General features: G+C 29.9%; 7 protein-coding genes, 1 long non-coding RNA gene and 1 other non-coding gene across 14 annotated transcripts; 3 read left to right on the top strand and 6 right to left on the bottom strand.

Moving 5' to 3' along the window:
* Positions 1 to 5077: 5077 nt before the first annotated feature.
* Positions 5078 to 10405, top strand: LOC137831165 (putative disease resistance RPP13-like protein 1). Its single transcript, XM_068638737.1, has 2 exons — positions 5078 to 9879; positions 10262 to 10405. The coding sequence occupies exon 1, from the start codon at positions 5773 to 5775 to the stop codon at positions 7189 to 7191; it is 1419 nt and encodes a 472-aa protein (XP_068494838.1). The 5' UTR covers positions 5078 to 5772; the 3' UTR covers positions 7192 to 9879; positions 10262 to 10405.
* A 1119-nt stretch (positions 10406 to 11524) lies between these two features.
* On the bottom strand, positions 11525 to 19319 carry LOC137824962 (cytochrome P450 72A15-like). The gene is made up of 5 exons (XM_068630635.1): positions 19037 to 19319; positions 17882 to 18099; positions 15436 to 15680; positions 13520 to 13907; positions 11525 to 12008 (listed from the first exon to the last, which is right to left on the bottom strand). The coding sequence occupies exons 1-5, from the start codon at positions 19317 to 19319 to the stop codon at positions 11583 to 11585; spliced, it is 1560 nt and encodes a 519-aa protein (XP_068486736.1). The 3' UTR covers positions 11525 to 11582.
* Positions 19320 to 44718: 25399 nt separating this feature from the next.
* LOC137818455 (protein GRAVITROPIC IN THE LIGHT 1-like) lies at positions 44719 to 49600 on the top strand. Of its 4 annotated transcripts, none has more exons than XM_068621904.1 (3): positions 44719 to 45085; positions 45482 to 45660; positions 47690 to 49600. In XM_068621904.1, exon 3 carries the CDS (start codon positions 47690 to 47692, stop codon positions 49076 to 49078), a length of 1389 nt encoding a protein of 462 aa, XP_068478005.1. In that variant the 5' UTR covers positions 44719 to 45085; positions 45482 to 45660; the 3' UTR covers positions 49079 to 49600. The 4 variants fall into 4 exon arrangements, with proteins under 4 accessions (XP_068478005.1, XP_068478029.1, XP_068478012.1 ...); XM_068621911.1 differs by having other exon boundaries at positions 44893 to 45366; XM_068621920.1 differs by having other exon boundaries at positions 45084 to 45260.
* A 17211-nt stretch (positions 49601 to 66811) lies between these two features.
* On the bottom strand, positions 66812 to 73556 carry LOC137822759 (putative pentatricopeptide repeat-containing protein At1g53330). Of its 3 annotated transcripts, XM_068627752.1 has the most exons (3): positions 71813 to 73556; positions 67283 to 67342; positions 66812 to 67195 (listed from the first exon to the last, which is right to left on the bottom strand). In XM_068627752.1, exon 1 carries the CDS (start codon positions 73512 to 73514, stop codon positions 72141 to 72143), a length of 1374 nt encoding a protein of 457 aa, XP_068483853.1. In that variant the 5' UTR covers positions 73515 to 73556; the 3' UTR covers positions 66812 to 67195; positions 67283 to 67342; positions 71813 to 72140. The 3 variants fall into 3 exon arrangements, with proteins under 3 accessions (XP_068483853.1, XP_068483870.1, XP_068483861.1); XM_068627769.1 differs by lacking the exons at positions 66812 to 67195; positions 67283 to 67342 and adding an exon at positions 69604 to 69876; XM_068627760.1 differs by lacking the exons at positions 66812 to 67195; positions 67283 to 67342 and adding an exon at positions 71286 to 71469.
* Positions 73557 to 82753: 9197 nt separating this feature from the next.
* Positions 82754 to 84094, bottom strand: LOC137825997 (uncharacterized). The gene is made up of 2 exons (XM_068631835.1): positions 83545 to 84094; positions 82754 to 83114 (listed from the first exon to the last, which is right to left on the bottom strand). Exons 1-2 carry the CDS (start codon positions 83842 to 83844, stop codon positions 83097 to 83099), a joined length of 318 nt encoding a protein of 105 aa, XP_068487936.1. The 5' UTR covers positions 83845 to 84094; the 3' UTR covers positions 82754 to 83096.
* Positions 84095 to 87355: 3261 nt separating this feature from the next.
* Positions 87356 to 87428, bottom strand: TRNAE-CUC (transfer RNA glutamic acid (anticodon CUC)). Its single transcript has one exon. It is a non-coding gene; the product is annotated as a tRNA-Glu (tRNA).
* On the top strand, positions 87366 to 98235 carry LOC137824872 (anaphase-promoting complex subunit 6). Its single transcript, XM_068630553.1, has 16 exons — positions 87366 to 87865; positions 88272 to 88406; positions 88757 to 88830; positions 89228 to 89267; positions 89714 to 89759; positions 89845 to 89924; positions 90006 to 90187; positions 90254 to 90379; positions 90514 to 90588; positions 91148 to 91273; positions 94172 to 94241; positions 94431 to 94513; positions 95631 to 95744; positions 96100 to 96199; positions 96817 to 96852; positions 98003 to 98235. The coding sequence occupies exons 1-16, from the start codon at positions 87620 to 87622 to the stop codon at positions 98084 to 98086; spliced, it is 1617 nt and encodes a 538-aa protein (XP_068486654.1). The 5' UTR covers positions 87366 to 87619; the 3' UTR covers positions 98087 to 98235.
* Positions 98236 to 114657: 16422 nt separating this feature from the next.
* Positions 114658 to 118302, bottom strand: LOC137809007 (uncharacterized). Its single transcript, XM_068610151.1, has 6 exons — positions 117471 to 118302; positions 117268 to 117403; positions 117001 to 117151; positions 116712 to 116895; positions 115500 to 115829; positions 114658 to 114806 (listed from the first exon to the last, which is right to left on the bottom strand). Exons 1-6 carry the CDS (start codon positions 118300 to 118302, stop codon positions 114658 to 114660), a joined length of 1782 nt encoding a protein of 593 aa, XP_068466252.1.
* Positions 118303 to 125507: 7205 nt separating this feature from the next.
* On the bottom strand, positions 125508 to 126617 carry LOC137830487 (uncharacterized). Its single transcript, XR_011084238.1, has 3 exons — positions 126558 to 126617; positions 126332 to 126406; positions 125508 to 125552 (listed from the first exon to the last, which is right to left on the bottom strand). It is a non-coding gene; the product is annotated as an uncharacterized lncRNA (long non-coding RNA).
* Between the last annotated feature and the right edge of the window lie 16547 nt (positions 126618 to 143164).

Raw genomic sequence — 143164 nt, 5'->3', positions numbered from 1 at the left:
AAAGAATTTTTTTTGAAAACTCACCTGGATCGATTTGGGTTTTAGGTTTTGTAAAGTTGCATCATGGTTGAGTGGTATGAACAATGAGCAAAAATAAAGAGAAAAATAAGAGTAGAATTGCAAAAGTAAAGAAAAGTGAAACTCAAATCACTCTTGATAAAAAAATAAATAGTGAAAATCAAAGATAAAAAACAAAGATCGAAAACGGCAATAAAAAATCAATACCGGTTGGAAATAAAGATTCAAAATGAAAATGAAAAATAAAGATTGAAAATATTGATCAAGAATGAACAACAACATGAAATGACTCAATTTCATAGTTAAAGATCGAGTAACACATTGTGTTATAAAGATTAAGCAACTTTACAACAACCAAACTAGGTGATTTTCAAATGAGCGATTAAACAAAATTATGAATGAAAGAAGAAACACAATAGTAAAGAAAAAAATGCTTTAATAAATTTATTGTCATTTTAATTAAGTTAGATTTTCAATTTTGAAAGTTTATATTTGAAAAAAAAAAATTAGTTTTTTTTTTTTAAATTGAATAATTTTGTAAATGTTATAAATTTGATTTAGCATTAGTTCAATTTAATTTTTTTTTTATCCAACCCTGTGTGGTATATCATGTTCTATTTGTATAAACTTTCTTCTTTTTACAATTATTGGTAATTTTTAATTTTTATTATTGAAGGGGATTGGAAGTATAAATAAGCTGAATGTGTTATCCAATTTGACATAATTGCCACATCATTTGCATCAAGTACCTAAAAATCAATTTACTTTCATTAAATTGTTGATGGTATTATCAATAGGTATAAAAAATAGCTATCTTTATTTGTCACTTGTGTATATGTTGCTATCTAGAAGTTATGACATTTTGTGTTATGGGAAGATTTCAGTATTTTGCATTAGCTTTTGTGTAAATAATTTAATGGACGAGTTGCTGCTTAAATAATTAGATAATTAGAAGATTATATGTTTTGTGTATATGCTAATATTTGTTAATTAAGATTAAAAGTTGAAATTAGTTTGTGTAGTTTCTTATAGTTGAAAGTTGTGCAACTTAAATCAAATTCTAATAAAACATGTAAAGTTAAAATAAAAAAAACTCACTTTATTAAAAGAAGGAGTTACAAGACAAGAAACCATGAGTAAAATCTAATATGCAATTTTACAAGTTATCAACTCTAAAATCATTCAAACCTGGGATGATAAGCCAAAATGACTCATGTAAAAAAAAATAATTTAAAAACTCAATACTACACCCATATACATAATATTATCACTATAATTTTATCTACCACAAATATATGTTATAAATACCCAGAAAACAAAATCCATAGATAATACTTTAAAATATTTTAAATTTTTATTTAAAATTATATTATTTATAATAAATTTTATAAATATTAATAATTATTAATGTTAGTATCAAATCGTTGTGATAAAAACCAATTTCTCAAAAACTTTTAACCAGACAAACTTTACTATCACATTATTAATATTAATAATATTATTAATATTAAAAAATTATTAAAACTATAATTAATAATAATTAATAATATAAATAATATAATATAATATTAATAATTATAATAATGATAATATTAAAATTATTATTAATAATGATATTATTAATAATTTTATTATCATTAATATTTTAAATTATTAATGTTATTAATATCACTAATATTAATATCATTAATAATATTAAAAATAACATTAATGTTATTAATAACAATAATACTATTAATATTATTAATATTTATATATTAATGCTGTTAATATTATTTGTTAGTATCATTAATACTATAATACTAATATTTAATAGTATTATTAATATTATAATATTAATATTATAAGCATTTACCAAATCTAGTTATAGGTAACCGTTACTTCCTCTAGTTTGTAGTAGTATTTCATTCACTTTGGTCCTTTGGTAATATTTATTAATTTTAGTTCGTAAGTAGTATTTATCAATTAACTGTGATAAGTAGATAATACCTATCAACTTTAGTTTGTAGGTAATATATATAAACTTTAGTCCGTAGCTAATCTTGTATACCTATTTTTTATCTGTTGTTATTATTTATGATTATTTTTTACAATTATTATTTATAAATATTAGTTATGATTATTAATTATAATTATTAATATTATAATAATATTCATAATAATATTCATAATATTTATATAATTAATATTATCAATATTGTTAATATTATTAATATTAATAATATTTATTAGTATTATTAATATTATAATATTAATATTACGAGTATCCACCAAATCTAGTCCATAATATTCACCTACTCCAATTTGTAGATAGTATCTACCCACTTCAGTCCGTAGGTAATACTCATTAACTTTAGTCCATATGTAATATATACAAACTCTAGTCCGTAGTTAAATTTGTAGGTAATCTTGCATACCTTTCTTTAATTTTTTTATTATTCTTTTTTATCTATTGTTGTTATTTACAATTATTATTTATGATTAATAACTATAATTATTAGTATTATAATAATATTAATAATATTATTTGTACTATTTATATTATTAATATTAATATTATTAAGATTAATATTATTAATATGGTAATGTTATTAATATTATTAATTTGATCTACGAATATAGATTTTTAGGTGGATAATGTAAAATTTACCCGTGGATAAAGAACTGTGGGTAATAATTTGTAAGTAATGTTGAGTTTACTTACAAATGTAACCGTTTTCTATTGAAAATTTATTAATTTAGATAACGGTTTCTCTCTAAACCGTCGTCTATAGTGATCTGATAGATGACAGTTTCCTATAGACGTTCATTTTCCTTGTTAACCATCATTTTCATGTTGAATTGATTTTCAAAAGTGACACCACATTTTATAAGACTATAAAGAGCTTAAAATTGTCATTTATAAATTTCATATCAAACAGAAACATTTTTTTTTTTTTTGCGTGACAACATTTAACTAGAAACAATGTATTTGCTTTATACTAATGGGTTTATGTTGTTATAATATGAAGACGAATGAAGAAGCATGAAAGAAGAGTATCTTATCCTTATCCAACATACCAAACGTTAGTTTGAAGCAACAAATATTTTCCTCTTTTGAGGGAAAGTACTTAAGCACAATTATTTATTTTCAGTCTTTTGAAATTTTTTTAATAAAATAATATCAAAATATTAAAAACATTATGTTAAAAAAAAAAGAAATATGATGAACTAAACATTTAATAGTCCAAAAATATTTTGTTTCATAAACATTTAGTAATTCTTACAAAACTATTGCATTGTTTAGAGTTTACGGTTTTATTTATTTCGTATTCTGATATAGAATTGATAAACTAACATGTTATTTTATTACAATGTTTTACAATTTTAAATAATAATAATAATAATAATACTAAAAAGTTTGAATTTATTTTCTCCAATCTTGGTACATATACTCCAACTTGAGAGGGTGTTGAAATAAGGTCACTTAGAGTTTATTAAAAAGTTGTTTTGAATTGTAGTTTTATGTACCTATCTTACTTGTTTTCTACTCTTTTATCAAGTTATGTATCAAATTAATCTATCCATTCTTTATATAAATATCATAACCTAAGAGAGCTTGGCTCTCTTAAATATATTTTCACTCTTTTTATTTCTCTCATGTATGACATTGCAAGATAATAAGAACTGTTTCATCACTAATATACCCATCTTTCTAGGATTTAAGAATGAAAGATAAACAGAGTTTCAATAATTGAATCACCCAAACCACTTCAGTCCCAAATAAAATCTTTTTTATTTTTCTTTGTCCTTCCTTTCATAGACAATACCTTGTTCGGGAAGTAGTGAAAAAGAATGGTTTGTTGTTGTAGCAGATGGAGTTGGTGATTTGGCTTGTATTAGGAGCGGCCATGTTGGGCAAACGGAGGCTGATGTAAGATCATGATGGTGTGCAATGTTCTACAGAGAGTTGGTTGGTTATGGTGGGAAGTATATGCCTGGCAGCAAATTGAAGGGATAAAGGGTGATACATATTGAAGTGCTACTGCTACTATTTGTCTAGTGGTTGCTGCTGATATAATTACCTTTCTTGGCAGTTGTTAATTCGGAGAGTAAGTGAAAGCTTTATATTACTGTAGTAGTGACCATGTCACGTACGAAGAGGGAATAAATAAGAGGGTATGGTATCTGTCCAGTAATAGAGGTGGGGTTGGCTAGTTGGTGTGTAGGATGTTCTAAGAAGGAGCTAGCTTTCCCCTGTAACCCCTCTAGTGTTAAGTGAATTATTTGTAACTCTAGTTTATATTGTTGCTCGCTTAACCTTAGAGTGGTTCTGTAAAAGGGTTGGGACACCCTTTAAGTGTCTCTAATTATTCTATTAATTTATTGCTGATAAAAAAAACAATATCTGCTCAGTGGCAAGTTAAATAGGTCAAGTTTTAAAAGTAAATAAATTAATAAATTTTTTATTTCCTCTTAGAATAGCTAGTTATTCCACATATGGAATTATCAATCACTAAATATTGCCTAATAGAACGAGGAACAAATGTCACTTAATCTCAAAACTAGTCTCAAACTTCGAATTTCATCAGACTTGAGAATCATATGGAAGAAATCAAATATATTTGTTGTTATGTGTAGCATGGATACGGATATGATACGACACGGATACGAACACGAAGATATGTATAATTTATAAAATGTAGGACACGGGGACACGGATCTATATATTATATAATTTTGAATTATATAAATTGAAAATAAATATTTATGTCCAAAAGTATGTTTCAGATCATTTTGGGAGCAGAAAGATATTTTTCATGATTGGTTCAAAAGAATTTATTCCTTATTTTATAATTATAATAAAAAATTATACAATAAATTTGAGTTTTAAAAAAATTATTGTATTTATACCTTTTAAAATTGTGTTAGAACCGTGCTAGAATTTTCAAAAATCCAACAAATATTTTTTGAATTGAACACTTCACCGATAAATGTTTTACAAGTGTCGTACGAGTGTCGACACTGATACGTTTATCCGACACGAATACGTCATTTAAGAAAAGTGTTGGGACAAGTTCTGGACTACTTTCTTGGGAGAAAGCTGGATGAGAAGCTGCTGAAAAATTTGAAGAGGAAGTTGGTGTCCATCAATGCTGTAGTTGATGATGCAGAACAAAAGCAGTTCAGAAATGCATATGCTAAAGCGTGGCTTGATGAGGTCAGAGACGTGTTGCTGGACACAGAGGATCTGCTTGATGAAATAGACTATGAATTCTCCAAAACTGAGTCACAACTTCAATACCAAAGCAGTTCTAACAAGGTACGCATTCTTGAATCCAAGCTGAAAGAACTCCTAGATGACCTTGAATCTCTTTTAAACCAAAAGGATGATCTAGGTATAAAAAATGGTTGTGGTGTGGGATCAGAATTGGGTAATAAAGTGTTAGAGAAAAGAAATGAATCTTCATCGTTGGTGGTTGAAGAGGTTATTTATGGCAGAGATGAAGACAAAGAAATCATCCTTGATTGGTTGACATCTGACAGTAACAATCATAGCCAACTCTCAATACTTTCTATTGTGGGTATGGGCGGAATGGGTAAGACTACACTTGCTCAACATGTATACAACGACTCAATGATAGACGCTATATTTGCTATCAAAGCTTGGGTTTGTGTTTCTGAAGAATTCGATGTTTTCATGTTAACCAGAGCAATTCTTGAGTCAATTCGTAAGGAAACTGATAATAGCAGAAACCTAGAAATGTTTCAGGGATGATTGAAAGAAAAATTGAATGGAATGGAATGAAGTTTTGTCTGGTCCTGGATGATGTTTGGAACGAACACCGAGATCAATGGAAATTATTACAAATTCCTCTTAAATATGGTGCTAAGGGAAGTAAGATTCTTATCACAACACGCATTAACAAAGTTGCTTCTACCATGGAGTCAAACAATATTCACCAACTAAAGCAATTACAAAAAGATTATAGTTGGCAAGTTTTTGCTAAACATGCATTTCAAGATGATAACTCTAAGTCGAATTCTATGTTGGAGGAGATTGGCATGAAGATAGTTGAAAAGTGCCAAGGACTGCCTCTGGCCCTTGAAACGATAGGAGGTCTCTTACAGTCAAAGTCATATGTTTCAGAGTGGAAAGGTGTACTGAGAAGCAACATATGGGACTTACCAATAGAAGATAGTAAAATCATCCCCGCTTTGTTATTGAGCTATTACCATCTTCCTTCTCATCTCAAGAGATGTTTCACTTATTGTGCGTTATTCTCCAAAGACCATGAGTTTGAAAAGGAGAGCTTAATTTTCTCATGGATGGCTGAAAATTTGCTACAATGCCCTCATCAGAGTAAGTCTCCAGAAGAAGTAGGTAAACAGTACTTCAATGATCTATTATCAAGGTCATTCTTTCAGCAGTCAATTTGGAACAACCAAAAACGTTTTGTGATGCACGACCTTCTGAATGATTTAACAAAATATGTTTCTGGTGAAATGTGCTACAGGTTGGGTGTTGATAGACCAGGAAGCGTACCAAAGACTACCCGCCACTTTTCAAAAGTAAAGAATCCTATTGAATGTGATGAGTATAGGAGCTTACGTGATGTTAAAAGGTTACGAACATTTCTTTTCATATCTAAGAATTGTGGGATGTCAATACAAGACTTGATCTCCAACTTTAAGCGCTTACGACTCTTATCTTTGACTGATTGTCATAACAAAAAAGAGGTGCCTGACACTATAGCCAATCTTGTACATCTCCGTTCATTAGACCTTTCATTCACAGAAATAGAAAGACTTCCCGACTCAATATCTTCACTCTATAAGTTGCAAGTGTTGAAGCTCAACTATTGTAACCTTCTGAAAGAGTTGCCCTCGACTTTGCATGAGCTCACTAAGTTGTGTCGCCTTGAACTTAAGGGAACTACTTTGAGAAAGGCTCCAGTGCTTTTAGGAAAGTTGAAGAAACTTCAAGTATGGATGAGTAGGTTTGAGGTTTGTAAAAGTAGTAGTGAGGTCAGCAGTATTCAACAACTAGGACAACTTGATCTTCACGGAAAGCTGTCAATTCAAAATCTTGAAAATATTGTGGATCCCTGTGATGCATTAGCTGTGGATTTGAAGAATAAAACACATGTTGTGGGGGCTATGTTTAGAATGGGATTCGCAACTGAACAATGAGGATTCTATAAAAGAAAGAGAAGTACTAGAGAATCTGCAACCTTCCAAACATTTGGAGAGGTTGTTAATCGCTTCCTATGGTGGCACACAATTTCCCCGTTGGTTATCTGATAATTCTCTATTGAATGTGGTGTCCTTAACTTTGATGAACTGTAAACATTGCATGCAGTTGCCTTCCCTTGGACTTTTGACATTTCTCAAGGACTTTTGACATGCTCCAAACTTATTACCTCACTAAAGAAGGGGGTTTGGGGAACCAACCCTTCCATAGAATTCTTGTCTATTCAAAAAGTGGATGTGGAGTGTTTTCCTGGGGAAGGTTTGCTCCCAATCTCCCTTACTACACTATACATACTACATTGTCCAAATCTTAAGAAACTGGACTATAGGGGTTTGTGTCACCTCTCCTCTCTTCAAGAACTGGCTATTTATAAATGTCTAATACTTCAATGCTCTCCAGAGGAGGGTCTGCTTGAATCCATTTCAAAACTTAGCATTACAGAGTGTCCGTTGCTAAAACAGCTGTGCAAGAATAAAGAAGACGAAGACGGGAGAAAGATTGCTCTCATATACCAACATTTTCATCAGGTGCTAATTCTCCACACTATCTTTCAAGCATTTCAAATACAATCTTATTTACTTCAAATATTTGCATCAACTTCTTGTCTTTTTAATGTTATTATCGATATTCTGTTTTGAAGTTGAAATAATTGTAAGCATTATTGAAGTGTATGTTTTTGTGGAATTAGATTGAAAGATGCGTGAATGAGGAGCTGGGGTGATTTAAGATTTTAAAAGTGGTTTGGACTTTTCAGATGATTCTATATTCATCTCTTTAAATATAATGTTATTTTCATTCTCAAATACCCATATCATTAACAATATTGCCACCTTTAGAGTTCTCGACTTTTGTGACACTAAACCTTGTTTTTTAGGACCTTTATGGTTAATTTGTTAAGAAATAAACAACATACATGAAATACAGTAAACAAAAAATATAAATAAAAAAATCAGTAAAAATAGATGAAAATGAAACAAAATATAAGACATGTTTTATTTACGAATAAAAAAAGACTTAGAAAAAGAAGAAATAAAAAATATAAATATTTCTAAAATCAAATTTTAAGTTAAACAATCGATTTTAAATAAAAACTATTAATCAATTAGGTAGAATCAATTACCAATCATTAATATTGACTTTAGAAACAATTCTTAAACTTAAATTACACCTACTTTTCGTGTAAAAATACATCTTTATTTTTCATTTCCACTACTCATTACTCATGGCCCACTCTTGAATATGTTATTACAGGCAAAACATGCCAGTTTTAAGGGTATAAAGTTGAAAAAAATGGATAAATACAATTTAGATGCTTTGTCTTTCCTAATCATCATTCAATAGAGGTCGAAAGAAAAAGAATTTTCTTATCAGAAAAACCTATTTTCAAATTTTGACACTAATAGTTCGTGTAATGTACCACCATCGACTTAATGAGAAATATATTCTAGCCATTCCTATTTCCAAATGATGTCTTCTCATCAATTTAGAACCAACTTCTTGAAAGTAATAATATAACAAAGTTCACACGGCGAACACTTAAACTCACACTAACAACAACAAATTAAGATTACAAGATATCAAGAACCCTTTCTTACATTCTATAAGAATTAGTTCACACTAAATTTGTAAAACTCTATTACATTTTTTTTATCGACAAAGAATAAAAATGAATTAAAATGAAACACTTTAGAGATATCATAACCCTTATACAAAAACCATCTTATTACTAGATATAACAGGGTAAACCATATTCAGATTACATCCGTATCCATACCAGAAAAAAAAAAAAAAAAAAAACATAGAACTCCCTATTACATGACATACATTAAACACCCTATTCAACATAAACACTTGCAATCTACCTAAAAACCAAAATACAGGAAGAATATATCACCCAAATTATTACACCTAAACTGAAATCAAATTAGATGAACACTTCTTCATTAACTCAAAATAGTCTCCAAGATTGCAAAAGAAAGATCTAAGAACTCGGTTTTCAAACTCAGAATTATAACTATCTGAAAATAGTTCTTTCTCTAAGTTTTTCACAAAATTTTATTCGGCTTCAAAATGTTTTCAAATAGAAAGTTATATAAACAACACGTATGTGGGTCTTTTCTCCTTGCTCTTTTACTCATTTTTACCAAATTAAAGACTTCCAACTTACACTCTAATAGAAATTAGTTAGTTGTCACATATATATTATTATGCAAAATACCCAAAAAGGTTAATACATTTTGTTTTCCTTTCATAACATGAAACTAAACTAAAGTTATACCATGTTATAACTTATAAGTCTTATTTTTAAGGGGGAAATGCTATATTTTCTGTTGGTATGTTTTTTCCTGTGTAAGGCAAATACTTAGCATTTGGTTTTTTGCTAAATGGCTTGTGATGTTCAAATCCCTTTTATCTTCTTGAGTTGACAGATGATGAGAAAAGAAAACAACTTGATTGGAAACTAAGATTAAGCATAATCAATGAAATAGTAAGAGGTCTTCTATACCTTCATGAGGACTCTCAACTTAGAGTAATTCATAGAGATCTCAAAGCTAGCAATTTGGATTGGCAAGGGCATTTGAAATTGGACAAAACCAAGCAAATACAAAGCGAGTAATGGGCACTTAGTGAGTTTTACTTATACCAAACATATCTTAACTATAGGACTAGGATTGCATAGTTCAGAGTTTAATGATTGAAAAAAATGAAATTCCTTGTTATATACTTGAAATAAGAGAAATTAACAAAGCTCTATTGTTTTGAATTAGTGGATACATGGCTCTGAGTATGCTATGCAAGGATTGTTTTCGGTGAAATCTGATGTTTTCAGCTTTGGAGTTCTAGTTCTAGAAACCATCTTTGGAAGAAAGAACAACAGATTCTATTTGTCAGAACATGGTTAAGCTCTTCTTTTATATGTGAGTTTTGGTCTGACTAACCAAATATCAACAATACTAGTTAACTGAATTATGACAGTATTATTCACAAATTAATGACAAATACTTGTAGGCTTGGAGAACATGGTGTGAAGGAAAATGTTTGGAATTGATGGATCCAATGCTGGAAAAATCCTTCAAAGCCAGTGAAGTTGAGAACTGCATACACATTGTCTTGTTGTGCGTTCAAGAAAATCAAAGGTTGTTAATAGAAGAGTTTTCCATATATCAACATGACACTTCCAAAACCCAAGAACCCAGCATTTTCAGTTGGAAGAAAGGTGTCACAGGAAGTACCAAAATAAAAAAATCCAAGAATTTTTTTAGTACTGATGTAACAATCTCTAGATGTAATATATAGTTACAAAAAGAATTTATCAGAAATATAAATATAAGTATCACACGGATCATTGTTATCAATAATTAAGATTTATTTATGTGGTTTAGTTATTTAGACATAAAACATTACTACAGATATGAATATTCTATAATCATTCAGCATCTTTTATTATATATATAAATTCTATGGGATAATTTTTATTTTTTCCTGTCATTTTTATAGTAAGCATAAAAAATAAGAAAATTTCACCTCATACAAGAGGGAACATGTTGTGTTCCTCACAAAATTCTCATGGACAATATCTGCTCAGTGTCAGATTAAATAGGTCAAGTTTTAAAAGTAAATAAATCAATAAAATTAATAAATTTTTTATTTCCTGTTACTATAGCAAGTTATTTTTGGAGTAGGAGATAATATTAACATTATTAAATATTATTAATATTATTATTTTTTTTTTAATATTATTTATGATTTTATAATTAATTATATTATAATAATATTTTTAATATTATGTATATAATTATTATGATAATAGTTGATAGGTAATAGAGATTCGTAGGTAATAAAGATCTGTGAGTAAAAATTTGTAGGTAATAAGATTCGTGGGTAAAAATTCATAGGTAAAAAGATTCGTGGATAATATTTGGTAGGAAATGCTGAATTTACCTACGAATTCAAATCTGTAGGTAATATCCGTAGATAATGTTGTCCGTAGGTAATATTCGTAGAGAATGCTGAATTTACCTACATATTAAAATCCGTGGATAAAAATTCATAGATAATACTGATTTTTTTTTTAGTGGTATATGGAAAAAGTTTTACCCTAAAATTGAAATTTAAAATATTTGAAGTTCAATACAAGTATGGAGAAACCATCTATATAGAGTTTTGTAATAAAACATACAATAAGGACAAATATATGAAGAACTATTTTATAGAATTTTACAATAAGATTTTGTTTTCTGCATGTAAACTTTTCCAAGATAAAATTCTAGCTTCAAGCCACACAACACAAGATAGAAAAGTATTAAAAACCTTTTCTTAGGCTAACAAACTACAACTTTTGTAATATAATATTCGTGCCGAATTGAGGTTGAGCAGTTATGACTGTAACTGGAGCATGAACATATGAGGAAGATAGCTCAAACTTGAAGTTTTGCAGAATCAGAGATAAAGCCATTTTGGCTTCAAGCAAAGCAAAGTTTTGGCCAATGCAAATTCGAGGACCCCATCCAAATGGGATAAATGAAACTTGACCATTTGTTGCTTTTAAGATTCCTTCAGAGAATCTTTCTGGTTTGAACTCTTTTGCATCACTGCCCCATAGTTCAAAATCATGATGTACCAACACAATTGGAATAGTAACCAGTGCTCCCTCTGGTAATGTCATATTTCCAACCCTAGTTTTCTTCCTCAGGACTCTTGTAATGGCAGTAACTGGTGGGTATAATCTTAGAACCTCGTACAAAATCATTGTGACCTATGACAATGCCACAAGAAACTATAATGAATTAACATTAATAACATTCTTTCGAAAGCAAGAGATTTATTTTTACAACAGATTAAAGCTTAGCACAATATTATAGTATCAATTTCTCAAAACTTTTTCTATGCATAATAAATGGAAAAAAAATTTGAATGAGGTGTGGTAGCAGGTAAACTTGATTAAGTTGAATTGAAATGAAAAAAAAAAACCATTAAGATGAAAATTAGGGCTTATATTGATAAAGTCACCATTTGCCATTAATGAAGATTAAGGTTTATATTAATGAAGTTATAATTGATAAAGAACAATGGTATACTAATAAGTATGAAGTTATCATTTGCTCAGTTTATAAGGAATATTAAATTAGAAATATATTTATGATTCCAGCACTGTGACTTCAAGATAATGATATTTTTTTTCTAGAAAAAATCAGGTATCTTTAGTTAATCATCATAAAAAAAAAGTGTAAAAAGTGTGACAATTATATTGTTGTTAAATTTGGTAGAACTTTTGTTATTATTTATAATACTTAAAACCATTTTTGACATTAAATTGTATTTTTTAAGGATTAATTTGACATTGAGGTAGTTTAGAGATCTTTTTGTACTTTTTAGATATCTTAAATCAATTTTAAGATTTCATAGTAATTTGTGTTCCAATAAAGAGATTTTGTAGGATTTCGTTTTAATAATATGTTTTTAACTAATTGAGAGAAAATTAGAAAAAAGTATTTTTTCATTCATGTGACTTATAATATATTTATCAATTTTTTTATAGGGACTAATTAAAAGATAATATATTATTGTGATTAAAATATTATTTAATGGATTAAATATGTTTTTCATCCCTATATTTTCATGTCAAATTGGTTTTCATTCCTAGTCCAAATTTTAGATCTCTTGGGTATTTGTAGTGAGAAACTATTGGAATGGGTCTTTGTCAGATTTTTTTTACGTGACAAACAAATTTTTAGCATGAAGTAGGATGTTAAAATATTTTATGTTAACTCATCACTGACGTGAATATTATAATATAGTGAACGCTAGAAATTTATTTGTCATGTGGAAAAAAATGGTAAGGACTCATTCTAATAGTTTTTTCACTACAAATATGTAGGAAGTATAAAGTTTGGACTAGGGACAAAAACCAATTTTGTGTTATAGTACAGGAATGAAAAACATATTTAACCCTTATTTTATTTATTATTTTCTTAGCTTATTTTTTTAAAAGTAACATGTTATTGGTGTAAAATATCCATTAATTTGATCAATAAATAATTCATCAAGAATTTTAATTGATCATTTTGACTAAAAATTCTCTCAAATATGCTTTCTATTTACAAGGTTCAAATTAAAAACATATATAGTTTTAGGCATTCATGAATGTTGTATTCAAGTTAAGCTTTACTATTTTAACATAAAGTTTATAGTTATCCTAAAATTATATTTTCAATCTAGTGATACTTTTTAATGATTTAAGCAAGCAAGATAAAAACTCATACTTACAACTTTTAGACGATTTAATCCTTCATAATCTGGTTCTTTTGTGCCAAAAATTTCAATGACCTCTTCTCTTGCTAGTGTTTGCCAATTGGGAAACCTACTCAATAACACCATTGTCCAATTTAGTAGCACCGATGTTGTTTCTTGTCCAGCAAAGTAAAATAACTTACACTCGTTAATTACATCATTGGTGTTCATTCCAACATCTTTCTTAACTCCTCCATCTTCAATCTCTTTTTGATTTGATTCCAATAGTAACCCTAATAGGTTATCATTTGGAGCTTCACATGTCTTCATGATACCCTCCTGCTTTTGGATAATCCCACTAAGTACATTTCCAATTTCGTAGTTAATCTTCTTCATCCTATTGTTCAATCTAGTTGGTAGAAACCTAACAATGGAAAAGGGAATGATGATCAATGTTATTCATGGTACATGATTTCTATAAATTGTAAGAAATTTGAATAAAACCTTGTGATTTTCATGCATTCCTCCCAACCATATTACTAAGTAACATAATAATTGATTAATTGAAAATATGAAAGTAGTCTCAAAGAATAAACATAGGTGTTTCATGAATGATGTATGTTGCACTTTAGACTACAAGATCAATTGTAACATGTACCTATCTTAGTTTGTGCTTTTACATTTTCCATAATACCTTTATTAAGTATTTAATGAATATTATAGCATGATATTATAAAAAGTGATAGGGTGATTGATGATATGAAATAAATTAATACTTTGGACAAGTTGTGTTTTATTTTCTTGGAAAGAAAGTGTATGTCAAATTAATACTAAATTTTCTCTACTTATTTATATAAGCATTATCTCACACAATAAAAATAAAATATATATATATATATAATTATTGGGTCTTGTCTATTTAATTTAAAAGATAACTATATATAAGTTACAATTAATGAGATAAATTTCTATATGTATTATTTAATTGTATATTTATATAATAATTTAAACTATTTACTTTTGTATCTTTGGAAGTTGTATTCACTGGATGATCAACTTGATAATTGCTTGATTTGATTTTTAAGTATCATTTATGAGTTATTAAATAATAATATATATCAACCCTAATAACTTAGGAAAACCTCATAAGATTGATTATATGAGCATGAGACTTAACTAGATCAAAAAATAAAAAGTTGGAACATCCTTTAAATACTTTAATTTATTTATTTTATTTTTTATTAAAAAAAATCTCATTAAAACATGTTTACTTTAGAGATTTTGTATTACTTTCTAGCAAAAATTAGACGATATTAAACTATTTAAAATCTATTAGATGATGAAATTGATATTTCACCCTTAATATATAAATTATAATTAAGTGAAAACAAAATTATAAAATAAATCTTGGACCCAGAAGAAAAGGGTGACTAAATTTGAAAACCCAAAATCATGTGAAAGGATTTTTAGCTCCAAAAAAACTCAATTAAGTTCAATGAAATAGGAATCATCATTTTCCCACTTCTGAGATCCTAGTTTAAAAGGTCCAAATGAGTTTTGAAACATTTAATTTTGAATATATAACCTTAATTATTATCTAAAAGGTTGAAATATGGAAGTAGGTGTTGGGTATGAAGTGAGTACTAATTAGGTTTGGCTGACTAGACACCATATTTAGTGAGTGTGCTTAATTATTGTGTCTCTTTTATAATCTCTATTTAAAGAGATCATTGTACTTGTAATTGGGTGCAACAGAACAAAATGAAAACCTAATAGTTGTCGTATGGATATAAGTTGCAGTTGGCAATCGAATCACGTTAAATCCTGTATTATTTATTTTCTGCAGTTGATTCGTAATTATGTGCGTTTTTTTTTTCATCAGTAGCATCATATGTGTATTTTGTTTGTTGAATGAAAAATTGAGAATATGAAAGTGTAGTTGAATAATGTACCTCCACCCTGGAATATAAACAGATTGAAAGACCTTGGCTGTAAGTTGTGCTTGTTCTTTGAGGAGTTGAAACACTATTTTTCCTTCTTCATAGCTACTTCCGAAAGCTGTACGAGAAATCACATCAGCTGTCAAGTTATTTAAGAATGGCCAAACATCTACCATGCATGATCCTCTTTCTCCTAGTAACATCTTCCATTCCTTCATCATCTCGTTACAACTGTGATACATGGCAGGCAACACAAGCTGCAACAGATTTTGAGACATTTAAAGATGAAGACAAGTATCCATTGGAATCCATTGATGCAAAAAAGAATAATCATTTCATTCTTGTACTCGGATTTGATTATTAGATTCTACCAATTGGAAGAAGAACATACTTCAATTTTGTTATCACTGATTTAGAATTTCTGATCATGTAATTTTTATATGGAATTATTAAAGAAAAATAATTAACTTTGTTTAGAAAGCGGACATTAATTTGAATATAATTTCAGAAATTGGTTTAGAAAGATTTATATTTTAGTCTTATATATCTTAGGATGAAATATGTTTTTTTTTTCTTTCATTTTTACACGAAATTAATTTTTGTACTTTGTCCAAACTTTAAACATCATAAAAATTTATAATAAAAAATTATTGAAATTAGTACTTACTAGTTTTTTTTTATGTGAGAAACAAATTTTTAAGTATGGAGTAATTTTCAAGTATAGAGTAAGATATTAAAATATTTCATACCGAACATTGTTCACATGAAGATGAAGATATATAATATTAATACCGTCAACACTAAAAATTTGTTTATTATATAACACAAAAAATACTGATAAGAATTTATTTAAATAGTTTTTTACTATAAATATTCAGAAATTTAAAGTTTAGATTAGAGGTAAAAACCAACTTTGTGTAATAATAATACACCAATAATATTTTTAGTAGACATGCCATATTCAACCACACTTAACATAAATGTAAATTTACTAGTATTTAATTCAAAGAACTGAATTTGAATTCGTTATAAAATTGAATGATAACTTTTATTTTGAGGACACTTTTAAGATCTTACGTATCTACTGATTAAGTCAATTTACTATGAAACAAATAGTATGTAGTTGTTAAAAATTGAATTTTTAAATTTAACTCAATTTTACAAATATTAATTCACTAAAATGAGATTTAGTTCTTACTAAAATATTTTAATTTGATTATATATCTAATTAATATAAGATCTTTCATCACTTAAAAAATATAATTTTTAAGATATTCACCTATTTTAAGAAATAATTTAAAAAATTTCTCTAAAAAACATATGAACAAGTAGAATGACCTAAATAACAGTAATTCCAATAGGAGTAGGTCACGCCAACAACGACAAATTTTATTTACACCCCTCTTTTTAACTAATAAACTCTCCTCTTTGACTCTCGCGCTCTTTAAGCCTTTTTAATTTGAGAAACCATAACTATATTCATCCGAAATTTCAATAATTAAAAATATAACTAACACTTATTAAAATGTTATAATCAACACTAATTCATTGATCTCCAACGAAAAAGTCTTTGTTTCATATAGAATTTTAAATTTTTTTCATGAACGTTTTCAAAAGGAAAATAAAAAATGAAATAAATATTTTCTTAAATTAGAATTAATTTAGTATGGTTTTCTAAATAATATATAAATTAATTTTAATTTATGAAAAGTTTATTTAAAGAAAATTTATTTGAAAATTTACATGAATCTAGATTTTTTTATTTTCAATAATAATCCTACTCTTATTCTCATTCTCATTCAATCAAATTACTCAACTATTTATATGTTAAGTATAAAGAACTCTTACTTATAATATGTTATTCTAAGATAAACACTACAAGAAAATCATCAAATAAAAATCAATTTTTAGAAACCAAAATAATTAGTTGCAATAATAATTAAATTAGAGACCATTTTAAAAATTAAAAGAAAAATAGTTTCTAAATTAGTTTATATTATTGTTAAATAGTTTCTAAATTGGTATCTAATTAACAACCAATGTTTTAACTACCAATTATTTAGATTCTAAATTTGGTAGCAAAAACTTTGGTTGTTAATTAGATAATAATTTAAAGACCATTTAACAATAATAGAAACTAATTTAGAAACCAAAAAATTATTTAGTCCCTAAAATGGTCTCTAATTTAGTAAGTATAACAACTAATTATTATTTTTTTCTAAAATTAATTTTTATTTCATAATTTTCTTTGTAGTGAGAGTATATACTATTAAATGTAGTTGATCCTATTGATTTAGGGTTTATCAATTTTCATTAGAATAGAATCATACCAGAAAAATTCAAACTGCATAGAATACGTCACTCCATGAAGATTAATAACATAGACTTCAGAGATCATGTGAAAAATAAGAAATTTTTAGTAAGAAAACTCCAGAATGATGAAAAAGAGAAGAAAAACCTTGAGTTTGATGATATTAAATGCAGGGTTGATGATCTTTCTGTGCTTTGACCATTTCTCTCCCTCAAGATCTACAAGTCCTGTTATGAGAAACTTGGCAAGTGGATTAAGGATTGGCTTTGGAAAGTCATTCATCATGTTCAGAACCTCTTTTATTGCTTCAGGATCCATAATATTCACTGTAATCTTAGGGCCATACCAAAAAAACGAATTCTTACCTGCAAAAATTATTAACTTATTTTCTCATTAAGCATGTCAATAAATAATAATAATAATATATTTTCTCATTATTTTATCGTAATAATAATGATGACAATGATTCACCAATGGTATACGATAACAACAGAATAAACTGGAATATTTGATTACAAGAACTGCAAGTGGGTCTCTTTATTTGCTAATACAATTATATATCACTGGTTGGTTATTCAAGTATTTAATATGGATTCTTCACACACTCTACCCAATTGAATATTGAAATTTTTTAATGTAAAGTTTGTAAGACTAAACATATGTTAAAAATTTGATAATTGTGCAAGATAAATGCCCCGATACTTGGATTTAAATTTTATCTTATCTTAACTTTTCAAAATTAGTTTATGTTTTCGAACGAGCGTTGGGGCTTAGAGAACTATTGCCTTGTTCTTCCCTTTGGTTGGTCGTTATCACTCTCAGCTTCCTGTTTCACATTCTTCCTCTCGGTCATTTGGTAGCACAAGCTGAGATGGTACTTGCAGAAGGCACTTCGACGATCAAGTCATTCAGGGTGTCGGCACTCGGTTGTCAAAGTACTGTAGATAATGACATACCTGATTCTTGAAATTTGTGTTATTTATATTACCTTAATTGACCTTCGTTAGTGGGTCGGATTAGGAGATTGGTTCCAGTTTAGGGTTACGCTAAACAACTATTAATTATAGATTAACCATGCTGACTTGGTCAACCCATGACTCGTCGTCATGGGTCGGTCGGCGTGTTATCACCTGACCTTCTTATCATGGTCCAGTGATCAGATGGTTCGGGATTCTGACCGACTCACCTAGTCGTCCGGTCATATTTATAAATTAAAAAATTACTTTTTTTTTATTTAGTTTTCTAATTTTATGAAAAACACTGAAAAATTTATAACCCTCTTAAAAGGTATAGAAGGCATACCAGAGACTTTGACCAAATGATTTTGAAATGGAGCAAGGCGAGGAGCAACATCATCGTTGATGAGTATGGGTTTAGATTTTGCTTGATGCAGCATCATGCTCATTGCTTTTATGTCTCCAAAGAAAAGTGTGTAAGGGTTTCCCTTTAGGCCTTGTCTTCTCAGGAATCTCTCTGCTCTTTTCGGTTCCAGCCACACCCAATTCAGTGCTTTTGTTAAGAACATGATAACAAATGCAATCAAAAATCCAACACACATCATCATCATTGCTGCATCAACTTCCATTTCCAATGTAAAGTGTCTGTAATTGGAAGTTCAATATATATTTACAAACTGAAGCAGAGAAGGTAACAAATGGCGCATATTACGCACATATGTATGGACAAGAACAACCTCAAAATACTTAACAAAACGACACACTAATATGCCTAAACACCAAAGACATGCATCGTTGAAATTTAGGAACAACCACCTCTGTTTTCTGTAAACTTTGTTTCTTTCCTTTATAAATAGTTTAGAGAAATGTTTGACGGATAGTTCTTGGTGTAGATAAGACACGCGATGAAAATTATATATTTTATAAAAAAAAACAAATTATATTCATATAATTTTTACTCAATTGGAGTAAGATGGAATCTCATGTAACATGATTATATATCACTATGAAAAAAAGTTATTTAATAATAATTAATTTAGAGATAAAAAAATAATTAGTCACTGTACCACTAAGTTAGATTATATTTTATAAACTAAAAAATATTTTTTATCTAAAATAATTTGTATTATTAATAAAAATCTATAAAATAGTTTTTAAATTGGTATCCAACCTTAATTATTAAATTTTTAGTTATTAACTATTTTAGATTCTAAATTAGATTTTAATTTTAAATTAAAAACTAATTTAGAATCTAAATAAGATAGGAACTTAATTTTGATACCTAATATTGAATGCTATTTAGAAAATATTTTAGAATCTAAATTTTTATTAATTAGTTACTAATATTTTTTAGTTTATAAAATAGTATAATCACTAAATAATTATTTTTAGTCTGTAAAAGTAATTATTATTAAATGATTTTGGTGTAGTACCAGCCAAATCTAGAAAAAAAAAGTTATGAAGTTCTTTTTATTATTAATAAAAATTAATTTAAATATTAATAATTTTTTAATTTATCTAATTTAGTCAATAGTAACTAATTATTTTTTTCTTTAAAATTGGTTTTTATTTAATAATTTTTGTGTAATATAAATTTTATGGAATAAAATTAAAAAGAAAGAATCATCGTAATTTTATGAAGAAAAATTTTAAATATATGTGATGTTATGTACTCATATACATAATTTTAGTATATATTTTTGTCTATTAACAAAATTTACTTTTACACTTTATTTTTATTCTATTATTGTAAGACTAAATTTATCAATGTATACCACTACAAAAATCATGAAATAGAAATCAATTTTAGAGATCACAAATAATTAGTTACTATAGTGACTAAATTAGAAAACATTCTAGAGATTAAAAAAAATGGTTTTTAAATTAGTTTTTATTATTGTTAAATAGTTTTTAAATTGGTTTCTAATTAGCTAGTTACCAAGGTTTTAACTATCAATTATTTAGATTCTAAATTTAGTAGCAAAAACCTGGTAAATAATTAGATACCAATTTAGAAACCATTTAACAATAGAAACTAATTTAGAAATCAAAAGTTTTTTTAGTTTTTAAAATTGTTTATAATTTAGTCACTATAGCAACTAATTATTTTTTGTCTCTAAAATTGATTTCTATTTCATAATTTTCTTATAGTTTACGTAAGAGTTTTTATGGTAATATTATGATAATCTATAAACTCATTTGTTTCCATTCATTCTTCTTTCCTTTTCTTACACTTATTTTTTTTAACTTGCATATAATTTTACAAAAAAAAAAGATAAACAAATATTTTTATTTCCCTCTCAATTTAGTAAAAATTTAATTCTTACTTGAAAAAATTCCTACATAATAAAAAATTAAGATTAATAAATAATAGTGGAAAATAATTATTCATTTTAATTTTAATTAAATTTTAAGTCCCTTTTAAATTTTGAAAGGAATAATAAAAAATATACGTGACTTGTAAAAATTGATTGATTATTTTATTGAATAAATATGAGTCTTATATAGCATTAATAAAAATATATTTTTATCTTCTAATTTATAATAATGATAACAATATTTTATTCTTTCTAGTATAATAAAAACATTTTTATTTTCGCCGTTAAACTAACTCCAATTGTAATACAACTAATATTCCATACACAAGTGATGATTCAAAGTTTTTGATTTTTTGAAAAACGTTTTTAATAATCTCTCGTTCTTAGGTTCTTGAAAAGATCATCAAACAGCCTTTGTATAGACTTAAACTAGTGGTCAAAACTGTTCAATCATTAATTAAAAGTAGTTGGAATCATTTAAAAACAGTTCAAAACACTTAACAAAATTTTGTTATAAAAATAACAGATCGTTTTCCAAAACAACATATGGAAATAAATTTTCTGTTAAGAATTTCATAAAAACAACATGTTATTTTATCGAAATAACCGATTATTTTAGTTTGACGACAAAGCTAAGCTTTTCCAAATCATTTTGAAAACCACTAAGTATGAAACAACATGTTGTTTTGACAATTTAACAGGTTGAAATTTCACAGCTTTTTAGAAAACACAAGATAAAGAATCAAGTGAGCTTGGATCAAAACAATAAGTGAATTAACAAGGCAAAACCTACTAGACAACACACACATAGCAATAGGGCCTTCAAGCTTTCCACACAAATTTGGAGACATCAAAGCACCTTGTTCAATAATCTCCTCCTATTTGAAGAAGACAAATCCCTGGTTTGTTTGTTTTGACTATTAGACGGTTTATGCTGAAATCATTTTAATTTGACTATTAGTAACCTAAAAAAATTATATTATTTTTTTTGTTCTTCGTTTCATAACTTATTTCTAAGTCATACATTTGATCATTTTTACTCTTTTATATAATTATTTGACACTTATCTACTTGTTATGATGGAAGAGGCCTCAACACCAACTCTATTGAAAGGCCACCAACATGTCAAATGGAGTCAACCACTAGAGTTATGGTCAAGTTGAACCAAGAAGACACATTTTACATGCCATAAACTCTAGTATAGAGTTGCATTTTATTTCTTCTCAAAAATTAGCATAGGAACTTTATTTGTAATTTTTCTTATAATTAATTTTGGCACCTAAAACACCAACCTAGGTAAACTTAGAGTTTCTAAAAACCTCTAAATTTACCTAGGCCAGTCTAGAAAGCCCATGGAGGGGGTGAGCATACAAACTAGACACACCCCTCCCCATGTGCTCATTTAGGCTCCACTTTTGGGAGGGAATTCATTTGAATTTCCCTCCACTTTCTTTTGAATTTCCAACCTCTAAACACTATAAATAAGAGGGTTTGGCTCGTGTATTTGTAAGATTAATATACTTAGTGAATTGCTATCAAATTGTGCCAATTTCACTTCTTGCCCAAAAACCTCTTAGGTTAGGCTATTGATCTTCACAAATCCCCCTTACCAAAGAGAGTTGGCCTCACCACTCTCAATCCCTACGTTTCATTCACCTTCAAGGTCACCATCACTCTTAGGAGGACCTTGCACGCTTACACTCCATAGAGCTTCCGCCAATCACCAACAATTTCTACAAATCATGAAGGCACTTCTCCATCATTTGGTATCTAGAGCCATGGTCTTCAAGAGATAAGTGCCTTATTTCGTTTTTATTTTTGTGTTCATCATCATTTTGTGTTGTTGTTCAAGTTTTCCATATTGTCTGCTGTTTTTTACATTTTAATTTGATTTAGCTGTTGTTTGGAGAAATTCAATCAGTGCATTGTGTTCAAATTGTTCTTGAGCTTCCAATTTTCATATTTGTGTAGGATTCCATATAGATTTGTGTTATTCTTCTGTTTTTGGTTTATTTGAGTCTTTATTGCAATTTTAATCGGTTCATATTGTGTTGCTTTGAGTTATTTTGATTTTTTAATCCAATTGTGTTTTGTCTAGTCATGTTTTTCCTAAATTGTCATCAATTCAATGTAGTGCTCTTTTTGATAATTTTGGTTTCTTGATTTACTTTGAGTCCAGTTTTTTTAATCTGAATTTTTTTGATCCTTTTGTGTTTTTTTCTTTTAGATTTGAGTTCATATTTGTGTGTTAGATCCATACAAATTCTATACATCAATTCTATTGTGTTCTTGATGTTTCTTCAAACTGTTTTTAATTCCAGGATTAGGATCACTCTGGTTTCAATTCTGTGCTGGCTGATTTTACTTATCAAATTAAAATCCGTTGAAGAAAAATTGTGAAATTCTGGATTTATATAGATTGATGTGTTAGAAAAACAAGACAAAAAGAATCAAGTCAAAATATAAAATATAAAAAAAATGATAAATCAAATGACAAAAGTGTACATCCTGGCGCCAACAAAGACGGTAATTTGACAATATATTTGAAAAATTTATCACAATTATTTGGTGCATTGTTTTGGTGTGATTCCAACGCCAAAAGTTTGCTAAGATCTTTAATTATTTGTGGTTCAAATTTCAGATTCAAATTTCAAATAGTCAACTCAGCATAAATTTTCTAAGTCACGTTTTCTGTGCCTAAAATTTCCAGTAGTATTGTTTTGGTTTTTTTTAATCAATTCTAGTGTCATTCTTTAGGTTCAATTTGTGTGCCACCTTTTATTGAGTGCTTATTTGATTGGTTGTCAAATTTATTCAACATTCTTTCAAGTTGAGTCATACAAATTTCTCCATTTGCTGTTGTCCTATTCAAAATTTGAATTGTTCTTTGCTTTAATTTGTGGACCTCTAATTGTTGGTGAAAGAATTTCAAATTGGTGCTTGTTAAGTTGGAATTAACCTTTGTGGTGAGTCCATCCCTACTTAGTAGGTACTGTTTTGGACATTTTAATTGACTAACCATAAGAGGTTAAGGCAACGAGCTGCAGCAAATAGGAATACAAACACATACAAATTGTGGAACGCAACAAGAAAGAGTAACCACAAGCCAAGGATTGCATAGTTTAGGAAATCTGAAATTTATTTTTGTAATTCAAGTTCTATTGTATTTCCTTTGAATTGTAATTTCATTCAAATTTGATTAATTAGTGGAATAATTACATATTAGACGGTGAGTGTGTCTTCAATGGCTCCAAGTGTCTAGAAGCCTCACCTTAGGCTACGCCTAGCTTTAAAGCTTTTTAGTTAGTAATCTTTAATTGTGCTTAGTTAATTGCTTTGCTTTATTACTTGTTTCGTATTTTTTAATTGTTTTGCATTTTTTTTCTTGCATAAACAAGTGTTTTTCATTCTTAATTGTGATCTAAGTAACTTACTCAGAAAAAGATTTGTGAAAAGTTTTGAGGGATAGATTTTGGCAAGGAAAGATTTGGTACTTAAGAGATCCTAGTGATCCACCTCTCTTTCCTGGAAAGCTACCTTCATTACTCTCCTTGTCTTTTTTGGGGTAAAATACTTTTAACACAAAACTTTAACCATGTCTTCTCATCATTCTAATGAAAGTGAAGGAGAGTCTATCAAATCTCTTTTGAAATAACTAGCCTCTCAATCACATTCATATAGACAAATGGTTAAAGAAAAGGATGAATACAACAAATCAAAAAGAAGTTTTCATGCATCTAGCTCTAGGGTAGATAATTCTTTTGGGAAACAAAGCTTTAAAATTAATGAATATTATCAATCATCCCCTAGGAGAGCTAGAAAAGAAAGACAAGAAAACCCAAAGGAGATTAGGGTAGAGCTACCTCATTTCTATGGAAAAGAAAATCTTGAAACATATCTAGATTGAGAAATGAAGGTAGAACAATTGTTTGCTTGCCATAGAGTAAGTGAGGAAAAAAAGGTATCCTTAGTCACCCTAAGTTTTCAAGATAATGCTATGTATTGGTGGAATGCCCTTGAGGGAAAAAGGCGCCTTCATAAGGACCCTCCCATAGAGTATTGGAATGATCTTAGGGGAGCTTTAAGACGCCGCCATATTCCCTCCTACCATAATAGGAAGTCAATGGACAAACTCCAAGGACTTCATCAAAAGAATCTAAGTGTAGAAGAATATTGGCAAAAGATGGTGTCATATATAATAAGGGCAGGGATTAATGAAGACAACCATACCACCAAATCTAGGTTTTTAAGTGGTCTCAAACTTGAGATAAGAAACAAAGTTGAATTTTTACCTTATAAAGATTTAAATGACTTGATTCAACTTAGCATTAAAGTTGAAAAACAAATTTTGAGAAAAGAATCAAGTCAAAAACAAAGTTCATACTCTGTATCTTATGACAAGGAAGAGGTCTAAAGAGGGGAAGAGCATATAAAAAAGAAACATCTCTAGAACTTTCCCAAAACCTATCCAAGCATATCTCACACACTCAAGCTAGAGAAATTCAATGTTTAGAATGTCTTGGTAAGGGTCATCTAGCATCTCATTGTTCCAATGAAAGATCTATGATCTTAAGGAACAAAGATGAATATAGTAGCCAAGAAAAAGAAACTAGTGAGAGTGAAGAAAATGAGAAAGAAATAGAAAAGCCAAGTGAGGGGTTGTGTGAATCTAGAAAGAATGAGGGATATCTTACAACACCCCTTACAAGCATAGTGAAAAAAGAATCTTTAAAGAGGGATTGCATAGGTAAATATGTAGTAGTTTATTTTGATGACTACCTAAGACACCTTAGGGAAGTTTTCTTAGTGCTTAGAGTTAACAGTTTGTTTGCTAATAGTGATAAATATAATTTTTGTGTTGATAGTGTAGTGTCTTTGGGTTTTATAGCTAACAAAAATGGGGTACATGTTGACCCTGAGAAAATCAAAGTCATCCAAGAAAGGCCAAAACAACAAAATGTAGGAGATGTTAGGAGTTTTCATGGTGTAACAGGTTATTATAGGAGATTTGATCCTAACTTCTCAAGTCTAGCTTCACCACTCAATGAGTTAGTGAAGAAAGACACTTCATTTTGTTGGAGGGAGAAGCATGAGCAAGCCTTTCAAAGGTTGAAAGCTCAACTCACCAATGCACCTATTATAGCTTTACCAAACTTTGTAAAAACTTTTGAGCTAGCGTATGATGCATCGGGAGTAGGAATATGTGTTGTGTTGTTGCGAGGTGGACACCCAATCGCATATTTTAGTGAAAAACTTCATGGTGCCACCCACAACTACCCCATTTATAACAAAGAGCTCTACGCACTTGTGAGGGCCCTGTATGAGTCTTTAAAATATTTCAAGAGTCAACACAAGTTAAAAATACATGCAAAGTGGATGAGATTTCTTGAGCAAATTCCATATGTTATCAAATACAAGAAGGGCAATACAAATATTGTGGTGGATGATCTATCAAGGAGACATGCCCTCTTTTTAAAACTTGGAGCCCAAATTCTTGGATTTGAAAACATACCTAAACTTTATAAAGAAGATCAAGATTTTGCACCCACTTTTGCTAAGTACCAACATAGAGCACATGGAGGGTTTTATGTTTATGAGGGGTACTTATTTAAAGAAGAAAAACTTTGTATGCCCCAAATAACACATAGAAAAAATCCTTATAAATGAGTCACGTGAAGGAGGATTCATAAGTCATTTTGGAGTTGATAAAACTCTTGAGCTTTGATGACTTTTTACGGCAAGTGCACCGCTTTGTCAGAAGTAATAATTGTCCATAAGGACGGATATCGATCCCACAAGGAACAATGAATTATCGAGTACAATAATCGCTAAATATAAAAATAGAACAATTAAAAGAGTTTTGAATTAATTGTGTTGGCACTGATCAATAAGAAAACAGACAAAGAATTAGTTGTTTCAATTGGAAAAATAAGGATTAGTTTCATCTCTCTCACTCTCAAGTATTTTGATTAGCATGTCAATATTAAGTTCTTTGATTGAAATTGATGCCCGTATAAAAATCATTTATATCGATTCCTCGCATATAAAATTCTTAAGAATGTCCCCTAACTATCGATCCCTCACATAATTATAAGAACAACTTAGAACGAAGCTTAGACGTTTAATAGTAATTAACATTTCAAGTCTATTCCTAGCACTCAAATATGTTAAGTATTGTTGTTTAGGTCCGAACCCTAAAAATACCTCCCGGTCAGATTTAAGATTCTCAATTTGTCACGGAAAATTAAAAGTAAAACAACAATACCAATAATCAATCAAGAACTAAATATTAATATATAAGATATCACCTCAATACATAAGAGTTTGAGCAGATTACTCCCAATCCCAAAGGGTAGAATTAGCCGCGCATACTTCTAGCACCTTACATTCTCCCAATTGGGTTACAATTCACTCTATGGTGTTTTCCTCTCAATCTGGCACCCTAAGGTTGAGCCTCTAGCCCTCTATTTATCCTAGTTTTCTAGGGTTAGGTTGTTTATTGTGTCGCGCTAATGGGCTAAATGATAAAACATAAAAAAGGCCCAATCTTTCTTTGCATCTTTTTCCATTCTGGGACCTTCTATCTTTATCTTTTTAGCTCAAATCATTCATCTTTAATCCAAATCTTCAATCTTCCTTAGAAATCTACAATTAACACCAAATTTGGGAATAAAATACTCTTTTTCAAATAAAGATCATAAAAAATGTAAAAAGCTATAAATTCATAAATTATGGATTATTTTATATGTAAATTAGCAATAAATCCTCATAAGTCCTATATTTTAATATGAAATATTACTGAAATTAGACACTTATCAAGCTTTTGAAAGAAAAGAAAATTATGAACTCCTCCCTAAAGAAATCTTGTAAAAAGTTTCCCAAAAAAATAGAAAAACAAAAAGAATGGCAACTTCATAAAACTAATTTTTATACTGTTGAAATTAACACATTTGCTTTATTTGATAATTCCCATAGATGGACATTTGATCCGGGAGGATGAGCATAGTTGTCAAAGCAAGAGACTGCTATTCGAGGTCGACCCTGTAGATCTGAGGATAGATTTTCTCAAGAAGGAGGAGATGATGGACACCATCCAGCCACATACATTCCCCTACTAATGACGAGGACGAAGCCTTGGATTTGAGGACAAATCCTTTTCAAGAGGGAGGGGATGATGGAAGAGGCCTCAGCACCAACTCTATTGAAAGGCCACCAACATGTCAAATGGAGTCAACCACTAGAGTTATGGTCAAGATGAACCAAGAGTTACATACCCTAAACTCTAGTATAGAGTTGCATTTTATTTCTTCTCAAAAATTAGCATAGGAACTTTATTTTTAATTTTTCTTAGAATTAATTTTGGCACCTAAAACACCAACCTAGGTAAACTTAGAGTTTCTAAAAACCTCTAAATTTACCTAGGTCGGTCTAGAAAGCCCATGGAGGGGGTGAGCATACAAACTAGACACACCCTTCCCCATGTGCTCATTTAGGCTCCACTTTTGGGAGGGAATTCATTTGAATTTCCCTCCACTTTCTTTTGAATTTCAAGCCCTCTAAACACTATAAATAAGAGGGTTTGGCTCATGTATTTGTAAGACTAATATACTTAGTGAATTGCTGCCAAATTGTGCCAATTTCACTTCTTGCCCAAAAACCTCTTAGGTTAGGCTATTGATCTTCACAAATCCCCCTTACCAAAGAGAGTTGGCCTCACCACTCTCAATCCCTACCTTTCATGCACCTTCAAGGTCATCATCACTCTTAGGAGGACCTTGCATACTTACACTTCATAGAGCTTCCGCCAATCACCAACAATTTCTACAAATCATGAAGGCACTTCTCCATCATGCTATTTGATACTCTCATTTGTAATTTCTTTGTTGATATTTAACATTGGAGAAAAAAAAATGTATATCCTTTTTATATTTGATAATATCATGTTTTCTTTGCTAGAATTTTTAATTTTCACAAAAAATTATTTAACTAATATTTGAAACAGTGGACAAGCACAGTATACTCGTTTCTCGATGGAGATGGAAATAGAGCAAAAAAAATTATACCCATAGAGTATGGAGGTGAGGATGAAAATGAATTTTACTTCAAAAATAACGATAACCAAACTCGCACCCGTCCCACCCCGTTTTCAAACCCTAACATATAAAACATTATAATTTTTTCAATCCAAGTCAAACTTATATAAGCTAAACAGACTCACGAATTTTAACACATTTTCACACATCTACTAAAGATCTACACTTCTAATTCACATATCATGCAAGAAAAATATGAGAAAATGGGTGGAATAAATTCATAGAGCAATCAAAAGAGATAAAAATTAATCTAATTTTCCAAAAATATATTGACAAAATAATGATTTATTCGTATATTTTTAAACGTATAACCAATTCAGTATATGTTTAATAATATGAAATAAAAAAAATTATTTTCTTATTCTTGGAGAACATGACTTTTAAAAAAAATTAGTGATAATTTGGACAGAGTAAGAACCCAAAATATCATCTTTAGCAAGCTGATAATTTGTTTAATTATTACTATTATTGCATATTTATTTATGATATTAATGCATTTCTCTTATTTGAAGAACACATTTTTTTTTCAAACACTCTATAAACATTTTTTTGACAAAAATGATCGGTAAAGTGATATTTATGTGTGCACGCAATAGTTGGACTATTTTGTACCCATTCACGAAAAAACAAAGCACTTTGATAACTATGAAGAAAGAAATTTTTAATTTCCAGTGTTTTCAATGAAAAAAAATATATTGATTTATATGTGTATATATATAATTAATAATTAATAATATATATTTATAATTATAATAATGAAGTGATATAATACAAAAAATAATTAAATTAACACAATTAAATTCGATGGTCAAAAAGTCTTTAAAATAATGTATGGCAATAATATAACTCAATAAAAATGATCTTATAAAGCTCTTCAAAATTGAATATGAGATCATCTTTCGAGTTTGTAATATAAAGCATAATTCAAAAGAAATGGATTATTTTTTCATAAAACATTTTATATTTTATAAGAGCATAATTCAAAATATTATAAGAGCACTACTTAAAAGTAATCTCTACAAAATGTAAAACAAATTCCACTCAAGTCATGATTAAGAGGGGTGAATTAATTTAAAAAATGGTTACTTTTAATTTCAAAATCTATTCTTGAAAACTTTGATATAAATGGTAAGAAGAGGCAATGCCAATGATTCCAATAAATTAAAGAAGATCATAATTATATGATTAAGTTAAAAATATAGAGACAAATTTTTATATTGGTTTGGTTCCACAACCTTCCATATTAAGCTAACACAAACAACATTTGTTGGATTATTCCACTAAATTTTAAAATTATTCAGTTACAAGAACTTCTATGCAACTAAAATAACAAAACTTATAGTCCTTCTTGAAAAATCCTTCAAGAAGAAATAGCAAGTATTGAAAACACTCAAATACATATAACCACATCAAACATTAATGTATACAATAAAGAGAATTGTATTGGACTAGAGCGCTTAGAGCTCAGTACTCGGTGGTCGAATCTCGGCATCTATCACAGACAGGTCAGATCTTCTTGGCCAGAATAGTGGGCCATGTGATTGGGCCCAGGTGTATGTCTAAATCCATTTTTGTATAAATAAGGTAATCCTTCTTGCATAAGGCCTAGGCGGCTGGCGAGGGGTAATTATGGACTTAGGGGTGCGCTTAGTGCGCATGGGGTCTAACTTAAGTAAATACTTTCTTTTAGACCTAAGCCCGTGTATGCTAGGGTGTATAAGGGTTGGGTTGCAAGCATGATGAGAAGGAGTGTAGCGCCACGTTGTGGGTGCCTACGTAAACAGACTAGATTCTTAATGTTGGTACATGAGTTGGTACCCTGGTGGTTATTATGTTATTATTTTATGCACTCCCTAGAGGAAAGATTTTGTTCTGTTGCAGCACTAAGAGAGTGTGTCCTGAACAAAATATTTTCCTGTTGAATATGCTTTTAGTTGAGATTAAATTCTCGTGATGGAAAGTTGTTACAAGAGGTAAGCTATAAAAGGGGCTTGAGACCCCAGGTAAAGGGACACCGTTTCTAAGACTGAAACTTGTTACTTCTTGTTTCTTATAAGCCTTGAATTGACTTGATCGTCGGAGTGCAATCAACAGGTAAGACCCTATCTGTTTCAACAGAGTCGCATTCCAACACAACAAAGAGAAGAACATATTTCAGCAAAAACATACTATATCCTGTTACCAGAGTCAACCGAAGAGCAGGTCAACCAACAAGTACAGGAATTACAAAGATAAGGAAAAATATCACTTGGAGTCACATATATTCCTCACCTCACGAGGATTATAATAAAAACCTATTTCGTAACATATAAAAGATTATTCTGCAAGAACTTTTGTTTCAAAAAAAAAGTTAATATTTCCGTAAGTATTTGAAAAAGTTGTTCATCCTAAAAACAATGGAATATTCTCCTTTTAAAGAAGTTTGAAAATATTTTCTGATAATAAATATATTCAATTATAACTAAATATAATTGACTATTATATTTGTATGTAAATCAAAAAATATTTTGAACTAGTACAATTGATTATTATTAAATATATTTGATTATTTATGAAAGTATATTTTTTTTATATTTTTTAACATAATTGATTATTTTTTAAAATAATTGATTTATTTACATAATGCATAAAATTCAATGTAATCAATTATTAAGATAGTTGATTATTATTTGAGATAATCGATTATTATTTTAAATACTATTAAACAACATTCTAATCTTAAAATAATTCAAAGTCTCAACCTACATAATTAAAAATAAAAAAATAAATAATTATAGTGGAAAATGATGAAAAATATTATAAAGTATTGTTTGTTGTTGATAGGTTATTGGTCAATCCACCTCCAACCTAGCTCAAATAAGAAAGCGAAATGAACTTGTCACGTGGGTATTATCCGAACTCGTCATAGTTTTGATAGAGAATCCCGCATTAACTAAGTACGATAATGGGTATAAGTAAAACCTAGTTTTTTTTTTTAATTAGGTATGGGATGGAGATGGGTGTGTATATATTCATTTTGTCACCATCTCTATACCCTCTTAATACTCATTATCACATCCTCATTTTAAATTGTTAAAACACCTATAATTTATTAGGTAACCTAATAAATTTATATTAACTTAACACCTATAATTTATTAGGTAACCTAATAAATTTATATTAACTTTTTTTTCAACTTTAGTTCCGTAAATTATTTCTAGGTTATATATTTGATCAATTTTACTTTTTCTATAATTATTTGACCTTTATCCAATTGTTATTTGGTACTATCATTTGATATTTATACAATTATAATTTTTTTCTTGATATTTGATACAGGAGAAAAGAAAATGTTTATCCTTTTAATATTGAATACGTGATAATATCATGTTTTTTTGTTGTGATTTTTAGTTTTCACAAATATTCAACTAATTTTTAGAACGGTAAAGAGACAGATATAGATATACATGTTTCTCGATGGGAATGAGAATAAGATAAAAAAAAAATTATACTCATTCAATATGTGAATGGAATTGAAGAATAACTTTTACTTCAAAAATAAGAATGAGATACTCAAACTTCCACCGTCCCCACAAACTTGTTTAACCCACATATTAAATGGATCGAGTTCAATTTTAATAACATTAAAAGAAATTAAATTTTTTTCCAATCTGACCCAACTCAAAATTGTATCAACTAACATTTTCACACATCTCCTCAATATCTACACTTGTATTTAATCAATCATGCAGAGAAATAAGGGGAAATGGGTGGAATAAATTTATACCGCAATCATAAGAGATAAACTTTTATTTAATTTTCCAAAATCAAATTGACAAAATAATGATGTATTCATATACTTTTAAACTTAAAACCAATTCAGTATATGTTTAATAATATGAAATAAAAAATATTTTCTTATTTTTTGAGAACATGACTTTTTAAAAGAATAGTGATAATTTGAACAAAGTAAGAACACAAAATATCATCATAAGCATGCTGAAATGTATTATTAAAAAATATGTCCAAATGGAAACTTATCTTATTTTGTTAAATTATTATTATTATTTGCATATGGATTTATTTACGATATTAATGTATTTTCCTTATTTGAAGAACAAACTTTTTTCAAACACTCTATAAACATTTGTTTGACAAAAATGAGTAAAGTGTTATTCATGTGTGCACGCCATAGTTGAACTATTTGTACTCATTCAAGAAAAAGAAATAAGCACTCTCATAACTATGAAGAAAGAAATTTAATTTCTAATGTTTTCAAAACAAAACTTATATCGATTCATGTGTGTGTATATATATATATATATATATATATATATATATATAATTAATAATATATCTTTATAATTATAATAATGAAGTGATTATAATACAAAAAATATTTTATAAATTAAAATAATTAAATTCGATAGTTAAGAAGTCTTTCAAAAAAAATTGTACGGCCATAATATAAGTCAATAAAAATGATCCTATAAAGCTCTTCAAAGTAAATATGAGATCAACTTTCGGGTTTTTTTTATATAAAGCATATTTTAAAAGAAATGGATTATTTTTTTATAAAACATTTTATATTTTATGAAACATTTATGAAATATTATTTTTTTTATTTTTTCTATTAAATATTGTGTTTATATATATTAATAAGTAATAAGAAAATAATTTTAAAAATCATTAATAATAAAATATATTTAGTAATTTTATCTCGAAATTCAACTGAATTAATTCTTTTTATTACTTTATATTATTATTTGAAAAGGGTTTTTTAAAACCGGAAGTAGTATTAATTATTAGCAAGATTTAGTGAATTACTCACTCTCACTTATAAATACCTCAATATTAATAAGAATCAATAGAATACATGGTTTGATTGTGCTTTCTCTTGATTTATTTTTTTCCGTTTGTGTAATTGTTCCATGATGCCTTATTAAAAAGAAACTTAATAACAGTTTCATATATTATATAGAATATCTTACTATTAAAAAAAAGAATAAATGTGAGATTTAATTGCAATTATAATGTGTATTATATTTCTTAGTTTCCCATAATTTCTAATTAATTACAATAATATACTATAAAGGCAATTAATTAGGTATATAGCAAACATTTTCATATTTCTATGACTTTTATTATAGTTTAATGAGGGGATAGGTGAAGGAATTGGGATTTTAAATAGAGTTGAATTTAGTGAATGAGTCTATTTAACTTGTTAAAGATATGTTTGAGTTGGTGTGATGCAACTTTTTAATGTACACAATTTGCATTACTAGCCAATCATAAAGAGGATAAAGTTGACTTATTTTTGTTGAGTATTTTATTTTGGAACTTTAGTCAAATATATATTTAAAGTTTTTTATTTGACATTTAACTAGTTCTCATTCAATTGAATCTGATTATATTTTAGTAAAATAATATCTCAAATGACAACCTTTTATTCCAATTGGCATTGATCATCAAATTCACTTTAAAACCTCACATATGTATCAATAACTCCTTAATATAATATTTTATGGCTTATTATGACTTTCATATTAGTTTGTATATGATTGTGAAAATGGGTTAATTTAGTTTATTGGGTTAGGCTTATCTTATATAGATTTGGTTTAATTAGTTAAGTTGAAAGATAAAGTTGAATTAAATAATTTAGAACTTTGTTTACATAGGTTTGGTTATAAACTATACACTCATCTCAAGTTGATTAGCTATAATTGATTTAAATATATTTTTAATTCGTGTAAAATTAAAGAAATTTCATTTTAATTTATATAAAAAAATTGACTTTTATCACTTAAAAAGTAAACATTTTTTTTGGTCCGTATTATCAATTACACTCATTAATATAATTTGGGAAAAGTCAAATATTTATTTTAGATAACACTCTCTCACTTGATGTATAATTTCAACAATCAATACCTTAAAATGAGCTTTAGAGATTAAAAACAATAATTTTATATTTTAGAGGCATTAATATCAAATAAAAATATTTTGCAATAACCAAACCGAAATTTACTTATTTTATAAAGACTAAAATCAATAGTTTTAAATTATTTGGGCTAAAATATAAAAATAAAAAATGTCTGTAGCGACAAAGAAAAACTTATTTAATTGGACTAAACATATTATTTTCTACTTTTTAGTTATTTTTAAATTTTTGTTGGGTAACTTGAAAGTTAACGCATTTAAACCATACAAAATCAAGTCGAATTTATTTGAGTTTGTTTATAAAAGTTTTTATGTTAGACGTTATTATGCAACTTAACATTTCAACTAAACTGATATCTCAAGTAACAACAATCATTTGTCATCTCATGAAAAAAGTATTATTATTAAAATAAATCTATTTGAATTTGAAAATAAAACAAAAAGGCTAACTAAATTTGTCTTTCTACTAAAAAAATTAAGAAAAAGTAAAATAATGTTATTTAAACACGAAGAATAAAAAAATTGTTTTATTTATTTTCATAATTATATTTATAAGTTCCTTCTCCTTTCAAAATTAATCTTTTTCTTTAGTATTTTTTTATCTAAATTCTCGCTAACTTCTTTGTATTTTTTTTTTCAAATATCATATCTTTTATAATTGGATCACGTCTTGTAATAATTTAAGAGCTAATGGACATTTTCAACCAATCAGTTTACAATAAGAGCAATTGTCTATTTGCTTTGAAGATTTTTTACTTTCATTTTGGATTTGTCATCAATATCAATAGGGTTAGTTGGAAAAAGTAGTCATCTCAACTTAGTTAACCTTATATTGAATTTTTGTTATGTTTGGATACTTTGCTCTGGGTTTCTAGATTTTGAGTAGTTCTCTTGCTTGAGTTGGAAGTTACTTTAGAAAAATAAATTATAGACAAGGGAAGAGATTTATATTTTGATAGTACCTTAGAGTAGATGATATGGGTGTGAATGTCACTTGGTAAAAATATCTTAATTTTTTGTGCAAGGTTTGTGTTTTGTTTGAAAAATATGTAAATATTTAAAGTTAAGTATAGTTAGTTTCTTATAATTGTTTAAAGATTGAATTTTTTTCATAATGAGTAGAGTATGTAATTGAGCAAATTGTATCGAAACTCGTCATTTCTAGTTTATATAGAAGTTAAAATTGTTAAAATGATTTTGGTATAGTTTTGAAATAAGTTTGGTTTGGATGCAAGAAATTGATTTGCTATTATTAAGTAACACATATTCGTTCAAGCGAAAATATAACAGAAAAATCAATATCTTGATCTTATTTCCACTCAAGCAAATGATTTTTCACTAAAGCGAAAATAAAGCTAAAACTCAACCCTTACTATTGGCTAGATTTTTACTCATGTAAAGCATCTTTAGCTCAAGCTAAAAAAATGTTTATCTTTTTTACTTGATTGAATGTAAATATTAAATATAAATGTAAATAGAATATTGATTTGTGTTGTTGTTTAAGTGAATTATGTTGTATGAAAATATTGTTGAAAATGATAAAAATTGTATGAATATGAGGTCACAAATCTAGGATGATTTGTGAATCATTCTTTGAGTTGTGTATGAATTAGAGACATATATGTTATAAGAGATATCTCTTTACTTCACTAATAGTCTAAGTCGCATAGACTAAGATATGAGATAGTAAAAAGTTAAGGGGTGATACAAATCAAAGCAACCAACAGATGACTAAGGACACATCAAGCACTAGAATAAGTGTTTATAGCATAATAGGGGATGTAGTTATCAAGGGGGGAGTTCTTACACACCGTCGTATGTGTAAATCTGTGGATTGAGTTGTAATGAACTTACCCTGATCAATTATTCTTATTTTCGCTTATTAATTTAAGTCTTGGTTTGGATCAGATATTAGTCTCTAGTAGGACATATGTGAAACACAAGAGAAGCACGAGAAAGGAATGTTGAATTTTGATTTTCAATTTTCTTTGTTTTTCACAAAAGTCGTATGGTGTTCCATTGTTAGATGCTAGCTTCAACTTTGAATTAGATGAAAGTGTTTGAAATTTTGTAAGCCTTGTTTTAAAGTTCACCCATTTTTTGTTAGTTTCGCAGATAACATGCAATATACAAAGAATGATGGTAATTGTGTGATCATTTGTTAAAATAGGTATATTCTATCTCTTTACAATTTTTCATGCTTTATTTAAAAATACTTGAAAATTCGTTAAGTTTTCAAATGATGGTAAATTTTAATCTATTATAGAATAATATAATTAATTATCTTATATATCCTAGACATATCAAAAGTCATAAATTTGTTTACATAATTAATATTATAAGTGGATAATCTATTTTTAAAGATGAAAGATTTCTTACATGCACAAATAATCTATTACTTAAATAAATTATCTATTATATGAATCTGGTTCCTATTCATATTCTAAAAAAATATGGTAGATAATTATGATGAATTAATCAATTATCTCTATTTTTGAAAAGTTTATAAAATACATTTTCAAAATATCTCACATGTCATTCTTAAAAATTAATTTCTTACGATTGCAAAAACATGATACCAACTTCTCAAAGGTGGGAACATATTCTAATAATTTATTGACGAATAATTACCTTAATCATGGATCTTACATCAATAAACCTCAAGCTCAAGTAAAAAAGAAAACATTTCTAATAATGTATAAATTGTCATTTTGTTTAATGATGAATTTTTTTCATAACCTTTCACCATGTGATTATGGTTATATATTTAGGTGTATTTTGTACATGTAACATGTTTCTACTTCTAATTTTGGTTTTCTTGATAGGTTTTTAATAAAGTTATCCATCACTGTGTTGCATGTGCTTATGAGTTGTGTTTGTGTTAAATTTTTTGGTATTGGAAACAATTAAAACGTACTATGTGTAAATTTCTATGAAATATAGTTATTACATTCTTTTTCTATGCCTTACATTTTCTTTATATCTTGATACTCATGTAATATTTGTTGTATTCAAAACTTTCAAGACTTTCTTTTTTTTAACCAAATCAATTCCTCCGTTACTTTTTTTAGCCTTTTATTATAACATTTGGTATCAAAGTTTGTTTTGTTAGTCATTTAAATCTTTTTTTAGTTTTGAAAAATGACTAGAAAGTCTCAAACATTTGTTGAGGGTGATTCAATAAACAAATTCTCACTCTTTAAAGGTGAAAATTATTCATTTTGAAAAAATTATACGAAGGTATTTCATGAATCTATGAAAAAAAATTGGGGGTGGTGGATGATTTCAACACATGAACTGCTGATAAAAATAAATGTGCATAATATAATGTAAGAGCTAAAATTATATTGTCATCTCTTTTATTGTGTTTCAATGTGTTAACTTAAAGGAAATTTGGGATAGTCTTAATGTGACTCATGAAGGTACAAATAAGGTCAAGAGAGTAATGAAGAATAATTTCATCTAAGAACATGAAATGCGCTCAAAATGATGCAAGGAGAGAACATATGTAAAGTGCAAAAAGATTTCACTCACATTTGTAAATCACATATTGGCGCTTGGACAAAAAATTTGATGGGAGAAGCTTTGATGTAAAAATGATAAAGTGTCTCAACTACACATGACAATGGAAAGCTACAACTATTTTTGAAATTGATGTGGAGCATTATAGCATATTATTAAGAATTGTTTTAGTTAGAACTAGATGCATAATGCGACACTTAAACCTTAATTATGTATATTTTTATTTGTTTGTACTTTTTTTTATAACATATTAAACAGTGTTTTATATGTATGTAGGATCATTTTCATATAAAAAAACATTTTTATTAAAAATAGTCGATATTTGAAGGTTCATATGCTTTATTTGCAAGTTCATTCATTTCTTGCTTTATTTTACTTTTGGCCTAATGTTGTTGAGCTCATAACTTTAAATAGAAGCTTTATATTCTAGATTATGTGTGTTAAACTTCAAAGGATTAATGATTAGACAAGAGTGAAAAAACTTCTTTAATATCATTTTCTTCGTTTGAGATTGCTTATAACGATACACATAATTATCCTTATTCTAAGATTGGGTTGTCCTTGATGACTAGTAATTTTAATTCTTTATCTTTCCATCTTTTGAATCATTCTCATGATTTCTATTATATTTCTTTCATATAAAAGATTTAACAATAAAGAAATGACTAAGAAGTGAACATAATTGTTAAATATACAAAAAAAAATTTTAATCATGATAGTAGATTTATTACTTTCTTTGCAAAATAAATTAATTAACGAAGGACTTAATGGAACATAACTACCATGGGAGTAGGAGTCAATTTAATTAGATGCATCTTGATATCTTGAAATGAAACATAAGTTATGTTAATTCATCTTGAGAAAGTATTTAAATAGTATTAAAATGAATAACTTATTTCAATAGGAAGTTTTGGTTGAAACTTTGTATGAAACTTTTTCTTATATATCAATTTTATCCATGTTGTTGTTTCAATTATTAATTTTCTCCTTAAATTATTTATTTCACAACTAATACTCAATTTCAATTAATTTCTTTTCCTCTTAATTGATATATGATCATTACAAAATCAAATATGTGACTTGGTGGATTTGATATGATTACTTGGTGATAATTGTGCACTTTCAATTTTCACATATCCAAATCTAAAGATTTGACAACAATGAACATAGAAAAATTATCTAAAGGCATAGGAAACATTAATTAAAGCACATAAGACTCAAAGAAGACCACAATGTATAATAAAAATAAAGGTTTACCTCCAAAATCTAAGGTTTAGTTACTAAAAAGAGTGGTAGAAGATTGTCCAATCAGAATTGTTTTTTTCTAAATTTTTTCTTTGTTTTATCTCTAACTTTCTGAACCTCTTTGTCATCAAAATCGTCATTGGATTCCTAGCATAGCAAATACTACAAGATTGTTCGATCAAAATTTTAGACAAAGTAATTTCATTTTTTTTCTCTTTTTTCCTTTAAGTCAGTTTTAAACTTTTAGGTTTATTTATTTTTAGATATTTTGCATGTGGTGTTTTTAGCTTTAGGATTAGTTCTTGTTGGTTCAAAGTCCTAGTGATATAGTTAAATATTTGATCAGGACTATGTGGTGTAGATTAAGCTATCCTTGGACTTTGTGAGATTTGAGCTCTTTGTGAGCACATCTAATTTTTCTCATGTAAGGGAAACTAGTTTGACTAAATCAAAGTGTAAGAGTTGTATGTATTTGTTTTATAAATCTGGATAATTAGATTTGGTTTACAAATAATGAATATACATGTTGAAAGAGTAGCTTATTGGGAGTACCTCTACCTTTCTGAATAAAGAAATGACAATTTTAATGTTGTAGGTTTATGAAAAATACAAGTTTTAATGTAAATGGTGAAAATATTAATGAGAACGGTTTTGAGAAACCTTTTTCTACATATCTCACTCAATCAAGAAAATGGGGTGTTTTTGGGTCTGTTTCGTTCAAGCGAGAAAGAATCTCGCTCAAGCGAGACCCATTTTCACCTAAACGAGAGAGAATCTCACTCAAGCAAAAATGGGATGAATCTTGAAGTACTCTCGGGTTGATTTTCGCTCAAGCGATGTCCATTTTCGTTCAAGCAAGATTATTTTTGCGCAAAAGAGATTATTTTCACTCAAGCTAAAAAAAGCTTAAATTTTAAGATTTGCTTCTCTGTTTCTATTGGATTTTTTTTTATTGTTTTTAGTTAATTTTTATGAGAATTTTAATTATATATTTCATTGAAAATTTTATAATTATAATGATAGTGTATTTAAACGAAAACATATAGTTTTACAAATGTTAGTGTTCCACTTTATGCTGATGGAGAAATTTGTGTTTTATTGAATAATTGTTTTAAATCATGCGAATGTTAAAATCCTTAATAAAAAAATATTTTTTAAAATATTGTAGGAATAATTTATTAATCCTTAACTAGATATTTTCATTTGTACTATAGTATTCATATGTCGTGAATAATGTTACATTTACATTATTTATTGTGATTTTGCATACAATTGTTCAAGTTTCTAGTTAATTTTTAGAAACATTTATTTTTCCCAAATTTAAACATGATTTATGACCTCAAGAGATTTTTAGTTCCTTCCAAATATAAAATCGATATTTGTACACTAAGACAACGAAAATAATAAAAACAAAAAGTTGAAAAAAAGTAAAATACTAACAATATCTTAAAATATTAATAACATTCGCAACTTATTAAAACTCATCATCAATATAATATTCTATTACTGGATTATGGCGTAAATATGCATGAAATCAATCACATAATCTATTTTATTCTTTCTATTTTTACGTCTACTGATAATATGTATCTTTTTCAAAAGAAACAAATAATTAATTGAAAATTAAATTATTTTATTTAAATTAATATTATCATAAATTAAAATATTTATTTTAAAAATATCCATCAAATTAAATAATCTATTTAATGATTATATTTAGTAACACTATTCAGAATTTAAAAAATAAATTCCCAAGTTAATACACCTTATGTGATCTTACATAAATATTAATAAATATCTCATAAATAAAATTTACAATAAATTTATATCTATAACTTTATTATAGGGAATATATTTTTTTGTTCTCAACTTTTTAATAGCTTTTATTAGCAACTTTTTATCAGACTATTTTACCTTTTACGTACTCTTAAAATCATTCACTATGTTATCCTTTCTCTACTTTTTAAATTGCGCACTCCTTTAATTAATATCTACATTTTTTTTTCTTTTTAAAAAATGCTCTCGATATTATTCTATGCATGTGTTAAGTTTTTCTCAAACTCTCACAATAAATTAAACATATTAAATTGTTAAAAGGTTAAAGTATGAAAAAAAGCTAAATTTAATAGGCAAACACTGTAGTTATATTTTACCCATGAACTTTAAATATATTTTTAGTTGTTCGAATTTGATACAAGATTATTTTTCTATCCAATAATTTTAATTTCTTAATCATTTAAATTTTAAAAATGTTTAAATATCTTTATCAATCAATAAAAGATATAAATACAAGATTTATAAAAGGAAATTAATATCAATTTTATTTTTTTACAATTTTTAATTTTTTTACATGTATATATCCTTTATTTTGTTTCTTTTTATTTTAGTTTTTATTGACTTTTTGTTTTATATTTATTTTTTAATTAGACCTAGAATGAGTCTATTACTTATATATTCAAACATTTTATTTTGATTTAAATAAATAAAAAATATTTGTTTCTCATATTTTTCTTTTTGTTTTTTTTATCTTATTAAAATATCATCAATATAAATTATTTGACACACACAAAAAACCTACTACTTGAGAGAATAAGTACAAAATAAAATAAATTCTTATATAAGCAATCTCTATATAGTTCACTTCACAAATAAAGTCTAGTCATGCTTGAGAATGAAAGGATCGAAAACAACGTTTTAAAATTATAAAAAAAATAAAATAAATTTTAAATTTTGGAAAGTAACCTTAAACTTCTACCAAATCTAAGAAAATATCCTTAGAAAACAAAATAGCTGACATAGGGCACCACACGAATCACACCGGGACAACTTATCTTACGTTTCTATCTTAATACAAAATTAAGATAAGAAGAAAAATAAGAATTAAAAGTAAAAAATAGAGTAGAATTAAAAGTAATTAATTTATTAAAATCCATGATATGTTATATCAAACAATTATTTTCTTCTCCTTCACTCTATTTTTAGGTTTAATAATAGTTTTCTTCATCATTATTATTAAGATGATCCTTTTAATTTTTTTCCCAATTTTTTAAAAGTAATTAATATAACTTTTTTGTCAAAAACAATAAAAATGAAATTGTCAACGAGGTTGACATATGATAGAAATAGCAAATACTGCATATTCCTATAATAATACCACCTTCATGAATTTAATACAAAAGTTATATTAACTTATTTTTAAAAGGTAAATAAATTTAAAATTATTCAAAGGGATGTAATAAATTTGAAAAATATTCATAATAAGAAGATAAATAAAAACTATTTAACTTTGTTGACAAATTCTTCATGTATCATCATACAATTTTCCTCCGACTCTATATATTTTTTTTTAATTCTAACAATATTCTTATGGTATGTTTGGATTCGAGAGGAGATTTGAGAGAGAAAATTTGGAATGATTTGAGAGAAAAATGAGGTTAGTTAGATTGTGGTATTTTATAGTAGATTTGTAAGGAAAATTTATTGAAATTTGTAAATGATGTGATGGTTGTATAAAAGTTTGTGGGTGATTTAATGAATATAATAAATTTAAAATAATTATAAATAATTCAATATAAAAACTTATAAAAACTTAAAAACTTAAAATTAAAATTAAAATAAATTTAAAATTAATAAATAATAATAAAAATATATATTAATAGATAAATTTTTATTTATTATTATAATTATTTTTTTATAATATAAAAATAATTATACTTATATTTATATTAAAACATAACTTTTATATATAATCAGTTTATATATAATTAATTAAAATATCACGTTTAAATTCATTCCTTTTAGTTTTAAAAAAGTGTTTTGATATTATTTTTTTAAAAATGTTAAGAAAAATTAAATAAAAATATTAAATTATTTGAATTAATTTGTCTTATAAAAATATAAGTTAATAATAATCAAATTATTTTTTATTGAATAATAAAAAAATTGAATCAAATTAAACATAAACATATTTATTTAATTTTATTATTAGTTTGAGCGAAAGCAACATTTTATTTTTTTAAAATTTTTAGTTATTCTTCTAAAAGTCACAAAACTTATAAAAAAAAATAAAAAATAATAGATATAAAAATAGAGTAAAAAACTCAAGAAATATGAAATTAATCTTCTTGTCAATCCTTTAACATATACTTAGATAATGAAACTGTTATCTCAAACACTAATGTTACCACGAGATAAAAATAAAAGTATTGCGATATAAAGTTCGGACACTCCTCTTAAATTGCATGCCAGTATCAGATACATATATCGGACACCGACACTCTATGACACGTATCCATAAAATATCAAATTCAAAAAATATTTGTTGGATTTCTGACAATTCTAGCACGATTCTAATACAATTTTAAAAACAAAAATACATTAATTTTCTACCAACTCAAACTTATTGTATAAATTTTTATTATGATTATAAAAATAAGAAACAAATCATTTTAACCAGACATAAAAAAACATCTTTATGCTCAAAAAATAAATCTGAAACATACTTATGCACATAAATCCTTATTGTCAATTTATATAATTTATAATTATATAATATATAAATTCGTACTCTCATATAAAGAGATAAGATCATGCTTCATTAATTATTTAAAAATGTTAAAAAAATTAAAAATGACTTTGTTATTAATAGGGAGATGAAGATTAATTTACCAAATTTGTTTTGTAGCAAAGAAATAATTAATTAGTAATTAATAATTTGAGGCAATTATATTACAATATTTAAAAGAAGGACTTCCCAATTTCCAAGTTTTTTATGCACACGGAACTATCATCGTGAAATTACATCCCTACCCTTCCCGCCCTGGAATGCGCGTAAAACCGTGGTACTCAAAGGGCATAAAAACAGCCTCAAAATTACCGAAAGCGACACGACACACTGCGGCCTTTTAAATTCCCAATGCCCAGAGAGTGTTGTCATCTCCCAACTATCTCAACCCTTGTCCCTTATCGTCATCACACCCACTTTCTCTCTCTACATTTTTTCTCTCTCTTACATTACAGCTATCGTATTCCTGTCTCTGCCACTGCGAAAGGGACGCTGATAAAAGATATATAAAGAAAAATATATATATAAAAAAAAAACACCACACAAACAGCCCATAAACCCAGCGACGAGGTTTTCCAAGGGACGAAAAAGAAACCAGGGAGAGTCTCGGAGGAAGAAAACAAGGGAATCAATCACACAACACAATAACAAGAACCAGTCTTTGAAGAGATTGGACCAAAGGGTCAAGTGGGCCATTTTCAGTTTTTTTCTAACATTCATTCATTTTCCTTGTTCAGGTTAGCAGAGGAAACTTCATAAGAAGCTTCACTAAGACATTAAACTTCTTTTATTTCTTATTTGTTTTTGTTTATTTGTTATTGGCTGTTTCTGTTTCCGTTTCCTCTCTTTATATTGATGAGGAGACAGAAACTTATTTCAAAAACATTAACTTTTGGTGTTGCCCATTTGAAGGTAAAATGTAACGTCTGTGTTTGTGCTATTTTTTTGACGCGTTTTTGTTGCAAACACGTTTTGGTCATCATTTTGTTGACTTTAGCCACTTTACATTAACTTGGTTGTAAGCTTTCTTTTCTTTTTTTTTTGCCTTTGGGGTGTTTTTATTTTCAACCTTTTTTGTGTTTTGGAGGAATGAAAATAATCTATTTTTCTTATTTTTGATGGTTTTTCTTTAGGAAGGACGAGTGATTTGCAGGTGTGTGAAGTTTTGGCTTGGAGAAACGATATGTGTTAGCATCACATATTTGAGTGGTTCTGTTCTATCTCTGTTTTAGTGAGATTTATGTTTCACTATGAGGAGAAGTTAACACACACTACTTCTCCCCTAGCCTAGTTTCTCCGAAGATTTTATAAGGTACAGTGAAATGAAATCCCTTGACTTGTCAAATTAATGGTTAAGCCGTTAATGTTCAGAAATGTTCAGTTTTATTTGATTTTTTCTTAATTTTATCATTCACTCTAATCTTTTGGGTTTTGACTTGCTTAGTGATTAGCTAGGCATAAACGTCCATCAATAATTAAAAATATCTTGTGGCTGTGGCCATTGGTGGGAAACATAAAAGTTGTGATTTTGATTGCCAGAAAGCATGAAGATGCTTTCTTTTGGCGCTTTTGTTTGATGTTTATGGCTGTTGATGGCTTGGTTAATACTAGGTTTCTAGCATCTATAACGGATTTTGTTTGTTGTGGATTGTTGGATGAGGTTGGTATTTTTTGGATGAAATAAGGAACTGGGTTAGTGTTTTTTAAGGCCCCATGGTCTAGTGTTGTGCTTTCTTCAGGTAACATGTCCTGTGTCTGGTGGATTTTGAAAGCACCAAAGAATCTAATCTTGTATTGTTTTGACTTTTTTAATACTTGTCATGTGAATGTCTGTGTAGTGGATGTTGAAATGACAGAAGTGGGGGTAAGGAGTCAATGACTGTGAAAAAATGGTGCCTGTTCTTGTTATATGTTTTACCTTTCAGGATTCACAGTTTTCATACTGTAACTGTCAGGGGAAGAATAAGGGTCTGTTTCTTTTTCCATCGAAGCTTGGAACACTTCCAAACTCATTAAAATGTTTGGAAGATGAGTGAGGCTTTGAAGTACTCAGTATATCTGTATTTGTATTGAATTAATTGCTTTTGTTTGTTCTATGTACTATGATATTTATGAGCTACAACTAGTAGATTGTTAATTGTGAGAAGGTTTAAAGGGTCCTTCTTGCCATAGTGAGAGGTGGGGATAGGTATCTCTTTTACCATGTGGTGATTGGATGATTCCTGATGCGGTTGATACGTTTTTCTCTTTGTCATCATAGTGAATTTAAAAGTTCCATATCATATATTCACTTTCAAAAGGTGTCCTATATTGCAGACACAACCAACTTACTACTAGGCCTGATCTTGTACATGTTGAATATGAAGATTTCAGGGAATCCTAGGGGTTATGAATCAGATGAATATATAAAATATATATCAAAAGGAATAAAACTAATTGTTTGTTTTATAATGGTTACTGAAATATTCATAATTAAAGTATCATTTAACATCATGTAATGATTGTCCAACAAAGGTAGATTACTTGAATTTACTTTTTGATTTAACTATTTATTGGAGGTTATGCATGCCGTTGTAAGACATGGGAAGTGAATAGGATTAGTGTTGATTATGGCTGTAATCATTATTATTTTCATAATCAACCAATACTGAAGATATGCAAAATAATAATCTGACCACTTTGTACAGAAGTTCTGACTGATTTGACTGATGGGCCAATTCTCCTGTGCTCTTTGAACCGAAATTAGGGAAGCTAAACAAGGCTGAATATACATGTAAAATCACAGTAAAATATGCAGAAATGAGGACATGTTAAATTTTTGCTTGAAGCTTTTCTTTTTCTATTATAAATCCTTTTCTTTTTTCAAGGAATATAATGCATGCACTTAAGTCGGTTCAATTACTGAATTATCTTTTTTTTGCTTGACATGTAAAAACATGGTTCATGGTTTCATTTATGTTCACGTTGTTAATTGCCACCTTGGACATGTTGCCTAGTGTTATGTGGATATACTATAACTTAATTTTAATGCATCTTTTGATCATGTGCTTCATTCTTTATTCTTTTAGGTGGTCTTCTAAATAAGCTTGGTTAGAAATGTCTTTTTGCCATCTTTGAAAGTTGCCAAATATTAAACTTTTATGGATGAAGAACAAAAAGTAAAATTCCAGCCTCCATTAAAGGCCTCGATCTAAGCATTAAAGCATAATGCTTTTTTTCTTTTTCTAACATACTCATCATGGCCACCATTGTTATGACTTTATTGCCCTTGTTTGTCTTTTTAAACCCTTGAACACTTCTCTATTTTCACCTTCATTTGCTATATTGTAATGTTTCTGCAGATGGAATCTGTTAAGCCATCAGCAGTGACACCAAGCAAGAGCAAGTTGGCTCGCACTTTTGCCAAAGTTCTTCACGTTAGAGCAGTGAGCGGAATTGCACCAGTTGATGGACTGAAGAACGTTAAAGTGGATGCAGATCTCAGCACTGAAGCAAATATGTGTAAGAGTAGTATAAACAAAGAAGATGAAGAGCTTGAGAAAAGAAAGGGCACAGAAGCTTTGCTTGCAAAATCATTTGCTAGCATTTCGACTGTAAAAGCTTCATATGCTCAGCTACAGCATGCTCAGTCTCCCTATGACCCTGATGTAGTTCAAGCCGCTGACCAATTGATAGTCTCAGAGTTCAAGACCTTGTCCAAGCTAAAGCAATGTTTATTTAAAAAGCAAATTGATCCTTCACCAGATAGAACTATTCTTGAAGCTAAATTGAAGGAGCTAGAGAGTGTCAACAAAACATTTGAGATCACAGGGGAGAAGTTAGAATCACAGACTCGGCTCAAAGAATCTGAGATTGTGTATCTTCGAGAAAAGCTTGAGGAAGCTAACCTGCAGAACAGGTCAATTGAGAAGAGGTTAAATCAAAGTGGATCATTATCAGTTCTTGACAACCTCCACATTTCAGGATTAAGTCCTAGCCATTTTGTTACTGTTCTTCGCCACACAGTTAGGTCCATTCGAAACTTTGTGAAAATGTTAGTGAATGAGATGAGATCTGCAGGTTGGGATATTGATGCTTCAGTCAATGCCATTATTGAGCAGAATGTGGTTTACTGGAAAGAAGATCACAGGTGTTTTGCAATTGAGTCCTTTGTGTGTAGGGAGATGTTTGATTCTTTCACCTTCCCTAACTTCTCCCTCCCCAATGAGTCCCTGCCAGATAGGAACAAAAGGCAACTGTTCTTTGGGAGGTTCAACGAGCTAAAATCTGTGAAAGCAAAGGAGTTTCTTGCAGGCAATTCAAAGTCACCATTTGCAAAATTCTGCAGGATCAAGTTCTTGAGACTTGTTCACCCCAAGATGGAGGCATCATTCTTTGGCAATGTGAACCAGAGGAACCTGCTGAAGGCTGGAGAGTTTCCTGACACCAACTTCTTTACCTCATTTGCTGAGATGGCCAAGAGGGTCTGGCTCCTACATTGCCTGGCCTTTTCCTTTGAGCCTCAAGCTTCAATCTTTCAAGTGGTGGGGAGTGGCTGTAGATTCTCTGATGTGTACATGGAGAGTGTGAATGAAAATGATGAAGAAATGGCAATGGAATCTGAGCCACAAGTTGCTTTCACTGTTGTTCCAGGGTTTAGGATTGGTAAAACTGTTATACAGTCTCAAGTCTACCTCTCACAGCACCAAAGCATAGTAAAAAAATCCATATGCAGAGATAAAAAAAGGTAGTAGTAGTAATAGCAGTAGTAACAACTGGTATTTTGATCAGTGGTTGACCCCACCATGCAATAGGTTGTTGAAGTGGAAGCCAATGTTTTTAGTTGAACTTTTGGGAGGGACATGGCTTGTGCTGTGCATGGCTGTGCTTGTGGGGACACTCACCCTCTGCCATGGTTCAATGGGGCATTTTCTTGTCCATTTGTATTTTGGCCAGTTTGAAAAGGAAGCGCGTGAACCGTTGCATTGGGAACTGCCCTTTTTGTTCAGAATGTTTTTTTCTTACTATTTAGTTTAATTAATCAAATGCTTGCCCCAAATTTTGTTGATATTAGGCCGGTGGCAGCTGGAATGCATCTTCACTAGACATTGCATATGTTATGTACATAATAATGGTGCTGCTAATTTTATTATGCTCTTTTTAGGTTTTTTTTTCCTTCTTCCATAGTTTTTGGTCTTGTTCTAGGTGTTTCTCATGGATGTTTTGAGGCTGTCTCAGACTAATTTAATGGAAATAAATAGAGTTTCAGCAAATGGATTTTCAAGTAATTGGACTTTAGATTCAGTGCATTAACCATTTATGTTCAATTTATTTGTTTTTCTTTCCATCTTTTACCATTTTATTAGATTTTGGGCTGAGATATTTATTTTGTATTTATGAAAAAAGGATAGTTTTTTCCTCTATAAATTTTATAACAGTATTAAATAACATTTTCTTTATTTTCCAAACATATTTTAGATTTAATTTATAAAAAAAATGTTTTGAAGGTCTTTTGTAATTTAAAATATTTTTGTTCAACAGTTCAATTTAAAGACTAGATGTTAACGGCTAGATATTAACTTGTTAATGTTGTTAGACTGGTGGGAGTTTGTGCATTGAGAATAAGTTTGAGACACTCTTTTAAATAACGTGTTTGACTTCGAAATTTATAAAACACGTATTAGTAAAATTAGTAAAATATCAAAAAAAAAAATCTGACAATTTTAATATGATCTATTAAATATATATATATATATATATATATATTATTCTTTTAAAAATTTAAATTTATTATAAAATTTTATCATAATTATAAAATTAAAAAATAAATTCTTAATAATTATAAAAAATATTTTATATTTTTTTATTATTAATTTATATAATTTATAATTATATAATATATAAATTTATATTTTATGTTACATTTTTAGATATTATATATACCGTATTTGTATCATATGTTTGTCCTATAGGCAGTGAGTAAAATATTTTAAGTTTAAATATTAATATCACTATCATTAAAATAAATAAAAAAGTTGTAAACGTCCTCTTAATCACTTCAATTTATTCAAAGATCTTATTTTATTAATAAAATTTTGAAATTAATAGTAAGAATTAGAATTAGTTGTTAGTATACTAATAAAGAAAAATAAGAAGTGTTGGTAACATTTTCTTATGATCTTTTATTATTATTATTGATAACAATTATTAAAATTAAAAAATCAGGAAATATTTAATATAATAGTTTGGAATTTGTAATGAATTTGAGATCAATATCATTAAAGGTGTGGGTGAATGTTATCAAAATTCTGAAGAAAAATTGTTTTCAGCAAATTTGTTTATATTAATATATAATTATTCTTACAATTTTTTTAAAGAATCCTTCCTATTAGAATATTCTTAAGATATTTATAAGTATAAATGTCTAATGAAAATTTGTGTCTCGAAACCCTAACCCTATTCTTTAGTCGACAGAAACATATGTAGATGTTCTAGATTTGTGAGCTATTATGACACTCTCAAACAGCACAATTTCCAATTAAGTAAAAATTATTAATATGTGTGAAACGTGTTGTAGGAAGAGTTACAAAATGTTTCCAATAATTCATTATTTCGGTTAAAAGTAAAAAAAGAAAATTACTAAAATATGGATCATAAAGTATATGACTCAGTTTATAAATATGATGTTGCATAGCACAATTTGAGAATTATCCATTTTTTAGTTTAGGAAAAAAAAATTATTTTTTCCAGTTATAATCTTATATAAAATTTTCAACGTATTAAAACTTATTAAGAAAATAACCTTTATTTATTTTAAAATATGTTTCATAAAAGTTAAAAATTTGAGAATATTGCAGTTGTAAGACGAATTTATTGAAAGCTAATTAGGTGGGTCCCACTTGATGCAACTTTATTCAATGAGGCCGGTGATAAAGGGGCAAGTAAAGACAATATTTGTAAACCTCAATTATACTTTTAGTTTATTTATTTTCTTACTTTAGTTTACATGTAATATTAATTTTTATTAATTTCATCCACACTTTTTTTTCACTATTTTTTATTATTTATGTTAACACCATTTATTTTAATCAATTACAAATTTAAAAAGTTAGATATTAATAATAAAAATTAAAACACTAGAATCACACATGAATATATAAAGCTAACAACATAACCAAATCTATTTAAGAATGCTTTCATGTTTCATAAAGAAAGTTGTGAATCATGCTAGATTTGCATCCAACACTAAAAATACAATTATACCTATTTTAAAAAAAGAATCTTTCATGTCTCATAAAGAAGGGTGTGATTTATGCCACATTTAAATCTAACCCTAAAAACATAGTAAACCTATTTAGAAAAAAAAAAAAGGGTTCATGTTTGAGAAAGAATGTTGTTTGTGAGTGTCGGAAATCTCACATTTACTAGAGATGAAAATATTTCTATTGTATATAAGTGAGTGCAAACCTCACCCCATAAACCGATTTTATGGGGTTGAGTTAAGTTTAAAGTTCACTTCTTAATATGGTATCATAATTTAAAACTTATCATATCGAGTGTTTGTTGAACCTATCGTGTCACCCGCTATCAGGTCGTTATCGGATCACCCATAATATGTTGTCCAACGTACGAGAGTTGTCACTTTTGATGTGAGATTTATAGAGTTAAATTAGGCTTAAAGAGTGATGAAAGATTTGGATTTGATAATGAAAGTAATGAAGAAGGTTAGTGGGTTGGTGATGTGGTATATGTGGAAATATAGAGTGATATGAGTGGTGTTTTCAAATTGTTTTTAGAAAAAGATGGGATCTTTTTGAGAAAAGTATTGTGGGTCAATTTTAATTTTCGAAATTGATAAGGTTTAGGGCATGTGGGAAAGTTTAGATTGAAGTAATTTAGAGAAGAATATTGAGGGTAGGTGATTTCCTTTAAAAGCAAAGGGTACGAACAAGCATCATTGTGATGCAGTGGGGACTCTGACTAAAGGATTCCATTTTTATTTAGGTGACAGAATTAACACTCAGACAATGAATGTGGGTTCAAGATATAAGACTACATACAGGATATAATGCTCTTTCATTAAAATACTAAACATAAATAACATAATTTAATAAATTCTTTAATATTTATTAATTAATTAATATATGATTTTATATCAAAAAGAAATAATTAATTAATATATATAATTATTTTATATTATAAAAAATAGATAATTAAAAATAATAAATTAATTGATCTAAATCTTTTATATTTTTTACAAAGTAAATTATTATAACATATTATTATTTTTAAATGTAAACTATTTATTTATTATGATTTGATAAAAAAAAATTAAAAGTTATTTTAAATATATATAAAATAATAATTATATTATATCACCCACCTTTCATTTTCTTTCTCTCAGGCCAAACAACTTCATTTTTCACTTTCAAAATGTATGGATTCGCAGGTTATCTTGGTAAGGTAAGTGGAGATATTTGAATTTAATGAGTAAATCCTTATAAGTGATTTGACAGCACCTACAACTTAATACCTTAAGACAAAATACAATTCATTGAAGAGGCAAGAAGAAAAGAAAATAAAGATTTTTTTTTTTTTACTTCAAGTAAGAATGAATTTGTTTGAGCGAAAATATTTTGGTTTAAGCAAGAATTGAATCGAGATGGTTGATTTTTCAATGTTGTTTACCTTTGAGCGAGAACTTCTTCACTTGAACGAAAACAAATTTAAATGTAGGGCTATTTTCGCTCGAGCGAGACTTGACTCGCTTGAGCAAAAATATCATAAAAATCAATTTCAAAACAAGAATCAACTGAATTTTTCAAAGATATTTTCAAAATATTTCAATAATACAACTTCTAAACAAATCAAAATGATCAATCCAAATTCACATATCATCTTTCAATCTTTTCAATCCAATCTAAATCATTCAAACTCATATTCAGCAGACAAAGATCGTAACTCAGTTTAACAAACTTTATACTCCAACATACATAATTCAGTTACTAGATTAACTTCTTAACTAAATTAGAAATCATAAAATTCTATCAAAAACATAAATAACTCTCCTTACAAATAATTTCTTATTCTAAGACAATTTCATTTTAAGTTGGGGAGCCACTCCAAAATCTAGAGACCTAAACCAAGTTATTCAAATATCACCAAACTTATTATGAGCTTAATCAAGTTGAGAGAAATATTTTTTTCCACTAACCCATCAATATTAATGACAGAATTATAAAAAAAAAACAATAAAGCAAAAGAAATCTTAGAATAAAGAAAGTTTTACCCTGTTTAAAAATCTAATCAAGTAGAAATATAGGGTGTGATCAAGATAATAAGAGTTTAAGTGAGTAAGAGAGAGAAGAGAGTAAGAGACATTTTTTAGTTTTAAATTATTTTCTAACATTTTTTAGTCTTTATTATTAGTTATAGTTACTTTATCCTATAAATAAAAAATATAAATAAGTATAATTAAATCAACAAATGATATTTTAACTCGAGATAACATTTTTTAATACATAATTAATTAATATATTTATTATTTAATATAAATAGGGAAATATATTATTTAGTCTTTCATTCAATAATTTACTTTTATGTTGTAATTTTATTTGAAATAATGAAAAAAAAAATCACTTATGTCATGCACTCCTTGTAGTTTACGATAACACTTACCTTCCTTTAAGTTTTTTTATAAAATAACAATAAAATATCTCTAACTTTTTATTTAGTCAACCATCTCCCTTCTATTTTTTAATAAAGTTTCACTCTCTTTCCTTATTTTATTAAATATATCATATCAACTAGAATTTAATTAATACTTATTAAAATTAGAAATACTACTTCGTACTCTTTATTTTATTAATAAATAATCATTCACGTTCTTTATTAATTTGTATTAGTATCTTTTTATAACATATTTATACATTTCTTTATGTAAGGACATATAAAATAGTTTTAGGATATAAGTAGTATAACTGAAATGATATCTAATTATTCGTTGGTAATTGAGAGTTAAGCGTAATCCGTTAATAATTCCATCAATAACTGTGTCAAACTTGTTAAAAAAAAGTACATTTTTCTAAAGGATAAAGTTAAATCCAGGTTCACAAAATATTAAAGTTAGTAACCACTGAACCAATGTTATTTACTAATTTTATTATCATTCTTATTATTTATTATATACACTACAATAAAATCATCAAATAGAAATCAATTTTTAGAAACTAAAATAATTAGTTGTAATAATAACTAAATTAGAGACCATTTTAGAAACTAAAGAAAAAATAGTTTTTATATTAGTTTCTATTATTGTTAAATAGTTTCTAAATTAGTATCTAATTAACAACTAAGGTTTTAACTACCAATTATTTAATTTCTAAATTTGGTAGCAAAAACTTTGGTTGAAAATTAAATACCAATTTTGAAACTATTTAACAATAATAGAAACTAATTTAGAAACCAATTTTTTTTTTAGTTTCTAAAATAGTCTCTAATTTAGTTACTATTGCAACTAATTATTTTGGTTTTTAAAAATTGGTTTCTATTTCATGATTTTCTTGTAGTGATAGTTAATAATAATATTATTATTATTATTTTTATTATTAATATTATTTTTATTATTAATAATAACAACAATATCAATATTATTATAATTATTATAATTATTGTTAATTTTATTATTAATATATTATTCATATTACTAATATTATATTTTTTATAATTCATATTACTAATATTATAATTATTAATATTCTTATTATTACTAATATTACTATATTATTAATTTTATTAATATTAAAATTATTGTTATTATCTATATTTATTATTATATTAATATTATTATTAATCCTATTAATATTAGAATTAGCATTATTATTGTTGTTATTATTATTAATTTTATTAATATTAATGTTATAATTATAATTATTATTAATTTTATTAATATTAACATTATTATTATTAGTAGTAATAATAATATTGTTATATTTAATTTCTTTTAATATTGTATAATAATATATTGTAATAATAATAAATTTACTAATAAGTATATTCTTGATATATTTTTACTATTGTTTTTCCATCAATAATATGTGTTTATCGATGAATTTTTTTATCTTATCTACAAATTTTGATTGTAAGTAATATGTTTTTTTTAGCGTTAAATACTTTATTATTAAAGTGTGAAAAGTTCAACTAAAAAAAAAAATCAATAACTCATGTTTCATTTTTAATAATCATCATCTTTCTATAAAAGCTTATCTTTTCTTATCATCTCTCTCTTGATTTATGACCACATCTTTTATTAGATTAATGATCAAAGATCACCTTTTGATCTTGGCAGCTAATAGAGAAAAACATGTGGTGTTTGTGATTCTAGAATTAGTCTTTGTTAGTTCATGGTCCTAGTGATATGTTCATATAATTGATCAGGACTCTATGGTTTAGGTTAAGTTATCCCTGCTTTCTTTAGGAGTTGAAACACTTTGGGAGTACTCATACTTCTAATTAGGTAAGTGAAGCTAGTTTTATCTTTTGATAGAACTCTAGGTTAGAGAATTTGGATGTGAAGGTGACATGGTGACAAATTCCAAATTTTTTCTTGCGCAATTTATTTTGTTAGGTGAGATAGATGTTATTTGATGAAAACAGTTTGTTGAAGCTTAAATAATTTGATAAGTGGTTGACTATTTAGTTTGAGATAGATTTATTTATCAAATTGTGATTTAAATGAGATATACTTCTATATAGAGACATTATAGATTTAGGCTAACTTTCACCTTTGGGGTACTCTCTGCCTTAATTCCATTCTGCGCTAGCTCCCTACGCTAAAAAAAATAAGATGTAGTTTTGGGGTGTTCTCTGCCTCAATTTTGCTCAACGCCAACTCCATGCGCTCAAGCAAAATGAAGTGCATTTTTTGGGTGTTCTCTGCCTCCATTTGGCTCAATATCAGCTCCCTACACTTAAGTGGAATAAGGTGCAATTTTAAGATGCTTTTTGCCTCAATTTCGCTCAACACCAACTCCTTGCGCTTAAGCATAATGAGGGAAAATTTTGGGGTGCTCTTTGCCTCATTTCCACTCAGCACCAACTCCCTGCACTTAAGCGGAGTTATCATCTGAACTTGTTTAAGCTTATACTAATTTTTCGTTATGTTTGGATATTTTTCTCTAGATATTTATATTTTAAGTCATTCTCTTTCTTCACTTGAACTTTCTTTAGAATTATAGATAAGAAGAAGCTATTTATGTTTTTTTTATAGAACCTTAGGATAGATGATCTGGATGTGAAGGTGACTTGGTCACACTATCTTGATTGATTTTTTTTATGCAAGAATTATGTTTTGTTTGAAAATAATTTGAATGTTTGAAATTAAGTGAAATGTTATTTGAGTTTTCGCTTCATAAAGGATTTTTTTATAATGCTTTGAATATGCTATTCTTGTTGAGAAGTTGATATACTAGTTAGATTATGCATGTGTATATAGTTTCTTAAACTGAGTTTTGAGTATAATTTATAGTAAAGTTAGTTTATTAGTTTGATCTAAATGGAAATATATATATATATATACTTACTGAATTTGAATGATCAATATAACACCCTCACAACTATTTACTTTACTATAAACTGAATAGAAGGCATGTACAAAGCATATAGTATTTTAAAATACAACTTAAACATACACAATATATATATATATATATATATAAATATTTATGGAAAAAAAGTCAAAATAAAATCTCTAATCTCTTCCTGATGTTGCTCCTACACTTGTACCTGTATTTGCTTGTGTACATAATAGTCATAACAGATCACTACACAAACACATACAAGGATAAATTATTGAAATAGTTATTCAACATGAGAAAATGTATATAAAAAGAAACATTTTAATTAGCAATATAAAAACAATTCAAATTTCTATAAAACATAGACATACAAAAACCATAAAGACCACACCATGATATATACATCAAAGGGTATTCAAAAAATGTAATATGAATTCTCACCTTTCGGGTAATGGATCAAGATAAGTTCATTAGAACCCAAGTCGCATATTTCACGTCACGATGTGCAAGAACCCTCTCCCCCCATAGTTTTTCACCAACTGATATCTTAGTCTATGTGACTTAAACTATTAGTGAAGCAAGGTAATTTCTGTTATAACATAGGTTTCTTTACTTAATACACAAATCAAACAATGGTTCACATATCATCCAAGATTTGTGTCCCCAAATTTATACAATTCTAATAATTTTCAACAACCATCCTCATACAACATAACTAATGACCATATATTTATTCACACTCAATAACTTTAATCATAGATTAATGGACTATAATAATAAATAAACTCATTTTTTTTAATTAATATTCACATAATTAAGTTTATTTTGGCCTTAATTATTATTTTTGTTAATTTTGTGTTTTTAGAGTAAATGGTCTGAAGGAAGTGTCTAGTTTTGTGAATGGGCCAAATATGCAAAAAGTCCAAGTTGTTTCTTTGAATCAAAACAAAAAACAAAATATGAGGAGAAGAAGGAGAAAATAAAATTTACAATATCTCGGAAACAGAACTGGAAGCAAATCTTCTACAAAATACAAGAATTCTAAAAAGTTGGAAACTGAGAAACTATTAACAAAATCTAAACCAGAATACTTTCCCAAGATCCTCGGAGCAGAAAAACCTATAAAAAAGACACAAGTTTCAAGGAGAAAGGAGGAAGCTAGGAGAAAGGAGAAAGCTTCATAGGGTTTTCTTAGTTTCTTTTCTTCTTTGTAATTATTTTGTTTTGCTTCCACATGGAAGGCTAAACCTTTTTAGTTAATTTCTTTGTAATTCCCCATTGAGTTGTGAGGTTTTGATGAATAAAAATTTTGTTTTTCAATTCTCTATAGCGGTTGTTATTATCTTATAATCTTCTAGAAAATTGGTTTTTATGAGAGGTTGTACTTGAACATATGATTGATAGTTTTCCTTATCTTAAACTTTGGTTTCTTAGTTAGTTCGCATTGTTCTAATTAATTTCTTGGGCGCATGATTCGAGAGAAAGGAGATAAACATTCCTATGGAGTATACGCATGGAACAAAGTGGGTACTGATTAAACCATTAGACACATGTTTTACTGGTGAGTTTAAAGTTGAATCAAATTGACACATGTTGAATATGGTTTAGCTTTGTTTGAGGATTGAGAAAGGAGTAATCTTTAGAGAACCTATTAGTGGAGGAACTTGAGGATCAATCACTTTTTATTTGCTATTTTTAATCTCTTTTATATTTTGTGTTAAACAAACTTAACCCCTATTTTCAAAGTTTAGGGTTTTGAGGGTTTTGTGTGTGTGTTTTGTGTGTATGGGTGTGTGTGTGTGTATTTAATGTGTGTCTGTGTGTTTTGTGTGTGTGGGTGTTGTGTGTGTGTCTGAAGTAGATTAGTAAGCTTAACCAAAATTCAGAATAAGCTTAACCAAGTTGATATGATACTTTTCTCAATTAACCCCGTTGAGATTAATGAAAAATTCAAAAGAAAGTGAAGGAAATGAAGAATCTTCAAAGTAAATAAGTGTTTACTTTGTTTGATAGGGTGGCAAAATGGGTCAGTCCGACTTATTTTGGCTCGACCCACTACTAACCCGTCAATGTTATACTGACTGAAATTAATAACATGTCCCGTGAAAGGATGGGTTGGTGGGCTAGCGGGTTGACCCAATGTAAAAACTCATTTTAATGTAAAAACTCTATAAGTAGAATTAATTACATAGAGAAAGAAAGAAAAAGTAGATTAGAGATAGGGGCTTAGGCACGGAAGTAGGTTAGTTTAGTTTTTTGCTATTCGTTTTCTGTTTTTGACGTTTCAATTTAATAAAAAGTTCTTCATTTTCTTTTATGCTTTTCTCCATCATTTCTTCTTCTTTTTATGTTCAATGTTTTGTAATGGTTATTCGAAGTTGAATTTGGTTTTGAAATGGATAACAATGAAACGAAAATCATGTTAGATGATGTTATCTGTTAGTATTTTTCTTCTTTACAAATCTTTCAGGAACTATATTTTTATTGAAAGTAGTTTTTCTAAGAACATACAAACTGATTGGTTGTGTTTTCTTCCGTAACAAGGATTCCAGATTTAAGTCTCTTGCGAATTGAAGATGAAGATTACTAACCATGGTTTTTGTTCCATGTTTTTTTGTTCCAATTCTGAATTTTGTTTTTCTTGTTTTTAATTTTTTTTAATTTTTGTCTGCTTACATATCTACACTATATAATTCTTTATAATTCTAGTTTACAAGTTCTTTTCATTTAAATTACATTTTAACTCAATGTCTTTTACATTTTTTGTGACGCCCTATTTTATGTTTCTACAATTTACCTTTTTAGTAATTTACTTCCTTTACACTATAATTTTCTACAATTTACGTTTTCTACACTTTATTTTTTTTTCTCCACTTTACATTTCAATCAACTTATATTTCCAACACTTTACCTTTCAAGCAAGTTAAGTTATTATTCATCTTCACTTTCTCATTAGACTTGTTCTTAGATTGTTTGATAGTTAAGTGAATGTCATATTGCATAGGTAATTTTAGATTATCTAATTCACAATTACATGTTAGATTGTTTAGTGTTATTTGTTTACAGTTTTTCTACATAATTCATTATGCATAAACTATATTAGACAATCAATCTACTTTCTCAGTCGCATGTTAAATGGACTATTGTAGTTACATTTAGCATATTTATATTTTTCTGTCTAGACTTCATAGCATATCATTTTTACATTTCTTGTTTCAATTCCAATTTCATCTTTCTTAATTTATGAAGGTAAGAATATTAAACAATGTATTCACTTAATATATCTCTTTTGAGATTCAACATAGATTGACCCTATATTATATTAGAGAAAAATTTAGTATTTTTTATTTGAAAAACTGAATACAATCAAACAGTTACGGAATCAAAACATTTGTAGACTACAAAAACATCTAAATAAAATTATTGAAGTTACTTTAATAACAGGTTGCAAAACTGTTTTATGGGATGTGTCAGTTATACATACTCTTCATATTGCAATCAACTTTGGACTATATTTATTAGATAATTGTAGTATTAAAAACCCCACAAACAGTAGGATCTCATTAGTGGAGGCTATTGTGACCAATGGAAGGAAATGAGCCAAGTCATCAAGCTACTACATCCAATTTAAGAAAAATATTCAAACCAAAACAATTATAAATCAGCAAAATAACATGGTAGTATTTACATCAGCAAAATAACATGGTAGTATTTACATTTCATTCAGACATTAACTCTAAGGACAAGGTGAATGTTCAAAAGGGGTTTAGTTAGGCCTACAAGTGAGTTTGTGGATTGTTTCTTCCAGCACGTACATATCTTCTTCTGCCACCTCCATACACAACATGAAAGTACATTTTTGTCCTTCTTGTATCACTCCCATAGAATAATTTTCAGATTATGTAATTCAGAAACTCATTTGAAAAAAGACTTATGGATTACATAATCCGGAAGTTAAATAAGACTTCCAGATTTGTAATTCGGAGAATAATCATGCATCTGAAAAATGGCTTCCGGATTATGTAATCCGGTAGCTAATTACAAATTTGAAAAATGAATTCCGGATTACGTAATCCAGAATATTATAAAGGAGTATTTTTGGAAATTTAAAAATTTATGGAGGTGAGAGAAGAAGGTATGGAGGTGGAGGAAGAAACAGTCGAGTTTGTGAAAGAGGAAAAAATAATACTATGGTGAAGTGGCACATAGAGTGTGGAGGATGATACCAAAAGTTGGGAGTGATCCAAAAGAGTGAAAAAATGGGTAAATAAGGAGGGAGAGTACCCAAATAAAAGGGAAATTATTCTAAGGTTTTGGGGGTGATTTTTAAGTAGAGATTGACTCTTCTTATCGTCTAGGTGTTTTCAATTGCTTAGTTGTTATTCTATATTTTTAAGGAGATTATTTATATTCATAGTCATTTACCGTTTCTCTATTTTATTTCTCTAATTCCATTTTATAGAAGAATTTTCTTCAGCGTGTGCGATACCAAAATTTTAGTAAAGGAACGTTGCACTTGTTGCTTTATCCTCCAATCTTACTGTCTTCTACAAGAGCTTTCAAACATGTTCATTTCTATTGTTGCAAGCTCTTCATAAGGACGAAATATTCCGGAAACCATGAATTTTCATTAATATAGTAAAATTAATGAAAATGTAATATCAAACTAATCGTGTGATTTCAACTAGTTTATTTAATAACAAACAAAATTCTACTCTATGCAAAATTGAGACATTTTTGGCACCTATTTGGATAACTCTTCCACTAGTTTTTTTCTAGGAAAAAAATAGGATAAAATTTTGAAATTAATTTTTGTGTAAACGAAAATTGACTCATAAGTTAATTTGTAGAAGAGCTCTTATTTAGTTTTTCTAAATTTTTACTTTCAATTTATACATAAATTAATCTTAGTTTATGAAAAAACTAATTTTAATTTTTTTTTCTTTAATTTTTCTCTCCTAAAAGGAATTTAGGAAGAACTTCGCCCAAACATACTATTAATGAATCTATGTTGTTCACATTTTCTTCGTCGAGTTAAGAATTTAGTTCATCGGTACTTCAAAACAATACACCGAATACAGTGCAATATCTGGTGGGCTAATAGTTTTAACTACCGCATATTTTCTTGGCAATTTCTCCCAGCAACATATCATTTTTCAGGTGCATCCAACACAACTTTCTAAACTCAACTTTGTCTTGTCTTCTTCCTTTTGGAAAAAACTCCATAAGAGCTGGTGTTGGTGTAATGGTGGAGAGGAAGTTTCACTCTTAGTTGTTGTGCACATTGTTGAGATAAGAAAGCACATTACATCTTCGTTTTCACCATTTATTAGGTGAGTTGTTCTCGGATGATGATATCCAGAAGCCTAGATATAAGCTTATGGATGCATGAATATGAAAAACAATGTAAATACCTACGGATATAAAAATTCGTAAGGTAATTTGATTTCCAATTTTAAGGTTCTGAATGCACATGTCCAGAAGTGTAATATGAGTTCTAGATACCTATATCCAGAAATGAGTATTTGGGTTATGGATATAAATATTCGAAATAGTTTTTTTGGTTCCAAATTTCTACATGCAGAAAGTTTTTTTTTAAACTTCCGGATATTAATATCGAGAAGGTAAGTGATATTGTGTGTTGGGTGTTGGTTGGGTAATGTTGGTAACTCCCTCTGCACATTACACACTTTTGACGCTGCCCACATGGTCAGAATTGTCAATGTGGCAAATGACATTATTGTAAATGTTGTACATGGTTTAGGGTTTAGAATGAATCTGCACTCGAAAACGACGATGTTTAGTGTAAACCGATGTAAAGGCTAATTTATGCGAGGGTAGAATGGTGATTACAGAGTTTGAATGTGCACAAGAAAACGATGATTTTTAGTGAAAACCGATGTAAATGTTAGTTTATGCGAGGGTAGAATGGTGATTTCAGAGTTTGAATATGCACAAGAAAACGTCGATTTTTAGTGATAACCGATGTAAGTGTTAAGTGTTAGTTTAGGCGAGGGTAGAATGGTGATTTCATAGTTTTTCTTTGTTGTGAAAGCGAGAGAATTTGGGGCGAAATCCTCCAAAGAAGGGCATAGTCGTCGGTGGTGAAAGAAGGGTACGTCCGTCGGAGGGAGGGAAGAAATCGTAGAAGGTGTCATCCAATCAAAAACATTGGTGATGTCGTCGTCGACATTGCGGAGGGAGGGAGAACAGTAGAACCTCTAATCGAACGTAAGAGCATACATCTGTTGTCGTATGGCCTTCGACATTGAGGTAAACGCAAACCGAAATCGAACGTTGATGAATTGTTGATTTGTTGTTGTGTGCATTAATGGTTGTTTGTTGATCCATGGTAGAATCGTGGATGGGAGTGAGTTTGGGTTTGTGGCACATGTTCATGCTGGGTAACCACTTTTTTGAACCTAAGTAACCACTTTTCCCGTTCAGTGCATGGCCTTGCCATGGGTAGGGTCGTGGCCCTTTGGTGTGTTGCGGTGTGCCTTGTGTGGTTGTTTGTTGGTGCATGCTACCATGGTGGTGCGATTGGGTTTAGTTTTGTGTCACATGTTCATCCTGTGAATAGGTAACCAATTTTTTGAACCTGGGTAACCACTTTTCCCGTTCAGTGCATGACCTTGCCATGGATAGGGTCGTGGCCTTTTGATGTCTTGTGGTGTGCCTTGTGTGGTTGTTTGTTGGTGCATGCTACCATGGTGGGTGGAATTGGGTTTGGTTTTGTGACACATGTTCATCATGTGAATAGGTAACCAGTTTTTTGAACCTGGGTAACAACTTTTCCCGTTCAGTGCATGACCTTGCCATGGGTAGGGTCGTGGCCCTTTGGTGTGTTGTGTGGTTGTTTGTTGGTGCATGCTACCATTGTGGGTGGGATTGAGTTTGGTTTTGTGGCACATGTTCATCCTGTGAATAGGTAACCAATCTTTTGAACCTGGGTAACCAGTTTTTTTGAACCTAAGTAACCACTTTTCCCATTCAGTGCATGCCTTGCCATGGGTAACATATATTACCAGATAATCATCATTATAAACTTCTGCAGTTAGGGTCAGCCTGTAATGAGCAAACTGACCATGGAACAGAGCTTCTGTTGATGCAATGTCACACAAAAAACCGTTCACAATGACTTGCCCAACGTCTGACCTGAAGATGGTGAGTTGGAAACTTGTGGGAGCAACATATCCAAGTAATATGTGGTGGTGACCAAGCAACCTATAGAAGTTCCTTAATTGCATCCACCTGTTAATCAACCTTGGATCTAGTAAGTCTTGATTATAATCAAGATGATGAATGATTCCTGCCACATCCGCTACCACCCAATGTCTTTCGAGGTTGGCGTGATTGTTTATGGCAAACATACGATCTACATGGCCATATTCCTTCAATAATTCACCAGGAAAGTGCATTAGACAACCTTCATAATTATGTTTACATTGGCAATTGGGAATGAATACAACATCAACACTAAATTAACGTACCTCGTCTGGGAAACTCATCGTGGTGAAAACGGCTATGGGGTTTCTGTTCCAAATTAATCGTGACAACCCCGGATTGGCATGCCACATTTTTACAGATAATGGAAAGAGGTATGTTGAACAAAGGGAAATTGAGACTGTGAGAGGCAACGTATGTGTGAATTGAGGACGTTGAAGTACCTTTTAAATACATCAAAGGGGTTGGTCTGGGTGTTGGTCTCAGTGAATGAATTGCACGGTCTCCCACACCGTTCAACAGGAAAAATTCTCAAAAGAATCCAAGAGTGTTCACGAAGTGATGCATGCATGGGATTTGTTCAGTTTAGTACGGTTTAGATACGAAAAGCATTTATTAAATCAAACGTGTGAACCGTGCCCCTTTCACTAGTGCTTGGGACTTAATGTCATTGGCGAAATTAACACAGAAGTAGTTGAACACTATGTGAACAGCTAAAACAGAGTGACTTTCGCGCTTCAGTGCTTTAACGAACCGTTTCACTCCTTCAACGGAGTTAATGTCATTGGCGAAAGTATAGTGAAACGATATTGGGTTATTGGGTTATATTATTCATATGTTACCTTCAAATAATTTACATTGGGTAATTGTCGTAACCAATATGATGTTTGGTTAACAAGTAATACATGACATCGGTTACTAAGAAACAACCGATGTAATGTAATGTTAATACATTACATCGGTTAGTAATAGAAAACCGTTGTAATGTTAATTCATTACATCGATTACTAATAAAAAATCGTTGTAATGTACTATATTAAACCCCACTTAAAACCCCTTTTCGAACTTCTCATGTCATTCGCGTTATTACCTTTTTGTTTCGTCGTTGTCCTACGTTTTGCAACGGTCGTTGTGGTTAATCTTTTTTGCTATTTCATTCTCCCGCCCTCATTCCGGCACCGTTGGTTCGTCCTAGGTTCTCCTGCACTCCCACGCCGTTGACATTGTCATTCTTGAGCGACCAGAGGTCCACTCTTGACGTGTGAACCGGTGCCATTTTTATTATTACATTTTCGAACTTTCTATTTCAAATATAATGTACTGCAAGAAGGTTTTCATGTTGGGTCGGGGGTTGATCGACATATGCATTTCGTATTTTCTATACAAGAAATGAATCTCACTTCATACTAGTAGACTACTTTTTTTGTATTTTGGTAACTTTTGATATTACATAGTACTACTGAGTTATCGGACTTGAATAGGTGATCGTTGTATGATTAATTTTAAACATGTTTTTCTTCTTTGTAGGTGCATCACATGGCTGATGGTGAGTCAAGCAAGAATAGCAGTGGTCCTACAGGATTAGAAGATATTGTGCTTAGGCCTGATGATGATAAGGTTCCAATTGAGATTGACCCAAAAACGGGCAGGGCAAAAGACCCTAATAAGGCTAAATTTGTAACTTTTTTAGGATCCTTAGCTCAAAAGGAGGTCTCCATATTGACCCCAGGTGGAAGGAGGTATCAAAAGTACAGAGGAATCTGATATGGGAAAAGATCTGTGTAAGTAATTTATTTTAATGTTAGTCAATAACGTGTACTGAATTTCATGTAAATAATGTGGAATCAATTTAATGTGAATGATTTTGTTAACATAATTTGTAGTCAGAATATGCATTTGAAACTTACCCTTACATTAGAAAGAAGATAATGTCTTTAGTCGGTACGAAATGGAGGCAATTTAAAACGTATCTGACATCTCATTACGTCTTTGATCGTTACAAGGAGAGGTCTCCTTGTGTGAGTTATCCAATAGATCAAGAGACCTGGTCTGAATTTGTTAAGACTCGAACTCATCTAGAATGGCAGGTTGGTCAATATTTTATTATATGTGTAATTTGATCTAATGATGGAATTCATCGGTCATATGTGCCTGGTCTTGTTGCAGAAAATCAGGAACAAAGTCAAAATGATTGTAGAGAAAAATGCTACCCCACACTGCCTTTCTCGAGGAGGTTATGACTTGCTTAAGAGAAGAATAATAGAGGAAAAGTTGAAGAGAAGACAGGCTGAATCACCTTCCACTGACCATGTGTCTACTCCATCCCCTCCTGAACGATGTGACCTATGGGTTTTAGCGAGAACTACACCCAAAGCGTAACATAACATCTGAGCGTACATCAGAGGTTTCTGAGCGCATTGTAAGTCCATAATTACATGTAATATTTTCAATCCTTTAAACTTGTCATTACATAGTATTGAATTAACACATTCCATGAATTTTGACAGGCTGGGCTAAAGCACCAAAGAGACCAGGGAAATTTTAATCCCACGGGTCGAGATGACATTTTGACCTTGGCAAGAGGAATTCTGACAAACCTAACAAAATGTATGTATAACCTACAAAATTCATCAACACTACATTGGTTAGAATCATTGGCACGTTTGATTAGTTCATCGTAGATCATGTCAACACTAATTGGCACGTTTGATTAGTTCATCGTAGATCATGTCAACACTAACATTTGTACTATGAAATATGGTCCTAGTTTGACAATCAGTATTGTTATTACCCAAATGAATGTTCTCTCTGGCAACCCTCAAACCCAAACTTACACACATCTAACAGTGTAAATGGAACAAATACAGATCATATCCAAAAACCTCCCCTCCTCTCAACCCATATGAAACATAGCTCCCGCAACAAAGTCTTGCTCATTTTCAGTGTCTTTCCCAACGACGACATCCATGCAAATGTAGTTGCTTGAATACAACATTTTTGTTCCTCCGTTATCATGGTATTCATAACCCCTAAATACTTTGTTCTAGAACAGTGTCGCACTGCAACCTAAATACAAATACCAAACCAAAAAGACAATGAAAATAAGTCCATAAAGAAATGCACAGATTAAATTTACATAATTATTCATCAAACCTGATCCTGACATTCCAATTCCAGGGCATCGCATCGCTTGAAGTCCTTCTCATGTCCCACCTGTAACCAAACAACCATTCCATAATCCATACTCTATCCAATTCAATCAGTAAAATTGGTTACCTATTCACAGGACCACACACACAACCACACAAGGCACACCACAACAAACCAAAGGGTCACGGCCCTACCCATGGCAAGGTTATGCGCTGAACAGGAAAAGTGGTTACCTAGGTTCAAAAAATTGGTTACCTATTCACAGGATGAACATGTGCCACAAAACCAAACTCAATCTCACCCACAATGATAGCATGCACCAACAAACAACCAAACAAGGCACAACACAACACACCATTGTGCCACAGCCCTACCCATGGCAAGGTCATGCACTGAACGGGAAAAGTGGTTACCCAGGTTCAAAAAATTGGTTACCTATTCACAGAATGAACATGTGCCACAAAATCAAACCCAATCTCACCCACCATGGTAGCATGCACCAACAAACAACCACACAAGGCACACCATAACAGACCAAAGTGATGTGATTCCAATAGCAAAGAAGAGAATGATTCTTGACATTCTTAGGAATCAACTTGAGTTGGACAATTGTTAGGCACTTTTTCTTAGAATTGGATCAATGTTCTAAGTCAAAAACTCACCAGAACTAGCACCAAATCCAAACTCATATGGAAGTTCCTCATATTGTCAAATTGAACCAACAAAAAGAGGTAAAAATCAAAAGCACCGAATAGAATTGAATAAGAACCAATATGAACCAAACAAAATGAATTTAAAGGCAAGAGAACTAAAAAGGATTGCTGGAAAATAAGAACAGCCGAACCACAAACTCAAGAACACAAGACAGAATTTCAAGGAAACAAGCTTAAACATGAACAATTGAAAGAGTAGAAAGGAAGGAGAAGAGAAGAGCTTATGGAGATGGAAGAGTAGGTGAGTGATCACGCCACTTGGAGGATGGTTGCTCCAAGATTAGTATGCTGCCGCCACTTGAGGACACCATAGATCCATCAAGATAAGACTAGAGAAGAAAGCTCAAAAGCTCTCCAATGCTCACTCAAAAATTGAGTATAGTTTCTTTAGTCTAAATTCAAATCTGAAATGTACAAGGGAAGCACCTATATTTATAGCCTAGAGGTGCTGAAAATCAAACTAAAAGAATTCAAAATTCCCTCCTAAAGCTCACTAGAACCGGCGCCTAAAATCAAGCATGAGTAAGGTGTGACCTCTTCCTTCACTTTAGCACCTCCTTATTTACTCCTACACCTATCTACTAACGCACCCCCCCTTCTAAAACTCCTAACTAAAGACTAAAAGATGCTATAACAATAGAGGTTTCTAATGTTTCCCTCTAAACACCTTCAATCAAAGAAATTACAAAAAGAGAAAATAATTGTCCCCTAGCTCCTAAAGCTTTGAACATGCTTCTTGTAAGCCTTTGAGGTGGGCTTTGACCTCCATGGACGTCCTCTATTTGTGCCTCTACCTCTTCTTGATCTTGTTGATTGGCCTTCATGTCCACTTGAGCTTGATCTCCATCACAAAGGGTCATGGCCCTACCCATGGCAAGGTCATGCACTGAACGGGAAAAGTGGTTACCCAGGTTCAAAAAAGTGGTTACCCAGATTCAAAAAACTAGTTACTTATTCACAGCATGAACATGTGCCACAAACCCAAACTCACTCCCAGCCACGATCCTACCATGGACCAAAAAACAACCATTAATGCACTAACAATTCATCAACGTTCGATTTCGGTTTGCGTTTACCTCAATGTCGAAGGCCATACGACAACATATGTATGCTCTTACGTTCGATTAGAGGTTCTACCGTTCTCCCTCCCTCCGCAATGTCGACAACGACGGTACCAATGTTTGTTATTTGATTGGATGACACCTTCTACGGTTTCTTCCCTCCCTTTGACAGACGTACTCTTCTTTCACCACCGACGACTATGCCCTTCTTTGGAGGATTTCGCCCCAAATTCTCCCGTTTTCACAACAAAGAAAAACTCTGAAATCACCATTCTACCTTCGCCTAAACTAACACTTAACACTTACATCGATTATCACTAAAAACCGACGTTTTCTTGTGTATATTCAAACTCTGAAATCACCATTCTACCCTCGCATAAACTAACATTTACATCGGTTTTCACTAAAAACCGTCATTTTCTTGTGCACATTCAAACTCTGTAATCACCATTCTACCCTCGCATAAATTAGCCTTTACATCGATTTACACTAAACACTGCCGTTTTTTAGTGCAGGTTCATTCTAACCCTACTCGAGAACCTTTCCGTGCATAAATTCTCAAATATTGTATTTCATTTACAAAATTGACCTTGCCACATGACCATGTACAACATTTACAATAATGCCCTTTGCCACATTGACAATTCCGACCACGTGGGCAACATCAAAAGTGTGTAATGTGCAGAGGGAGTTAATAAAACATTTTCCTTTCTTTTTCTGCTAGCTCTGCTCCGAGTCGAGAAATTGCAATGAAAAAGCTTCAAATTTCGAAATAAAGATGCATCAAATTCAGCAATGGAGCCTGGTTTTTTTGGCATATAAACTGAAATTCGAGGAATAAAATTGATCAATTCAACTTTTAATGATTATAATAATGTTTTTAACAATTTTTAATTGGAGGGAAACCAAGAGCAAATATGTTCTTTTATTAATTTTCCCCCAAAATTGCCTATGATATAAATAAGATGTCAAAGGGTAAAATGCTTATATAGTGGTGTTGCCAAGTTGAAGCTTGGTAATACCTCTTATAACCCAAGTATTGCATTCACAAGATAAATTAGAGTATGCAAATCCTAGTGTTGTTTTTAAATACTCAATACCAATGTCTTATGAAGAAAATAAAGTTTAGAAATCTTCAAAAGTCATACTCCGAGAGTGATATGAGAGCACGTCAATTGTTGATGACACACGAGATGTCACCAAGTTATGTTGAGGTCTTAAGAATAATGTCACAATGAGATGCATAAAAAATAAAGTGAGACCTTAACTCATAACACTTCTAATAAAGATGACTATAGTGCATTTTCTAGAAGAGTTTACTATTTCAAATCTAATATAGTAAAAGATCATACTAGTACAAAGTACAAAAAAGAGTATCTTTACCCGTGGGCAAGGGACATGCATGTAGATGATAAAAATAAAGATGTATTCAATCTCACCAACTATGCCAATACTTACACTTTTCAAATAACGATCCAGTTCCCATGTATAAAACATATGTCAGTAATAGCTCATTAATCTCGAGTACTTTTTCTAAGAAACCTTCACAAGTTAGTCTTTGAAAAATTTAGCATTCCCCAACCGAAGTCTAGCTATAAAATGGGGGGTCGTGATAAGAAATTGATACTTGATAGCTAACTTAATTCTTGCTCAACATCACAATGGTATGAATCAATCACCAACCAAAATTTCAAGCAGATCATATAATATATATAATTATTTCCTGATCACAATCGGTCATATGCAAATAAATGGCTGCAATTTAAAGAATCTTTGTGCTAAAAAATGCAAATTTTCGGATTAAATACCTGATCAAACAAAGTTACCTAATTCAATTTTGGGATTAAGAATCTTTACAAAGGTATGAATGCAAGTTTGTACCGAAGCAACCGTCTTCCAGGAAACTTAATATGCCAACTGACATATTTGATCGTGAACTTAGAATGATGCCGCTGTAGCATCAAGACCACAAGAAGACAGTTCTTATCCTAAGCCAGATTTTGACAATACAGTTCTTTTAAAGAATTATCATGTTGAAAATAGAAATCCTTCCTTTGAAGCAGAAGCAAATACACCATCTTCGATTCAAATATGTGTATAGATAAGATAACCTTATAGATAATCTCATAGATTTTAATTTTTAACTAGTATACTTGAAATTTCTAATATTACAACATATCCATATTTATCATAACAAAAAAGATGCACCAACAAATGACAAGTCAGTAAAAATAGTGAATAATCTCTATCACCTTGGAATCATTTTATTTTCCATTAAAATCGATCAACAAGATACAATGAAAATCACTTATTTTTCTTTCCCAGTGGGCTGTTTAGCTTGTTATAATGGAAATGGAAGTACCAAGTGAGCAAGTCCATATATCTGCTTATTGTACAAGTTTTTCCATAAGGATTTCTGAGACAAAAAGAATGAAAAGGAAAAATGAAATAAGTTTTTTCATAAGTTAAAACTAGGTGAAACACAAGTTAAACAAAATTAGAGAAACTACAATAGATAGTTTCTACACATTAGCTTGAGCATAAACTAATTTTAAAATTATGGAAGAGTTAATTTCAATTATTCTTCCTAGTTTTCTCTCTTAAAATCCTTATAGAGAAATTCGTCAAAACAAGACCTATGTATCATTACCATATCACCTTAATCACAATTAGATGCATCTCATTCACTTTATCCTATAGAAATCAAAACGACAGATACTATTGGATTAAAAGCAATAGTTTGGATTGAAGCTACCTACCTGCTGGTTTGATGCATCTACAAGCAGTAGAATTGGTGACTTGATGACCCTTTTTTGGAAGGGGGAACTTAGAAGGCCTCAATTAGCATATCTCCTTCAACAAAAGGTGTGTCCAAAACAATACTCCAAGACTTTCGAACTTGCTTGCAGTCACTCTTAATGGATATTCATCTTCGCTTTGTGGACTACAGATTTACCTCTCTGGTATATATCGTTGATGAAACGCTTAGTGCTTGGATGGATTGGGAGAGTCCAGGCCATCCCTGAAAATATGTATGTGGGAACTAACAGAATCTCACTGTGCATTCACTGAAACCAAATCTAGAATTCATGCCAACACCAATTCATCAAAAAGCTCAAAAGCTCCCAACAAGTTTTCCGACTTACAAACCAATAAAACCAAAGTTCTCCACACATCCTCACAGCAAAATCCCCCATCTACCAAACAACTCAAAACCTTCCCTAGCAACTCTAAATCCCCTTCCTTGCACAACATACCAACAAACTCATTCAAACTCAAGGAACGTGGAACATAGCCTTCAAAAATCATCTCCTCCAAAACCAACCCAGCTTCCTCAAACTGCATACACCGGCAAAGCCCATCAAACAGTGTGCGGTACGTCACAACATCAGGAACACACTGCCGCCTTGGCATGTCCCTAAACAAATCATCAGCCTCCCTCCATTTCCCCTCTTTACACAGCCAACCAATAACCACATTGTAGCCAAAAACATCAGGCTTCACACCCTCCAACCCATCATCCAAAACCCTACAAGCCTCTTCAAAATTCCCCTCCCTACAAAACTCCCCAATCAACACATTACACGTCACAGAATCCGGCTTCACACCACCACTCTTCATCTCCTCCAAAACCCTAAACCCTAGATCCTTCTTCCCCGCTTTTAAAAATTCCGAAACCAAAGTGTTGTACACCACAACATCAAGCTTCAAATTGTTCCTCACCATCTCATCTTTCAACCTAAACGCGGAATCAAAATCACCTACCTCGCAAACAGCTTTAATCAAATTACTGTACACAAAAGCATTAGGCTTAATTTTAAAAACCCGCTCCATCTCTTTCTTCACCTTAAACGCCTGGGGGAGGTGCAATCGAGGGTTTTTGCACAGCACGGTAATCAGAGTTCCGAACGTAATTTGATTCGGACGTACGCCGCGCCTGCGCATTTCGTTAAACAGCTTCCACGCCCGATGGTGGTCGTCGGTGAGCGAACACGCGCGTATAAGGATGTTGTAGGAGCAGGCGTCGGGGCCTCGGAAGCGGGGGAGGTGCGGGAGGAGGCGCGTGAGGGAGGGGAAGTCGCGGCAGAGGAGCAGCGCGTGGAGGAGGGAGTTGAAGGAGCGGAGGGAGGGGGAGGGGATGGAGAGGAAGGTGCGGAGGGCGCGCGATGGGAGGCGGGCGCGGGCGTAGGAGGCGATGACGTGGCGGAGGAGGGGCTCGGGGGTAGTGAAGCGCGTTTGGGTGTGGAGTTGGTTGAGGAGTTGTTCCATTTGGGGGAACATTTTGGCTTGGGCAAGTTTGGTGATGATGAGGTTGTAGGAGCGGAGGGAGTGGCGGAAGGGGCGAGGGGAGGGGTGGTCAGGGTTTGGGTTGAGGAAGAGTTGGAGGGCGACGGAGGGGTCTTTCTGGGAGCGGAGGAGGGAGCTGAGTCGGAAGGAGGATATGGGTTTGGGAGTGGACATTCTTCTTTGGTTCGTTAACTTCTGTCACTTTCTCTATGTTATCACTGTTATTATTTCAATGGTTTAAGGTGAAATTAAAATTTTGAATGTCAAAAAGTAGGAGTGGTTTCTGTTGGAAAAAAACGGTTAATTTTTTCCCTAAAATAGAATTCTAATAGAGCTATTCGATAAATAATATTAAATAAATAAAGCGAGAATAATAAAAGAGATAAAGAGGAAAAACACACCAGAAAATTGTTAACGGAGTTCGGCCAATTTTAGCCTAATTTCCGAGCACAACAAAAACAGCTGACTTTTATTATTATGGGAGAACATATTACAAATTGAATATTTAACAGTGAAGGAGAAGAGTTTAATTTATAACCCTCAAACCTCCTTCCCAAACAATGAACCCACCGACGTGGGACTTGGGATTAAGCCAAAATCAACAAATCTCTTAATTTCAAGTCCCACCTAAAACAAATTTTCTCAAAACATAACAAAAACAAACTTTGCAGTGCTTCAAATTTGTGTCTTCGGGCGCCAACTTCAAATGTGCAAGATATTAACCAAGTATAAACAGTATTCAAACTTGGTTCTTGTAACCACCTTGGTGAGCATATCTGCAGGATTCTCCGTAGTGTGAATCTTTTGGAGAACAATCTCCTCTTCTTCGAGAATCGCACGCACAAAGTGATAACGAACATCAATGTGTTTCGTCCGTGCATGAAAGACTTTATTCTTTGCTAAATGAATAGCACTCTGACTGTCAGAATATAACTCAAGTTGATGCTGACCAACTCCCAAGTCTTTAAGCAACCCATGAAGCCAAATTGCTTCCTTCACAGCCTCTGTAATCGCCATATACTTTGCCTCTATCGTAGACAAAGCCACCATAGACTGCAAGGTAGACTTCCAACTAACTGGCGCTTTTGCTAAAGTGAACAAATAGCCAGTTGTAGATCGTCGCTTATCCAAATCACCTGCATAATCATAATCACAATATCCAACTATGCATTGACCAAGTGATTCATCTTGCTCAAATTTCAATCCAACATCTAAGGTATTTTGGAGGTACTGTAGAATCCATCTCACAGCTTGCCAATGTCCCTTGCCCGGATTATGCATGTACCTGCTAACAACACTCACAGCCTGTGAAATATCTGGTCTTGTACACACCATTGCATACATCAAGCTTCCAACTGCATTTGCATATGGGACTTTCGCCATGTATTCTCGTTCTTCATCAGTCGTCGGAGATAAACGGATACTCAATTTCAAATGAGGAGCAAGTGGGGTACTTACAGGTTTTGTATCTTCGTGTATACCAAAACGTTGTAGTACCTTCTGCAAATACTGCTTCTGTAACAGCCAAAGTTTTCCCCTCTCCCTGTCCCTGTTTATCTCCATGCCGAGAATCTTCTTGGCTTCCCCCAAATCCTTCATCTCGAACTCTTTACTCAACTGAGCCTTTAACCTGTCAATCTCAACTTGGCTCTTTGTTGCAATCAGCATATCATCAACATATAAGAGTAAGTAAATGTAGGAACCATCTTCAAGTCTGCGCAAATACACACAATGATCATATTTGCTTCTCTTGTACTTCTGATCCTTCATAAACTTATCAAATTGTTTGTACCACTGTCTCGGACATTGTTTCAGTCCGTACAACGATTTGCTAAGTTTACAAACCCAATCTTCTTTACCATCAACCTTGTATCCTTCTGTTTGAGTCATATAGATTTCCTCCTTCAAATCACCGTTGGTCTTTACATCAAGTTGAGCAAGCTCCAAATTCAAATGTGCTACCAAGGCCAACAAAATTCTAGGAATGTTTAACAACTGGAGAAAATACCTCATTATAATCAATTCCCTCCCTCTGAGCAAAGCCTTTAGCAACCAACCTTGCCTTGTAGCGAACATCTTCTTTATTAGGAAATCCTTCTTTCTTTGCAAATACCCATTTGCACCCAATTGCCTTCTTACCTTTTGGTAATTGTGTCAGCTTCCACGTCTTGTTCTTCTTCAAAGACTGCATCTCCTCTTCCATCGCACCTGCCTAATTACCACTCTCTGAACTCAGAATGGCTTCTGGGTAAGTGGATGGAATGTCATCAACAACTGGAAGTGCATAGACAACCATATCCATGAAACGAGCAGGCTTCTGAATATCTCGTCTTTGTCTTCTAATTGCAATTGGCGCTGATTGCTGTTGAGATTCTTGGTAAGAACTTCTTCCTTATCTAACTCTTCTTCTGCCATAGGAGAGTCACTTGTAGTATTTCGTGTTGGGATCACCACTGTCTGCTCAAACTCCGCCTGCTTCCGGGCACACTCCACCTGTTGCGGAGTACTGTCAACTCCTTCTGGATTTACCTTCTTTAACATGGAAGATTCATCAAAGGTAACATCCCTGCTGATAATCGTCTTCTTTGCCTCTAAACACCACAAACGATATCCCTTCACTCTAGGACTAAAGCCCATGAAAAGAGCCTTCTTTGCCCGTGGATCCAACTTTGATTCAATCACATGATAATATGCAATAGAACCAAAAATATGTAAAGAATCATAATCAGTTGCAGGATTTCCAGACCATACCTCTAACGGGGTTTTGCCATCTATAGCAGATGATGGCAAACGATTGACGAGATGTTGAGTGTATGTCACAGCCTCAGCCCAAAACTCTCTGCCTAACTCAGCATTAGACAACATACAATGAACTTTCTCCACAAGTGTCTTGTTCATACGCTCCGACACCCCATTCTGCTGTGGTGTTTTTCTAACAGTGAAGTGCCGAACTATGCCACAATCTTGACATACCTTCAGGAACATATCACTCTTGTATTCTCCTCCATTATCTGTTCGGAGAACCTTAATCTTCATTCTTGTCTGGTTTTCAACTTGAATTTTCCACTTAAGGAAAATTTCAAGCACATATTTTTGTTCTTCATAGTAAACACCCAAACTCTCCTGGAAAAATCATCCACAAAAGTGACAAAATAATGCCTACCTTCGATTGACGGAGTCTTAGCACATAATCCAGAATACCCTTGGTATTGTGAATTGCAGTGCCAAACTTCACTCTTCATTGTTTTCCCAGAACACAATGCTCACAAAATTCAAGTTTGCAAGCCTTCGTACCTTTCAAAAAGTCCCTGCTTGGTAAGAATTTGCAAGGATTTCTCTCCAGCATGTCCCAACCTCATATGCCACAACTTTGTTGCCTCAACATCCTTCTTAGTACTAGAAGTTGCTACCCACACTGTACTACCTTGATAGTAATATAGATTGTTCTTCCTCACGCCTTTCAACATCACCAGTGCTCCTGAAGTTGCTTTAAGAATTCCATCTCGCATCGTCACAACTAGGCCTTTAGATTCTAAAGCCCCCAATGAGATGAGATTCTTCTTCAACTTTGGCACGTACCGTACATCCCGCAAAATTCTGGTGGATCCATCATGATTCCGCAACTTGATTGAACCTGTCCCAGCTGTCTTACATGGATTATCATTACCCATGTAAACAACCACGCCATCAAGTTCTTAAAATTCAAAGAACCATTCCCGAATGGGACACATATGATAGGTACAACCTGAATCTAATATCCACTCATCTGGATACGATGATGCTGAAAGCGAGACAATTAAAGAGATATCTGATTCCACATCATTTTTGCATTCTGCAACATTTGCATCTTGCGGAGCCTTCCCTTTCTTCTGCAGTTTGGGACAGTCTTTCTTCCAGTGTCCTTTCTCATGACAGAAAGCACACTCATCTTTGGCAACGGCGACCTTTAGACTTAGACCTCCCTCTTCTCCCCTTTGTTTGGCTTTGCTGACGACCTCTTGCCACCAATGCTTCTTCTGATGTCGTTGATTTGGTTTTCATCTTATCCTGCTTTCTCAATTCATGACTATATAAAGCAGAACAAACAACATCTAACGACACATTCTCCTTCTCGTGAAGGAGCGTAGTCTCCAAATGTTCAAATTCATCAGGAAGAGATGATAACAACATCAAAGCCAAATCCTCATCCTCAAACTTCACATCTAAATTCAACAGGTCTGCTACTAATTGATTAAACATAGTGATGTGTGCATTCATAGTAGTACCTTGTTGGTAGTCAAATCGAAACAACCTTTTCTTCATCAGGAGCTTGTTCTGACCACTCTTCTTCAGACACTTGTCCTCCAATGTCTTCCACAGTTTGTGTGCAGAAGTCTCATTTTTTATAGCATACTTCTGCTCTCTGGACAGGCAGGATCGAATAGTTCCGCATGCTAACCGGTTGATGATGCTCCAGTCTTTCTCCTCTACCTCTTCTGATTTCTCTCCTTCAATAGCAATATCAAGACCTTGCTGAAAAAGAGAGTCCAAGACCTCTCCTTGCCACATACCAAAATGTACAGTGCCATCAAATATTTCCACCGCCAATTTCAAAGTGGACACCTGGAACCTCGACCATGATGACGAGGAGCCCGACACTTTGGATACATCCTTCGCTTCTTCTTGATTTGCCATTACAAACTCAAAATATAATATTCAATATTACAAATAATTTCAAACAACCCAAGGCGAACCTTCGGCTCTTGATACCACTTGTTGGGAAAAACGGGTAATTTTCCCACTAAAACAGAACCCAAACAGAGCTACCCGACAAATAATATTGAATAAATAAAGTGGAATAATAAAAGAGATAAAGAGGAAAAACACACCAGAAAATTGTTAACGGAGTTCGGTCAATTTTAGCCTAATATCCAAGCACAGCAAAAACAGCTCACTTTTATTATTATGGGAGAAGATATTACAAATTGGATATTTAACAGTGAAGGAGGAGAGTTTAATTTATAACCCTCAAACCTCCTCCCCGAATAATGAACCCACCGATGTGGGACTTGGGATTAAGCCAAAATCAACAGTTCGTGTGTTTTATATTTTTGTTTGGATCCATAATATGAGTTTATAGAAGAGGGAAAGCATAATTTTTTTAAAATAAAAAAGTAAATTAATTTTATGGAAGGTGATATATTATTATATTTAAAAAAATTAATAAAAATAATTTATTGTTTTTATATTTAATAAAATATTTTTATTTTTATTTTTATAGCTTATTTATTTTAATTTATTTTATGTTTTAAAATGAAATTATCATATAATTTGGTGTTTAGCATAAAGAAAATGAGATATTTGTGCATATTTGTTTATTTATTTTTCTTTGTATTTGTATATTTATTAATTTATTTTTAAACTTTATAATCTATAATAAGCTATTCATTATTAAACATATAGAAGAAATTAAGAGTAAAATTATTATATAGTTATAATAATTAATAAAAAGTGCATAATTTTATAATTATTAGTAAATATCAAGATAATTTGTAGTTACTTTTAGTTAAATCTTTTAAGTATTCTTTTCTCGAGTTATGTTTTAATGATCAATTATTTCTTGTTCTAACCGCTTCTGCCTAACCTGAATTATTCTTTACACCTGTCAGTGTCTAATAAAGTATTTTTTGGATCATAGTCATACTTATTTGACACAATCAATGAGTATTATTTACTCAAGTCACTCTTGGCTAAATTGAGTATTCTTTGTCTAATACTCACTTCTGGCTATGATTTGAAGGTTTGATATTTCAATGAACTACTAATCATTGAGTCTGATGACTAGAGATGATTGTGTTTAACGACAAATACAATATTTAGGTTTTCTCTCCTAATTCATATAATCTTTTTAAAGAAGGTAGCGTCTTTTTGACGTATATAAAGGTTGAGCTCACTCTTCTAGGTAGTTGGATAAGCACTCTAAGTGTTTTCCATAAGGTTCCTTCGGATCCTAGTACTTTAATCTTTTCTAAGCTTGAGGATTCTTCTATGAGGCGGGCTCTATCATCTTATCAACATTTTGGTGTGGTGGAGCACCTCTACTTTATTGTTTTTTAGGAGTGCTTTTTTGTTTGAGCAATCGTTGGGCATCACAGATCTTATCCTCTGTATATTCTTCTTCTAGATGAAATCCTTTTTATACATTCTTGAAAAAAATCGTTTATAGACATTAAGCATATTTAGCTTTTATGCATGTTATTATACTTTTGACGAGCTTTAACATGATTGTTGCATTTATTGCAACCTCAATCTCTACTCATTTTTCTTCAAAACATCCTTGATAACTGACAACCATTATCTCCCTAGGTAGTATAGTCTTTTTGCATAAATTTGTGATTGACATGCATTTCGTACAAGTATATAGTTGGGTCATAGTTGAAAATTTCTTTATTTTAGGAGGTTGATGAAGGAAACAATTTTAGCTCGCATCTCGAGAAATCTTTGATATTTGATTTTGAACATATCTCTTTAGTAGACAATCATTCCCTGCAAACATATAGTAAGCACATGGATATTTATTTTAGCTACGAGGTTTGCTTAGTTTATGTGTAATGTTTGATGTTTGGTGTATTTCATTTGTTCTTATGTGTGTCTCATCAAACTTTAAGAAAAGACTACATAGTGTTGTATCATTTGTCGAATGAAACACTTGTATCTTACATTATCTGTTATTTTTATAGCACTATCTTCTTACAAATGAAGTACAATCATGTTTTATACTTAGTTGTTTTGAAGTAGTAATCAAAATCTTGAAATGTTGAACTTTTGCCTTAACATTATTAATCTATAATTAATCTAAGGAGTGTTTGTGAAAACATGCTTTGAAAAGCTCTTTTGTCAATGCATCTGCCACCTTGAAGTTGCCTATGAAAAGTCTTCATCAGACATAGTTAGTAAGAAAACTTGCTTGAGATTGTATTTATCAAGTATAAACTTTGCTTATTCTTGTATGTTAGATGAAGCCTTGTCGAAATTTTCAAAAATCTTAAATACAAAATTGAACTCTCCTTTCTTGTATCTTTGATTAGTTTTCCATGGAAAGATATACTCAAATCGAAATGTAGGATACAAAGGAGCTTAAACACTAGGAATGTGGTAACTAGTTTTATGGATGTAGGATACAAAGGAGCTTAAACACTAGGAATGGGGTAACTAGTTTTATGACAATATATATTGAAAAATAGAAATTGGTAATAAGATTATATGGGATGATAGGTGGCTTGGAGATATGTCTCTTATAGATATATTCTCAAGAATTTACACTAATTCAAAATTTAACGCGCACAATAATATTTCTCATTTTTATTAGAGTACAAATATAAGGTTGGTATTTCTCAAGTGAGTCACACGGATAAACATAATATGAGAATTATGGAAAACATACCTGCAATGACAGAAAAAATAATAAAATTATTTATATGAAATTATTGTATGGTCCTGATTAACACATGCTCGTAGTTTCTATCATTCTTCATTGTATTGTTTGAAAAAATTGATTATGTGTAGTCTAATAGTTAGTTAGATTCCGACTATATGAATGTGATTGTAGAACATAAAATAACTTTTTTTTAGGTGATTTAAGGGAAGATTCAAAGTGCAAGAAACATTTGACTTTCAAATGGATGCATACAATAATATAATGAAAACTAATATCATACTACAATTAACACTGAAGTACCATAAGTTATTTTTATCAATAATGTCAATGCAACAAATTTATAAATTCCTAAGAATGACATTTATGAGTTTGAAAGTGATGTAAGTTTTTTCCTAAAGTGATTTCAGACAAATTCTTTGTGTTCTTCAAAGTGTTATAAATGTCTCATATATTTCTAGCATTGTTAGAAGAATTGTTTTCATTTATTCTTGAATAAAAAAGTTAATTCCAACTAATATTACCTTGTTAACAATGTTGAACAATTTATTTGAGTACTTTTTTCATTCTTTGAGCTCAATTTTTTTCATTAAGTTTAGTACTTGTACACCTGAGGTCTTTTCATCTCCTACGTCATTTTCCTTTAGAAAACCCCAAATTCCTTTAGATGATCCTAGTGAAGATGGTTGTTGAAACATCAACAAAAAAAATACATGATTTTTCCTTTGCTTTATGGATTATTTTGCATTGATTTTTTTGAAGATTTTCTACCACCCTATGTTCTTGTAAATTTGGCGAATTTAATCCACTTACGAGTAGCTTTGGAATTTATGGTTATACCCTCAATATTATTAACAAAATCTTAAAACATGTTTTTAGGAACTTATCTTCTAGTGTTTTAATTATAAATATAATTATTGGCATTATGTAGTTGATACCCTGCCTCTATGTTTTCACTTCCTTCCCATGAGCCAGTCATTTATCTCATCTTTATAACAATATGAGAATGACATATATTACAAAATATTTATAATAGTAACATTTTTATAATGTAGTCTTTATTAAAAATTGTTCTTACAAGGTTGGATCCTACAAAGGAACTTATTTTGTCTAAGTCTTCCAGTCTTCTCGCCCACCAGGTATAATGGTCTTTCGCTCGCTCGTTCTCTGAGTCAAATGTGGAGGGTACCTGCGAAGGCACTCCGATGATCAAGTCAGTCTAAGTACTATATGCAGGTGAGTAGGGAGTGAAAAATTACCTTTAGTGTTGGGGTTCCCTCATTTATTTATACTTTTTGGATGTGGCTCAGTTGTTATGGGCTTCCATGTGGGTCCAAATGGGACTCAACTATCCTTTAATCATGGTTTATCATTTAAGTGTGGTTTATTTAAAGTTAATTATACACTTATGGATTGTGTTCGGGTCAGTATAGTTTATTCGGTCTTCTTGGCTATTCGGCCATATCAGACCTCTCAACCATCCGGTAGTATATTTGTCCCTAAGCTCGAGTGGAGCGATTTGAGTGTTAACGTATAGTCTCTAAAAGAAAAAATGTCTTATCTTTACCCTAGATATTGATCTCGGATCACAAGTCAAAAATAATAAAAAACTTTAGTAATAAATTTAAAATATTATTTCTCTATTCAGAAAAGTTTAATAACATTTTATGATATTACTTTTTTTATTACACAAATTAAAAAGATTTAATAATATTTTAAAATATTATATTTCTTTTAAATAAATGTCAGTAAAAATATTTAGTAATCTTTTTATAAATGATTTTATTGATATGTGAAAATGTTGGAGAATCTCTACTACCTTATGTTATTGTATATATTTAGTAATATTTTTATAAATGATTTTATTATTTGTCAGATATATATCTAATAGTCTAGATGATATATATTGAAAGAAGAAACTTATGTGATCCTTTAAAATTTAGATATTATCTATTTAAATATAAATGAAAAAAAGATTGGCTTGCATTATTTTATGGGTGATGTAAGCTATATATAACTTACCAAGTTACACAAACAAATTCATGACAGTTTGTGGGATTTATATGAATTGAGAGAAATAGCTTACACATCAATATTGCATTATGAAACAAAGTTGTGGGATACAAGATTTGTGGTAACATGGCAAAGAACTTGCAAGCACTTTTATATATGTATAATATCTCACTTTTTATGGGTTATGATTCCACTTGACGACATAGTTGGCACAGCAGTACCCACATGCACAATGAAAGGATCATATATAAATATTCTGAGACAAACACGACTTTATCCCAAAAGAGCTTATGGTTGGCAAATGAACTTTATGCACTGCCAAGATCAACTTAAGAGCACAAAAAGGCCTGAAAACAAAAGTAAGAAGCATGTGTCAAGGTTATTCCTCTCTCAACTTAAAACTGTATAAACCATTTAAGCATAAATAGGAATGTTATCTGGTTTACTGAAGTAAAACTGAATCTTTTCTTTTAAGTAGGATTGAAACATATTTTACAGAGAGAATTTATGCACTCTGAGTAGATCCTTCATAGTAAAAATTAACTTAGATGTTACTTATATGAAAGTATACCAGAGACCTACATCAACAAATTTATTTCATTATTGAACTTATAGTTATTATGAAACTTGACAGACACCAAAACTTCAATAATGATGTATTATGACATGAAACATATATCTTAGTAAGGTTAAAATTTCAAACTTCAAGGGTAAAGTTAGACTAGAGAAATACCAAAACATAAAACTAACAAAAGGAACAAGAAATAAAGTGCATACGTTGAAGAAGCAAAACATGGGTGTCTTGGAAGTCTTCTTTGCCTTCTTGAGCTTCCTCAGCATTTCATCTTGAGAGCATATGTTACCTGCAGGTGAGGCCAAGAACACAGTTCTTGTTATTGGGGGAGACCACAGGCCACTTTGCTCATACACAAAATCAAACTGAGTGGCATCAAAGAATTTCCCCATAAGCCTTTCAGAGAAGGCCTTTGAGACAATTTGGATGGTTGGACTGGACGTGGAGGAGGAGGGAGATTCATGAGAAGAGGCTAATTCAGACTCAGACATTGCAACACACATGGGGTATTGCACACACACAAACACTGGTTATTGTTGATGGTTCTATCTATATTCATTCATAAAGAGGATCAAGGGAATATAGCAAATCATGGTGGGGTTGGGGGGGTCAAGAGTGGGTACCATCATTGGATTTTCCTATTTGGTTTCTGGTTCTTATGGCCATTGGCAGGGGGACCCCAAGGAGAAAAAGTTATATATGCTTGAAAAATCAAGGGAAAGGAATAGAAGTGACACTTTCCATGGAAAGTTATGACATCTTTATTCTACATCACATTAAGTATATACTAGGTATTTGATGTTTCATGCCAATTTAGATCGGTTTTAGCTTTTGTCGGCTTTCAAAAACTAATTTGAATTGATGTGGTGGAAATGTACGGCTGGGTTGTGGAGGGCAAAAGGCCAAATTAGAGTTCTTGGTAATCACATGTAGAGATGGTAATTGGTGATTTAATCTAATTAATTAAGGTAAATGAGGTACATTATCATTGGAAATATCCAATGTTTTATAAGTTATATCATTTTAAAATTGTAGCAAAATATTGTTAACTACTTAACTTATTTATGAAATACAAAAATATTAAAATAGATGTTATGAGCCAGCTTTTTTAAAACAACTTTTATACCACAATTTTTTTGGTGAAATAGCTAAGTGGAACAAAAGCTCTACGTTCCTAATCGAGTGCTAACTCAAAATAATAAATCGATGTCTATGTTAACATTTAGTCTTCCATATATTTTATTTTATTTTATAATTTTTCTTCTTCTCGAATATATAATGATTAATGAATTTGTGAACTATTCATCTTGGTATATTTGTTTCTTAATTTAGTATGTAATTTAAAAAAAAAACAACTTTATGAATTGAGTTATTTTTTTTATCATTTGTGGTCCAACGTCTTATGGAATACATGACTGAAATTATTTAGAACTATATCGAATACATATCAGGAAACTGAGAAACATCTTATCAAGGCGTATCATTAGCGTAATTAAAGTGTACAAAGTAGCGTAATTAATCATGATGTCAAAGTAAAACATCAATCTGGATGTTCTCGGCATCAATTTAGATGTTCTTGGCATCAAACTAGATGTTCTCGGCATGAACCAGTATGCACTAGACTTTTAATCAACCACGATGTCAAAACAAAACAAAACTTCAACCTATATGTTCTCGATACCAAACTCTATGTTCTCGACATGAACCAATATGCACTCAACTTTACATCAACCATGATGTCAAAGTAAAACATCACTCTAGATGTTCTCAACATAATCAAATACAAATTTTTTTTTATCATCCATAACGTTAAAACCAAGTAATCGTCCGTAAGATGCATAAACTTAACCGATATGCAAATGACTCTATGGCCAACAAAAACTAAGAACATACAAGTAGAAACGTCGCACTCTTTCCCAACCATTAGATCAATCCCCATCCAACGACTATGATGACCCTGTAATGAATCCCAAAAACATAAACCCCGCCAAAACATATAAGCTTCTAGACTTTTAGGACCTTTGCCAAATCGAGCTTGGGGGTCAGTGTACAAATATATAATATAGCAAATCTTGACACCAACCGGACCACCCAAACAAGATAAAAATTCTTACAAATCATTAATTGACAATCTGACTCTAAAATAACAAAAATATTTCTGAGTCTTGGGGGCTAGTGTACCATCCATGGTCGAATGCCTTACAAAATATGTGATCGAAATCATTCAGGAAGTCTAGTCGACTACACATTAAGAAATCGAGAAATGCCTTTTCAAGGTGTTAGTGTAATCAAAGTGTATGGAATGATTGCCTAATACTAGGATTAATTTGGTAATTCACGCTAAATCAGATCCTCTACAAGAGAGCTGACTTGAACATTGGATGACCTTTTGCAAATACCCATCCCGTTTGAACCAAAATATGACGATCGAGTACTGTATGAAACCAACACCCAGAAAATTGAAGGACAAACGCAACAATGAAGACAAAATCTTCCCAACTCTTACATAACATTTTTAGATTGAAAGATTAAAAATAATATTTCAATTTAAGGGGACCAAATTACCACTTTTAAATTTGGACGAATAATATATATATATATATTAATTTTGGGGACTTACAAAATTATTTTTAAATTTAAGAACTAAAATAAAATTTAATCTAAATTTAAGAAATGAAAAAAAGTAAAAACAAAGATCATAATCGCTATTTTAGTTACATGTATTATTATTAATTTAGATATCATTAGTTATGGCAAAAATAAGTGTAACACTATTAGTATTGAGGAAAAAAATATTTTTAAAAATAAAAAAAGAAAAATAATTTGAGTTTGAGAAATAAAAAGAAAAAGTATTCCAAATTAAAAAAAAAATATTTTTTTAATAAAAAAGGAATAATTTTGACATAAAGAAAGCAAATAAAAAAAAATGTAAAGAAAGTATCCATTGATTAAAAAAGAAGAAAATTCAGACGTTGAATTTTCCCCACTTAGGAAGACTAAATATCATAAGTTATCTTCTAAAACCACGTCCCACTTTAATGTAAAAAAAAAATTAATTTTTGATGATTTAAAGAGAAAATTTAAAGAAAGTTATAATGTTTGGATTAAGTAATAGAGTAGAAAATGTTGAAAAAGTTTATAAAAAACTGTGAGTGATGTAATAAGTGTCATTGAAATTATATTTTTTTAATTGATAAAAATGTAAGTTTATAAATTTATTTTTATATTTAAAAATTGTTAAAAAATTAATTTAATTGATTTATTTAAAAATTATAATTATTTTTAAATAATTAAAAAGTTAAAAATATTTTGAAATATTTACTTTAGATCCCGTTTTTTTCTCACAAAAGAAAAAGCAAATACATACTCTGTACCAAGAATATATATATTTAATTAATTAATTTTCATTTTCATTTTAATTTTTTTATTTTTTTAAATTCAAATTATTATTATTTTTATTTAAAATAAAATTACAATTAAATATAAAAAATATAATCAAAATTATAAAGAATTAATTATTATAAAATAACATAATTAATCATATTATATATATAATAAATTATAAATATAAATAATAATAAAGAAATAAATTTATATAATAATTACAAAAGAATAAATAAAAAAATAATAATGTTATTTAATATAAAAATATATGTTTGTCCGTTTTATTTTTCTTAAGAGAGAATCCTTTAGGCTAAATAACCAATTAGTAATAATGTTAATCTAATAATAATATTTGATTAAAATTACTATAAAAATAATAATAAACATTAAAATCGATTAAAACTGATTTTTTTTCTTAAATTGAATGGTTTGGTAATCGAATTAAACAATAAAACAGATTATTATCTTTAAACATAACCAGTGAAAACAGTGACACTGTTTACCTTTGTATGTCTATTTTTTTTCTTTTAGTACTTTATTTCAATAAGTTAAAATTAAAATTAAATATTTATATAAATAAAAATGTATGCATATGATTATTTTATAATTTGATTAAAAAAGGTAAACATTTTCCGTTGCCGGGACTTGAACCCGGGTCTTTCGGGTGAGAGCCGAACATCCTGACCAACTAGACTACAACGGATTCTTATAAATTCATTCAACAAGATACTATTAAAACTATTTTATTAGTTTGAATAGCAAATTAAAAATTGATCCAAAAGCCTTCTTCCCTCCTTTATTTCAATTTGGCCTCTGAACCACGAAGCCAGGACCAAGCAGACGAAGAAGAACAGAAACCCTAGCAGTGACTGAAAGAGTAAAGTGAGTGCGAAGATGAGGGAGGAAGAAATCGAGAAGCTCCGAGGTGTGGTGCGCGACTGCGTGAGCAAACACCTTTATTCCTCCGCCATCTTCTTCGCCGATAAAGTTGCCGCCTTCACCGCCGACCCCGCCGACATCTACATGCAGGCGCAGGCGCTCTTCCTTGGCCGCCACTACCGCCGTGCCTTCCACCTCCTCAATGCTTCCAAAATCGTTCTCAGCGACCTCCGATTCCGCTACCTCGCCGCCAAGTGCCTTGTATTGCCCCCAATCTTTCTTCCATTTCGTTATTTTTCTTCATTTATTGAATAAGTAAATAAGTTTATTAAGAATAAACTGTCAATTTAGTCCTTTAAGTGTAAGTCACTGTCCAAGGTAATAGTGAAGTAATAAAATAGTATAAATAATCTCAATTAAATACCTATCATTTTAGTTTCTAAGTTCTTGTATGGTATTTGCAATAAAGTCTAATTTGATGGATTTTTCTATACTTATAAAGTACTTAATGTGTTTTAATATTTAGGTATTTCTTGTATAATTTTTTATACTTTAGGGGCACTTTAGGAGATGGTATAATACTTTAGGGATGAAGTTGAAGGTTTTATAATTTTTTGTTAATTAAATTTTATTGGTGTTTGTAAATGACTGCGTGGTGGAACTGAAGGAGGAATTGAAGGAGTGGGATCAGTGCCTGTCGATGCTGGGTGAGGCTAAAGTGGATGACGAAGGAAATGTTTATGATACGAAGGACTCGAATGTCATGTACTTGGATAAAGATTGTGAAGATCGTGAAATTAATGTGAGTTCCATTTTTTTACTTGTTTCTTTTCTATTTTTCTACAGAATTTTTTTTCTTACAGAAAATAGTATATGTAAGGTTTTTATACTATTAATCAGTCATAGATCGTAGGATTTAAAAAAAAAAGAAATGACTACTTCTTAAATCACACCTAGTTTACCAAACGTCTAATTCTGGATTTAAATTTGGAATTACTTGGGTGCTTTGATATGGTGTACTAGAATAGTAATATATAGGTGAAGTTCTTGGAATGTGATACATTTTTGGAAGATCTTGTTAGAAATGGGAAGTCTGCCGTTGTTTATTTTCTTTTTCTGGTTATCTGAATACATTTTATTATGCTATTACAGATATCTTCTGCAATATGCTTCTTAAGAGGAAAAGCATACGAGGCTCTAGAAAACCGTGCCCAGGCTAGACTGTGGTGAGTATGTTTGGGGCATTTTGATTGTTACTCTCTAACTTCTAGATAAGTAGAAAAGAGATGAATTTAGGGTCAGTCTGGATAAACTCCTCAATATATTCATATGGAAGAGGAAAATTAGAGGTAAAATGAACAAAATATCTTCCACAAGTTAAAATCAACTTATGTACAACAGCTATTGGAGTAGTGATTTTTAGAAAAGTTTAAATGCACAAGTTGAATTTAACTTCTGAGAGAAGTTTGATTCATTTTATCTTTTTATTTTATTCTCTTATAAATACTTATTAATAACTTTATCCACACGGGTCCTTTTTCTACATTTATTATATGGAAGTATAATTGCGTGACATTTGATAATAAAAACTCATTTGTTCTGCTGTGTTTGTTTTTGTTAAAGGTATAAAGCTGCTATAAAAGCGGATCCTTTATGTTATGAGGTATGGATTGATATTCTACTTACTGTCTTTGTTAAGTTCATTACTAGTGTCTTGTAATGCCAGGACTGGTCTTGTGAGCTGTGCTCACTTGGTTGGGACAATTGCTTATGAATTACTGATGGGGGGTTCAGCACCATCTAATAGAACACCCCCATTCCTTGGGACAGTTAGGTGCCATTCTAGTGCTGAAAAAAATACTCGTATACCTTAGACTTCTATAACAGCTTTTACTAAAGAAACTGTTTATTTTTCTTATGATAGTTTCTCTAGAGTAGAATTGAAAATGTTGATTGTAGCCAGTAGTCCTCAGGCATTATAATGCTCTAATTTATTATTTTCATTTTTGGGAAGTTGTCATTTGTAGAATACGTACTTGGATATTTTTTCTAGCACACTAGTTAACAGTTATCTATTTTTTCCTTGCTGTTTGGCAATAATTATGTCAGGCTTTGGAATGTCTTATTGAGAATCACATGCTTACTTGCCAGGAAGGTAGAGGTTTTCATTGATCCCTTGTAGATTTTAAACTTGATTTTAATATCATACATGTCATTCCTTTCTGTATGGAAAATTTCAGAAGCAAATTTGATATCGTCATTGCAATTTGGTAGTGAGGATGGATGGCTTTCTTCATTTTATTCTTGTTTGATAAAGAAGGTAATGGCAGGTGACAGGTACAATTTGCTTCTATCTAAATGTTTTGTGCTGCTGAAAGATAATCCCTTATTTGTCATGCAGTATGACAAAGAAAACGTTGTAGAAGCCAAGTTCCGAGAACTTGAGAATGAAAGCTGTAAAAGTGACCAATCTGATACTTCTTTCTTGCGCTCACTGAAATCCAATACCGATCTATTGGCCTGCAAAGCTGAATACTACCATCAGTGTGGTGAATATCAGAAATGTTTTGACTTAACATATGTGTAAGTGGGGGATATTCACTGTCCCAATCATTCTTCTGTTTCTCTTCCTGACTTATTCTGTTACAGTTTGCTTGAGAAGGATCTTTTCCATCTGAAGTGTACGTTAGTACACCTGGCAGCTGCTGTTGAACTTGGGCATTCAAATGAACTCTATTTGATGGCGTGCAATTTGGTGAAGGATTATCCTCAGATGTAAACACTTCTTCCATGATGCTGATAGTCTTATAATGATTTGCTACATATAAGAGTCATTCTTTATTTAGTCTTTTCCTTGATATATGTAGTTGCCTCTGTAAAACAATTAAATCTCATTAATGTTGGCTTAGGGCTTTATCATGGTTTGCTGTTGGTTGCTACTACTACTGTATCAAGAAGTATGATCAATCCCGTCGTTATTTTAGGTAAGAATATCTTACTTTGATAGTTAGATATGATTAATTTTAAAACATTTAATGGTAATGTTATTAATTTATCATCATAGGAACATGGTTCTTTGTTTTTTGTCTAGTTGATTATGTTTGAATCTTATTTACTTGAGAAATTATTCTAAAAACGACTGTTATACTTCCTTATATTTCATAGGATAAGGTAATTTGTTATATTTGACATTTGATGCAGTTGTCTATTTGTTTCATTACCAAGGAATATTATGCCTTAGTAAGTAGTGGAGGATATGTTATGTTTAATGTCATGTTATCAACTCAGCTTTACAGAAATGCATATATGATTGGTCTTGGGCTGGATTGATTGAGTTGTTTTTGGTGGCTTGTTAAGTTTGAGTTTATGTATCTTTGTCCTGAATTAGATTGCTTGACAATTTCTCTGTAATCTAATTAAAGATTGCTTTTCTAATCTGAATTGTCTGCAAGAGTTCCTATTATCAAGTGTTCATTACTCTTGCTGCCGATTGTTTCTGAACATCATTATAAAAACTTATTAGTTTCATCGTGTTCCTTACAGCAAGGCAACTAGTCTAGATGGAACATTTCCCCCTGCATGGATAGGCTATGGGAATGCTTATGCTGCTCAAGAAGAGGGTGATCAGGCTATGTCAGCTTACCGCACTGCAGCTAGATTGTTTCCTGGGTAAGATATTGATTTTTCCTGTTAATGATTCCTGCTACTTCCCTGAATGAGTAATTTTCTTTTGTTAATTTCTTGAATAAAAATGTCAAATAAGAATAACTGTGGCTGGGAAATCTGGTACATGGTTATAAGATCTGATTTGGGTTCTTGCAAAAGGAATCGTAAGAGAGAAATTGAAAAAAGAATAATCCCGTGTTTTATTATTATGTTTCTGTTGAATAATGATTATTTTTTGTTGTGTAGCTTTCATAAAGCTGTTTTTTTATACATAGTATGTAATAGGCAATAGCCCATATTATGATTTCTGAGAGCTGTATTGTTAATTACTCAAATTTATATATTTGTAAATACACATTAGTTGGGTGTAGAAAAACTATTTTTCAATCTAAAACCTTCAACTTGGTATTAGAGTGGGTACAATCGTGCACAACTGTCCTACCTTCAGTCACTGTGCCAACCCTGTCAGAAACTGCTGTCAATAAGGAAAAATTAGAAGAGAGTTTAGTATGCATGTGATACATTCCATCCAAGCAACAGGTGGTTGATTTGCTGACAAAAAGACTTAATATCTCAAACTTAAATAATCTCATAACCAAGCTGAGAATGAAGGACATTTATTTCTTATCTTGAGAGGGGTGTTGAAATATGGTGTTATTATTGCACATTTACTCTACAATAAATGTAGGCTGATTGGATAACAAATATAGATTTGTTTGTAAGAAATCCCTAAAATTAAGGGATTGAGATTAGGAGTTTATTTGGTAGATTTGCTCCAGATATTAGAGTCTTTATGTCTGGAGATTTATTTCCTTTTTTAGGATTTCGTTTTTCCTTTAAATACAATATGTTGTTTTTTTTTAGATCAAGAAAATTAATTCCATAATTATTGCTTACTGCCTATTCTTTTTTTTAACAGTGAAGATATGCACTTTCTATAAAAACTCTTTCCAGTTACGGCATTATGAATAGTCTTTCTAAACGTTTGTGTTTTTTACTTTGATTACACGTTTTGATTCTAAACACATGAATATATGTATGTATGCATGTATGACCATTGTTATTAGATGTTATGAACTTTGTTTGAGGTGTCTCATCTGATGGCCATATGAAGGGCAAATGAACTGCGTGGTTAGACTAACTGATGCACTTTGTCAGATAAACTTGGAGGACTAAGTCTGAAGAACCAAGGCTTGCATAAAACACACATTAGAAGGTTCATGTGAGTATAACATGTATAAGACTAGGTTAGAGCGCTTAGGGTCTCAACAGGTATCAGAAAAAAAAAATCATATATTATGCACAGTTTTGGACATGGACGAATGCTCATTCTAATATTCTGTTTTGTGTGAAAGTGTTAACAAGTAATCACAACTATGAACTCAAATTAAGCAGAAAAAGAAATGTGTGTTGTTTAACAAATCCCCCCTCCCCCCCTTCTTTTTTTGACATAATAAAAAAAGTTCCTAGAAGAAAACATCATTGCTGCTAGTGAGGCTGCTGTGGTGGCTGTTGGCTTGTATCAGGTTAGGTGGCAGGTTGAGAAACTTTGAGCTGATGTAAACGCTAAATGAAAGAGCTTTGAATCTGAGGGGCAAAGGTGGAAGCTAACTGTTCTGTCCTCTGCATCCATGATAGATTGTCTCATGCTGAGGGGTATAGCTGGTATAGGTTAAGCTTTGGGGGCTGGAAGATGGAGCATCTCGTATCAGTTGTCGTACACTTCAGCTTCTGTATGTTGCTGGACAAGAGCTTCAACAGAAGCTCTTGCTTCTTCGTCTTCTTTGACTCGTGCTTGTTCTTAACTCGTTACACACCTTGGCCTTTAGATGGCACTGTTCAATGGCGTCTTGTATCTTTTGTTCAAGGTCATGCCGGATATTGTCTTTTGGATAAGCATCTTGTAGAAGGAAAACCTGGTTCTTGAAGGAAGAAGGTGGTGACATCATTGGGCGGATACTGTTGTGTAAGGTGTAAGAAGGTCAAATTGTTTGTACTGTAGTAGCAGCTCCCTCTGTTGGATGACTGAGAGGTTGAGGCTGTTTCTGAGTCTTTAAACAACTCTTTACTCCAAGCTTGGAAAGCTTCATCTATAGAGAGTCCTCTGAAAGCCTTCTACACTGTAGACATAGCTAGTCTTGCGGTCTGGGCGTGGGGTCAGCCTTAGATAGTTTGATCTGTGCAGGTGTTTTTTAATTGCCTTTAGCTTCTTCTAGTTCAAAGCTAGTAGTCACTTGGACATACTCGATCCAGAAAAACTTTGAACACTGCCGGAGGAATGATCCTCACGGAGAAAGGAGCTGCTATAGTCTGGTCTTTAGTGAACTGCTGCACAAAGATGTTGCCAATTCCTTCTTGTATGTCCTTCCAAGGAACACAGAAGCGAGGGGTAAGGTGGCGAGGCTTGGAACTTCTGCATGGTAGATCATATCTGCACAGTCTGTAAAATGCAAATCTGCACATAAATATATTAAGAAATTTGGAAAACTAAACTATGTTTCAATGATTACAATCTAACAAAAATGATGCATTTTTTTTTTGCTTTGGGAGTTTTGAGCTTTTTGTTGCAGCAAAGGGAGTGCGAAAGGAAGCTTAATTTTACCTTTGCGAGATTGCAACATTTTTACTTTTAGTGGCTCATAATCTTCTATGAATCAGGATATAATTCCAACCAATTTCCTTAACACAAATGCTCACTCACCAAATCACAAGGCAATTGACAATTTCAAAAATCAAAGTTATGAATCTTACAATAGGTGATAACATGCCAGCATATGGGTCTCTTTTGTTTGTTTAAAAACTTCTGCATGAAATCCTCTTATTTCTCTCTCTCTCTCTCTCTCTCTCTCTCTCTATAAATTGTTCTTTTACAGGTTAAATCTTGATGTTGTCTTATTCCAGGTGCCACTTACCAACTCTTTACATTGGAATGGAATGCATGCGTACCCACAGCTATAAGCTTGCTGAGCAGGTATATTTTATAAAGTTGGATGTATTAAAGGAAGGGAAGCCTCTATTTTTTTTTTGTGGGGAAGGGTGGGGGGTTGCCAGGCTAGGATTTAATGCCTTCCTATATCCTTGCAAATTCTATAAAATGAACAAGGTCTACTTTCTATCACTGACTACCAGTAAAACAATTAACGTTCCTCTGTTTTTTCAGTTTTTTATACAGGCCAAGTCAACTTGCCCCTCAGATCCACTTGTGTATAATGAACTTGGAGTTGTTGCCTATCATATGAAAGAGTAAAGATACCTATATGCTTATAATTATTTTAGTTACTAAATCTGATGTTCATGTTAACTTGTACAGACTTCCCTTCCCTTGATTGCTATTCAAATGATCCTATATGAAAGAGAAAGCCTGCATGTGGAGAATCTGACCACGATGCAGTTTAATTCAAAATCTTTATTAGTTTTCACTACGTGCAGCGAATACAGATTTGATATGACATTGTGAACGTGTATGCTGAGTTATCTTTCACTTTTAGAGTTGAGTCTGCAATTGTAAACTTTAAAATTGGACCACTGCCTATGTGCCTGGTTAAATCTGCAAAGCTTGGTGTCTGAGAACTGCATTTAAGTTTCTGTTGGAATTAGAGCTAGTGTTGTTATTTAAATGTTAGTTTTCATAATTATCTCATACTGAGTATTTTAATTCATATATCTTTCCCAAATATGATTGCTCTCAGTTCTGTAATATAGATAGATTGAACTTGCCAACTTGACTGACATAATATATTATAAGTCTCATGAAGGTTCATAAAATACTATAAACATATATTTGTTGGAATTGGAGCTTTTTCACATTTTTTACGAGTACATGCAGTTTTGCACTTGATGATATTTATTTACTTTTAATCCAAGTTATGATGTAAATATTTATTCTGTAATCATGAATGTAGATGCTAAGATACATACAGTGAATATCTCTTATAGGGATATTCACATGATCTGATACATGTAAAATTCCATTTGGGATGTTTGATACACTTAATCTCCAGACCGTGATTGTTGAAGATATCATTAGTTGATCCATTGAGTTACTTTTTGGTCAACACCATCTTTTGAGATTATGGATTAAATTTTTTTGACAGATTTCTTACCATTTTGAAAAAGAGGAAGAAAATTGAGGTCTTAAAAGCCCTTAGTAGAGGATTAAGTCTGAGAGTAACAATGTATTGTTAGTTTTTAACCATGGACGGTGGTTATTTTATTATACAAAATCGCTGACTTTCAGATTTTATCTTGTAATAGTCTACTCTCTTTATTTCCAAATTTCTGTACAGTTAAAAAACATTCTTTTAATCAAAATGGCAAAATTAAGAGACATTTACCTGATTGACCGTGGCTTCTGATTCAGGTATAAGAAAGCTGTCTGGTGGTTTGAGAAAACATTAGCATTGATACCAACTGCTTTATCTGAAATGTGGGAATCGACTGTAGTCAATCTTGCCCATGCATACAGAAAACTGAAGTAAGTTGACAAATATCTCAGTGGTCTTCTGACTTAATTTTCTTGTCCTCAGCTTTAGAATATTTAGCTGCTGAGAATTTCTATTGTAGAGTTGAAGCATCATTTGCTTGAGTATTTGTTTTAAAACCTGTGAATTTTTTGTTATTTTTACGGCTACTTTATGTTTATTTTTCTTGTCCTAAATTTTGATTTTTCCAAATTTCCTAATCAATTAATTTTTGACTGAAAGAAAGTTGAAATATCAATTTCTTGGATTGATAAAAAGGTTTGATCTAAATAGTGGCAGTGCTAATCTGTTAATCATGACTGGTGTAGGACAGGATAGCTGATTCTGACTGTCTAAATACTGTTTCAGGATGTACGGAGAAGCAATTTCGTATTATGAGAAGGCACTTGCATTATCAACGAGAAGTGTGAGCACTTATGCTGGTCTTGCATATACTTATCACTTACAGGTATATAAACTGTTATTTTTTTCCTATTATGTGTTTTCCGGTATAACATGGTGTATTGTGGTGTTTTCTGAAAAGCAAATGTAGCCTTTTATGTATGAGTTGGCTTGGAAATTTTGATTTGTGGTTTCATCAGGTAAATAGTTTATGTTGACTTTTATCTAAAAATAATCTGTGCTGGTCGCAGGGGAACGATTACTCTGTCAGCTTTTGTAATTTTTGAGAGGAATAGTAGTTTGGTTCCATTATCCATATTTGAGTGGAAAATGTGATGGTTCCACGATATCCTAGTTCTTGGTCTGATCTGCCAAAATCATGACATTGCTTTTGTTGGCATAATTGATGGATTTTTCAACTATACCTGCAAAAGCAGATTTCAACACATTCATTCATTAATGGGTATATTTATTGAAAGAAGTTGAGGCTGGTTAAAAGTAGTGTACGTGTGAAAAAGAAATAAGTTCTGCATGTACTACCTGGACATGGCACTGTGTCTGTGAATGGCTCATACGTTCCAAATTTCTATTATTTCTTTTAAACTTTTTGTATATCTTTATATTTTTTTTATCTGATCAAATTGATTAACTTCCTTCTTTTACTGTTGAATGTAATTTATGCAGGATGATTTCACTACAGCAATAACATATTATCACAAAGTGAGTAACTCTGTTTCAATATTGCTTTGTATTCATGATAATTAACCTATGTTGCACGATTGGTTTTATTTAGCATAGAGCTCTTATAGCCATCTTGCGTGTAACATATTTTCACCGTTTCTTTAATAACCTCTAGAGAACAAGAAACAGTGAAAAGAAAATAACGGCTCATAATGAATACTCATTAGTAAAAAGTAACATTTTTTTCAAACCAAATATGTTCTTAGGAGGCGCTACTTATCATAGGCACGGTATTTTACATGTGTAATAAATGTAAGGTTGAATGGACTTTTCTGAACGCACTTGTTTCTGAGAGTGTCCATCATTTGTTTGATATGAACTCTGAAAATTATGAGGTGTCTACTTTGTTATTTCCTCCTTTATTTCTAAGTGTCGACTTTTTGAGAATTCTTATTCCTATTTATTTGTCTTTTGCAAAATTCAAGATCACATTATTTATTCTTTTTATCAATTATATCCTTATGTGTTTTTTTAATCTTTGAATAATTTACCCATGAATTTATTGTGAGGAGAGAAAGGGTAAAATAGCAAATTTACAACTAGTTTTATTAGAATGAGGAAAATTTATTATATATGTTTTAACCTTCAAAACTAAACTAGGTGCACACATTAATAAGTGCAAAAAATATTAACATGCCTAGGCCAAACCCCCTTTTCAACATAAAATGTGTTTCTTTTTTGTCGAGGTTCTTTGTAAAATAGGCTGCAGGTGTAGTTTTTCTAGTAAAAGATCAAATGTAGTTATTTTACACGGTTTACGAGGAGTCAAATAATTAATGAGGCTTGAAATGGTAAAACATCAGTAGCTTTGGAATAAAAAAGTTAGTCCAAAACATCAAAATTTTTGGAAAAGGAGGTAGCTCTTAAAAATGGCTGATTATGGTAAAAGTGAACTATCTCTGAGAAAGTTCATTGGATTTCAGTTGTTGAATGGAGTGCCCAAATTTGATAATGTTTACTTAGCAATTTATCTTCAAGTAGTTATTGTATGAATCTTACCTTTGTGATTCTGCCATGTTTATCTGTGTTTGAATATTGTTCTTATAACTATACTGTTTACATCCTATGAAGAGAATCTCCATGGGATTATTGGAAGTTTATTTATGATTTTTTATTCCTTGAATGTTAGGCCTTGTGGCTGAAACCAGATGATCAGTTCTGCACTGAGATGTTAAGTTGGGCTCTAATAGATGAAAAGTCAAATGGGCTTTGACCAAGTCTTGAATTCCGGTGAAGTCTATTTTGATTGTTACTCTCCTTATGTATCTATGTAAACAATACATTAGCACCAAGCTAATGCATTGCCAATGTGTAATTATTGTTATTATTATTATTATTATTATTATTATTATTTTACCTTCTCATTCTTCTTCTTATTAGTAGTATAAATAAAATATAAAGAGGTTTAACTTTTAAGACTAACGATAAGATGTTAAAATATACTGCTTTGCAGTAATGTTAATATTTCTCCCACTGAGTTTATTAATAAGATCTAATGAATTAAGAGGCGCAGTTAGCTAATTTATCATAATTTTATTAAAATTTAATAAGGTTAATTTATTAAATTGACATGTTTAAGATAACGAACACATGAACAAACATGTATATTATCCCAAAAAATATTTAAATCAATTCATTAACATATTACAGTTTTTAGGATAAATAGTTAGTTTAGTACAACAAGTATTAACATATTTTACTACAATAAGAAAAAATAATTATAATTAGACAAATCATATTAGAACAATTAAGTCATATCATCAATTTATTCTCTCAAATTTCTTCTCCAAGTTATTCCTTTCTCTTTCTCCCCAGGTTATTCCTTTCTTTACCATTTCTCCCTCTTTTTGGCTTCAGTTCATAGAAGAAATCGTTACTGTTGCGGGTCTTGAGTGATTGGTTTGGATTTAAGGGGCTAGATTGATCACCTCTGGAGTTTTCTCTAGCACTTAAAAAAACTTGTCTCATGTAGATGAAGATGTATTATGTTCTGGAGCATTGTTTCTGCGATTAAGGTTCTTTTTGCTCCTTCTAAGCTAATTTTCTTTCCTCTCAGATAAGAAATAATTTCATTTTGGCAATGAAGGGGTCCATTAATCATAAGGATTTTTTTCCTTCTTTTTGGTCTTGTAAAAAAATATGTATAAAACTAGAATTAGGCATATTTTTTCCTTGTAATTTTACTACAAAAAATTGTGTATAATGTGACGGTTATTTTCGTATAAATTGTCGTTTATAACTGTTACAATATATGTCACGAAGTTTAATGTGACGGTTTTACACTACCCGTCGCAACACCTGCCACTTTAAATATAGTTAAAGTGACAATTTTTATACGTAAGTAGTGTCAGTTATAACTGTTACAATTTAATCATTGAAAAATATTTCAACGCTATTATATAGGGTATAATGTGGTGTTTTTAACCGTCAATATTATAATAAAATTGTAAAAATAATATGTTGGTTTCAATTGACGTAATTTTAATTCTAAATAAGTGAAATTTAACCACCACTTTTTTATAATCTGGTTTTCACAATTAAATTAAACATAAGATATAAAAAAAAATAATATACTAATAAAATGAAATAATGTATAAAGTTATAAGCATCCATTCATTTCATGAAAAATTAGAGCATACATAATATTGTTCAAAAGTTGATACGTAATTGAAAATTAAAACACATAATTGTTCAAAAGTTCATACATAATTTAAAATTAAAACACACATCCCTAATCAGTTTTGCTTCCAGCACTTAATCCTATTATTTGATTAGGTGATGAAGCACCACTTCCAGTATCTAATGTCTAGTATCTGATATCTGAAATAAATAATTTTAACCCAATAAATTTAAATATAACAATAATAAATATATGTAAAAGTAACATTAAAATCCATTAAACCAGATATAAGATGGGAAACTCACCAATGAATCGAGTACATCTAGCATATCTAACAAAACAAAAACATCAAATTCAGTATCCTGTTTAAAAATTGGAGCATGGAAATTTGAAAAGCAACGCAAACGAACTTACATGTAGCAAAGGTTCTTAGTAAGAGTTTGCAAAGCATCTGCAGTAAAATTGTTTTCATCCCACAACACGTGATAGTGAGCAGGACGACTTGTACCCTGTGTAACACATGATTTACATAAATGAGGATGTAGTTTAACATAAAATTACAAGTTATGATAAAAAAGAGTAAAATATCTCACCTGTATTTCAGCATGGCTACAAAGATAAAAATCAAACTCTGTTGGATGTGCCTGCAATATTTTATAAGTAGAATTATTTAGCACCATAGTGCATTTATAAACTAACAAAAAAGCTCCCAATTTGCATTAGTCATTCCACCAGTCACTCTTCCTCTAACTGGATCTTGCCATTGCTTGAAAAGATCCTGAATTAGCTCATTTTAAACACATGCTTAGTCAAACTAGTCCAAGATCTATCTCACTTGCTAAGATAGACTCGAAATGACTATGATAGCCTATTACAAAGTAGACTTTAAGCCTAACTCAACCCCCATAAAACCAGTTCATTGGTTGATATTTGCATCCACTTATATACAATGAAATGTCTTAATCTCTAGTCGATGTGGGATCTCCAACTTCTCTTTCTCAAAGGAATATAGGAGAATAATTTACTCTAAACTAAAACTATACTAAAATTGAAGTTGCTTCTAGATATTGTTGATGAAGAACTAACCAATTTCCAACTACAATGCTCTCTACAGACTTACTAAGAAAGATGGATAATGAACAAAAAGATATTTTTTTGGTGAACTGACAATTAATAGATGTTGTTCGACTGCAATCAGTGCACAAAGGAATTATGCATTCAAAAACTGAAATTCCTTGCACTGAGCTCCCCTAAGAACTTGATCAAATCAAAGCTGCTATTGTAAAATTCATTTCATAGTAAAGTCCCACTAAAATCACAATGATTTATTTTCTTGGAGAATCACAATACCCATGTATTACAGGGAAGCAAAAAATCTATAGCTTCAACCTTGACAACATTTTTCGTAAATATTTACATTCATTATCTATTTTAATAACGAGAAAAAACTTTAATTTAAGAGAAAGATTGACCAAAATTTCCATTGTAAAATATTATCTTTATTGATTGAGATAAAACACTATATCAGAGAAAAAAAAATTAAACATAATACCCCACACAGTCCCAAGACCAAAACATCAATTACTTGTTGCATCATTAAATTTAGAAAAAATAAACAATATAATCCCAAAAGATCAACTATCTGCATGATATCACGCTCCCTCTCAACAGGACGCTGGCATGTAACTTTCAGAAGAGCAGTGATCTGCCTCTCATTCAACCTCTTTGAATATCTTTGACCTTCCACAATCTTACATACCTGCAATTCCAGACAAGCTATTAGCTAATGTAGGCTAGACCACCAAAAATAGTTAAAAACAGACAATTGGCAAATAGTTTGGCCTCTGTCACTGGTGCATAAATATTAAGGCTATGTATGCTTCCATAGATGTGATGTTAATAAGGAAAGAAGTAAGAAGATATCACTAGTTTGGATCCAAGGTTTTGCAGAGAAGAGGAGAAGAAGATATACCTGTGAACAGTAAATATCCTTTCCCCTCAAAATGAACAGATGCAGAGGGAAAACCACATCAGCATGTGCTATTTACGTATTTACCCTCATTCATCTACAAAGGTTTTTAATATTAAAAAACAGTATTTTATTTATTTATACAAGATGTGATTTTTTTTTTCTAATTTTATAGTATATATTTAATATTTAAAAAATTTATTTAAAGTTCTCTTTTTATTTTTTATTTAATTTTTTGTTGCGTTTATATTAATATATTTTTTATAATTATTATATTTATGAGTTTGTAATTTATTTGATAATAGTTTTTTATGAAATTATTTTTCATTGTTAATTACGTTATATTTTTTTAGTTTTTATTTTATTTTTTATTATTATATGGTTTTTAATAATAAAAAATATTATCTTTATTTATATAAGATCTATTTTTTTTTCTAATTTTATAATACATGTTTAATATTTTAAGAAATTATTTGAAGTTTTATTTTTATTTAATTTGTTGAATAATTTTTTTCTAATTATAATTTTTAAATTATATATATATATATATATATTTATATGTAGTATATATTTATTTTTTAATTTTAATTTTAAATTTATGAAATATGTGAAAGTTGTTTATTTCTAAAAAAAATTAACTCATTTCATTATTAAAAAAAATTTAATAGGCATGGATAAATTTGTAAAGTAACATTTAACAATTTAAAAAAAAAATAAAACTCCCTCACAACCATCATATCACTCACAAACTTCCATAAACTTTCCTCACACATCCACTCTAACATACCCCAATCCAAACAACCTCACTTTCTTCACACTTTCTTATCACATCCTCACATATCCACTCCCTCAAATCCTCACACATCTACTCCCAAAAGACGACGGCTATTTGTGATTTAAAACGGCAGCTTTATGTACACGTAGTCGTAAATACAAGAGATAAGAAGGCGGCTATTTAACCACATTGTTAAATGCCATTTATAAATGCGGCTATGGTAAATAACCGCTTGTTATTTAATTAAAAAAAACTCTAAACCTTAAGGTAGCAACGATGGATGCATCAGCGATGGAGCAGTGGTGACCTTCGCCAATACAAGAAAACAAACAAATAAGAGAAACGAAACGAATATATAAACACGAAGAAGACAATTAAGGGTCGCAGAAGACGAGAGGAAGCATGAGAGCAAAAACATAAGAGAAATGAAGCGTCAGAGAACCCTTCGCCAATGCAAGAAAACAAACAAATAAATGAATCTCTAGTGCCTAACATGTAATGCATCAATAAATCGTTTGATAAAATCTTTTATTTTGACCATGTGTCATTGAATCATCTAAACTTACACTCTAACATCTACACATAAGTGAGTTTCGTTATAAACCATAACACAAATTTTAACCATTAAACGATTTTTCCTTAGAAAGGAAACTTGTGCTTCCAGTTTTGTGCGGGTCTTATATTTCCTTTAATAGTTTATGGGAACAAAATACAAATTAGGAAATAATTTAATTTACAATATAATTCGTGAGAATCACCAAAACAATATTTTTGAATTTCTTCTCATTACATAAACTTTTTATATTCAATTATTCCACAATTAATTTTGTATTAAAAAAACTTTCCAAGTTAATATTGATCAAAACGTTGAAGCGTAATTAGTTTAGTTTTAACCTAGATGTAATCTCATTAATTATATTTCAAAAAATATTTGATATAGAAACAATTCAAACTCTAGTTTTTGAAAGCTTTTACACTTATATGCTATTTACTCAAGTCCATTAATCTTATTGGAAAATAATATTTTCTATAATTTAGAAATGCCAAATAAGAGAAAAACATAAAATTTAAAAATAAGGAAAAAAATAACTAATTTTTAAAAATAATTAATTTTTAAAAATAAAAGAAAAACAACAAATATTTTAAACAAAGAAAAAATAAATATCTTTAAAAATAAAATAAAAACAAAAATAAAGAAAAAAAATAACTAATAAAAGAAACTTAGGGTTTGAATGGACTCCATGATTCACAAGCCTATGTATCTTTCATCCTCACTAGGGTTAACTTCGAGGACACAAAATGATCATGGTATTACTAGACAAAGTATTCCATTCGTTGCATAATCTTTTACAAATGTTGATACCAAATCAAATCTGACTCCATTGAATATAAAAGATAATGATAATTCTAAGAAAGATGAATTCTCATACCCTACTTCTTCTAATGAGTTTTATTTATCACTTAAACTTTAGTTTTGATTTTATTTTAATATGAGTAATTATCAAAGTTGTTTGTTTGATGGGTGATTACTCTCTTATTTTAATTATCCCAATACTGTGATATTTTAATGTCAAATTAAAAGAGTCAAAAATCCCCAATACTTGGTGAGATAAACTTTAAATATTGGACGATGTGCAAAAGTTTAATTGAGAAGATATTGGCATTGTAAAAATAATTTTGCATGAGAATTAAAGGAAAATAAAGTAAATTATTAAAAGAATTCAATTGATAAAATTGGGATTAAGCAACCCGACAAGTGAGAAACATGGATATGGTATTTGTAAAAGATATAAAATCATAATATTATTAAATAAAATAACATACAATATTTTAAATTAATTGATATTTATGCAACATATAAGAGTAATTCATATTGATGACTAAATTATGAAATTATTAAGAATATCTCCTAAACATTAATGTCTCAAATATTTAGAAAACATTTTTATCATTAAGAAAAGATGTTATATAGCAATTGATATATTCTAATTTATGTCTAGTATCAAAACATATCGAGTATTTCAAATTCTTATAAGTATTTTGTAGTTAAATCCAAGAACCAAGTTCATGAATAAAAATTCAAGCTTTAAACACAAGATCCAAGAATCAAGTTCATGAATAAAACTTCATGATTTAAGCATAAAATACAAGAATCAAGTTCATGAATAAAAATTCAAGGTTTAAGCACAATCCAAGAATCAAGTTCATGAATAAAATGACAATACCAATATCAAGGAAGAACAAAATATCATATATCAATATTACCAAGATTCATCATAGTTTGAAAAGATTACATTCAATCCCAAAATAAATGAGTTATCCACTCATGGTGACTATTACATGCACCAAAGCAAAAGAAAGAGATCTAGAATGTTTCTCCTTGACAATTGCTTCCTAGGGTTTTCTCCCTCCTCTTTCTTTCTACCTTACGTCCTTATTTAACCTATTTGGACTTGACCTAAGTGACATCTTTATTCATAATATATATATATATATATCTTTCTTCATCTCTCCTTAAATTACTAAAAATAACACAAAATTGAGAATAAAAAATTCTATTAATCTCGTAACACCAAAATATATTACTAAATTCTAATTTTTCAAATTAGGATTGAGTCATAGCTTAATAAACAATTAAAATCAATAAATGTCTAAGTTTTTGCCTAAAATTTCACTAAACAATGACACTTATTATAAATGCATTATCCAGTGATTTTGATAGGATTCTCTAGGCAGCTTGATGGTGCAACTTTGAAGCTGCTTCAACAAATTGGCTAAGGAATTGCATAGGAAAACTCATATCCGGTCTAGTGTTGACTAAATATAACAGTCTTCCAATGATTCTTCGGTATGTAGTATTATCATGCACTAGTGTGTTTTGATAAAATAATCTCTCATTTTTTCTTAACCATAGTTAAAATATTCTCTTTATGAACTTCGTTTGATATATATCTTTGTTTGACGAGTTCTTTGTCTTATGTGATGTTATTTCATCTTATGGTCTTTTATGCACAACGGTTCTTCCTACTTTGACTATATTCATTTCAAGAGTGAACATGAAGACTAGATCGTCTACACAACATTTACACAGTTTCGTCTAACAACCTTTTCTCTTGTTGTATCGTCTAGTGAGTCTTGCTCACATTCTCTTTTATTCTTGCTAATCTTGTGATACACATGAAAAAGCTTTGTCATATCATAATACACTCTGTAGTGTTTGTTATCATAAAAACATGTAGGCACTTAATCATGAGATTATCTAGTGAGTATTGTTTCGTCTACGGACTCAACACCAACTAATTCCTAAACTTGAATAAACCCAATTATCTACAATTTAATTGAAATTAAAGATTGACTACTCTATTACTCTATTACATGGAGTCTTTACTCCAATACCATGACAATATTTAAAAAGTTTATTATGAAAATAGATATCTTGTTTAAAGTAATTCTTATTCCTTTTAAGTATAATCATTAACTATAACAACTCATTCAACCATACAAATAAAAAAAATTATTAATTAACTCAATTTATATTTTGTGTATTTAAAAAGTATGAATTAATTAAATATTTTTAAAATTACTCAAATTATATATATATATATTCATGATTCACATTATATCCTCTTAATACTTTGACTCACAATTTACGTATCACTTCCTTTTTGAGAACATGTTCTAATTATTTTTCTTAATAGAATTTGATGATAACGTTTAAAAATATAATAATTAAATGAAGATCTAAAATTTTTTCTTGATAATAGTTAACAAATAATATTTATTGATCAAGATTTATTTCTCAAAATTGTGTAGAAATATAATTTCTTCTAACAATTTCTCACTCATGTTACAAATTATAACTTTTTTCCACATTCTTGCATGCAAGTATTCATCACGTTCTTCACAAGATCATGAGAACCTGAAAAGCAAGTAAAGTCAATTATAAAAATCATGAAAAGAATAATTAGTGAAATCAAATATAGAGAAAAATTATAAAACCCTGAAAATAAGTAGATATTTTGGGAATGTACGTACCGATGTTGATGGCAATGGACTTCATTAAGCGACAACTAGTAATACAATTAGAAATAGGATCAGAGGATAATTGACTGCAATGTGATTGACAATCTTCCATACATTTTGAATATAATTTAGGAAATAGTTGTTGAGGTTCACATTTGAATGCACACTTGACTTTGCATAAAACTCCATCAATTTTGCTATCTAATTCGGCTTGTGTAAAACTTAATAGAAACATGACCATGATTATAACTCCAAGAATTTTTATTTCAAATTTCCCCATCACTCTTCTCTAAATTTTTTCTAATGATCTAAAATTTGTATAAAATGTTAGATCTCTCTGGTGGTAATTCAAGAAAGCTAAACATGAATTTATAGAGAAAATAATGTAATATTTTCTTACTCTTTGAAAATATTCAATTAGTCAAATATACTTTACTAAGAAAAAATATTAATATAATGTATATTAATAATTTATTTACTATTTTCTTCTATAATTAATATTAATATATGTAACGAATGTAACATTTTGAGTAAATAGTTTGTAAATATTAAAGCTGATTTAATGATATATACATAATTTATCTCTATTTATCTGGATGTATACTATATTTGGTAAATGTAATGCTTAATAGTTTTCAACCGTCAAATTTATCATAATATACATTAATTTTGTATTTTCTAAACATAATACATTTATTAATTTCAATCAAATGTAACTATTATACAATAAAAGCTTCATATTGTATATATAATAATATAATAAAAATATTTATTTGAAATAACTTCTTTATTATTTTAAATATAAATAACGGGTTATTAGAACATATTCGAAGCCTATACTTTAAATATGTAGTGATAATATTTATTAAGGATGATAAATTGATAATAACATATAATAATTTATGGTTTAATATTTATATTAGTGATTTGACTATACGGTATATTTATTTTTTATGTATAATTTTTTTGTTATAATACTATATTTTAAATTATATCAGGTTTAGCATACTTGTTTATCCTTTATAATATTAAAATAAAACAGTTTAATAATTATTGATTTTAAAATGAAAATTTGTATTTAAAAAATATTGAATTTGAAAACAGATAAAGAATCCAAATTCTTACAATTGTTATAACAAACCATAATAACACATAATTTATACTCTCACCCCAAACTTAATTATCTCTATTTCTTTTCTATAAATTCTAAAGAGTTTCATTATTCAAAATCAATTATTATAAATGCTAAAGGGTTTTATTAATCAAAATCAATTATAAGATTCACATTAATATGGAATTTCTCAAGGGAAACCACTTCATAACATTGAAAAATATACAAAAATGTGACGTTTCACTCTCTCAAGTTATCTACAAAACAAATTATAACTAAAACACTTGAAGATTTTTTAAACTATTTTCATGCAGGTAATTGTTCAATCAATTAATTAATTATTTGTTAGGAATTTAGTGAGCAGATGTAAAATAAGTACAATTGTTACTAATTATTAAAATAATTTAATCCACTTTTTCCTTTATTTTGTACATATTTTGTATTAGTTTATTTTATTTATATAAGTATCATTTTTATATCAAAAGTTTTTAGGAAATTTCTACAATAATATCTAGTAGCATATTTTTATTATTAGCAACCTTTTTATATATTTTAGATAGTTATGTATATAATCGAAAACAAAAAGCCGTTATTCTCTTTTAATGAAAACAAATATAACTAATGACACGCGAATATTCTTCTTTATTTATTGTGATATGTTACTATGTTGTCAAAATACATTTATTATTACAAAATAACTTTCTCATTTATCATTTCTTAATTATTAATTTAGCATATTCTTATATTATCATTAAATATCTTAAATTTAATTTGTTTTTTTATAAAATATAGTCATTGAAAAGAATAGGTTGTCACATGTTATGTTTATTTATTTATTTTATTTGAAAAGAATAAATTAATTAATTATTTTTTATAGTTATTCTAATTTTATACATTCAAATATATTCATATTCATATTATACCGTCTTAATCCCAAACTCACATAATATTTATATATGACTTTCTTTTAAGAATATTTATAATTGTCTTTCTTAATAGAATTTTAACAATAGAAAGGAAGATAAGAAAAAAAAAAAACAACGAAGGGACATATAGTTGGTATTTTTTTTTTAAATAGATAACAAATACTCTTTATTGATCAAGATTATTTCTCATAATTGTGTAAGAATATTACTTCCTTTAACAATTTTCACTCAAAAATTCGTATAAATTATAATTTCTTTACACACTCTTGCATGCAATTATTATTCACGTTTTGCACAAGCTCATAAGCACCTGAAAAGTAGGTAAAGTAAATGGTCAAAATCTTATACACAAGTCACGTTAATTATAAAAAAATCATGAAAAAAGAATTAATGAAATCAAATATAGAAAAATTATAAAGCAATAGTACGTACCGATATTGTTGGCAATGAACTTTATTAATTGACAATTACCAGCACAATTATAAATAGGATCAGAGTTTAATTTACTACAATGTGATCGACAATCTTCAACGCATTTTGAATATAATCCAGGAAATGCTAGTTGAGGTTCACATTTGAATGCACACTTCACTTTGCATAAAAGTCCATCCGTTTTACCATATAATTCAGCTTGTGTAAAACTCAATAGACTCATGACCATGATTATAACTCCAATAACTTTTATCTCAATTTTTTCCATCACTCTTCTCTAATTTTTTTCTAAGGATATAAAATTTGTAAAAGAAATGTTAAATCTCTTTTGTGGTATTTCAAGAAAGCTAAACATGAATTTATAGAAAAAAATTTGTAATATTTTCTTACTCTTTAAAAATATTTAGTTAATAAATATATTTTAATAAGAAATATACTAATACTAATTATTAATATTGTACATACCCCTAATTATGACCGGGTACATTCAAATCAATAACCGCTTATTTAATATAATATTTAAGGCACATAAATTAATTGTCCATTTAATATTATATTTAAAACACATAAGTTAGACCATAAATCGATTATAAGTTACTAACGGTTATAGGTTACTTAATAAATGCTATTTATATTTCATGATAACGCTTTTCTTAATGGTCTAGGTCCAACAAGACCTATAATAAATGTAATATTTTGACTATGTATCATTTTTAAAAATAGTATTAAAATATTTTGTAAATATTAAATGTCATTTAATTTATAAAATACTAGTAGAAAAACATGTCTTATCCTGACTGTGTTGGCAATTTTTTAAATATTTTTATAAATTTGTTGTGTTTTCTTTATTATAGATATATTATTATTATAAGTTTATAATAATTGTAATTTTATTGAATTAATATGCAATGTAAATTGTAACCCTCGTAAATAAAAACCAACAGCCCCTGTCCCATCATTTTCCTCTTTACCTTTTTTTTATTCTAAAAGTTGTTTGGAAAGCAAGCCCTTTTAAGGTAAGGGAAACTAACTTTAACTCTCAATAATACCCTAGGCTAGGAGATCTGAATATTGAGGGGACATGATCCCAGTATTCAATTTCTCTTCCATGGATGTTGTTTGTTTATATATTGTGTGTTTGTTTATATATTGTGTGTTTGTTTAGATATTATTTAAAATTTATAAATATTATATTCTGATAGTTTGAGAGTTAAATATTGTTTTTGATATTGGAAACGTTCTTGAATTATATTTTAAATGTTATGTGATTGAATGATATGTTTTATATATGAATGATGTGAATTGTATGAAATTGATGTCATACGTTTGGGATAATGTATGAGTTGTTGTTTGATGGTACATTAAGTATGAAAAGTCTATGTTTAACAGAGATCATCTGGCTTCACTGATGATGTAAGTCATATAGACTAAGATATCAGGTGGTGGTGAGAACCTAAGAGGGAGTTCATACACACCGGCCGGGTCCTGCTGTAGACACTCGGTATTGGATGTTTGAACTTACCCTGATCCTTTCTATTAGATGTGTTGGTAATCTTTGGATTAGGTGTTAGGGGCATACTTAATGAGTCTTCCGGAAGATGAAGTGGGATTGAAATGAAATCCAATGATTGTGATTGAAAATAGATCCATGTGTGGTCTATATGAATGATGAAATTGATATTGAAATTTTATATGACAACATTTAAAGAAATGTTTATAAATGATTCGTTTGATTGATTCTTTTTACAAAAAAAAAATAGATAAGATATGAAATTTCTTTTCACTAGCTTACTCTTGCTGTGTTTGAACTGCGATGACTGTACTACGTACATGAGCAGATGATATATTACAGGGTGTAGGAGGGTCTTAAGAGTTTTAGGGTGTTGATTTGAAACTTATATGGTAAATATTTATATTTCTATATGTCATAATCATGTATTAGGAATGTTTTGAAAAACTCTAATTTTGTAAGGATAACATTTTAAATAGTTAGATGTATTTTCGGGGTGTTACATAACTTTTCAAATGCCATTACAAATTTTGATATATATAAACTGCTAATTTAAAGTTTGAAAATCTTATAATATTGTAATAATAAATTATTTAGTGTTCATGGATTTATTTAAGCTTATCTACAATTTATACTTAAAAATAAATTTTGTGATAATGAATTTATTTATTAAATTATAACATGTTTTTTGTTTAAAGAATGAATTATAGATATTAAAAGGTAAAAATTTCTATTATATATATATAACCGTTATTTCTAATAGATTAAATACTTAATAGTTTTGAAATAAAAGTAAATTATAAAAATATATTTTTTAAATTAATTAATTAATTATTTTTTATTAAAACATGAATAATCTTAAATACATGTTGTTATAATCACTATTGAAATCAAAATATATTATTAAATTATAAAAAATATTTTTACTAAAAGTAATTATAATAATAAATAATGTGTTTTTAATTTTGTTGTCTCTGTAATGTTTTTATTGTGTAGGTAGTTGTTTTTATTAAAAATAATATTTGAATTTGAGAAAAAGTAGTTACGTAAAAGGTAAAATTGTAAGAATTTGGATTCTTTATATGTTTTCAAATTCAATACTTTTAAAATCCAAATTTTCTTTCTAAAATCAATAATTATTAATCTATTTTTTTTATTATTGTAAAGGGTAAAACCAGATATACGAGACGAACCGAGATAGTATAATCTTTAAATTGTAGAAAATAACATAAATTTATATATTATATAATTATGAATTATATATATAAATATGTTTCAGTTTTGTTTTTGAAATATAAAGATATTTTTCATAATTTGTTTAAAATGATTATTTTTTTATTTTTATAATTATATTATATAAAGGTATTTTTCATAACTTGTTTAAGTACAATAATAAATTTAATATATGAGAGCTTGTTTAAAGGAAGAAGTGATTATATATACTTCACATATTCAATACTCAATTTTACCAATTTTCACTTAAATTATTATCAGTATGTTATAAGGAGGATCTAGCTCAATTCAATATACCCCTCACTCAGATGTTCAATTTTATGGATAAAAAATATTATCTCTAATTATTTGGATGCATTCTATATTTGGTAAATGTAATTTGTAATAATTTTCAAACGTCAATTTTATAATAATATACAATAATTATGATAAAAAAAAATATATAATAAATTTGAATAAAATGTAATTGTTTTTAAAAAAAAAAAAATCTATTCGGGTAACAAAAATATTTAAATTTAAAAATAACTGCTTTAATTCGTTTAGAATATAAATAACTTGTTTATAGAACATATTCAAAGCACATATACCTTAAACATACACTGATAATATTTATTAATGATGATTAATTGATAATAATATATAATAATTTATGTTTTAATATTTATATTTAATGATTTGACTATACTGTATATTCAATTAATATTATATTTATTGTTATTATATTAGAACGTTTTAAGATTTTAAATGACGTTAATAATATTTGAAGACAAAGGTGATTAAGGACGTGTGATTTTAGTAAAATAATTTCGAGTTTTAATATTCAACGTACTATATAAATTGTATAAAAAATAGTATACTTGGATGAACAATGTCCAAAAAATAATCAATTGTAACTCAAAAATTATAAAATATATTATTTTCTGTATTTTTTACTCTAGAGATAAATGTATAATTAGATAAATGTTTTTAGACTAATTTATTATTTTTATAAAATATATTTTTTATAATTAGATAAATGTATAATTAGATAAATGTTTTTAATAACTATGAGACCAACTGATGTTCCTGGAGAGCAGGTAAAAATGTAAGTGTTTCCATTCTAAGTAAGTGACACATTAAAAGACTAAATCTATCTACAATCAACCCTAAAAAGTATTTATGTACACGTTTTTGTTGTATTCTTCATCTTCAAGGTTTTATATATATAGTCTTCTGAAATGTGATCGTTGAAGCTTTGTAATGTCCACTCTTCACATAGTCAAAATAGAAGCTGTTGCTCTGATTGATTCTTCCGCACCTTGAACGTGTGAGTATTTCAAAATCTTATTTTATATTCTTTAAATGTGAACGTTTTAGCTTTAATCTTCTTAACTTGATCAACCGTAGAAATATGCCATATTGTTCTTCTTCAAAAACATTACCTTTGTTGTAATTTGGTGTCTTTAACATATACTTGTCCTTTCAAATTATTTCTTTATCTTTATCTGTATAAACTTGAACTTTAAGGCTTTTGCAATTTTGGACATGAATCTTTCTCTTTTCAGCATTGTTCATTGTCTTCTTTGTATTAGACACTCAAATAGGAAAGTTTATATATGAGTCTTTTAATGTGTTGTATCACTTGTTTGTAAACGTCTTTCTCTTTGAAATCTTAGTTATTAGCATCTTGAAATGGCTTCAATATTCATCAATGCAAGTATCTCTTTTCAACTTCATCTCTTTCATGTTAGATGGCCAATAAGGAAACTTCATATGTCAACTTCATACACATTGCTCCTTGCTTGTTAGATGTTGTTCCTTTAACCATTTCTAGAAACATTAAAATTATCAATGGACATAATAATCATCATAATAAAACATGGGTATCACTGAATAATACTTTTAATATCTTCGAATTATGGAGACCTTATATTCTCAAAATACTAATCTGTCACGTGTAAGCTCCAGTGGTTGTCTAAGTGAGCTTCAATATAAACCATAACATAAATTTTAACCATTAAACGATTCTTCCTTAGAAAGAAAACTTGTGTTTCCAGCTTTGTGTGGGTTTTATATTTCCTTTAATAGCTTATCGGAACAAAATACAAATAAGAGAATAATTATTTAATTTACAATATAATTTGTGGGAATCACCAAAACAATATTTTTGAATTTCTTGGAAAGAATATTTTATGTTTTATTTAATCTGTCTTTCATCTATAGCAATGATACATATATATAACCATAGCATTACAACCGTACAGATTCTTTTCCTAACATAACATCTGTAATTAAGACTAATTATAGACCCATTAACAGTGATTATATTCCTATAATTAAGTCTAATTATAGACTCATTAATAGTGATTATATTCCTGTAATTAAGTCTAATTAAGTCTAATAATGATTTTGTCCGGTAATACCTCCCCTCAAGTTGGAGCATGTAAGTCTTGAATGCCCAACTTGACCAAGATGGCTCCAAACTTTTTAGCACCGAGAGCTTTGGTGAAAAGGTCAGCTAGTTGTGTATGTGTGGGCACATAGGATGGAAGAAGGCGCTTGTGAATGATTTCATCTCGAACAAGGTGGCAGTCAACTTCAACGTGTTTGGTGCGTTCGTGGAAGACCGGGTTTTTAGCAATGTGAAGTGCTGCTTGACTATCACAATAAAGACGAATTGGGTCAGGATGAGGAACATGTAGAGAAGCGAGAATGTCTTTAATCCACTTTAATTCTCGGGTGGTCTTAGCCATTGATCGATATTCAGCCTCAGCAGAGGAGACAGAAACCGTTTGTTGTTTCTGGGTTTTCCAAGAGATTGGGGAAGTGCCGAGTTGAATAAACCATCCGGTGAGAGATTTCCGTGTCAGTGGACAACTTGCCCAATCAGAATCACACCACCCAAAGAGTTGTAAGTTGTTCTCTCGAGGTAGGAGTATTCCTTGTCTAGGATGCCCCTTTAAATATCGAACAACACGAAGAGCAGCTTGCCAATGCTCGGAGCGTGGATTTTGCATAAATTGAGATAAAGCTTGTGTAGGCAAGGTCAGGTCGAGTGAAACACAGATAAATTAACCTCCCAACAAGTCTACGATAAGTAGCCGGGTCAGAAAGAAAAGAACCAGTTGCGGAGCTCAATTTGTGATTTTCTTCACATGGTGTAGTGGCGGGCTTCACACCCAACAATCCGACTTCAGTAATGATATCTAAGGCATATTTCCTTTGACAAAGGAAGATTCCGTTGGGGGAGCGAACAACTTCAACCCCAGGAAGTACTTGAGGCGGCCTAAATCTTTCATATGAAAGCATTGATTTAAGTAGCCTTTAAAACATTGGATGGCAGTACCATTATTCCCTGCAATCACAAGATCATCAACATAGACTAGCACAACCAACTGTATGTCATTATTATTGAGAGTAAACAGGGAATGATCCTTCGGGGATTGTTGGAAGCCGTAACGAGTGAGAGAAGAAGATAGTTTAGCAAACCAACACCTGGGGGCCTGTCGGAGGCCATATAGAGACTTTTGAAGCTTGCACACTGCCCCTGGTTGAGATTCTTGGAAGTCAGGAGGGAGTTTCATATAAACCTCATCATCAAGATCACCATGGAGAAACGCATTGTGAACGTCCATCTGATGAAGCTCCCAATCTTTTGCGGCTGCTACTGCTAGAGTTGTGCGAATGGTTACCGTCTTTACGACAGGAGAAAACGTCTCGTTGTAATCCAAACCCTCCACTTGATGATTGCCAAGAATTACCAATCGAGCCTTGAATCTTTCAATTGTTCCATCCGAGTTGTATTTGATTTTGTAGATCCATTTACACCCAAGTGCCTTCTTTCCAGGAGGGAGAGCGGTGAGTTTCCAGGTGTCATTGAGTTCGAGAGCATGAATCTCCTGTGCCATAGCATCACGCCACCGGGGTTCTCGGACCGCTTGAGAAAAGAACAGGGGTTCCTGCTCGGTGTGTAAAGAGGCAAGAAAACTTTGATGATGTTTAGAAAAGGAATCACAATTCACAAAATCATGTATAGGATACGAAACACCTGAGGATTCTGTTGAAGGAGGTGACGGAACAGAGGGGCTTGACGGTATCGTGGTGGCTGCGACAAAATCGCGTAACCGTACAGAAGGCAGCTTCGCGCGATGCCCTCGCCCAAGGGGAACCGCGACCGTCAGCGGTGGTGAAGAAACCGACGGCGCCGTCTCCGTCGGACGCGGTAGTGGATCCGCGGGTAGCGTCGAGGCTTCTATGCACGGATCAGAGTCGTTGATAGTGTGGTCGAAGTCATCTGTGAGGGTAGCATCCTCCTTGGCTAGGATGAGAGATGCAATGGGTTGGTTGACGATGCATTCATCTAGGTTTGAGGAGGCAACTTCATGAAGAAAATGTGGGTCCATTCCAGTTTCTAAAGAGTTGGCAACAATTGGGTTTTGCAATGGTGGTGCAGTGTCCATCTTTTTGGCTTCAAAATATGGAAATTTATTTTCGAAAAAATGTACATCACGAGAGACAAAGAAAGTTTCTGTTTCCAAATCAAATAATTTCCATCCTTTTTGGCCATATGGATACCCGACAAACACACATTTTCGGCTACGACTATCAAATTTATCCCGCTGTCTATTTTGATTATGAGCATAACATAATGAACCAAATACTCGTAAGTGCGCGTAACTGGGTACACATCCATGGATCACTTCATAAGGGGTTTTTCCTTTTAGAATGGAGGATGGTGTGAGATTGATTAAGTAGCCTGCAGTCAAAACGCATTCCCCCCAAAATTTAATGGGAAGATTGCCTTGAAACCGTAATGACCGAGCAACATTCAGAATATGCCGATGCTTGCGTTCGACGCGTCCATTTTGTTGCGGGGTCCCGACACATGAAGTTTGGTGAAGGATACCTTGTTGAATGAAATATTGTTTTAGACACATGAATTCGGTTCCATTGTCAGAGCAAACCATTTTAACACATTTGTTGTATTGCCTCTCAACGAGTGTGAAATTTTTTTTCAAAGTCACTGATACCTCTGTTTTTTCTTTTAACAAATAGATCCAAACTGCCCGTGAACAATCATCCACAATTGTAAAAAAATATGAAGCACCACAGGATGAAGGAGTTTTATAAGGACCCCATAAGTCACAATGAATTAAATAAAAAATATTCAAAGCTTGATGCGCACTTAAGAAAAACTTATCTCTCGTTTGTTTCGATTTTTCACAAACTTCACAAACTTTATTCAACTCATCACGAGTACATTTCCCACTTATATCAGGAAGCATTTGCACAATCTTAAATGACGGATGTCCTAATCTTTGGTGCCAAAGTGCTAGTTGATTTTCCATCTTGACATGACATGCTTGAGTCTTCCGTACCCCACGATACCAATAAAGCCCATCTTTCCGTTCACCTGCTCCAATCAGCGTCCTCGAAGTGCAATCCTGTATAATACACAATTTATCAGTGAATGTTACAACACAATTTTCTTCATCCGTCAATTGAGGTACTGAAAGTAAATTGCATTTTAATTTGGGAACATAAAGGACATTTTTCAATTCAAGTCCTTCTTCAAGAGTCACTGTTCCCTGTTCGCAAGCTAGAACACGTTCACCATCGGGTAACCCCACGGGGCACCCTTGTATAGTTTCCTTTTCACTCAAATTTTCCAGTGACCCGGTCATATGGTTTGATGCCCCACTGTCAATAATCCACAAATCTCAAATGCTCTTATCAGTCATTTTCTCTGATTCATTTGATTTTTGTTTGCTGATCATATCAACCAGTACCTTCCATTGTTCATTGGTCAGACCTGCCATCTCAAGTTTATTGTCGTCATTGTTGGCTTGACTGTTGCTTCCACTAGCGTGTGCCACATTTGCACGTGTCGGGTTACCTTTGTTTCGCATCCCTTGGCGTCCCCTGCCGTTCCATTTGCCTTCACTTTTTGGTCTGTCACCCCACCATTCGGGATATCCAATCAATTAGAAGCATCCCTTCATGTCGTGACCATTTTTACCGCAATGACTGCACGTCATTAATTTTTCTACCATATCTCCACGCCCTTTTTCTTTGTAGTTGGCCTGCATCGCGAGACCCACGACCAACCCCCTTTCTTCCGTTGATTTGGCCATCATTCTCACTCTTTCTTCTTGTACCAATATAGCATATACGCGGTTCAGAGACGACAATGGGTCTAAGGCCAGAATGTTTGATCTTACTGTCCCGTAGCTTGCGTCATCCAACCCCATAAGGAGTTGATGAACCTTCTCCTCCTCCCTTCGTTTTTCCAACTGAGCACCAATCCCACACTTGCATCCACCACACGTACAAGATGGAATTTTGTCACTGTTAGCAAGCTCATCCCAAAGGACCTTCAATTTTCCAAAGTAAGTTGCCACCATCATTCCCTCCTGCTTGCATCTTGACAAGTCCGACCTTAGTTGTTGAATTCTAGGTCCATTCACGACCGAAAATCTTTCTTTAATGTCTTCCCACAAGTTATGTGCAGTCTCAGCATATGCTACTATGGATCGTAAGCTTGGTTCAATGGTGTTTAGAATCCAAGAGACAATCATGGACTGCACGGTCCACCAATCTTCAAGGTCGGGTGCCTCATCCTCTGGTTGGATATGTGTTCCATCAATGAAGCCCCATTTTCTCCGGGCACGAAGCGAGATCTTTACTGCTCTTGCCCATTCGTCGTAATTTTCTCCGCACAATTGGACTTGCGTGATTATGTTTCCGGGATTGTCACTCGCGTTGAGATCATATGGCGAGTAGGTCTTCTTAGCACCTCCTCCTTCGTGCTCTGCTTTGTTGGCATTATTCTTTTCTGGTGCAGCTGCCATGGTTGTGCACCGTTGCCTTTGCTTTGTGTTTGTCGGGTATCAGAGTTTTGTGCTCTAATACCAGGAAAGAATATTTTATGTTTTATTTAATCTGTCTTTCATCTATAGCAATGATACATTACAACCGTACAAATTCTTTTCTTAACATAACATCTGTAATTAAGACTAATTATAGACACCCATTAACAGTGATTATATTCCTATAATTAAGTCTAATTATAGACTCATTAATAGTGATTATATTCCTGTAATTAAGTCTAATTAAGTCTAATAATGATTTTGTCCGGTAATACTTCTCATTATATAAACTTTTTATATTCAATTATTCCAGAGTTAATTCTGTATTAAAAAAACTTTCCAAGTTAACATTGATCCAAATCATTGAAGTGTAATTAATATCTCATTAATTATATTTCAAAAAATATTTGATATAGAAACAATTCAAAATCTGATTCAAGTACATTAATCTTATTCGAAAATAATATTTTCTATAATTTAGAAATGCCAAATAAGAGAAAAACATAAAATTTAAAAATAAGGAAAAAAAACTAATTTTTAAAAATAAAAGAAAAACAAAAAATTTAAAATAAAGAAAAAATATTTAATTTTTAGAAATAAAAGAAAAACAATAAATATTTTAAACAAAGAAAAAATAAATATCTTTAAAAATAAAAGAAAAAAAAAGTAAAGAAAAAAAAACTAATAAAAGAAACTTAGGGTTTGAATGGATTCCATGATTCACAAGCCTATATATCCTTCATCCTCACTATAAACAACCAGTTTAAACGAGATTTCAATCGATAGTTTTTCTGCAAACAGTTGTAATTGCTTTGATTGTTTGGCTTCCCTGATTGCTCCTTCTGTGATTGTAGATAAAACTTCATTCTTAGCCAATCTTTGCGAAAATCTTTTGTCAAACAATTCACCTCCCCTCTTGTTCAGACCATTCATTCTAACACTTTATTCATAATATATCTCTTTCTTCATCTCTCCTTAAATTCCTAAAAATAACCCAAAATTGAGAATAAATAATTCTATTAATCTCGTCACACCAAAATATATTATTAAATTCTAATTTTTCAAATTAGGCTTGGGTCATAGCTTATAAAAAATTAAAATCAATAAATGTCTAAGTTTTTGCATTAAATCAATAAATGCATTATCCAGTGATTTTGATAGGATTCTCTAGGCAACTTGATGGTGCAACTCTGAAGTTGCTTCAACAAATTGGCTAAGGAATTGCATAGGAAAACTTATATCCGATCTAGTATTGACCAAATACAACAGTCTTCCAATGACTCTTCGGTATGCAGTATTATCATGGACTAGAGTGTTTTGATAAAATAATCTCTCATTTTTTCTTGACCATGGATGTTCTAGCTGGTTTGGTACTCAACATACCTGCATCAGACAAAAATTTAATAGCCTAAAGGGCTTGAGTAAGCAAAGAAAACAGAGGCCCAAAAAGGGAGAGAACGTTAAAAAGCTTCATCGTCTAATCTTCGCCTAACACATTCTCTCAACGAACTTCGTTTGATATATATCTTTGTTTGACGAGTTCTTCGTCTTATATGATGTTATTTCATCTTATGGTCTTTTATCCTTTTTATTATTCACTTTGACTATATTCATTTCAAGAGTGAACATGAAGATTAGATCGTCTACACAACATTTACACAGTTTTTGTCTAACAACCTTTTCTCATATTGTATCGTCTAGTGAGTCTCGCTCACTTTCTCTTTTATTTTTGTCTAATCTTGTGATACACATGAATAAGCTTTTCATATCATAATACACCTTATGGTGTTTGTTATCATCAAAACATGTAGGCACGTAATCATGAGATTATCTAATGAGTATTGTTTCGTCTACTAACTCAATACCAACTAATTTCTAAACTTGAATAAACCGAATCATCTACAATTTAATTGAAATTAAAGATGGACTACTCTATTACATGGATTCTTTACTCCTATACCATGACAATATTTAAAAAGTTTATTGTGAAAATAGAAACCATGTTTAAAGTAATTTTTATTCCTTTAAGTATAATCATTAACTATAACAACTCATTCAACCATACAAATAAAACAAAATTCATTAATTCAATTTATATTTTGTGTATTTAAAAAGTATAAATTAATTTTATATTTTTAAAATTACTCAAATTATATATATATATATATTTATATTCATGATTCACATTATATCATCTTAATACTTCGACTCACAATTTACATATCACTTTCTTTCTTTGGAGAACATGTTCTAATTGTTTTTCTTAATAGAATTGGATGATAACGTTTTAAAATAAAAATTAAATGAAGATCTAAGAATTTTTCTTGATAATAGTTAACAAATAATATTTATTGATCAAGATTTATTTCTCGCAATTGTGTAGAAATATCATTTCTTCTAACAATTTCTCACTCATGTTACAAATTATAACTTTTTTTTGCACTCTTGCATGCAAGTATTCATCACGTTCTTCACAAGATCATGAGAACCTGAGAAGCAAGTAAAATCAATGGTCAAATCATAACCAAGTAAAGTCAATTATAAAAATCATAAAAAGAATAATTAATGAAATCAAATATAGAGAAAAAATATAAAACCCTGAAAATAAGTAGATATTTTAAGAATGTACATACCGATGTTGATGTCAATGGACTTCATTAAGCGACAACTAGTAATACAATTAGAAATAGGATCAGAGGATAGTTGACTGCAATGTGATTGACAATCTTCCATACATTTTGAATATAATTTAAGAAATGGTTGTTGAGGTTCACATTTGAATGCACACTTGACTTTGCATAAAACTCCATCAATTTTGCTATCTAATTCGGCTTGTGTAAAACTTAATAGAAACATGACCATGATTATAATTCCAAGAATTTTCATTTCAAATTTTCCCATCACTCTTTTCTAAATTCTTTATAATGATCTAAAATTTGTATAAAATGTTAGATCTCTTGTGGTAATTCAAGAAAGCGAATTTATAGAGAAAACATTATCTTACTCTTTGAAAATATTTAATTAGTCAAATATACATTACTAAAAAAAAATATTAATATAATGTACATATTAATAATTTATTTACTATTTTCTTCTATAATTAATATTAATATATGTAACGAATGTAACATTTGGATTAAATAGTTTGTAAATATCAAAGCCGATTTAATGATATATATATAATATTATATGCATTATATATAATATTATATGTATTATATATATAATATTATATGTATTATATATATAATATTATATATATTATATATATTATATTTATATATATTTACTTGTATTTAACAAAAAAATTCATAAGTGCATTATTAAAAAAATGTAACCAGTTTAAATGTGTCTTTTTATTATAAATTTATAAAATAAGAAAAAAATATGGAAATACATAATTTGTCTCTAATTATCTGGATGTATACTATATTTGTTAAATGTAATGCTTAATAGTTTTCAACCGTCAAATTTATCATAATATACATTAATTTTGTATTTTCTAAACATAATACATTTATTAATTTCAATCAAATGTAACTATTATACAATAAAAGCTTCATATTGTATATATAATAATATAATAAAAATTCATTTGAAGTAACTTCTTTATTCTTTTAAATATAAATAACGGGTTATTAGAACATATTCGAAGCCTATACTTTAAATATGTACTGATAATATTTATTAAGGATGATAAAATGATTATAATATATAATAATTTATGGTTTAATATTTATATTCATTGATTTGACTATACGGTATATTTATTTTTTATGCATAAATTTTTTGTTATAATACTATATTTTAAATTATACGAGGTTTAGCATACTTGCTTATCCTTTATATTATTAAAATAAAACAGATTTAATAATTATTGATTTTAAAATGAAAAGTTGGATTTATAAAATATTGAATTTGAAAACAGATAAAGAATCCAAATTCTTACAATTTTACCCTTTACGTAACTACGTTTTCTCAAATTCAAATAATTATTTTTAATAAAAAAGTTACCCATACAATAAAAAAATTACAGACAACAAAATTAAAAGAAAGATATTTATTTTTGTAATTACTTTTAGTAAAAATATTTTTTTATAATTTAATAATATATTTTTATTTCAATAGTGATTATAACAACATGTATTTAGATTATTCATATTTTAATAAAAAAATAAAAAAATAATTAATTTAATAAAATAAATATTTGTATAATTTACTTTTATTTCAAAAATATTAAATATTTAATATTTTAGAAATAACTGTTATATATATAATAGTAATTTTTACCTTTTAATATGTATAATTTATTCTTTAAACAAAAAACATATTGTTATAATTTAATAAATAAATTCATTATCAAAAAATGTACTTAGTATAAATTGTAGACAAGCATAAATAGATTTATTTTTGCTGGTTGACTTGCTCGCCTGTTGACTCTAGTGACAAGCACTAGCCCCTGTTTTTCTTTTGAGAATCTGTTCTACCTCTTGTTGCTCTGGAACGCGGCTCCGTTGAAATAGAGGGGGTCCTACTTATTCATTGCACTCTGGCGATCAAGTCAGTAAAGAGCTTACTAGAATTTAAGAAGTATTTAATTTCAGTCTTAGAAACAACGTACCTTAACTTGCGGTCTCAAACCCCTTTTACAGCTTACCTCTTGTAACAACTTTCTATCACGAGAATTTAATCTCAACTGAAAGCATACACAACAAGAGAAACACATTATGTTCAGGGGCGCCTTCTCTCAAGGTGCTACAATAGAAAAGAATCTTATCTCCAAGGGTTTACTTCCAAACGGGACCCAATCACATGGCCCTACAACCGAGTTGACCTGCATGTCCCATGCACCGAGATCCGACCACCGAGTGCTCTGGTCCAGTACACAAGCCCCCCAGACTCGAGCTGATCTTGCTTCAGCGAAGAGACTATTCGCATGCTCTAATGGCTTACTTGTCATTCTCACAATGGGCAAACGTGACACAACGCACGAAGCGTTTATGATGTGACATCTCACCATACTTAATCGTAGACGCACACGTGGCATTTTCATCTACGGTGGAAAGGCGTTGCTGCTTGTCATTCCTACATTTGTTTAAGTTAACGTTTGAAAGCCTTCTCCACTAACTGTTTCATTTCTCCTATACTTGCAAACCCTTCGCGCCTCTCTTAGACTCACTACGCCTCCTTCGTGAACCTGGGAAAACTCCTCTTCCTCAATCGCTCTTTGAAACAAGGTACTTCCTTTTGTTCAACCCATTACTCTACTCCCTGTTTGGAATATTTTTTGTGATCACACTACCTGAGCTAGGTTTGTTTTGGATTTATTCTTTTCTGCTTATGCTCATCGTTAATTTGTTGGTTATATGTTTCCTTGCATGTGGTTTTCTTTGCCTGAATGTGTGTCTGCATTTGCTTGTGTTTGTATTTCTAGATACTCTTCTGCATCTTGAACGTGTGAGTATTTCAAATTCTTACTTTATATTATTCAAATATGAACGTTTTAGCTTTAATTTTCTTAACTTGATCAATTGGAAAAATATGCCACATTGTTCTTCTTCAAAAACATTATCTTTGTTGTATTTTGCACATCTTCATATACTTGTCCTTTCAAATTATTTCTTTATCGATATAAACATGAAGTCATGGCTTTCACAATTCAAGTTATTTAATGTGTCTTTTTATTATAAATTTAATAAAATAAGAAAAAAATACGGAAATACATAATTTATCTCTAATTATCTCTGGATGTATACTATATTTGGTAAATGTAATTCTTAATAGTTTTCAACCGTCAAATTTATCATAATATACATTAATTTTTAATTTTCAAAACATAATAAATTTATTAATTTCAATAAAATGTAACTATTATAAAAAAAAAGCTTCTATTTGTATAATAAAAATATTTATTTGAAATAACTTCTTTATTATTTTATAATATAAATAACTGGTTATTAGAATATATTCGAAGCCTATACTTCAAATATGTACTGATAATATTTATTAAGTATGATAAATTGATAATAATATATAATAATTTATGGTTTAATATTTATACTCAGTGATTTGACTATACTGTATATTTAATTTATGTAGAATTTGTTGTTATAATACTATATTTTAAATTATGAGGTTTAGGATACTTGTTTACGTGATTAAGAATGTGTGTTTAATAAAACGATTTAGAGTTCTACCATTCTAAGATATCATATAAATTAATTATATGGAAAATAATATGCCTGGTCATAATGTCTAAAAAAACATCTGAATATATACTTCAAAAATTGTGATAAAATGTTTTATTTTCTATATTTTTACTGTAAAGATGAAATGACCTACACGACACTTCCTTAAGCCATTAACTACCTTCTTAAATGATTAACCTCGGGTAAGTTTGCTTAACTAGAGTTCTGGTAGTTTAAGGAGCAAGCTACCTCCATCCTCTTCATCTATAAATAGCTCAAATGAACCTCATGTATTCAGATTTTCATTAATTGAATGAAGTATTCTCTCACAAATCTTCTTTTGCTAATAGAGAGCCTTCTAGACCTAATGAAAACCCTAAAAAGTTGGTCTCACCTTTTTCTTCTTCCTAGCACCTAAATCAATGTCAAACCTCACTAATTGCCTCTCTTAGTGCAAACCTTCAACCATCCATCTGCCACTCCATGAATTCACCAATCCACCTCCTTGAATTGCATCACAAGTTGTTTTATAAACCCTCTTTTATGAAAAATATTATATTGGATGAATCATACTACTTATTTATCAAAATTCATCCAATTTAATTTGATGCATTTCATAAATGTGATAAAAATATAAATGTCTCTTTCAAAAAGAAAAAAACTATTATTCTCTTCTAAAAAAATAAGTCAAATATAAGAAAAAGGTTGAATTTTGTTTTCAGACTTTATAAATTTTTCGCAATGTATTCTCTGATAATTCGAAGCTAAATGATAATTTTGGTTTGATAGACGATCTTAAAAAAAATCATTTCTAAGGTTTGCTTCACAAATATCTCCTTTCATTAATGTAGTATGACTGTAACACCCCATAATTTACATATAACTATTACAATACCGGTTCTACATATTTCTATACAAGCTTACAGTTTTTTCAAAATATTCCTAGTACGTGATTATGACATATAGAAATACAAATATTTACAATTTAAGTTTCAAAATCAACGCCTTAAAACTCTTCTGATCCTCAGACACCTGTAAGATCATCTGCTCGTGTACATAGTACAGTCATCGCAGTTCAAACACAACACAAAAAGCAAGGGTAAGCTAGTGAAAATAAAATTTTATAATATACACAATTAAATCAAAAGAGAAAACCAAGTTACATGATCAATTTCTCAAATTATACAATCTTCTTCAAATCCCATCATTTAAAACAATCACATAGATCTCACATGGATCTACACATCCAAGATATTCAACAAACAACATCTTCCGGAAGACCCGTATTAAGTAAGTCCTACCAAAGACTAACACCTGATCCAAAGATTACCAGCGAATCCAACAGAAAGGATCAGGGTAAGTTCAATACAACCCAAGCCGTGCATCTCATATGTCACGGTGTGCATGAACTCCCCCATCAGCTTCTCACCACCTGATATCTTAGTCTATGTGACTTAGATCATCAGTGAAGCTCGGAGATCTCTGTTACCACATAGGCATCAATACTTAATACACAGTAAACACCAGTCCATACATTATCCCAAATGTATGAATTCAATTCCATATCATCCCGTCATACAATATCATTCCAAACACGATCCACAACATTAAAAAACGTAATTAAAATAAAAAAACAACACTTAAATATTAAACCATCAAAATATAATATTTTTTACAAATTTAAATAATATATAAACAAACAACCCAATATATATAACACACAACATCCCTGCAAGAAAAATTGAATATTGGGACCACGTCCCTTCCGCATTCAGATCTTCTATCCTAGGGTGCTATAAAAAATTAAATTTAGCTTCCCTTACCTCAATTGCTTGCTTTCCAAGCAACTTTTAGAATTTTATTCCCCACCGTTTGGATAAGCTTCAAGATTTACGGGCCTAATGCAAGTTATCCAAACAGAACAAAAATTCAGTATATAATAGAATAAGTTGAGAGGATTAAACTTCTCAACTGACCCCACAAAGATTGATGACTAAATCCTAAGGAAAAACAGAGGACAAAGGATATTTAGAGTAAAAATGAACTTACTCTGTTTGAAAATCTGATCGGGTAGAAATGTTCCTTAACTCCTCTGCTACAGCGTGGTATGATCAAATTCTAAAACAGATGAGGTATGAAGTGAGAAATTAAGAGAGAAGATAGAAGGGAGAGGTGGAGAGAGAAAGAAATGGAAGTTCTGTGCGTGAGGGGGAGAGGGTTCTGTTTCTGCTTTTTAAAAAGAAAAGGTGTTGTTACAATGACAATATACAATGAACAAATATATGATATAAACAAGTGTGCTCGTCTCTTGTAATTTTCAGCTTTAAATTAGTATTGTTATGCTGTCCAATTTTAGCATACTACTTATTCTTGAGCTCTCTCTAAGCTAACCCTATACTCTTTCCTAGTGAGTTGACCTCACCTCTCACTTTGTTTCTTTACCAAGTTTGAACTTCACATTGATCTTGTCTTCTTTCCGCACCATCACATCTCTATCTCCAACAAAAAGTTAAATCATAATCAATGCAAAAAATGAGGTTATCAGCTTGAGTTCCGAATGATACTCAGTCTTAGCTAGATGTGATTATGGTATAAATAATTCTCTTGTTTAGCTAGAAATGCCTAGGAGCTAAAGAATACTCGTAATGTACTTTGTTGTGATAATTTACTAGTGGAACTTGATGACATTGATAATAAACTGCACGTAATTTAGGTTTATACATAAACTAATAAGAAAAATATTACGTAAATCTTTCTCTATTCTAATATCTTTAAATTACTTATTATTATATGACTTTTAACCAAAGACTTTCTAAATGAAATTTTCAAAAATACTTGTGAAAAATTATTAAAAGTTTTAAATAAACAATTCCACTCTCCACTTAGGTATTTTCTTGCTTTCACAACTTTAGATAAAATCAAGTAAAAATGTTCACCTTATTTTAGTTTAGATAGAAAAAAAAATTCTTTTTGAATAACTAGAATAACATGTTAGAAAATGTGAATTTAAATATAATATTTTTAAAAAACATACTGGAAAACCTTTTCCAAGAAGGTGTATAAGGTCTTGTGTTGATTTTCTAAAAATGTTTTGCAAATATTTAAAAAAACTTTCAACGAGGATAACGAGTAATACAATATGTTATAAAAAAGAGAACCATAATAACACATGTTTTACACTGTCACCCCAAACTCTGTTTCTTTTCTATAAACTCTAAAGAGTTTCATTATTCAAAATCAATTATTATAAACGCTAAAGGATTTTATTAATCAAAATCAATTATAAAATCACATTAATATGAAATTTATCTAGAGGAATCACTTCATAACATTGAAAAATAAACAAAAATGTGACGTTTGAATCTCTCCAAATTATCTAGAAAACGAATTATAACTAAATCACTTGAAGATTTTTTCAAACTATTTTCATGCAGGTAATTGTTCAATCCATTAGATGTAAAATAAGTACAATTGTTATTAATAATTAAAATAATTTAATCCAACCTTTCCTTTATTTTGTACATATTTTTATATATAATATATTTTGTATTAGTTATTTTATTTATATAAGTATCAATTTTATATGAAAAGTGTTTAGGGAGTTTCTACAATAATATCTAGAAGCATATTTTTATTATTAGCAACCTTTTTTTATATATTTTAGATAATTATGTATATAATCGAAAAGAAAAAGCCGTTATTCTCTTTTAATGAAAACAAATATAATTAATGACGCACAAATATTCTCCTTTATTTATTGTGATATGTTACTATGTTGTTAAAATACATTTATTATTACATTAATTTTATTATTTTATTTTATTCTTGTTGATCAAAATATTATTTTATTACCCAATACGATAGGTTGCGACATGTTATGTTATGTTTATTTATTTTATTTGAAAAGAATAAATTAATTAATTATTTTTATAGTTATCCTAATTTTATACATTCAAATATATTCGTATTCATTACTCATATTATATCGTCTTAATCCCAAACTCACATAATTTATATATGGCTTTCTTTTAAAAAAATTTGTAATTTTCTTTGTTAATAGAATTTGATGATAAGGTTTAAAAAAAATATATTTTATTATATTAATACTCAAGATGTAACAATAGAAAGGGAAATATAGTTGGGATTTTTTTTAAAAAAAATAGATAACAAATACTCTTTATTAATCAAGATTATTTCTCATAATTGTGTAGGAATATTATTTCTTCTAACAATTTTCACTAAAAAATTCTTCAAACAAATTATAATTTCTTTACACACTCTTGTGTGCAAGTATTAATCACGTTCTTCATAAGATCATAAGTACCTGAGAAGCAAGTAAAGTAAAGTAAATGGTCAAAATCCTAAGCAATACATCAATTATCAAAATCATGAAAAAAATAATTAATGAAATCAAATATAAAAAATTATAAAACAATGAAGATAAGTAAATATTTTAAGAGAGTACATACCAATATTGTTGGCAATGGACTTCATTAATTGACAACTACTAATACAATTATGAATAGGATCCGAGGGTAATTGACTACAGTGTGATCGACAATCTTCGATACATTTTGAATATAATCCAGGAAATGCTAGTTGAGGTTCACATTTGAATGCACACTTCAATTTGCATAAAAATCCATCAGTTTTACTATCTAATTCGGCTTCTAATTCGGCTTGTGTAAAACTCAAGAGAGTCATGAGCATGATTATAACTCCAATAACTCTTATCTCAACTTTTCCCATCACTCTTCTCTAAATTCTTTCTAAAATTCTAAAATTTGTATAAAATGTCAAATCTCTCTTGTAATATTTCAAGAAAGCTAAACATGAATTTATAGAAAAAAAAATATTGTAACATTTTCTTACTCTTTAAAAATATTTAGTTAATAAATATATTTTAATAAAAAACATACTATTATATATCTATAATTAAATGTGTAATAAATGTAATATTTTGACAATGTGTCATTTTTAAAAATAGTATCAAAATACATTAAATCTCATTTAATTTATAAATCCTTGTAGGAAAACACTTGATGTTGAACTATATCCGCATTTTTTAAATATTTTTAAAAGTTTGTTGTCTTCTCTTTCTTATATATATTATATTATAAATTTATAATAATTGTAATTTTGTTGAATTAATATATAACGTAAAATTTTAAATATCATTCAAATTTTACTATATATAAAAATGACTACGCTAATTTAGAAGTCCAAAATTTTTATAATATTGTGATAATAAATTTTTTCATAGACAGAAAATCAAACAAAATTTAGTGTTCATGCATCTATTTAAACTTATCTATAATTTATATAAACGTATATTTTTTAATAATGAATTTATTTATTAAATTATAACAACACGTCATTGTTTAAAAAATAAATTATACATATTAAAAGGTAAAAATTAATGCATATATAACCGTTATTTTTAAAAGGATAAAATATTTAATTATTTTGAAATAAAAGTAAATTATACGACTATTTATTTTATTAAATTAATTAATTAATTATTTTTATTAAAATATAAATAATTTAAATACAGTACACTTTTTTTTTCTTTTGACAAAAGAAATACTATTATTATAATCACTATTGAAATAAAATATATTATTAAATTTTAAAAAATATTTTTACTAAAAGTAATTAAAAAATTAAACAAGTTTCTTTTAATTTTGTTGTATGTAATTTTTTTTATTGTATAAGTGGTTTTTTTTATTAAGAACAATTATTTGAATTTTGAAAAACAGTAGTTACGTAAAGGGTAAAATTGTAAGGATATAGATTTTTTTTTTCAAATTCAAAATCTTTTAAATCCAAATTTTCATTTTAAAATCAACAATTATTAAATTTGTTTTATTTTAATATTATAAAGGATAAAACTAAATAAAAAAATGTGTACAATAAGAATCCCTTTATATATTAATATATACTAGCAGAACATAAACATGTGTATTCACTTTTTTTATTTATATATATTTTTTAAATTAAATTTTGAATAAATGATATATTTATATTATAAATATAAATTTATAATTTATTTGAAATGTTTGTGTCGATTTATCTGCATTTTTTATTATATATATATATATATATATATATATATATGCTTTAAAGAAGAAATAAAACATTAAAAGAAAAAAATTAAATAAAGATAAATATTGATATTGAAGATGTATTTATGTGTATTATTAAAAAAAAATTGTTGTTAACGAATATTTTTATTAATTAAATTATAACAATAATCAAATTGTATAAAACATATCATTCATAATTTTTTCAATTTAAAAAAAATTACATTTTTTTATTTGCATATTCTTATCAAGATTAAAAAAAATAAAAATAGCTATCATGATTCCTAAGTATTATAATTTATTTCATTTTCATAAAAAAAATAAAAATTAAATTACAATGTGAAATAAATAGAAAAATAACAAAAAGATATAATGAAAGTGGAAAAAAATAAATAAAAGTTGATTGGTAAGTCAAAGGTTTTCAGTAGGAGAATTAAAAAAGCTAAATAATTTATATATATTTATTTAATATAATTGTGTTTTGTAGGATATGTAACTATGATGTCGTGTTCAAAACAAAACAAAACTATAATTTCATTTTTAAAATTTGTTATAAAAAGAATATTTTTTATATAGATATAATATATTCGTATTTATTAAAATAAATAATAAATTTATATTTTTAATATAAATATACAAATAATAATATTTAATTTTATTTTAAATATTAGTTTACATACAGTTTATCCTTTATTCAGATTATTGTCATAACTTAAGTATTATATAAGATCCAAATTCTCTGATTTTTTTTAAAAGAAATATGTAATTTAACCATTAATATTAATAAAAGTAAATTTTAAATTTATTATTTTCATAAAAGAAATTGCATTGATGAGATATTTATGAAGTTTTACTTAAATTTCCATTATATTGTAAATAATTAAAATAATGCCCATCAAACCATATTTTAATTCAAAATTCAATTTGACTCATTTTTTTTAAATAATAAATGTAGTGCATGTCAAACCGTTTCTTTCAAAATTTAATATTAACTCTTTTAGTTTTAAATTTAAATAATTATAAAATAATCAAAATAAAATAATAAAATAAAATATTGATAGAATGATAAAATATGAACAAATTTGTGTACACCATTATAATAGAAAATCCCTTTTATATATAGATATAGATTAAATGTATTCCATAAAAAAATAGTATATCATTGTTAAAAGACGTAAGATATGTTTTTTTAAAATATATCTAAGTTGATATTTTTGTTAAGTCCCACGAACATCAAATATTGTTTACGTGACTCAGATAGATGCTTATGTGCTTCACGCCGTCAAACCCACCACATAATCTTCGCTGTCATTGTGTCTAAACTCATAGGTTGGACAAGATAGGATAAACAACTGGAAGGTAGGAGGGGAACACGTCCCAAAATTCAGACAGACTTTTCAATTCAGACAAATTCACCTCATTGCCTAAGCAAGAAATGTTAAGGGATAGCAAAGATTGAAATTGAGTTTGCAATCTAAAAGGGGGAAACGAAAGAATAAGTAGGGAAACCTACAATGGCAGCAACTCCATCAGTGGTGAAACCCTTACAAGAGGTGAGCACCAACACTCCCAAGTTCTTGAACGATTTCGCGATAAGCTCCAAGCATTCATCGCTGACAACCATCCTCTTGAGCCTCATCTTCTGGAGCCATGGGTAGGTAGCAACAATGGTACTTTCTCTCACATAAACAATGACGTTAATGATATTTGAAGACAGAGGTGATTAAGGACGTGTGATTTTAGTAAAATAATTTCGAGTTTTAATATTCAACATACTTGATGGAATTTCATGTAGTATGCTCAACTATGAGACCATTGTTTCCATTCTCAGTAAGTGACACATTAAAAGACTAAATCTATCTACAAAATCCCAAAAATATTTATGTACACTTTGTATTCTTGTTTTTGTTATGTTCTTCATCTTCAAGGTCTTTATATATGTAGTCTTCTGAAATGTGATCGTTGAATCTTTGTAATTCTTCGTTCTTCACATAATCAAAATAGAAGCTTTTGCTCTGATTGATTCTTCCACATCTTAAACATGTGAGTATTTGAAATTCTTACTTTATATTATTCAAATGTGACGTTTTAGCTTTAATCTTCTTAACTTGATCAACTGTAGAAATATGCCACATTGTTCTTCTTCAAAAACATCACCTTTATTGTAATTTGCGTGTCTTTAACATATACTTGTCCTTTCAAACTATTTCTTTATCGGTATAAACTTGAACGTTAAGGCTTTCGCAATTTTGGACATGGATCTTTCTCTTTTCAGCATTGTTCATCATCTTCTTTGTATTAGACACTCAAATAGGAAAGTTCATATACGAGTCTTTAATGCGTTGTATCACTTGTTTGTACTTCGAAACATCTTTCTCTTTGAAATCTTGGTTATTAGCATCTTATTACAAAGTGGACTTTAAGCCTAACTCAATAGGAGTGGGTGCAGGTTTGCAGGCTAAAAGATCTGCATCTGTTAATAATTCCAATGCATATTTCCTTTGATTTACCATTATTCCTGTCTTACTTCTTGCTACTTCTAGACCAAGAAAATATCTTAAATTCCCAAGATCTTTAATCCTGAATGTCTGATTCAAGGTTTGTTTGATTCGAGCAATCTCTTCTTTATCATTTCCTGCCAATATTATATCATCCACATATACCAATAATGTTGTAAAAGATCCTTTAGAAGAATTAATGAACAAGGAATGATCATTCATAGATTGAGTATATCCCATAAAAAGCAAAAATGATGACAGTTTGACAAACCATTCTCTGTTGGCTTGCTTAAGGCAATATAAAGCCTTTTTTAGTTTACAAACTTTTCGTGGTGGAATAGAAGTCAATCCAGGAGGAGCAAACATGTATACATCTTCTTTCAAATCTCCATGTAAAAAGACATTGTTTATGTCTAATTGTTTCAATTTCCATTTATAAATAGAAGCTAAAGAAAGAAGCAACCTTATGGTGGTCATCTTTGCTACTGGAGAGAAAGTATCAATGTAGTCAATGCCTTTTGTTTGCCACTAACCTTGCTTTATACCTTTCAATTGTCCCATCAGCCTTATATTTTATTTTGAATACCAATTTGCAACCTATGGTAGCTTTGTTCTTAGGCAGAAGAGCAGTCTCCTAAGTTTGATTTGACTCTAAAGCATATATCTCACATTGTATAGCTTTTCTCCAACAGTCATGTTTCACAACTTCAGAATAAGTGTTTGGCTTAACATGTGAAGAAAGAGACATAACAAAAGATTTGTAAGAAGGTGATAAATTGCTATAAGACAAAACAGAATCCAAAGGATATTTAACTCTTGAAGATGCACTAGAAACATTAAGATTACAATGATAATCCTTTAAATACTCAGGTGGTCTTTTTATTCTTGTGCTCATTCAGACAAATGGATCTGATTTAGAAGTTTGTTCTATATCATGTTTTTCATTGAGATTTTGATCTATATGGGAACAATCTTCTTCTAAAACCTCAATTTCTGACTCACAATTATTATCACTATTATTTTCAACATTATCACAAGGTGAAAGAATGGCTTGTGATGGCTGACTTAAGACAAATTCATCTTCAGCAAACAAAATTTGATCATTAATGTCAGAACTGTTAGTTTCATTGCTAGCATCTTGAACTCTTTGGTATGGAAAAACATGTTCATAAAAGACAACATCCATAGACACAAAAATTTCTCTTGATTGAATATTCAACAAAATATATCATTTTGTCCCCCTTTGAAAACCAATAAAAACACATTTTGATGCTCTTGGATCAAATTTTCTTCTATTTGTTGACAAAGTGCTAGCATAACATAAAGAACCAAACACCTTTAATCCCTTAAAATTTGCATCAGTTTTGAAAAGCATTTCATGAGGAAAAGAATAGTTTAAAACAGGTGTGGGAAGCATGTTTATAATATGCGCAACATGTATCACAAAATATAACCAATAAATTTTGGGTAAATGAGATTGTATCATAAGAGCTCTTGCTACATCTAATAAATGACCATGTTTCCTTTCAACTATACTATTTTGTTGTGGAGTATTGACACATGATGTTTGATGTATTATTCCTTTACCGACTAAAAAATTAGTCATGACAAACTGACTTCCATTATCACTTCTTATTATTTTTATTGTTGTCTCAAACTGTGTTTGAACAAAAATAACAAAATGTTCCAAAACCTTAAATACTTCATATTTTTGTTTCAAAAGAAAAATCCATGTGTATCTCGAATAGTCATCAACTATGGTCAAGAAATATTTATGACCATGAATTGATGGTATTGAGTATGATCCCCAAATATCTACATGAATCAAATCAAAACATTTTTTTGATTTAGATGTACTAATAGGAAAAGAAAGTCTTTTTTGCTTTGCAAAAATGACAAACATCACAAACAAAAGATTTTTTATATTTAACATAAGGAAATTTATTCTTGATAACATCAATACATTTATTTGAAATATGACCTAATCGAAAATGCCAAAGGGTTTCTAGATCACTAGCACTGACATTAACAATATTGATGATGTGTGTAGATTCAAGGGGTTTAATTTGAAATTTCTGGTAAGATGGGATCTTGAGTATATAAAGTCTATCTTGCATCTTAGCAGAACCAATTATTTTCAAGGAGTTTTTGTCTTGAATGTGATAACCATTAGAATCAAAGGTAAGAACACAAGATAGTCTATCAATCAATTTTGTTACTGAAAGAAGATTAAAAGTGAAGCAAGGAATATACAAAACATTGTTTATGACATGATTTTGATTGAGAAAAACACTTCCAGAATAATTGGCAATGACTTGATTTCCATTTTGTAATTTGACATAAATAGGATCAATTTGATGATACGAAGTGAAGTAAGTTAAGATGAACAAATTGTTAGAATGGATGGCTTTAAACTAGAGGGGGGTGAATTGTTTAAAGAAGATTTTCGCAAACTTTTAAAACAAGATGAATTTATCTCAGGAAACAATTGATAAAAAATTCAGTTTACCAAAAAACATAAAGCAAAGCACAACACTGGAAAAACAATCGGTTGTTTTACCGAAACAATCGGTTATTTATACCAGTTATCAAATACAAAACTGAATTTAAAGAGATAGGGATAGAGAGATTGCACACAGATGTTTGTACTGGTTCACTCCAAATCCAGAGCTACATCCAGTCTTCTCAGAAACCCTGAGGAAATCCACTAAGCAATCACAACTTGATCACTTACACAACAACTAAGAGAATGACCTTGAACACCTCAAGACACACACTCTTCTTGGCCAACACACCAACACCAAGATTGCTGATCTTGATCCCCTCAAGAACACACAACCAATCTCAGCAAACACAGAAATGAAACTTGTTTCATAGAGTACAAGGATTAAACTTGTTACAGAAGATAATATGAAATCAATACAAGCAGAATCCTATTCCACAACTTTGATCAATCACAAACTTTCAGCAATCTCAGCTCTTTGAAAAACTCAAAAACTCTTAGCAAAAACTTGTCAAAGATTAATTCTCAAATATGTTTTTTTGAATTTATTCAAAGATGTAGTTTGTTATCAAATCTTAACAAACTCTTAAATTGCATTGAAATATTGGTCAAAGCATTTAATGACTGGATCGTAATCAGTTAAATCATTTAAAGTTCAATCAAAGATAAAATAGTTTTTCTGTTATGGTCCCAAAACAAACAATCGGTTGTTTCTTCGAATCAATCGGTTGTTTTGGTTCTTAACAGTTCAACTATTTTAAAAATAGCTTTCAATCTTTTTCTCAAAACAAATAAGTATAAACAACCGATTGTTTAGACAAAACAATCAGTTGTTTTAACTTAGTTTGAAAACATTTTACTTTCACAAAGATTGAGATGCTTATTCTTTAGATTCGATCAAAGGGTGGATTACAATACTCAAACTACCCCAGAACTATACTAAACCAGCACAGCAACACCAAGCACAACCAAGGCTTCAACATCATTCAAAGGGTTTGGATTCTTCAAAGCTTGAACACCTCTTGGTTCAACACAAATGTGATCAGTAGCACCACTATCAATAATCCAAGAACTAAAAGAAGAAATAAAGTTATTACCAATTTGTGTTATCATGTTGGAAGGAATAACAAAGACTTGACTAGAAACATTGTCACTGGATTTGACCTGTTGTAAAAGAGCTAACAATGTTTGATATTGCTCAGGAGTAAAACCAATTTGTTGAGACTCCACTTCTAACTTTGGACCTTCATGATTATGCTCATTATTGTTAAAATTTGTATTGTGAAAGGCTGCATGACTCTGATGATGGTTCTGACTTTTAATTTTGAAATGAGGTGGAAAACCACGTTTTTTATAGCATGTATCAATGGTATGCCCTGTCTTTCCACAATAATTGCAAATTTTGGAAGTATATCCTCCTCCATAGCTTCCTCTTCCATATCCACAACCCATGCCATATGTCATAACATTTTTATTATAACCTCATTTGCTAGTAGCAATCATTGTCTTGGATTGATCACCAAAAACTTTCCTCTCTTGTTGTGTAATGAGAGAATAAACTCTATTCAAGGATGAATTATCTGATGAACGAACATGGTAAGGTATACCAAGATCTTGTGAGGGATCAACAACTTCACCCATAGATAAATGTAGCAACTAGAGCTCTAATTAGAGCTCTGATACCATATTACGAAATAGAACAAAGATGAATAAAAGAGAACAAAAGATGAACAAAAGAGTAAAAGAAAGGTAAAATATGAGAATGAATATCTCTCTTTTCTTGTTATTGAAATCAAAACAAATGGTCTGAATATATACAAGTAGTACACTCATTCTAGGTTTAACTAAAGAGGAAAATAATCAATAATTAAATACTAGAATCATAACACATAAAGACAAAATAAAGGTTATTCACCTCTATAAAGAGAAACAACTGATAATTAGAAAAGACACCCAATTAATATTAGGATCCTTCTATAACTCTGTATCCATATCCTTTAATACCTCGCCACAAGCCGGGGAGCAAATATTGATGAGACCCAGCTTGGAACAAATATTCTTAAAAGATTGAGGACTTATGTATCTCACTAATACCCGACTTGACATAACATTTTCTGTACAACAACTTTCTCAGTTTCTTGCTAAGCCTACAATTGATCACTATAATGCAGCGATTAGAATTCTCAGATATATCAAAGGGGCTCCAAGTCTTGGTCTATTTTTCTCTTCCACTACCTCTGTTCATCTGAAAGCCTTCTGTGATAGTGACTGGGGCACCTGTAGTGATTCAAGACAATCCAGTGACAAGTTTTAGTGTGTATCTTGGGAATTCTCTCATATCTTGGAAATCAAAGAAGCAAGAAACAATATCAAAGAGTTCTTGTGAAGCTGAATACAGGGCAATGACCACTGTTACATGTGAAATTCAATGGCTAACTTATCTTCTTCAAGATTTCAAAGTTCCTTTTGAGCAACCATCTCTTTTATACTGTGACAATGACTCAGCAAGATACATTGCAACAAATCCAGTGTTTCATGAGCGTACAAAACATATAGAAATAGATTGTCACATGGTCCGGGAAAAATTAAAGAAGGGTCTCATCCATTTGCTTCCCATTTCCACCACAGAGCAACTGGCTGATATTTATACCAAAGCTTTAAGTCCACTTCTTAATATGGTATCAAAGCCATTTCGAGCCTATCCTAGCAAGTGTTTGTTGGGCTTATCAGGCCACCCGCTATCGGACCGTTATCGGACCACCCACAATATGTTATCCCACGCACGAGCTGTCATTTCGGCGTGAGGGGGTGTGTTGGAGATCCCACATCGACTAGAGATTAGGAAATTTCATTGTATATAAGTGGGTGAAAACCTCACCTCATGAGTCGGTTGTATGGGGTTGAGTTGGGATTAAAGTCCACTTTGTAATACATCTTGAAATGGCTTCAATATTCATCAACGCAGGTATCTCTTTTCAACTTCATCTTTTTCCTGTTAGATGCTTGATGAGCATATATTTATTCACACACAATAGCCTTAATCATAGATTATTGGACTATAATAATAAATAAATCCATTGTTTTAATTAATATTCTTATAATTGGGTTTATTTGGGCCTTAACTATTATTATTGTTAATTTTTTCTTTTTAGAGTAAATTATCCAGAGGAAACATCTACCTTTGTGTATGGACCAAATATGCAAAAGTCCAAGTTGCTTCTTGAACCAAAACAGAAAAAATATTCTGAGGAGAAGAAAGAGAAAATAAAAGCTACAAGATTCCAGAAACAGAATTGGAAACAAATCTTCTGCAAAATAAAAAGAATTATGGAAAGTAAAACTGTTTACAAAATCTAAACTGCAATATTTTCCCAACATCCTTGGAGCAGAAAAGCCTATAAAAGGACACAAGCATCAAGGAGAAAATAGAGAGCTTCATAGGGTTTTCTTAGTTTATTTTCTTCTTAGTAATTCTTTTGTTTTGCCTCCGCATGGAAGGCTAAACCTTTTTGGTTGATTCTTTTGTAATTCCCCATTGAGTTCTGAGGTTTTGTTCAATAAAAGTTTCATTTTTCAATCCTTTATAGCAGTTGTTTTTATTGGCTAATCTCCTGGAAAACTGGTTTTTGTGAGAGGTTGTACTTGAACGCATGATTGAGAGTCTTCCTTATCTTAAACTTTGGTTTCTTAGTTAGTTCACATTGATCTAATTAATTTCTTGGGCGCATGATTCAAGGGAGAGAAGGTAAGCATTCCCATGGAGTATACGCATGGAACAAAGTGGGTATTGATTAAACTAGTAGACGCAACAAAATATAAACTACAATATTCTCTCAAGATCCTTGGAGCAGAAAAGCCTATAAAAGGACACAAGCATCAAGGAGAAAAGAGAGAGCTTCATAGGGTTTTCTTAGTTTATTTTCTTCTTAGTAATTCTTTTGTTTTGCCTCCGCATGGAAGGCTAAACCTTTTTGGTTGATTCTTTTGTAATTCCCCATTGAGTTCTGAGGTTTTGTTCAATAAAAGTTTCGATTTTTAATTCTCTATAGCAGTTGTTTTTATTGTCTAATCTCCTGGAAAACTGGTTTTTGTGAAAGGTTGTACTTGAACGCATGATTGAGAGTCTTCCTTATCTTAAACTTTGGTTTCTTAGTTAGTTCGCATTGTTCTAATTAATTTCTTGGGCGCATGATTCAAGGGAGAGGAGGTAAGCATTTCCATGGAGTATACGCATGGAACAAAGTGGGTATTGATTAAACTAGTAGACGCATGCTTTACTGGTGAGTTTCAGTTGAATCAGATCGGCGCATGTTCAATCTGGTTTAGCTCTGTTGGAGGATTGAGAAAAGATTAATCTTTAGAGAACCTGTGAAGAATTCAATGGTGGAAGAACTTGGGATCAACCGCTTTTTATTTGCTATTTTAATCTCTTTTATATTTTTTGCACAACTATCTCAAACCCCCTTTTCATCTTTATTGTTATTGCTAACTTTTATTGCTTGCAGATAGATTTTAAACCCTGATCAACTGATTTTACTATTGGATTCGTTGGGAGACGACTTTGGGACATTTGTCCACAATTACACTATCATCTCTCTAGTGTTAGACAAGTCTACGCTAGAATCATATTAATTTGACAGCAAAATGACAGTTATCAAATTTGGCGCCGTTGCCGGGGATTCCAATTTTGGTTATCAGGTTTTTCTTTCTTATCTGCATAATTTTTTTTTCCAAATTTTTTTTCCTGCATATTTAACCTATGTTTTCTTTCTATTAGTTTTTATTTATTTAATATAGCAATAAAAAAACGAAAATAAAAAATAAAAAATCTAATATTTAGGATATCTGTTATTTTATTTTGATTTGTTTTTATTTTCTTTCTTTATATTTTTATCTTTATTTTATTTTGATTTGTTTATTTTCTTTCTTTATATCTTTTATCTTTATTTTGTTTTGATTTTATTTTATCTCATATATCTTTTATCTTTATTTTTTTGTTTTTATTTTATCCCTTTATATCTTTTATCTTTATCTTATTTTGCCTTTATTTTATATATTTTCTGTTTTTAGTTATTTCTTTTGTTTTGTTTTGTCATCTTTATTTATTTCTATTTTTGTTTTTGTTTACTGTTTTTATTTTCTATATTTTATTTATTTTTACATAATATCTTTTTTCTTTTTTTCTTTTTTCTCTTTAACTATTTTTTTTAAAGCATTAAGTGTAACATTTGCATTAGTTTTTATTTTTATAGGATTTTGCATTTAGGGTAGACACTTCAGTTGCTACTCTTTAAGTTTTTAAATTGAAAGCAATTCAGGGAAGACTCTGGCTAGGAAAGACTTGGTTTTTAAATTTGTCCGCTTGTGACTCACCTCTCTTTCCTGGGAGTTTACTTGGTTTGCTTTTCAATTAAAAAAAAAAGTTTGCTCTGAGGCGTCTAATAGGTGTTGGTGTCCATTACATATCTCCCCTGTTTTCAATTCTAAAATGGAACGGAAATTAGCTGAACAAATTTACAATTATGATAATCATTGTGAGCCATATTTGCAGCAATCTTCACAGTTTTATAAGCAGCTTTTACAACAATGTGAACCCTACTTTCAACTGCCTCAAAATTATAATTCATATTATCAACAATGTGAGCATCCTTTGCAGCAATGTAAACCCTACTTTCAACCGCCTCAACATTATAATTCATATTATCAGCAATATGAACAATGATGAGAATCAAATAAAGGAGGCTTTTATTAATGGAGGAAGAGGACATCCACCCTCACATTTGAAGTTCTTCCTTCTAGTCTTCTCAAAATTAAAAGAAGAAATAAAATAAAGATGAGGCCCAAGCCCAAGAAGGCCAAAGCCCAAAGAGCCCAAGTCCATCCCATGAGGGGCAAGGCCAAGCTTTGAAATACTCTTGTATAGTTTTAGGAGGTTTGGTTATTAAATAAAGGTGTGTGAAAATGTAAAATAAAGTCACATTGTCCATGTGACTTAGGAGAGTGGTGTAGGTGTAGTTTTTGGGAGGTGTCATAGTAGAAAAAGGTCACACCTCCCATGTGACTTGTTTTTGGTGGGAATTTCAAATGAGTTTATTTGAAATTTCCCACCTATTTTTCAGCACCTTAGGCTATAAATAGAGGTGCTTCCTTTGTAAAATTCAGATTTGAATTCATCTAAAGAAACTATACTCAAAATTGGAGTGAGCATTTGGAGAGCTTTTGAGCTTCTACTCTAGTCTTATCTTGAAGGACCATGGTTTCCTCAAGTGGCGGCTTCCACACTCATCTAGGAGCATCCATACTTCTAGTGGCGTGATCATCCAACCTATCTTCCATCTTCATGAGCATTCTCTTCTCCTTCCTTTCTTCTCTTTCAATTACTCTTGTTGTCTTGTGTTCTTGAGCATTTTTTGGTTCGGCTGTCCTTAATTTTCCAGCACCTATGTTTTGGTTTTCTAAATTCTGTTCGGTACATTTGTTTGTGTTTTAATTCTGTTCGGTCTTCTCTTTTATAATTCCTTTGTTGATTCAATTTGACAATATTTGGTTAATCCAAATGAGTTTGGGAATTGGTACTTGTTTTGGTGAGTTCTTGACTTAGAACCATGATCCAACTTCTAAGAAAGTGCCTCTTTATTTTCCAGCTCAAGGTGATTCCTCAAAGTGTCAAGAATCTTGTTCTATGTGGCTATTGGAATCACATCATGTGGTATCATGAGTCTTAGGTTCATTCTTGTTTAATTGTTGAGTTGTGTGCACTTTATTTCAAGAGCTCTTTAATTTCTTGCAATTTAAGTTTCTGTTTTAGAATTTTAATTGAGTTTTCTTGCTGTTTTTCTTTTGCTCCAAGTGTTTGTGGAAAGGTTTATGGCACTCATAATTCTTATGAGTAAGGTTGCTCTTTTGGAATGGCATTATCCTTCCTAGAGTTTACCTTAAGCTTCCTTTCACTTGTTACAATTTGTGTTGTGTCTTTTAATTTTTGAATCATGTCAAGTTTTGTGTTAAGTCATGTTATTCCATATATGTCATTACTTCTAGTAGTACTTTTATTGTTTTGATTGTTTCTTGCTTTAGTGTCATATAATTTTCTGAATTGATGTTGATCCTTTGTGCATTTTCTTTTTAGAATTGAGTTCATACTTGTATTCTAGACCTATACAAGTTCCAATACATCTTTTTCTATTATGTCTTTGCTAGTTCATCATCCTGTTTTTTTATTCCTATTAGGATTCCTCTGTTTCTGAAAAAAGTGCTTACTGTTTTTCCTTATTGCAATTGATTTACGTACTGTAAAATTCTGAAATTCTGGATTTGAGATATTCAAAGTGTTAGAAAAGAATAGAAAAAAGAATCATTCAAAAATATGAAGTACACAAAAAATGATAAATAAAATAAAAAAAGTGTACATTTCTGCCGAAAAAAATACGGTAATCTGGCAGCGATTTTGAAAAATTTATTTCTCTCAATTGGCTTACTGTTTTTAATTGATTCCAGTGCCATTTTTGAGTTAACATCTTGAAGTTTCTGTGGTATAAATTTCATAATCCAGTTCGCTCTACAACGTTCCAG

The sequence above is a fragment of the Phaseolus vulgaris genome, chromosome 11 (genome assembly GCF_000499845.2).
Source record: "Phaseolus vulgaris cultivar G19833 chromosome 11, P. vulgaris v2.0, whole genome shotgun sequence".
In the NCBI taxonomy this organism is placed as follows: Eukaryota; Viridiplantae; Streptophyta; class Magnoliopsida; order Fabales; family Fabaceae; genus Phaseolus; species Phaseolus vulgaris.
Note: the sequence above shows the minus strand (reverse complement) of the source record. Positions and strands in the feature narration are given on the sequence as shown.

What these genes read in the sequence shown, in the direction of transcription:
- LOC137831165 (XM_068638737.1), top strand. Translation starts at nt 5,773, where the DNA reads ATGATTGAAAGAAAAATTGAATGGAATGGAATGAAGTTTTGTCTGGTC.
- LOC137824962 (XM_068630635.1), bottom strand. Translation starts at nt 19,319, where the DNA reads ATGGAAGTTGATGCAGCAATGATGATGATGTGTGTTGGATTTTTGATT. An exon ending in TCATTTGGTCAAAGTCTCTG is followed by an intron (nt 18,100 to 19,036) that starts GTATGCCTTCTA and finishes TAATTTTTGCAG; the next exon opens with GTAAGAATTCGTTTTTTTGG. An exon ending in GTTTATATTCCAGGGTGGAG is followed by an intron (nt 13,908 to 15,435) that starts GTACATTATTCA and finishes TTCCATTGTTAG; the next exon opens with GTTTCTACCAACTAGATTGA.
- LOC137818455 (XM_068621904.1), top strand. Translation starts at nt 47,690, where the DNA reads ATGGAATCTGTTAAGCCATCAGCAGTGACACCAAGCAAGAGCAAGTTG.
- LOC137822759 (XM_068627752.1), bottom strand. Translation starts at nt 73,514, where the DNA reads ATGTCCACTCCCAAACCCATATCCTCCTTCCGACTCAGCTCCCTCCTC.
- LOC137825997 (XM_068631835.1), bottom strand. Translation starts at nt 83,844, where the DNA reads ATGTGTGTTGCAATGTCTGAGTCTGAATTAGCCTCTTCTCATGAATCT.
- LOC137824872 (XM_068630553.1), top strand. Translation starts at nt 87,620, where the DNA reads ATGAGGGAGGAAGAAATCGAGAAGCTCCGAGGTGTGGTGCGCGACTGC. An exon ending in GCAGCTAGATTGTTTCCTGG is followed by an intron (nt 91,274 to 94,171) that starts GTAAGATATTGA and finishes GTCTTATTCCAG; the next exon opens with GTGCCACTTACCAACTCTTT. An exon ending in GTTGCCTATCATATGAAAGA is followed by an intron (nt 94,514 to 95,630) that starts GTAAAGATACCT and finishes CTTCTGATTCAG; the next exon opens with GTATAAGAAAGCTGTCTGGT.
- LOC137809007 (XM_068610151.1), bottom strand. Translation starts at nt 118,302, where the DNA reads ATGGCAGCTGCACCAGAAAAGAATAATGCCAACAAAGCAGAGCACGAA. An exon ending in AATGACGTGCAGTCATTGCG is followed by an intron (nt 117,404 to 117,470) that starts GTAAAAATGGTC and finishes GTGGGGTGACAG; the next exon opens with ACCAAAAAGTGAAGGCAAAT. An exon ending in TCCTGATATAAGTGGGAAAT is followed by an intron (nt 115,830 to 116,711) that starts GTACTCGTGATG and finishes TTCTTCATGAAG; the next exon opens with TTGCCTCCTCAAACCTAGAT.